The sequence below is a fragment of the Cibotium barometz genome, chromosome 60, assembly GCF_041138505.1.
Source record: "Cibotium barometz isolate CiBa-2024 chromosome 60, ASM4113850v1, whole genome shotgun sequence".
Lineage (NCBI taxonomy): Eukaryota > Viridiplantae > Streptophyta > Polypodiopsida > Cyatheales > Cibotiaceae > Cibotium > Cibotium barometz.
The window spans coordinates 21,677,096-21,806,418 of record NC_141105.1 but is presented as its reverse complement, the minus strand read 5'-3'; the positions used below and the strand labels follow the sequence as shown (position 1 = coordinate 21,806,418).

Here is a 129,323-nt window from a genome sequence, read left to right as displayed (position 1 = left end):
TCATTCCAGTTCTTGTATACGGGATTCATTAGTGCGGAGGAGGTTTGATATGGCTGTTTCTCTAACCATCCTTGCAGCATCCAACTCCTCGAAGTGCCTTGTTGCTTCCTCTTGCGCACGTCTGGCGGTAGCCTCCCTCCCCTAAGCTTCTGTGATTCTTTTGAAGTCTTTCGGCAGCCAATCTTTGACTGTCTTGTAACTATTGGGTGACTTGCACCATTTCCTCTTGGTGTGCAATCACCATTCTCTACATCTCAGCTTGATTGGTGCTAATGGTATCATTAAGGGCTCTCACCTTCTCTGGATGTGCCTTGTTTGTTTGTTCTCTTTCTTGTTGCAAGTGGGTAGCTCTGCTTTCTGCTTCCTTCAAACTTAAGGATAGCGTTTGGATCCGGCTTTGTAGCTCCTCTTCTTTGTCTACTACGAACGCATGCTAGAGATCTTGTACCTACTGGGCATGGATGGCTGCTAGCTCGTGGTTATGGGTAACTTCCGTATGAAGTTGCTCTTTAGCTTGCTCCAGCTGCGCTTTCACATCCGTATTATCTTTAATTCTTTGGACAATAGTTTGGTTGAGAACCAAATTATTGTTTTCCAATGCTTGGGACCTGGCCTGTTGCTCCTCGGTGGCCTTTAAACTCTTCATAATTACATCCCTATGTGTGGCCTCCGCCGCTGTCAGGTGTTCTTGTAAGGTTTGGACTTGGTTATTGGACTCTTGAATTTGCTTCCAAAGTGTGGCATTACGATCATGAAGCATATGTGTTATGAGGAGATGGCACCTCCATACTCGTTGCTCCTGCTCCCACAATGATGCACTTGTGATGCACAGTGTGTTGTGAGGAGATGGCACCTCCATACTCGTTTCTCCTTCTCCTGCTCTTACTCCCATAGTGATGCACTTGTGGCCGTTGCCCCTTCTAGTCTTGCATGCGGCAGATTTAGTAGCTCATCCAGCCCTTCCACTGTTTCCTGAAAGAATTTTTCATAGTCTAGATTCTATAGGGATGACGGCTCTAGAATCATCTCTTCGCCTTCTAGACCCCTTCTTTTGCTTGGGTTGGGTGTATCTTCTCAACTCTTGGCCTTTTACCTGTATCCAATGGCACTGCTGGGACTTGCACCGGGAGCGATGTTGCTTCTTCAAGCTCTTGGGGTTCTTCAGCTAGCACTGCTTCTACTTCAGTCTCTCGCTCCATTCCCGCAGGTGTGTCTGTCATAGTAGAATTCTTGAGTGGAGACATGTTTTTGAATATTAGCTGAGCTGGGCTTTAAGGAGGAGTCATCTACTGTGTTTCTTCTTGTGTGGCCTCGCTGATCGTTGCTTCTTGCTGTTCAAGTACTTTCTAGTACGATTTGATCTCTTATGCGAGCTTAGCTTCAATCCTTTGTGTTTCCTCAGAGCCACATATGGAATGATGCCTCTCATCTTCCTTTATGTCTTCTTTTTTCTTCCTCTCTTTATCTCCTTCATTATTTCTTTTGTTTCCATGAGGACAACTTGCCCTTCTCGCATCTCTACAACAGTCTCACGACTGGTTGCTTTGGGAGGAGTGCCAATTACATTTGCTTTACTGGTTCTGGTTCTGGAACGGTCCTCTGAGCCACATGGTTTAGTACTTGTGTCATTAGGTATGGGTTGCATATCTTTGATTGATGGGCTTTGTGGTAGTTTTCCTTCTATGTGTATATATAGTATGCCCAATCCTCCTCCTTTTCTTCATGGACCTTTGCGATTATGTTCAGCGGTACCCTCTTGTATCGGTCCACTGGCTTCACCTGCATGATTAAAGACATCACCCTGCATGCCTTCTCTATGGCTTCATCTCTGATGTTCTCATATTCAACTCCATTAGAGTTGTAGGAGCTCTTCTTCAACATAGCATCCAGAGGCATCTTTTCAAAGGCATTGCGTGTATCTTGATTGGTGGTGGGAGCTGCAGAGCTTCACAAATTAGATCTTCAGTGATCAGGACTTGTTTTGTGGTGCCATCGGCTTCTGTTACTTTACCCCGCTTGGTGGTTTTGTCATATGTCTTTATGTATTCAGCACAAAGCTCCGTGTCTATATTCTTGGGGAGAACCTGTGCCATCCTGTCGAGGCCCACCTTCTCGAGCTTGTCCTTCACTTCTGCCTCTTCCAGAATGTGGAGGCACTCTAGGCACTGTGATACTGTAGCGCCACCTTTCCATGTGCCGTGTAGATCTCCTTACTGATGATGACACCATGGAAGGCCTAGGCGTAGGGACCCAGGTAGTTCATCTTTGGGCCCCGTGTTGGCCTTTTCTTCTGGCTCACTGGGGAGTCCGTAGCACTCGCCTGTGTTAACATGGGGGTCTCTGCGGCTTCTGGGTCTGAGGTCGACATTTGTACATGTCAAAAAGATTTAGTCTATAGACTGGTGGGGCATGTACCATTCCTTGTAGTTGTCTTATATATATATATATATATATATATATATATAAACTGGCAAGAAGGTTAATTGGGATGAGAAGGGTGTTAGTGGTGTGAGCAATAAACGAGGCATGTTAGTTGCTATTATATTGAAAAGGTCAAATTATGTAACGTGAAAGTGCAGGTGCTAAAACCGTGAAAGTGCAGGTCGTGAAGAGGGGTAATCTCATGAACTGGGGAAAACCCTTGAGATGAATTCCTGTGAGATGGATTTCCGTGAGAGTTAATTGCGTGAGATGGATTTTCGTCGGTGAGATGGATATTCGTGAGGTTTAGTTTCGTGAAAGTTAGTGTCATGAGGAGATGGATTTTCGTGAGACGAAAATCCGTGAGGCTTCGTTTCGTGAGAGTTAGTGTCGTGAGATGGATATCCGTGAGACAAAAATCCGTGAGGTTTCGTTTCGTGAGAGTTAGTGTCGTGAGACGGATTTCCGTGAGACGGAAATCCGTGAGATGGATTTCCTTGAGATGGATTTTCGTGAGATGAAAATCTGTGAGATGGATTTTCGTGAGACGAAAATCCATGAGGTTTAGTTTTGTGAGAGTTAGTGTCGTGAGATGGATTTCCGTGAGACGAAAATCGGTGAGAGTTAATTGTGTGAGATGGATTTTTGTGAGACAAAAATCCATGAGATAGATTTCCATGAGATGAAAATCTGTGAGGTCTAGTTTTGTGAGAGTGGAGGTTTTTGGCCATTTCCATGAGACTACAGGTTTGGCCGTGAAGTATTTATGTAAATTTGATTAATGCATGATTGGATCAGACCGCCTATAGCAGAGTTTAGTGTAAGGATGATCGATCACAGTGGATTAATCACCCTTAGACAAAAACCAATCAATTAAGAAAGATTAATCGATTTCAAGAGTTTTCAAGTGTTTTTAGAAAAAACTTAAAGAATTAAACTATTCCTAATACTTGCTAACACTCTAATGCATACAAATCCAACAAAAAACACACAAATCAAGCAAAAATTAATGATTATGGCTCTATGTGCAAGCCCTAAGAACATTAAAAACTAAATTAACAACAAAAACAATGATTTAAGGTAAAAATTAAGCAAAAAAATATTCTTATAAAAAACAAAAAAGAGAGCTATTCTTCACCACATCACACACAAATCTCCATCCAAACCACATCTTTTTCATGGAAAACCACTAATAAAGACAATGGGCAATGGGGTAATGCGTAGATTAGAGAAAAATGATGAAAAAGCCAAGGGATGATCCCCTAATAGAGGCGCCAAAAATATTTTGGCTCACCCAAACCCACCTTGGAACACATCTAACAAGAAGATTACCGGGTGAACCGCAACTGTCGTTAGGATCTTTCCATTGGCTGAGCTCATAACCCTTGAGGTCTCCAAGCTCTGCAACTCCTTGAGAAGCAATTTCACCACGCCTTCCACGAGTGTTGTCCACCACCGCGTTGCACACTGTGTACTCGTCCTCCTCTCACCTCACTTCGCTCACACACACTCACTAGCATGGATTAGAGAGAGAGATTAGCAAGAGGATTAGCAAGAGTAAGACTCTATTGCACAATGGAAGATTCCTTTGTATTATGAGAGATATTCACTTATATATACATGGCCATAAGTGTTCACACTCACTTAAACTGTGGCCGATCGGGCATCTTAGGCTCACAAGAGGCCTAATATTATTTGCAATGATTACTCTCATAATATATCCATGAAGTACATCACTTGGAACTTCATCCTAAATTGCTACCACACGCTCTTGAAGCGGAAATCGCCATAAGTATTATGTCGGACCATTACGGGCGCTCGTCCAAGTTGTAGATTTGGATGCTATTGATTCATACCTTGAATGTATGACCTTTTGGTGTATCTATCTTAACTCCTTGATATAAAATAATGGTAGTAGCTCTTTTTAACCCTAGGAATTGGTTAACATACATATACATATACACACATACATACATACATACATATACATATATGTATATGTATGTATATATGTATATATATATATATATATATATATATATATATATATATATATATATATATTGTATATATATACATATACACATATATATACACTCTCTCTCCCAAAAAATTTAAGACCAAGAAATGTGTCCTTTCTTGTTAACATTGTTTCTTTGAAAGCCTTGCAAACCTTTGAAGTAAAAACTTGAATTTAGAAAGCTTATATATTTATGCAACTTGATCAAAGCTCTTAGCATCTTCACAGGTTTCAATTTAGTTCCTAATTTAACTAATTACTAATGCCAAATTAAATTCTAATTTTAAAAACTAATTTAAATCCTAATTTTCTGGCACTTTACTAAACACTCTTTTTTATTTTCAAATTTCTGATTGTGTTTGCCTCTTTTTCAGAAGAAAAGTACACATACTTTGGACTGCTGGCCATTCTTTGCAATACCTTCATTCCCATCAGCAAGTTTCCAAGCTTGATAATTACACACTTCTCATGGCAGTACATCAATTGATGTGTCAATGATGCAATAGACTGCAAAAAAGAAGTCTATGTAGTTGCCATGGTAAAACCTAGGTTTTAACAAAAGTAGCTCTATTTTTAGAGTTAAAAACTATGTAGTAATCGTATCACTTTTTGGAGCATGTTTTATCATTAGCTTCATGCAACTTCATGAAAAGAATCGCGAAACATGAACACACACTCACAAGTGAAGCTACACACACCAACACATAAAAATCTGTTACTATGTTTCTACAATAGAACAAGGAAAGCACAAGGTATCTAAGCAAGTGTAGAAAAGGCTACTCCATGAAGTACTACTCAGTGCTTGTAGATTGAGCATTTTCTTAATGAAGGTAGCAATGTCAATCATACTTTTTTTTGATAGAAGCAATGTCTAGATTCATAAACCCCGTTTAAAATGTGAGAAATGTGGGTTGTAAAAGTTGGGCCTTGAAACATGTTCAATGTTCAATGTTTGGTATAGTGTTCGTCTTAGGATACATAACTTATAAGTCAACTTTGATCTACCATAAGTAAATTCCCCAACCTCATGCCGATGCTCAAGCACACTAGCTCATGTATGTACTGCCCCCATTATAAGGAGTAGGCATGGTTAAGAAATCTAGAAACATGACACCCCGACATGGCGGCATATGGAGACCAAATGATTCGGAGACGCCTTACAAAGGTTTGGCATAATGTCAAATAGGCTACATGCTTGCAAGACAAATATCTCGATATTATGTCCACACATTGGGTCGATGGACTTCAATCCAATACACTCTATTCTTGCATTGTGGAGCACAAATGAGGCATCAAGATAGCTTTGGATGGACACGAAATGAAGCCCCTAGCCAAAGCTCTCGTATGACACTAATTATTGATTAGTGTACAGAGACCGATAATATTGACCACACCATATAACTGTCGACCAATTCTGCAAAATGGACTATAGAGTCAAATTGCAGTGCATCCTCTCACCATTTATTCACCTTCCTTTTCTATTGCACCCTGGCACACTTGTCTTAACAATTCCAATTCAGCCATCATAACTCCTTTCACCAAAGCACATGGGTGTGCACCTTCAATAAGACAATGCCATTCTCTATCATTCTTTTCACCAAGGGGTCTTTGCAAATCTTTGAAGCGTAGGACAACCTATTTTGCTGTGTTCTTTTGCACTCTTCAATTGATTCCAACTTGCTTCCTATGCAAGCCTTGGCAAGAATGCATGTCAAATTTCAAATATTCTTTTCACAAATATCTACATTCCAATAACCTTGACATGCAAGTTTCCTATCTCAAAGAGGAAGCTCATGAGGTGCTTGTTCTCTATAACCTTTAAAAAAAAAAAAATCGGCGATTTCTTTCTCAACCTCCCCTTTTCACCTTGTAAAGTATGACATGTTACCAAGGTGTTAAAAATGTACTTTTTGAGAGGCTAGCTTTGGTGTTGACCTGAATGCAAATGCAAGTAATCACAAAGCATACTATGATTGTGTACTCATCACCATCTTAGATAGTACACAATTTTTACATAAAGATGTTTGAAGGCCTTTGCCAATTCCACTTGTTGATTTTAGTAAATAATGGCAAGAAAATCCCTTTCAAGGTTTTCACCACCATCATCTTGGTCCTTTGTATATTGACTAGTAGCCCACTATGTTGAAAAATTTGTTCTAGGACAACCAAAAATTCTTGAGTATCTTCCATGTAATGGGTATAGAAACAACATGCAAATCCAATGCATTGTTACGATCATTTTCATTTTGACAACCTCCTAGTCCCCTCTTTAATATTAACAATGTTGCACAGGGAAAAAACGCCCAAAAGCTTAGTGAAGCAGGAGACTTGTGTTGCAACTATCATAGAACAAGGCATTTTACAATGTTGATATGTGTCCTCAAACGTGACATCCCCCTTCTTTGCCTTAGCATTGTGTAATCCCTTATTGGTAGTGTATCCTACATGTGGTAACTCTCACAATGCTTCCCAATCTTGTGCTTAATTGATGTGTGCTATTTAGGGTTAAGAAATTCGACAATTTATATCAAAACAAAGTTTGCTAGATACCCTAACGATTAATATTGCTTTTGAGTTTTTTACAGCAAAACATGATATTGCACATTTTGCAAATGAGGTCCTCAAAGACATCCCATTCGGCAAGTATAGTTGTTGGGGAATGCAATTTAATCTTCGTTTGACGTGCAAGCACGTACGGGAGCTGTTGAAAACACCAATTTCAGAGTAAAAGTAAATTTCTGTTCACAGGTGTCTATCTGATGTTGGTGCAATCTTCCAAGTCACTAAGAGGGATGGCTTTCCACAAGTGATGACTTTGAGCCAATTGTGATTACCATGATGTTCACCCCTTAGCCCTTTTCACGTCATTGCATACAACTCCGATTCTCCTGCCATTTGTTATGGAGCCACCACAAGGAATCCACTTTACACACATCATAAGCCACACTCCTTTCAGCATCATGCCCCGCCAGCATCACAATTTCTACATCTTGTACAGACCAACTCCATTCTGCACCCAATGCAATTCCAAAATCATGTGTAGCATTATTCGTTGGGGCCGTACATCCCATGCAGAGGCAAAAGAGGGGGGATTGATGGATGGGTTTGACTGCTTGTGCTCTTTCCCACATTCGCCTTTACTATGGTTGTTGTTTTAGGGTAAGATCCACTCCAATGTAAATTTGTCCTTGAGGCATTCCTTCTTACTCATAAATGCTCTACTTTGCAAGTTAAATCGACTATGAGCTGGTTGTGATGACAATGTTCATCTCATGGTCCCTGCAATGTTCCTCGTGACTGTCCTATCAATACACGTTATTCAACTTACTAAAACCAACACTACATCTAGATTATGCCACATCAATGTTACGATTAGTGTTCCAAACACAAAAAACATATCTGACACATAAGATTTAGTCAAAACTCAAATTTCAAAAGCAAGACAACAACAATCTTTGTGATATACACATCCAGTTGTCCAAGTGCCACTGCAGCAACTCTCCACCTCCACCAAGCTCACATGCCACCAGCCCAGCCAAGCTTCCGACCAGTACACTTAACTTCCGGCTCCCACCAACATGATGGAATGCCCGGGAAGGAATACTGATCACAGCTTCGGGGGGAAAATGTGTGGCTCTGGAAGCATTAAACAGTGTCCTTCCAGCCGGTGTTTGTACAAGGTCACATTTTGGTTGTCATTACAATCATGCATAGAACTACCAACGTACATTGGAGAGACCTACAAAAGCGAAACCAACCAAATCCTATTATTCTTCCATATCATGATGCTTCTTCCGCTTCTGGGCTTTTTTTTTGCTGGACCTTTCCTTATCCATTGGCTTCACTGTATCTTCCAAAAGTGGACTCAAGGTATTCACAAGGTGCTGATGAATAGCTGAGAAGGGATTCGACTTGAATTGTGGATGAGCTAGGACCTTTGAGAGTTGCTTGACTTCACTAACCCTGACACATACAAGCAGAAATAAGTATGCATTAACACCACCATCCTGCTCAATTTGAAAAGCCTCCCTCTTATCATAACCGTGTTCACAAAATTTAGAAAGCACACTTACACAAGTTGCTGGCGAGCTCTGGCCTGGTTTCTTTTTGGCAAATTATGTGCCTTTACTGTCATACTTTTCTCGTTTAATGAAGGCAACACCTCCGCAAGAGTAGACAAGCTATTCAAAGCTGATTTCTTGCGGCCACGTTTTTTCTGCTGAAGAAAAAATGTCAACAGGCAACAAAGAAGTCTCTCTCTCTCTCTCTCTCTCTCTCTCATGGATATATTGTACTACCCTCTTGGTCTTGCAAAAAAACCTAGAGAAAGTTTGAACTCATCTTAGCAAATCACAAGAACTAAACATCTCATTGCTACACTTATGAGATGAAGTGTGAACAGGTAACATTCATGGGTGTCAATTGTAGGCCAAAGACCCATTGAAGTGTAGCACCGAGGTACCAGCGGGGACAAGGGGGGGCATGAGTCTGGTGTGTGGCCAGTAAGGAGATACACACTGGAAAAAGCTGTCTAGTAGTAGGAACACAAAAATACATTTGACGTCCTGAGCTGGAGCCCCCCCACTCCTCTGCGCAGTTGCACGCTTCCCGCCACTGCATCTCTTGCTTCGCGCAGCTGCCTCCTCCCCCTTTCGCCCCTGTTTTGCCTGCCATAGCTGTGTCTCACAGCACTGCATCTCCTGCCCCTGTATCGCCAGTGACTGCTCCCCCTCTCACCGCCGCCAGCGGCTGCCCCGTGCCAGTTGCCCTGCTGTCCCCCACCCACTTCGCCCTCCTCGCCTCATCACCCTTGTTTTCTCAGCACAGGTGTTTGCCCGGGTTGTTCTCCTATTGGCACGAGTCGGCTTCTCAGGTCCTACCCCTTCAAGAGGACTCCATGGCAGCTGCTCCGTCATCCCCGGGCAAGGCCGCCACCCCTTGCCCATCTTTTCACGAAGCAGACCTCCACCTCCTCGCATCAACTGTTGCCTCCCTTGAGGCGTCCACCTTGGTTTGCAAGATTTTGGGTAGCTGCCCGACGCGGAAACAGCTCAGGGATCTTCTGCAAGCTGGCCTACAATGAACTACAATGAGCAAACTGTCAAAGCTTCTACTGATCTAATCTTACTGTTTATTTGCTACCTACGCAGGGTCCTCAGAGACAAGGTTCACAAAGCCATAGTTGATGGACCTCTTGACATACTCTTCCTTCAAGAGCACCAACTCTCCAAGGGTTGCACCCATAGATAAGGGAAGATTCTCCAGGGCAGAATCCACATCTCCTGGTCCCATGCCTTTGGCCCCTCCGAGATCCACGGCGGGGTATGCATCTCCGTCTGTGAGCTGCTCTTACCAGCAGTGATTGACTCAGGCACCAGAGTCACAAAGCGAGCGCAGTGGGTGATCATTAGGATTGGAGAGGACAGAGTGGGTTTCCTTGACCTCTTCGCTTGAACATCGCAGCCGGCAGAGCCACTTTTTGGAGCACGGTCCATGAGTCCCTCCCACATGCTGATTCTCGGTGCACAGGTGATGATTTTAACATGCTAGAGGTAGTGGGACGACACGCTCGGAGGAGGCACGTGGGACGACACGCTCGGAGGAGGCACGGACACCATCTCAGGCTCGAAGTATTGGGAGGAGCTGATTTTGGCACTTCGAGGACAAGATCCATGGCACTTACCACAGTTCGGGCGTAGCCTAGGGAATCTGAGCTTCTCGAGATCATACACGAGAGGTATTGGCCCCAACCTCTCTAGACAGGACCGTTCTGACCTTCAGTAGTGGGCTTGTGGATGAGGGTCACTGGAGATTTCTTTGAGATCACAGGTCCACAAAGGCAAAGGGATGGCAGATTGCGTGGCCAGGATGGATCAATTGTCTCTGATCCCCCTCAAGTTCGAGCCATTGCCACAGATTTTTTCAGATCCCTTCTTTCTGGAGCCCCTCTCTCCGTGCAGGTGATGGATGCGAGGGCACACAAGAGAGGTGGTCCCCCCCCGCTCTTCGGACCACCTTGATGACACCCTTTACCTCTGAGGATCTGGCTAAGGCTTTGCAGGCACTCCCCTGGGGCAAATGCCCTAGGGAGGATGGGCTTCCCATCTCTTTGTTTCTCCGACACTCGGATCTCATGGAAGGCGGCTTCAAAGTTGCTTTCAATGAGATTATGGCCACGAGCTCGATGCCAGAGAGGCTGATTGAGGGTTTGATCCATTTGATTCCCAAGGATGGTGGAGATAGATTGGAGATGTGGCAGTGGAGACCCATCACCCTCATAGGGACCACCTACAAAATTCTAGCCAAGTCCATCAGCCAAAGACTGCAATCTTTCCTCCCCGACTTGATGCGTGGGACACAAACAGGTTTTGTTCATGATCAGACAACATCCTCACTTTTTGAGAGGCAACAGCCTCAGCCCATTTGAGCCATCAGGATTTGATAATTGTCCTTGATTTTGAGAACATGTGGACTGGGGCTTTCTCGGGGGGGACTTTGTGCCGGATGGGATCTCCAATGGAGTGGGTCCGACTCTCACAGTCAGGTGCTCATCCAAGGAGGCCAAGGAGACAGATTCTCCCTTACGCGCTCGGTCTAACGAGGTTGCACTCTCGAGCCTTTCCTTTTCTTGTTCTAGCCAAGGCCATGAGCAGTTTCCTCGAGTTATGTGAACTCATGGAAGGGTTGGTGACCCTCGTGAGTATGTGAACTCATGGAAGGGTTGGTGACCCTAGTGAGCTATCTGAACTCATGAAAAGGGTAGTTGCTCTGGTGAGTACAGTACTTGGATACTGCATGGGTGGTGCCCATGGTCACGACTATTGTGGTTGGGAGATTTTATCCAAATCATTGGGCACCAGCATTTGCTTGTGAAATGCACTTGCATGTGTGACTTGCTTTGTTTGCGTGGACATTGCCTGTTTTTTTGCCTGTGAATGTCCACGGGCATCAGAGATGCCTGGACACCCCGTGGACGCATGTGTGCACACCTGTTTGGGACTAAGGCGGTGCACACTCAACCCTATTTAATTATTAATCCTTTGTCCACTAAAGTTTATGGTTGCAGGTTAAACTCATTAAAGTTCGGGCGGACAAATCAAATTGGACTAGACTTTATTAATGTACCGAGGCCAAATATTAGTGATGGGCATCCAAGCACCAGGTATAAATCCCATGAGTTGCTAAAAGAAGCTGAGGAGGCATTTTTGAAGCCCACAAGTTGCTTTTCTGGGAGGCTGGTGTGCTCAACAAGTCAGGGAAGCCAAAAAGGGCAAGATAGAGCAAGTCGACTTCTGGAAGGGAGAGTATGAAGCTGGTCGCCTGCTTCTACATATGTTAGGGAGCTGTAAGACTTCAAAATCAGCTGTCACATGATCTAGGGAGCTGGTCGACTGAGTCCTCTCTCTCTTTCTGCTGGTCGCATGTCCTACTAGCCTGAAACAGCTAGTCAACTAGCACACATGGTGCTGCAGGGCTGGCCGACTTGCATACAGGCTCTCTAGGGCTGGTTGGCACCTTCTCCTATCTCTCCACAGGCTGGCTGTGCTGTTTTTCAGTATAATTCCAGAAGATGATCGGAACCATTACAAGTTGTGCCTGGCTTCTACTCTGCTCCTTGGTCACTAAACGACTTGGCCAAAGTGCTGTCTTGGACTGTTTGGGGCTGTTGGACAGCAAGCATGCAGTTTTTCAGTCAAGAAGACCTGAAGGATGTTGTCCCGGGTGAGCCTGGTGAACTCATTATTGGCATATATGCTATGAGTTATGCCACATATGCTATGAGTAGTGCCACATGTGAACATGGGCTAACCAAGGGCACTTTTCTCCCTTTGCCTTTTTCCCCCTTGGATATTAGGTGTGAAAGGACACCACATTTATTTGTATTTTGATATTGTGGAGTCAACTCTCTTGCTCCACACATTCTATGCATCTTCTTTGTGTGAGAATCAATCACCATCTCCCTCTCTTGAGTGTGCTTGCTGTTGTACTTCTCTGTGTCTCTGTTTCTGTGCAACCCTAACCTAACAGTGGTATCAAAGCTGGAGTAGCCGCCCTTCCAGCTGCACTTCCATCGCCGGCTGGTGTTCTGTCGACTATACGCTTCCGTCGGCTGTCCGTCCATCGCTTGCCACGTTCCGCCCGCGATGCTGCCCAGCTCCCGCCACCTATGCATCGCCCACCAGGCATTTCTCAACCCGTCGTAGCCTCCAATACGGGCGGTGCTGGTGGGGACGGCTCCGCCACTGCCCCGCCACCCAACTGAGCTCGCACCACAGTGGGCGGCGGTTGGCTGAGCCCCACCACACTTGTAGCTTACGTGGCAAGGGCCACTTTTTGGCAACAAATTGGGTGAAGTTTCCATCGCCCAGCCATAAAGGTTGCATCGTCAACCCCGTCCACCGATATGCCATCCGACGCCCAGTTTTCGCCAATCGTCGTCTTCGCACCGGTGCATCCCGCACCCAGCCGTGCCGTTCCCGTGGTCTAGCCCATTGCCGTCGCCGCCAACAGCTAGATCTCGCCCACGCGTCCGCCCGTCTGCTATGCTCCATCTTCATTGCCGCCGATTGTAGCTCCCGCCCGCTCGTCTGTTGGAGCAGCTTCTGCTCGTCAGCTGTGCCGACTATAGTAGCTTCCGGCAGCCCATCCGTCTGCCGCCTATGCGCCTGCAGCTCCCACGTGCGTTGGCGATGACTTATTCAAGGTCTTGGCCCACTTGAAATTTTGCAAAATCATGGTTATAGGTAATTGATTTTTTCGTTTAGATTCAAGGGGCTTTTCTACATTTCCTGCTTCATTGCAAAAATCAGGTGCAGGGCAACAATGCATGGCAACATTAGGGTGCAGGATTCAGGGAAAATTTGGGGATTTTTCAGAATTTGCACAATTGCAATTACAAGACACAGAAATTTGGGGCTTTCTTTAAATTAGTGTTTAATTGCACAATTAAAGCTCATTGGTACACACTTTTTTGGGGCTTTTGTGAATTATGTGCAATTGACACATAAATCAGCCCATTGGTGCTCAGAAATTTGGGGATTTTCAACATTGCTTATCTCCAGCCTTGTATTCGAGGCAAAACATTTGCATAGGACTTTGTGGTTGCTTGGCATTGCACTTCGGTGCATTTGGGATTTTCCTTGTAGGTGCTTTTTACAGCATATTTGGTTGTACATGTTTGCTTCTCTCTTGCAAAAGATTTCTGCACATGATTGAAAATACAACCGATATATTCGGGGTTGTCCCAAGAGGACAAATTGGATGGCAGTAATTACTCCCTCTGGAGTTTCATGGTCCGAAATCTTCTTATGGCCAAAGGATTATGGGGTTATGTGTCAAGTGAAGATGTACACCCTGTTGACATAGCACCTAACACGCTTGGCCGTGGTGCTCAACAAGCAACACCCACTCCTCCCTCACAGGAACAAAAGAGATGGGATACTCGAGATGCCCAAGCAATGGCTTTGATTCCTTTGTCAATAAAGCGATCAATCATACCACATATTTGGTCTTGCAGACCTCACGGCGAGCTTGGGATGTACTTGAATCCATGTATAAGCAAAGAATGAGACCAGGGTTGCATTTCTCAAGAAAGAGCTTGAGAACTTGGACATGAATGATAGCAATAGCATGGCTGATCATCTTACTAAGATCCAGGATCTTCGAGAACAGCTGCTCAATATTGATGAGGTCATTTCCGAAAAGGAGCTGGTTTCCAGGACACTATCATCTTTGCCAAAAACCTACTTGAACTTCCACACATCGCTCACTCTCTCTATGCGGGGAAACCCGGAACCAACCTTGTTTGGAGAGTTGGTTGGTTTGTTACTACATGAGGAGCAGAATCAGAAGAACAAATCTTCTAGCATGCGTGGTAGTGATGGGGCTTTTGTTGCCCAAGACAAGGGCAAGGGAAAAGCCAAACACAGTTTTCAGCCAACGGCTGATTCGGGACAGCCTTCACAAAAGGCTAAAAATGATGCAAGCAAGTCCAAGAAAAAGGAAAAATGTCACTACTACAAAAAGCCAGGTCACTACTTGAATGAGTGCAGAAAAAGGCTTGCAAAGGAGAAGAAAAAGGAAAGAGACATGGCTGTAAATTCTTCTACATCACCTATAGGGAAAGATAATGCATCAGTAAATCTTGTGCACGATGAGTAGACTTTCCTTACTTGTAGTTATGATGCATCATTGGAGCATATGTCTCTCAGTGTCAATGAAAGACACGACACATGGTACTTTGACAGTGGTGCTTCTAAACACATTACCTCAAGGAGGGATTTGTTTAAGAAGCTTATGGCTGCCCTTGAAGGCAAGCAGGTAACATGTGCAAACAATTCTTCTTATCTAGTTCAGGGTGTTGGTGAGGTGCTCCTCACAACAGCAGATGGTACAGACTTATGTCTTCCAGATGTATTGTATGTGCGAGAGATTAAGAACTTGTTGTCCGTCTCCTCTTTGGCTAAAAGAGGATATGCAGTGAACTTTGAGGACGACAGATGCACAGTGAAAGACCGTGAAGGTGGCTATGCATTGGTTACTTCCGGCACATTGTACCATGGGTTATATCAGCTAGAAGGGTTTGATAGGAGAGAGCATGATGCTCATGTGGTTACCACTCTGACCCCTGCCATGCACGAAGCAAAATTGTGGCATGCCAAGTTTGGGCATGTGAATTATGGCACTTTGATGCTATTGCAAAGGCATGTGAATTATGGCACTTTGATGCTATTGCAAAGGCATAACATGGTCCAGAATATGCCTCATATAGAACTGCCACCAAAACATGTATGTGAAGGGTGCATACTGGGTAAGACGCAAAGAATTGCATTCCCAAAAGATGGATCAACAAGGGCTGTCCGGAAATTACAACTTGAGCACAGTTATGTGTGTGGTCCTATGCGGACACCATCTTTTGGAAAGCACCTATACTTTGTAACCTTTATCAATGACTACTCCAGATTTGCTTGGGTGTATCCCTTGAAGGCAAAATTTGATGTATTTGCATGTTTTCAACATTTTTTGGCACAAGCTGAAAATCAAGCAGGTTGCAAAGTGCAGACCCTCCGTACAGATGGAGGGGGGGAATACATGTCCATTGCTTTTAAGGCTTTTATGGCAAAAAAAAGGCATAAAGCATCAATGCACGATGCCATATTCTCCTCCGCAAAATGGTGTTGTTGAGAGAAAGAATAGGTCTTTGATGAAAATGGCTAGATGCATGGTTAAAGGCAAAGGCTTGCCTCACAAATTCTGGATGGAGGCAATAATGTATGCTACACATGTGTTGAATAGATGCCCTACTAAAGCATTGAAAATCATAACGCCATATGAGGCCTGGCACGAAAGGAAACCTAAAGTTAATCACTTTAGAGTTTTTGGATGTATAGCATATGCACATGTACCTCAGCAGTTGAGAGGTAAACTTGATGACAAAGCAGCTAAGTGCATATTTGTGGGTTACAGAAGTGGCAGTAAAGGCAACCGTCTCTTTAATCCTTCCCCACACAGGATTTTGGATATCAACGATGTATTTGCTAAAAATTCAGACCAGCCATTGGCTGAATTTTTTGGACAGCCACCTTCGGAACCACTTAACATGTTTGAAGGACTTCTCCCGTTGGGAATTGATGGCTTAACAGATCAGCCATTAACTTTGACTAATGGACACCATTTGGGTACACAAAATCAACCCATGAATGAGCTCATTACACCTCAAAATTTGGAGGTAGCAGTAGAGCAAGAGCAGACAGCAACTGAAGAGCCTAGAGTTGTGCCTCGTTGGCTACTCCGTACTTTACAGGAGAGCAAACTTTCAGCTCCACTTGGTAGCAGGACTAGGGTAGTTTACGTAATGTAAGAGAACACGTAGATGTTGCTTGCATGAGTACACTTTATGATGCAAATGAGCCAAATTCATTTGAAGAGGCTCATGAGGATGTGCATTGGATGCAAGCCATGCAAAACGAGATGGATTCTATCCATAAAAACAGCACATGGGATTTGGTAGACTTGCGTGTAGGCAAGAAGCCCATTGGCACAAAGTGGGTTTACAAGTTAAAAAGAGAGTCTGACGGTACCATTGACAGGTATAAGGCTAGGCTAGTGGCCAAAGGATATGCCCAGCAAAAAGGCATTGATTATGATGAAACTTTCACACCTACTTCTCGTATGGCCACAGTTAGATCAAGATGTGTTGTTGCATTGGCTGCCCATCATGGATGAAATGTGCATGAGTTCGACATAAAATCAGCTTTCTCAATGAGGATTTGCAAGAAGAAGTGTATGTAAATCAGCCCATTGGTTTTGTGATGCATGGTCGTGAAAACAAAGTATGCAAGCTTCGAAAAGCACTTTATGGTCTCAAACAAGCTCCTCGAGCTTGGTATGAGAAGATACATACTTATTTGACCACGCAAGGATTTCGCAATAGTTCGACGGAGAGCACCCTCTATGTGAAAGAGAATCACCGCACTTTGATTATATACCTAGATGAATGCAGGAACATGCCCAAATTCACCTTTTAGGAACCTGCATGTTATATACTCATGGTAGTCAACCCACAAGACTATATAACTATCAACTCCATTATGCATAATATGGACTAGATACTATGACATCCCCACTAACATCATCAATGCCCAATAGTGGGTGTAGAACTCTGTATCAAGGTATGCTCTCACACACACACACACACACACACACACACACATTAGAGCATATATTCACACAAAGCCCTTTGTACTGAGTTTTTGTCAAACCTCCGGAGATGCAGGGCAGACTTAGCCACCATAATGAAGCCTAGCACTAAGGGAAGTAGCAAATAGAAAGAATTAGTACAACAAATAAGTAGTTGATAGGGCAAATGCACCGCTAAAGATAGAAAGAATAAGCACAATATCAACTGACTGCAACTCAGACGAAAACTTCACAATGTGAAATCTGCATGTCCGCTAATACGGCTGAATTATATACCTAGATGAATCCAGGAACATGCCCAAATTCACCTTTTAAGAACGTGCATGTTATATACTCATGGTAGTTAACCCACAAGACTATATAACTATCAACTCCATTATGCATAGTATGGACTAGATACTACGACATCCCCACTAACGTCATTAGTGCCCAATAGTGGGTGTAGAACTCTGTATCAAGATATGCTCTCACACACGCACTCCACCCCCCCCCCCCCCCCCCCCCCACACACACACACACACACAAGAGCATATATTCACACAAAGCGCTTCGTACTGAGTTTCTGTCAAACCTTGGAGATGCAAGGCAAACTCAGCCATAATGAAGCCTAGCACTAAGGGAAGTAGCAAATAGAAAGAATTAGTACAACAAATAAGTAATTGATAGGGCAAATGCACCGCTAAAGATAGAAAGAATAAGCACAATATCAACTGGCCGCAACTCGGATGAAAACTTCACAATGTGAAATCTGCATGTTAATACGGCTGAATTATATACCTAGATGAATCCAGGAACATGCCCAAATTCACCTTTTAAGAACCTGCATGTTATATACTCATGGTCCAAATTCACCTCTACAGTACAGGGCCCATTGTTGCCACATCTACTTGTGAGACTGAGTATAGGGCAGTCTTTACAGCTGCAGTAGATTATGTATGGCTGAGGAGATTGATGACTGATCTTCGTGAGTGTCAACAGACACCCACCACCATACTCACTGACAGTCGGAGTGCTATAGCCATGGCATGAAATCCATTGTTTCATGCACGTACTTAGCGTAGAGATTTATTATCACTATGTCAGGGAGAGGATTCATGTAGGGGAGATCTCATTATCTTACTGCTCTACACAAGACAATGTTGCAAAACTGTTCACGAAGGCATTGCCTCGAGAGAAGTTTGACGCTTTCCACAAAGCTTTAGGCTTACTCTCCTACAGAGAGTGATTTGCTCAGACCTTGTACATGTTCACATTGCCACTACAGGGGGGATTTATTGGCATATATGCTATGAGTTATGCCACATATGCTATGAGTAGTGCCACACATAAACATGGACTAACCAAGGGAACTTTTCTCCCTTTGGGTTTTCCCCTTGGATATTAGGTGTGAAAGGACACCACATTAGTGTGCTTGCTGCCGTACTTCTCTGTGTGTCTCTGTTTCTGTGCAACCCTAACCTAGCACTCATGTATGATCTGGTGCAACCTTCGGGTGGCCAAGATGCTTGAAACATAGCTAGTTGTGCAAACAGCTATGTGGACAGCAGTGTAATCAAGAGAGCAGTTGGTGACTGCTTTGCCCTAGGTTGGTGACCGAGGGCTTGTTTTCTTTGGAGAGCAGTTGGCAATTGCTCTGCCCTGGGTTGGTGACCGAGGGCTAGGTTTCTCTAGAAGGCAGTCGGTGATTGCTTTGCCCTGGGTTGGTGAATTTCACTGATTTGGAGGAGTGGATTTCTCAGGCACCCGCATCTTGTACAAGAGAATACTCTACTGGTAATAATGATACCTCGGAGGGGCTAGCCCAACTTCAGCCCCTGTTGTTGTGTCATGTGCAAGATTATCTTATGGTGTTTCACATGTATATGTTTATGATGTTTGTGACAGATGTATTGGTATATGCTCATGATGTGAAGCATGCTGAATGTATGTTGTATTTTGGCAACTAGTTTCTGTATTCACGCGCTTGCCTATGACCTGTCTTGCAGTCAATCAAGAATGGTTGCATGCTTTATGAACCACTAGATGCCGAGAATCATGTCACACCCCAAAAGTGGTGAAACAATGAAATCTCGCTTGAATTTTGAACATTAAACTCAAATTGTTGAGCTTTATGAGTGATGTGTGTGCAGGTGTAAGCTCGTCCACGACTCATAATAACCCGTCCACAACTAAATTATGAGACACTAATGTGTAGCTCATCTTTGTAGCTAACTGCGGAGAGATGGTATCCTCCAAGCTGTCCATATCAAATAGGACAATGAACTGTTGTCCCTTTGTTGTGTCATAGGCACGGATGAGAGCTTTCGTCTGCCCTTCAGCATCGTCCTTGTACTTATCATCAAATACCACTGGGGGTACTAGAGTCATAAAGGGTAATAGTTGTACAGCATTCATGTTTGAAGATGGAGGTGTAGCTTGAGCGGCAGTCATTGTAGAGGAGGATGCTTTGGTGGCCTTATAAGCCTGCAACTTAGTGCAATTCTTCTTACCATGGCCTACTTGATGATAGAAAAAACAACGATTTTCTGTCTGGTACCGCTTTTCTCCTTTGGTTGGAGATAACCTCCAGTAATGCCCTTCTTGGCCTTCTCCTCATGTGTCTTTTTAGGCTTAGCCTCTGTGGTTTTCTTGGCACCTGAGGTGCTTTGAGACTTAATGTTCTTACTGTCTTTGCTGTTCAGTATACCCTTACCCGACTAGGATAAAGACTCCTGTTGCTGCTGCTGCTGTTGTTGCTAGGGTTTGGGACTGCACTAGACCTCCTTAGGCTTACCTCTGTTTAGCATAATCTCTTGATTCTTTGCTAGAGTCAAAGCCCGGTCATATGACTAAGGCTCGAAATTGTGAACAAGAAACATGATGTTCGTATCTAACCCCATGAGAAACTGCTTCAGCTTCTCATCTTCTGTCTTCCCCAATTGTTATGCCATGGTGATGATCTTATTGAAATAAGTCAACACCCATTCTAGAAATAAGTTAACACCCATTCTAAAACTCATCCTCCAAATTGGTCATATAACGGGGTGGAAGGAATCTTGCTTTGAGGTATGACCCAAAAGTCTCCCATACGTAATGGGTCGTGCCTGTGGTTAAGCCTGTATGGAGACCTAACCATTGTTGCCACCAAGTAAAAGCTTCTCCCGTGAGGTGTGGAGCTGTCGTACTTTGCCTGTGATGATTGACTCATAGAGTGTAATGATCCCCCACAGCATCTCTGCTGGCACTCCCATATCCTGCAGTCTCTTGATCAGTTTGGCCCGTGGGACAGTGTCAAAAGCTTTGCGGAAATCCACAAAGCAGCAGTATATCCATTGCCCATGAGCTCTCCCCTCCTCAATGATCCCCCGTAGTGTAAAGATATGATCTAGTGTGGAGTGCCCTCTCCTGCCCCGGTGCTCTGAGTCTCTGCTCCTCGGACCATCTACTAAGCTCATGCTCCAAAATCGAACCATAAATCTTGGCCAAGGTGTGACCAATCATGATAGTCCTATAGTTGTTGGGGTCCATGGGGTCACCTGCTTTCAAGATAGGTACGATAGTATTCGATGACCAGCTGACGAGGAAGCCTTCACATAAAGCCCTGTTAAACATGTGAACCAGTAAAGGGGCTAGCGTGTCTCTAACATGGGAGAAATGCTCGGTGAAGAGTCCATCATGATCTTGTGCTCTCCCAGTCTGCATCCTGTCAATAGCATCTCTCACCATGCTGAGGTAAAAGAAGGAAGAGTGTGGGGGACGAGGTTCGGGTGGACGGGGGAGAGGTGGCTGCTCGGGGACATGGTAGAGAGTGGTGGCACAGGTGTGCCAGGTGTTGGGTGAAGTAATCGGAGTTGGAAGGCGATGATCCTAGAAGATCCTCCAGGCCTCCTTGCAGTCCCTTCCAAGAAATAGCTGGTATAGCTCCTGCTCAAGCCTTGCTAGGTAGGCTCTCTTCTTTCTCCGTGTGAGACGTCGAAAGATGACTCGTGTGAGACGTCGAAAGATGACTCACGCCTGCTGGTGAGTGGTGGATCCTAGTGCCATCTCCCGATGTAGACGGGCTCGGGTATCACGACATTCCTTGTCGTACCAGCTACTTTGTGGGACAATCCCTCCTAGTGATGTAGGGGTGGCTCTGGAGTGTGGGAAGGCGGCTGCAACGGACGTATGGAGGGTGGCTGAGAGGTGTGTAGTAAGCTGATCAAGTGGGATGTGGGGGTCGAGGTCGGAGAGGATGCGGCAGAATAGATGGAAGAGGTCTCTCTGGTGCAGTGGTATCTCGGACGTTGATGGGGCAAAGCAGGTGATTGCATGGTGTATCGGCATGTGAGTGAAAAGGCCAGGTATGCATGGTCGGCTACAACACCGATGGGGCGAGGAGAGATGGTAAACTCCGAAATGAGTGGGATCAAAGAGAGGGATCCCATTAGGTACTCCACTGTACTAGCTCCATGTCCGAAGGGGTAGGAAGTGAAGGAGTTGGATCTAGGCCATCTAGCCACGCCATTATAAATGGCTAGCCTATGAGCCCCTCCGAGGGCTAAGAGATACTCTCCATAGTCTGTGCGGGCTGCTGTATCCTGTGATGTCCGCTCCAGATCTGTACCCATCGTGTCAATCTCTGGTACATGGCATTGTCTGTCTCAAAGAAGGGTACCTGTACACCTGCGGTGCGGGCATTGAGGTCTCCAGCCAGGAGGATGTCCCCTAGACTGGAAAACTTCATAATGTCACCATAAAGGGGCAGGTATGGGGACTCTCCATGGGTGGCATATTTAGAATTGGAGGGTGCAAAGTAACACACTGCAAGGTAGATGTCTCGGGCCCTCTCTGTCTGCATCCTCACCCACAAAAACCGTGCGGCCTCATCCCGTCCGACCACCTGTATCACATGTTGAAGCTCCTCCTTGTATAATAAAGCACCCCCTCCCGACCCCCGGGTACCCCCTACTGTGCGTGGGTGTGGGCGGTGAACAGACTCCCATTTGTATCCTCTCACCTTTGGAAGCCGACTCCCCTGGCACTAATGAGTCTCTGTGTATAAGACCAAGTCTCTCCCTCTAAATGTCTCCTCGAACAGACCTGCATCTGTCCTCAAGGCGCCATTGCAGTTCCAAACCACAATCTCTAGCTTGGTCTCATAGGTCTCGCACCGTCATTGGGCACGTCGCTCGGTGATGATCACCCTCCCATCTCTGTACACTGCCCATTTCCCTGCCTTCCGTGCATCCAAGATGCGCGGCAGGCATTCCCTCCTGTGTGCCACCTGTGCTAGTGTGAGATCGTCTTCGATGGTATGGGTGGCTGCTGAGGGATATGGTAGAGGCTCTTTGCATATGTGTGCAATGTGTGTGGATCCTCAATCGGGGTACGAGGGCGAGGCTCTCTCATCCTGCGCCATGCAGTGGCTGCATCTCTGCTCATGAGTAGGTGGTATAAATCCCAGTATTGTGCCTCCTCATATGCACGCCTCTTATGGCGTGCGAGGGTCCTCATCTGTCGGCTCCCCTGTCTCTGTGTAATGGTCCCCAGTGCTCTCTGGGCACAGAGGTGTCTATATAGCTCTCTGCACTCATCATCATACCGCCGATTCTGGGGCATGCTCGAAGATCTATCTGTGTGTGCAATGTGTGTATGATGGGGGAAGCTGCGGGTGGCGGCCGTATGTAGTAGAGATGACAGCTGGGTGGTGAGTGTGTCTAGAGGTGACAAAGGATCCATCTAGAATAGCCCGTCATATACATGATGCTCATATATGTCTGCCAAGTCATGGGTGAAGTAGAAAGTTGTATGCGATGCTTGTGTGGGCTGTGTGGGTGCTGGTGTGGAGCTCGCCAGTGAAAAAGAGAGAGAAAGATTTTATTAACGTCTTCCAAAAGACCGAACTCGGCCTATGAGACAAATCAGTGTATCTCTGTGGGGTATCCTCTGTCATCCCAACAAAATGAAAAAGTACTGAACTAAAAAGCTGAATCTGGGTGGGGTGTGCAATAAGTACAATGAGTGGGGGATGGAGCTCTATTACTAGGAGAATGCAAAGCTATATGCATGGAGTATACAATCATGATATGCAACCTAGCTAGCTCCATCCTATACCATACTGGGAGTATAAAATGGTATACATCAATGAAGGGGGTGTCCACAGCTCCCTGAAGAACATGCCTGGGTCTGCTCTGAAGTGAGCCAGTCGCTCCGCACCTTCTCTGTGAAACTGAGCTCTGATCTCTGTCATCTCTCTCTAGTATAGGCGTGGTGTCCGAAAGCCAGGTGTCCTCTGTCTCCTGCGGGCTCTGAGCGTCTCTGCTCTCTGGAGAGTAATTCCCTGCTGTGTAGGGACTGGGAGGGGTGGATCTTTGAAAAAATGTAGTAATCTGTGTCTATCGTCCCTCGTCTGGAGCTGTCTGAGCCTGTAATGATGTCTCTCTGTGACGCTGTATGTCTAGAATGAGAGAGAGAGAGAACAAGGCTTGAAAGTGATAGTACTTGCACGATACAATGATGATTTGATTAGTGAAGAAATTCATCAAGTACAATGCTTTTGTAGGCTGTAGAGCCTTATCTTTTGACTCTTTCAAACACACCAGGGCAATGACACTTGGCAGCTTCCATGACATCACTGCTTACTAAGCCTTAGAGGTTGTTCACACACATAACATACTTAACACACACTAAGAGGTGGTTCACACAAATAGTACACACGTGGATACATAAACAATGGTACACACACACACATACATAAGGCTCCAAATACCCAACCAACCCCCCTTCGGAGCGAAGGTGGAAGCGTGATGAGGAACTTTCACTAGGCAAGAATACACATGCTCCAACTTTGGGCCGAACTTGGCATGTTCTAGTTGCAGGCTCAGAGGCTCATGTAACTTGGCTCAAAGGCTAGTAAGCTTGGCTCAGAGGTTAGTGAGCTTGGCCTCAACAAGCTCAGAGGCTCAACACTAGCATGGCTCAGAGGCTTATCATGCTTGGCTCAGAGGTTCATGTAGCTTGTCTCCAAACTTCGACTCAAAGGCCAAGGTAACAACTGGGAGTTAGTTGTCCATGTCCTACATTGGTTTCAATGACAGTATCCCCTCCTTGCTTTGATAAGGGATTTTTAGCAGAGTGTTACTGAAGGTAACTGACTCAAAGTACACAAAGAGAAAAACACACAAGAAACTGACACACATAAGATTATTACATCTCATTTTGGGGGACTTCCCGGGTAGAGGACCCAACTCAAACAAAATATAGATCAAAGAATCCCCCCTTGATGTTGGTGAAGATCCTTTTGCGTCGTCATTTCCAAGCAAGTGTGGCTTGGGACGCATGCATGGTTTTCGATGATGATGATGCCAAAAATAGGAGAGAGTACGCTAATGAAGATCCGTGCATCAATGTGGATGCTGATAATGCCGATGATAAAACCTTACTTTGCCTATGTGAACAGGTACTTGGGGTTTTATTAAATTTGCCTTTTATTGATTAATCTCAAAATAGAGAAACCTTAATCTAATCTATTCTTATCTGTAGATAAGATTATTGTGTGGGAGACGGGCAGCGCTGAGGATGGTGGCGATTATGGCCAGCAGCAAGAGCGTCAACATGCAGTAGTCGGTGACAGGTGGTGGCAACGAATGGACGGCAACTCAACGAGGGCGGCAACGGAATTATGCACATCAGCCGGAGGAGCAGCGCTAGTAGCTCATGGCAGTGGCGGCCAGTGATGATCTGCTTAGGTCTCGTCGCCTGGAAAAGACACAAGCATAGGTGCACGTAGGCATAACAGGGCAGAGCAGAGGAGCGAGGGCCTGGGCGCCTGTGTTCATGGCAACTGCCAGCAGGTCGTCGATTGTCAGCTACTAGTGATAGGCGACGGTGCACAGTGCTTGCAGTTGGTCACAGTTTTACTTGCCTAGCCTAGTTGGGCGCCTGGTAGACCTCGTACAACAGAGGCGCTAGTAGCAAGATGAAGGTGAAGAAAAAAAAGAAGCTCTGATACCATATTGTGAATAAGGTTTAGGGTTTGCTCAGTAGGCAGACTATGGAGGGTCGAAGAGTTCCATCATGGCGTATGTGGTGTAGAGAGAGAGAGAGAGAGAGAGAGAGAGAGAGAACAAAGCTTGAAACAGAAGTACTTGCACGATACAATGATGATTTGATTAGTGAAGAAATTCATCAAGTACAATGCTTTTGTAGGCTGTAGAGCCTTATCTTTTTGACTCTTTCGAACACACTAGGGCAATGACACTTTGACATCACTCACTAGTACACACACATAAGCCTTAAGAGGCTGTTCACACACATAACATACTTACACATACTAAGAGGTGGTTCACACACAAATAGGACACACATATGTGGACACAGAAACAATGGTACACACCATGGTTGTCACGGTACGAAAATACGATACCGTACGGGAATTTTTGGTATGATATGAAATTTTTGGATACCGTACGATAAAATACAGTTTTTATTTTTTACACTTAACCTATGGAGCTTCAAGCTTGAATGTGACGGAAGGTTGGGAGGGGAGAATTCTACAGTGCTTGAGGAACCAGAACATGGATATGTGTCTCTCCTAGTTGGATCTCCCGATTGTCTCCAAAAAAGAACCTGGATGGGTAATGCAATACCAAAGGTCTCCCAGTGTAGCGTTTATGACTAAGGGACCGTCCTTGCACAAATACGAGCAGTGCATCTAGGGTGATAGGTTTAGGGACTCCTCTCTAGATCAAAATGGCCGTGTCCAAATCTTCTCCCTCGTACATAACTTGAGAATCTAATTGTCTAGCCTACCTATACTAGGGATCTCCAAGTGATGTAACAAGATTCTCTCATCCTACCAATCAAGTGTACACTACCAATCTACCTCGCCAGAATTTTTAGGTCTCTCAACAACCCCATATGGAATATTGAGTGGACACGAAAGTTGCGAAGTATTGCGAGCATTTGGGAACTTCGTTAAGCAGGGTTTATATATTTTTTTAAAGCATTTGGAATTTCTTTTTTCAAGGGAAAAAAATAAATAAATAAATAAATATATATATATATATATCGTGCCGTATGATACCGTACGGTACGAATCCATTCGTACCGGTACGAGAAACAACTATGGTACACACACACATACACGAGGCTCCGAGTACCCAACAGGGTCTGCTTTTAGTGTACCCTGTTGCAACTGCTGGTCGGTGGCTGCAACTGCTGTTGGCCAGTGTAAAATGCACACGACTTCTGCAAAATAACATTAAATGCACACGACTTCTGCAAAATAACATTAAATGCTGCAAAATTCATGTGCGCTGTCCTATTGTTGGCCGACTACTGATCTGTGTTGCCTATGCTAGCCAGCTACTACTCTATATTGCTTATGCTGGCCACAAAGGCTGCCACCGACTAGGAATAGGGGCTGGTCCATAAACCCATGCTGTCCCATGGGCTGGTCCATGCACCTAAGCTTACCTGTTGTTGTATACTTTGTCTATGCACCTAATGAACTGACTTAACATCCCCTAATCCTCAGATGACCTAAATGCTTGTTCTCCAAGTGGGTTAAGGGACTGACCCTGACATCTAAGGCTGGGAGACTAACCTCCGTAGCTCGTGCCTAACTTGTCCCGGATTGGGGCGGGTCACGGCATACGACAAATATTCATAAAAAGATGCTTAATTTCTGCATAAGTATAGCACTGTTGATGAGCTAGTGTGTCACATTGCACGTCAATGCATGGTGCATGTGACATTGGCCCACCCGGGTCGACACATTCTCTTATAAAAGCTAGATAGGACCCCAGCAACAGCTACATATTGGTAGGCGCAGGGTCTATCTATTTTTCATGGACTACAAGCAGCTTTGGGACAGCTTCCAACCTCAAAAGACCCTCTCTTCCTAAGCACATCATAATCTCGTTGTCGGCACATCAAGACGTCCATCATTGTGCAGCCGGTGCAGTGGAGACTTAGCATCACTACCTTTGGGATTGCCCAAAGACCCAGCACGTTTGGTGGAGGATCCTCACCAAAACACTCCAAGCAAGAATCCACTTACGTGTGTGTTCCCCCAAGGTCGATACTCACATAAATGCACTCGAGAAGCTCGTCCAAGAATCTATTATCCATAATCGGACAAGCATAAAAAAGTAACCAAAGAGGACAATAAAAGAATGCGGAAGAAAAGATGACCTTGAGTTCCTTGCAAGCAAACACACATACACAAGAGTAGATAAGCACACGAGAGATGGATGGCTGAATTTCTATGCTCTTCTCTTCTCTACAACCATAACATAAAGGGATAAGAGTACATACTATATAGGAAAGCACTCTCGTACTATAACATACAATAGTTGGTCCATAGTGTGAATCCGACTACATGAGCCGGCGCTATAACTATGCCATAACTCTAGTACACCAAAGTGGTTGTCACACCGCCTCTAAACTAATGGCAGCATATCACCAATAATCTCACCAACCATGCCAGTGGCATAAGTGTAGAAGCTATCACCCAGCAAGTCATCAATGTCCCAAGTACTAGTTGAGCTTGATATCTAAACACTCCCCCTCGAGCTAAACTCCACACGCTGCACTCCAAGTAAGTTCCTATTGTGGAGCTTCTGTGTACCCAATGCCTTCGTGAAGGTGTCAACCACCTAATCCATTCTGCTGACATATATCAGATCTACATCACCTGCTAGAATCTTCTCCCTCACAAAATGATAATGCACCTCAATGTGCTTCATCCAAGCATGAGAGATTGGGTTACTAGCCAACTATATGCTACTCATGTTGTCACAATAAATGACCATGGTCCTATCCACGGACTCACCCATATCACCAAGTAACTTCTGAAACCAAGCTACCTCACAAGTTGCCATAGCAACACCCCTATACTCTGCCTCTCTACTTGACTACTTGCTGCTCCAACTCATTGTAGCACTCCCAAAAGAAACCGATTCATAAGTCCAATAACATAGCTCAAATCCAGCTTAGTAATGGTCATGTAGATTAAGCTACCCACTATACGCTTGTGGGGTCCTCCAAAAGCTCACTTGTATCTACATAAAGCTTAGTATGCAATTCCAATGGCACTGAAATAGACTTATAGCTTGTCATACCATACTTGGACAACATGTCCAAGCCATCCTACCGCTATAACAGTAAAATGCCATCAGATGATCTCACCACCTCTATACCAAGAAAATACCATAGCTCACCTAAATCTTTCATCTCAAACTATTGATTCAAAAGCATCCCAACATTGTGTATGTCAACATCACTATCACCAGTGATAATCAAGTCATCCACATAAATGCCCAACATCATGATACCTCTGTCTGTTTTTTTCACATAAAGTGAAAAATCTACATTGAATATCTGAAATTCAATGGTAACAAGATACACCCGATCTTGTTTGACCATACTCTAGGTGCCTGCTTCAAGCCATACAAGGCTTTGTATAACTTGCACACAAAAACTAGATATGCATCGCTCTCATCATGTGTGTGACATGATGGCTACATCATGTAAACTTCTTGCAAATCGCCATGCAAGAATGCCTTCTTTACATCCATATGATGTAAAGACAAACTCTTCACTGCAACCATAGCAATGATAACTCTCACGGTTTGCCATTCTCGCAACCGCACTCAACATCTCCTCATAGTCAATGTCATATGTCTGTACGTAACCCTCGGCAACTAGTCTTGCCTTATACATGTTCACGGATCCATCTCAGTTATGCTTGACCTTGTACACCAACTTACATACAATTGCCTTCTTTCCCTTAGGCAAAGACACTAATTCCCATGTCGAATTTGTATCCAATGCTGCCATCTCCTCATCCATCACATCTTTCCATTTCTGATTTCCAAGTGCCTACTCAAAACAAGTGGGCTCTATCTCTTGTATTGCTTTAACCATGTAAGCATAGTGATGGACTATATATATACCTAGATGAATCCAGGACATGCCTAAATTCACCTTTTAGGAACGTGCATGTTATATACTCATGGTAGTCAACCCACAAGACTATATAACTATCAACTCCATTATGCATAATATGACTAGATACTACGACATCCCCACTAACGTCATCAGTGCCCAATAGTGGGTGTAGAACTTTGTATCAAGATATGCTCTCACACATGCACTCCACACACACGCACACACACACACACACACACACATAAGAGCATATAATCACACAAAGCCCTTCGTACTGAGTTTCTGTTAAACCTCCGGAGATGCAGGGCAGACTCAGCCATAATGAAGCCTAGCACTAAGGGAAGTAGCAAATAGAAAGAATTAGTACAGCAAATAAGTAGTTGATAGGGCAAATGCACCGCTAAAGATAGAAAGAATTAGCACAATATCAACTGGCCGCAACTTGGACGAAAACTTCACAATTTGAAATCTGCATGTCCGCTAATACGGCTGAATTATATACCTAGATGAATCCAGGAACATGTCCAAATTCACCTTTTAGGAACGTGCATGTTATATACTCATGATAGTCAACCCACAAGACTATATAACTATCAACTCCATTATGCATAGTATGGACTAGATACTACAACATCCCCACTAACCTCATCAGTGCCCAATAGTAGATGTAGAACTCTGTATTAAGATATGCTCTCACACACGCACTCCACACACACACACACACACACATAAGAGCATATATTCAGACAAAGCACTTCGTACTGAGTTTCTGTCAAACCTCCGGACATGCACTCAGCCATAATAAAGCCTAGCACTAAGGGAAGTAGCAAATAGAAAGAATTAGTATAGCAAATAAGTAGTTGATAGGGCAAATGCACCGCTAAAGATAGAAAGAATTAGCACAATATCAAATGGCCGCAACTCGGACGAAAACTTCACAATTTGAAATCTGCATGTTCGCTAATACGGCTCAATTATATACCTAGACGAATCCAGGAACATGCCCAAATTCACCTTTTAGGAACGTGCATGTTATATACTCATGGTAATCAACCCACAAGACTATATAACTATCAACTCCATCTCAACTAGCCGCCGCAACTTGGACGAAAACTTCACAATGTGAAATATGCGTGTCCGCTAATACGGCTGAATTATATACCTAGATGAATCCAAGAACATGCCCAAATTCACCTTTTAGAAACGTGCATGTTATATACTCATGGTAGTCAACCCACATGACTATATAACTATCAACTCCATCATAGTGATGGACTATATACCCATCATATCTCAACCTATCAACGGGATATCTGTCACCATTTGGTCCTTTCACCAGTCTTGACCAGTGTTTCACACACTAACTGGAGCACAAGTGTGAACGGGGATTTTCCACAAGAGAAAGCTGAAGCGTTTTACTGGCAAAATTTGGCCTAAAAGATGGCTACGCAGAATGAGCACCATGGGATTTTTATTAATAAAGAGACTTATAATGTTTATAAGTCGGTGTTTTCACACATCATTAATGAAGGGCTGGACATTATTATTTTGGGCATGTATATGTGGATAGAAAGAGGTGCCTAGAGAAAACTTGGGCTACAAGCCTTGGAAAAGCACAAAAGTTGATATTTTGGACTAAAACTTGGGCATCAAGCTGGGAAAAAGCATAAAGTTGATATTTTTGGACAAGTTCACCTATTTTTGGGCATAAAAAGAAAAGCACTTCAAATATAGCTTGTCGACTCTACTAAAGCAAGGTAGAAGGGCTGTTTTCAGCAGGCTGACTTGCTTCAGAGCTCCTACAGGACTGGTCGTCTTCTTTCATAGCTACTATAGGGGTGGTCGACTTCTTCCATAGCTTCTACAGGGCTGGTTGACTTCTTCTAGAACAGCCACATGGCTGGTCGTTTTTCTCCCAGAATCTAAGAGGGCTGGTCGACTCCTTTTTGCACTGATACAGAGCTGGCCGGTTTGCTTCTGATCATCTACAGGCTAGCCTATTTGTCTTTATCAAGCTTTTTGTCTCTCTTCTGGCCTTGTGATCGGCAGATTTGGGACTATTTCTGGGACTGTTTTGGAGGAATCTAGGACAGCTTTAAGAGCTCTTCTGGGGCTGATTTGAGGCTCTGTTTTGGGGCTGTTTTGCCGCGGAGTTCGGGGCTGTTTTGCCTCCATATTGGCCTGTTTTATGGACAGTTTATGGGCTGATTCATGGGACTGTTTTGAGACAGTTTTTCAGATGGCTTTTTGGTGTTGTGTTTGTACCTTGGCTTCAGGCTGAGATCTGGGCAAGAGTTGTGCTGATGCTTTGTGGAAAATCCGGTGTTGTATGCACCTGCACCTTGGTTTATTGTAAAAGCTTCTCTCTCAATAAAGAAGTTCCTATGGGGGGCCGGCCGTTCTGGCTCAGTGTGGTATTTTTATATTGTTTATGGTTCTTCCTCTGTGTTTTTCATGCTCTGTCTAGTATTTGAAGTGTTGGTCTATTATTGTTCCGGGTCCACTAATTGTGACAGTGGTGTTAGAGCATAGGCTTTCTCAGAAGCAAGAGGCTTCCTTCCAACAATGAGAATGACAAAAGATCAAAAGTGGGGACTACACTGACCAACAGTTTTGCCATCGAGCATGGCCAAATTATTCACTTACAGAAGCATTCATGTGTCGGAAGCATCAGCAATACACAGCTCGGTATAAGGATTTATGGATTCACAAATTTTATCCTTAAAGCATGGAGATGGATTTATGTGCCTGTGTTTAGCACTTTTTCCATATAGATTATTGTGGATTATAAATCAAGTTTACAAGCAAACTATATGGAGCTATAAGCCTATATCTCAAGATATCTTTTGCATTTGCCAAGGAGATATTTCTTCTAGCTTCATGAAGAACCTGGCAAAGAAAAAGCTAAGTATACTTTGAGTTTTGCAAAGTTGATGCTTTTTTGGCAATTTATTGTAAGCGTTTTTAGACACTTGACCCTTGTATGCCCGTACAAGGAGAATTCGGTGTTGTTTTCTTGCCTTGAATTGTTTCAGTGAAACATTGTGGTTGAAAAGCCTGGTTTTCATGGTTTTTCATACGGATATGACCAAGGACTATGGACTAAGTTTTTGCCTCCTTTTGCTCGGATGGAGTATGTTTTTGGCTCCCTTTATTTGGGATGCACTGGACTTATGGAACTCAAGGATATCTCATGGATTGAGGATTTCTCTATGGATGTCTATCATCGGCCGAAATGCCTGTAAAACTATCTGTCTCGCAGACATGTTCATGGAGAACCACGATATTTATGCCTGTAACTCATTCTCATCTTATGTTCTACACTTGAGCCCATCTCTCCTTCCAGGTCTGTGATCAAAATACCACCACAGAATGCACATGGTAGAGTGAACTTCACCCACCTCTCCTCCAAGGTGTGTGGTCGGAGTACCAACACGCAATGTCTGTCGTAGAACTGGAGCCCACCTCTCCTCCAGAGTGTATGCTCTGAGTACTAACACAGAATGCTTGTGGTAGAGTGGACATGACACCTTGTTGGCAGGGGACTTATGTCTAGGCCCAACGGTCATGTAATCTAACATCTCGTTGGCACGGAACTATGTCTGTGCCAATTGTGGATGGATTCATTTATAGAAGGGTGGTAGCCCTGGTGAGTGAATTCTGTGAACTCATGGAAGGATGGTAACCCTGGTGAGTGTCGCATGAACTCACGGAATAGTAGTTGCCTTGGTGAGTGAAGTCTCGTGGAAGGAGAAACCCTGGCAAGAATGTATGGTTTCATGGAAGGGTCGTTGCCCTGGTGACCCATATGGACATTTGAAGCGTGTTTGGCTTGGGCATGCGTATGGATGAAACGGGTGGTGCCCTTATGCAATCCAATGGCATGGCAAGATGTTTTGTGGCTATGTATTCTACTTACTTTATTTTTGCAGGTATATAAAGCTACTTATGGATTTATGAATATTTAGAACACAGTTGGCTCTTGCGCCTGTGTCTGGTTAATATCAGAGTTGTTGACTCAGCTTAAGGATTTATGGATATTTGGGACACAGTCGGCTCTTGTGCCTATGTCTGACTCTTCGTATAGCCGGTGGAGCTCGCAAAAGTTTGTTTCTTGATACGGTTGGTTCTTGTGTCCATGTTGGACTTCGGATCGTGGATCTAGATTTATAGCTTTAATGCCCAGAATTATGAAATATTATGGATTGGCAGTGCATCTGCTATACTTGATGGATATTTCAATAGTATCACGCTTATACCGTTGCGGACAATTGCTTTATAAGACAGAGGGGATGTCACCATTTGGTCCCTTCACCAGTCTTGACCAATGTTTCACACACTGATTGGAGCCCAAGTGTGAACGGGGATTTTCCACAGGAGAAAGTTGAAGCGTTTACTGGGAAAGTTTGGCCTAAAAGATGGCTACGCAGCATGAGCACCATGGGATTTTTACCAATAAAGAGACTTATAATTTTATAAGTCGGTGTTTTCACACATCATTAACGAAGGGCTGGACATATTATTATTTTGGGCATGTATATGTGGACAGAAAGAGGCGCCTAGAGAAAACTTGGGCTACAAGCCTGGGAAAAGCACAGAAGTTGATATTTTAGGCTAAAACTTGGACATCAAGCTGGAAAAAAGCATAAAGTTGATATTTTTGGGCAAGTGCACCTATTTTGGGCATAAAGGGAAAAGCGCTTCAAATATAGCTGGTGGATTGTATTAAAGCAAGGTAGGAGGGTTGTTTTCAGCAAGTCGACTTGCTTCAAAGCTCCTTCAGGGCTGGTCATCTTCTTTCATAGCTACTACAGGGGTGGTCGACTTCTTCCATAGCTTCTACAGGGCTGGTTGACTTCTTCTAGAACAGCCACATGGCTGGTCGTTTTTCTCCCAGAGCCTGCACGGCTTGTCAACTACAGAGCTAGCCGGATTGCTTCTGATCATCTACAGGCTAGCCTATTTGTCTTTATTAGGCTTTTTGTCTCTCTTCTCACCTTGTCATCAGCAGATTTGGGGCTCTTTTTGGGACTATCATCAAAAGATTTGGGGCTATCTATCATCAGCTGAAATGCCTGTAAAACAATTGGCGGTCGAAACTTCTGTAAAACTATCTGTCATCACAGACATGTTTATGGAGAACCAAGATATTTATGCCTGTGACTCATTCTCATCTTTTGATAAAACACTTGAGCCCATCTCTCCTTTCAGATCTGTGATCAGAATACCACCACGGATGTAGCATGCGCTGAGCTAAGACCGTGCGAAACAACGGGGCCTTTTCTTTAAACCTAAGTTTAGTGAGTTTAGCAATCCTTTAAAACAGCATACATGAAACTGAAAATAGATGTAGCGGAGTCGACACCAGATGGGGTCCTGAATTACCCCCCCCCCACCCCCCTGCAAGCAGGAGTATTTGCTTTATTTCTTCTTCTGGAGAACTGTAACAAGCTGAACTGTGTCCACAAGACTCAACGGATAAACTAACTGACTGACCGCCAAACACAAGGACAAAGCGACCAAACGCTGGGCAGAATTGTGCATAAGCTTTAGGCGTTTGTGAAGCTATCTTCGAGAGTGATACACCAGCCCGAGAACTGAGGGAAGGTGTGCTACAAACTCCTGAAGAGGCTGAGCCTCTATGCCTTGGGCTGAGAGCACAAGTAGGCTAAAAGTATGCACAGGCATAGGCCTAAGCATACATGCTTGACTGCTGATGCTGAACTCTGATTTTATGACTGAATATCTGGGACTGAATTTGCTCTTGCCTTTTTATATGCCCTCTAGGAGCTGGTCGGCTGCCTGAAGAGGCTGTCGGCCTGCAGGACATATTCATGACTGCTGCAAAATGGCATTAAATGCCCTAGATGCCCAGTCAGCCGATGCTATTTCTGGTCGGGCTGCTGCTGTACCTGGTCAGCTGCTGTGGCTGGTCGGGCTGCTGGCCGACTGGGTCCCCAAGCCTATGTAGGGCTGCTGACTAGGTCTTGTGAGCAAGGTTAGGGGCTTAACTACCCCTTGCAAGGCTAGCCAACACTTGGGCTGCCTTGGGGTTACCTTGGGGCTGGCCCCCTTCTCTATGTGATGCAACAACTATATGCTCCTAACGCAACTACTGCCAGTACTAACCTCTACATGCTCTTGAATGATGAATGCTTGTTGAATTCTCTATAGTGCGTTAAGAGGACTGACCTGACACTCTACATCTGGGAGACTGACCTACGTAGCTCGTGCCAGACATGTCCCGGACTGGGCTCACAAAGGGGTCACGGCATACGACAAATAAACCTAAAAGGTACTACTTCTGTACGTGAATCTTGCAATGTTGATGAGCCAGTTTGTCACCGTGTACCATAGTGAATGGGTGCACGTAACATTCCCTCTTGCTTAGCTTGGCAACAGGCTCATAGCTTCGAGAATAACTGTGGATACTCGAGGAAGAATTCTTCATCTAGCCAAACGGCTTCATGGGTCCCTCGATCTTTGAATGTCGTCCAGAACCATGCTTCCAACGATGTAGAAGGATCTGCTCAGACTCTATCACTTCTGCTTCATCAACCATTTTTGGTTGTTGCTCTCCTGGAACATTCTGCAATGAAGGTCCAATATAAGGCTTTAACCAAGAGACATGGAAGACATTGTGCATCGTCCAACTGTCTGGCAATCTGAGTTGCATGGCGACGTTGCTTATCTTCTTTATGATAGGAAAAGGACCAAAACTTTTGAATGACAACTTTGTACAACGCTTGCCCACTTGCTTGAGTCTTTGCTTCATGATCCTTGAATAAACCCATTCACCTTCTTTGAAATTAATGTCTCTTTGTGACTCGTTTACCTCTCTGGTGTAAGCCTCCTGAGCTTTGGTAAGACGCTCTTTGGACTCAATGATGGCTAAAAAAATTTGTCGTCTTGTTGGCTTCCAAGGAAGGAGAGATCATCCTCGTGAGAAGAGATGAAAATCTTCGACCAAAGGCTACCTCGTACGGAGTTCTGCCAACACTAGATGAGTAAGTGTCATTAAGAATCGCCTGTACCAACAAGAGATGAAGCTCTGACTTCGACTGCTGATCATAGCAATAAGCTTTAAGCACATTGAAAGCCAACTGATTGTAAATCTCGGTTTGGCCATCGGTTTGGAGTTGCAATGCACTGGATAATTGCAATTTGGTACCAAAGTTGTCGAACAGAGCTCGCCAGAAGTGAGATGTAAACTTTGGGTCCCGATCTGAAGTAATGGTCTATGGTAAGCCACAAACTGGGTACCAATGTCGGAGAAAGAGCAAGGCTATATCTTCTGTTGTGGCCATCTGTTTGCATGGTATAAACATACAAAATTTATTGAACCTGTCAACTATGGCATACACTGAGTATTCCGAGATCTAGTAGATGCCGGAAGGGGTCCAACAAAATCTATCCATCGAAATGTCGTGAAACGGACCCTCAAGAACGGGCAATGGCTAAAGCAACCCTGCCTGTTTGGTATGAGGTACTTTCACTTTTTGGCATACAAGACACTGAGAAACATAGTTGTACACATCCCTTCACATCTTTGGCCAATAAAACGATATTTCTAACTTCTCCAAGGTTCTATTGATCCCGCGATGACCACCAACCAATGAATCATGGGCATCATGGAGGAGTGCCCGTCTTTTCTCCCTGAAAACACATAGTCGACCCTTGTAAAAGAGCCAACCGTCCTGAATGGTGTAATGACCCGGTTCTGAATAAAGGGTTATACTGTAAGAAGTTCCAAATTCTAGACAATCCACATACTGTGTCTTCATACTGTCTAAATCTTTTCCCTGTACCTCTAACACAGTGGACTCTTGGAATGCCTGAATACTACCTTTGCGACTCAGAGTATTTGCTACGGGGTTGTTCTTACCCGGTACATACTCAATCATTACTCCAAACTATTGGAACAACTGACTCCACCGGTGCTGTCTATCGCTCCACTGGACACTTGGCATAGTTTGCAACCACTTCAAGGTCTGGTGATGTGTCTTCACAGTAAATTCCCTTCCATAAAGAAAAGGTTTCCACTAATTCAAGGCTATGATAACCCCTAGCAACTCTTTGCTATATAAATAATAATTTTTTCCTACATCATTTAACTTCTGTTATAATATGCCACTAGTCTACCTTCCTGTTGCAAAACTACTCCTATGGCAAGATTACTAACATCAGTGATTACCTCAAAAGGGTCATCCCTGTTGGGTAGGAGGGCAACTAGCCTGCACACACACACACACACAACCTCAAGCACAGAGAAACGTGAGTGCTGAAAAAGATGTACTAAATAATCATAGAATGAAACTCCAAGTGAGTACTAAAAAGCCTAGGGCTAAGTGCCCAACACACAAAAGTGTGTTCACACGGTGAAAAAACCTGTGTCCACAGCCATGGGGAAAAAGTGCCCGTGAGTAAGCTGGGTTCACACCAGAACTAGGCAGGAGTGGACATGACCAACAAACCCCTCAAGTGAACGGTGAGAACGGGTAGTAGGGTGATAAAGCTGTGAATGCTGCCCTGCACTATGCTCCACAGTAAGAGTGATCAAGAGAGATCACGATTGCAAAGATGAACTGCTATGCCAATGGGAAAAGCAAGCACTATATGACAGGGAAAAGGAGAATCCCCAAAGGTAAGCTACACGAGCCTCATTGCGACCTGAATACAACACCACCAAGGTATCCCAAGCGCCCTTTGCAGTGGTGCAGGAACGAATGTGCGGAATGATATGCCTGCAGCATGAGAGAGAGCAATCAACGCATGAGTCTGAGCATCCCTAGCATCCCAAGTACGCTGCTGCTGAGTAGGAGGAGAATGAGGAGGTAGACCTGCAGGAGGGTGAGCGAGAATCACTTCACCTTCCGCTGGAGCAAGTGCTAGAGGACGCTCCTCAGTGCCATCCACATATAGCCATACATTCTTGGCAACCAATACATGACGCATCATATAAGCCCACATAGGGTAGTTATCCCCATTGAGCTTGTCCTCTTGTGATAGCATGCCAAAGAGGTCATTATTATTGTTGGCCATGACAACACAACAAATCTGTCACAAGTCAACACGAGTAGGCAATGCCTAGCAAAACCATAAGAATGCGGGAGATAAATAGCAGGATAATCAATGGACTGAAAGGAAACTCCTTCACCACAAGAAATACATATGCATGTCCCAAATCTGCAAGTGTACTGCACGCTGATGCAAATCTGTCAAAGTGTCCACAATGGCATACATATACTGCAGCAAACCACAAATGTAAACATGTGCCGTGAAAAACACGATCAGCTGACACCTGTAAGAGCTGCAAGTGCTCGAAACCTGGCAAAATCAAAGGTAAATTGGTCGAATGCTGCAAAAATGGACTCAATGTAGAAAAGCCCCAATTTTTAGCCAACCAATTAGACCAAATCTCAACCCGCACCTGTAAATCTGCTAAAGTGTCCAAATGTGCAATTGTCACCTGTACCAAATGATGTAATGCCCAAAAAATTGGGGGAAATGCCCCAATGCCAAGTAAATGTGCCTGTAACACCCAAAATGCCTGCAAATAGTGCCAATTTCTGCAAAATCCCCAAATTTCTAGTGCAATTACGCACCAAATCTACTGAAATCAATGCCAATGTTGCAATTTTGAGCTCAATGGTGAAAAGCCCCAAAATTAATGCTGTCAATTTGCTAATTTTTCAGCAATTTCTGCAATATTTGACAGAGATTAGAAATAATAGCAAAACAACTTTACTGATTATTGATGGCACTCGTTTCGAGAAGAAGATGTTGATGTTGATGCAGATCTGTATAGCGGCTGACTACAGCGCAGGTACCAGGCAATTGGGTTGTTCCAGATCTGAAGTTGCAGATCTGGAGATGGCACGTTGCAGTCGGGTTGTAGAGTGGCGAAGAGGCGCAAAGCAAAACGGGCGGCTGCAGATCTGAGTTGGATTAGCACCGTACAAGTGGTGCCGAGCAGAGGACAAGCATACAGACGGCGGCGCAGGTACACAGGTGGCGGCAGCGCTTGTGCAATCGCGCAGCGTAGGTTTGCGAGGGCAGGGCGGCGTACAACAGGCAGCACACAGCAGTGTACAGCGGCGTAGCTACAAGTTGGGCAGTACAGGTCAACGCAGGGGCAATGGCAGGCTTCAAAGGGGTTGCGCATAGCAGTTTAGCAGCATTGGAGAGAAGTGTTCAATGCTCAATGACGTAGGCTGCAAGAACCCTAACCAGGCTCTGATACCAATGTTGGGTAGGAGGGCAGCTAGCCAACACACAACCTCAAGCACAGAGAAACGTGAGAGTGCTGGAAAAGATGTACTCAATAATAATAGAATGAAAGTACAAGTGAGTACTAAAAGCCTAGGGCTAAGTGCCTAACACACAAAAGTGTGTTCACACGGGGAAAAAACCTGTGTCTAGTCACAGGGAAAAAGTGCCCGTGAGTAAGCTGGGTTCACACCTAAACTAGCCGGCAGTGGACATGACCAACAATCCCATGATGCAAGTTTGAGAACTGGGGCTTCGGAAGCTGCCTTTTGCAAAGCAAAGAAAGCATCTAGAGCCTTACCTGTAACTAAAACTTTTTGACTTCTGGTCTTCACACCCTTGAGCAAATCTATCAATGGTGCGGCAAGGTTAGAAAACCAATCCATATGCGAGCTATATGCTTGGCACAAGCCCACAAAGGAGTGTATCTCTTGGGCTATCTTTGGAACGTCCCAATCAAGGATTACCTTTACTTTTCAGGATCAAGGCGAACGCCATCGGAACAGATCACATAGCCCAAGTACTGGACTTCTTGAACTCCAAATATGCTCTTCTTTGCATTAATGTAGAGTTCATTGTCTCGCAAAAGCTGCAAGACCTTCTCCACATCCTTCATGTGCTACTTTGCAGTGGCAGAAAAGATAAGAATGTCATCCAAAAAAATGAACAAACATATATCGATGAGTACAGCAAAGACTCATGACATCATCTTGTTGAATGTCATCGATGCATTGGTCAAACCAAAAGGCATCACCACAAACTCATCATGCCCTTGTTCTGTTCGGAAGGCGGTCTTGGAATATCGGCCTCAAAAATCCTGACTTGATGATAGCCACTTTTGAGGTTGATCTTTGTAAAGTACTGAGCACCGTTAAGCCTTTCAAGGATGTACTCTATCCTTGGCATTGGGAACTTATTCTTGATTGTCAACTTGTTCAAGGCTCGCTAATCCACACAGAGATGTGCGGCACAAACAGGATAGGTGCGGCAAATGGAGAGGAAGAAGGCCTAATGAAACCAAACCTCAACAACTGTGCTAATTGCCTCTCCAACTCAGCTTCCAATGCCTTGAAAAGACGATACGGAAACTTACTAGGTGGCTCAACTCCCGGTACCAATTCGATACGATGGTCTTCAGGACGAGAGGGTGGGGGTCTTGGTGGAAGATCATCCCTCAACATGATGTCTTGAAACTGCTGGAGGAGGCCAGTCATCTAGGGTTCTAATGGAGTCGCGACGACGGATGTCGCTATCCACCGTTGGCGGACATAGATCATCACACACTCAACTCCCTTTCTGATAGCTCTACTGGCTTGAAGATGGGAAATAAGTGGAATACCTTGAATACTACGAACCCCGCAAATGATAGTAGGCTCAAGCAAACCTTTGACGATTGTGAAGGTTTCTTGCCTCCAATCAGGAATGGGCGCATACTGGCAGAACCACTGAATCCCAAGGATCATGTCGCACCCAAGAAGGGGCAAGACAATGAAGTCCCTCAGGCCTTTTGAACTGTGAAGGCAGACTGTTGAACTTTTTGAGAAATGTGAGTACGTAGGCCGGGAGTGAACCCGTCCACGTCCAAATGATACGGCACAAGGGCACATTGCATCTTGGTCGCCAACTGCGGAGAGATGGCATCTTCTGAACTGCTCACGTCAAAGAGAACAACAAACTATTGCCCCTTCATTGTGCCATAAGCTCTGATAAGACCTTTCTGACGCTCTTCAACTCCGCCCTCCTCCTTATCATCGAATACCACTGCAGGTACCACATTCAAAGCAGGGAAAAGCTGACTAGCATTGGTGGTGGAGGGCGGGGGTGGAGGGGGTGGTACAGTTGTGGCGGTAGCCAATGTAGAGGCTGGTTGTTTGCTCTTTTCTGCCTGCCATTTGGTACAATCCGTCTTGGCATGTCTTGTGTGGTGGCAGAAAAAACAACAGTTCTCTTTGAAGTACCGTTCCTTCTCATCTAACTGCAAGAATCCTCCCGTAAGGCCCTCCTTGATCTTTTCTTCAGGGGTCTTCCTAGGTCCATCCTGTCACTCCTTCCCAGAACTATTCGGACCCTTCTTCTTTTGATCCTTCTTGTTCTTGTTGTGGTTGGGAGCCCCCTTTTACTTGACTGCTGGTTAGACGCCAAGTTCTGTTGGGTGGTCTGCATCTGCTCCTAAGGTTTGGGGGTGACTGGAGCGGTCTTGGGCTTGCCTCCATTGAGCATCATCTCATGATTCTGCGCAAGAGTCAAAGCCATGTCATATGTCTGAGGTTCAAAATTTCGAACGAAGAACCGAATGTTTCGATCCAATCCCCGAATGAACTACTTAAGCTTCTCCTCCTCGGGCTTCCCCAACTGTTGAGTTGATGTGATCACCTTGTTGGAGTAAGTGAGCACAGGGGAACCGTTCTGGGTGTGTTTGTAGAACTCATCTTCTAGATTTGTCATGTACTGTGGAGGAAGAAACCTGGTCTTCAAATCTAACACAAAAGTGTCCCAATCATAGTCCGGTAAGCCAGTGTAAGGATCTGTATGCAAACGGGACCAATGTTGCCACCAAGCGACCACATCACCCATGAGGTGTGGAGCTGCCAGATGGACTTTGTCCTGAGTTTTTGTGATCTTTGAAAGAGGAAAGTGGGCAACAAACTGGTGAATAAATTGAGTCACAACCGAATGGTCGCACTTGTCGTCGTACTTGGTGAAGTTCACTGAGGCACGGATAACTGTTGTCGAGGCTAAGGTTGGGGTTGTGGAGGATTGAGCAAGGTGGAAAGAAGTTACCCGAGTCCAAAGCGTCTGTTGGAACTGTTCCCGCAAGTCTTCACAGGCCTATTGCTCGTGGTTCGCCTTCGCTTCAAGCTCCGCCCGCAATCGCTCCTCTTTGGCCTTGCGTTTGGCTTTCTCAGCCAGTTGTTCAGCCAGTCTTGCTTCACAGACTCGCTCCTTTTTAGTCATCCAACAAAACCACTGTTCCATTGAGGAACCTTGTTCTTTATGTGTCTCTTGTTGGGCCAAGGTTGCCTGTAATTCTGCCAATTTTTTTCAATCTACACTTTTTCGAGTTGAATTTGAAGTTGCCATATCTGCTCCTTTAGCTTCTGGGTGTCTTCGTCTTCTTTTTGCGCAAGTGTTTCTTCAACTGGTTCTTCTTTTGTAATGTCTTCGGAACTTGATGCCATTGTGGATGGGCAAGTGGTTTTTCCCGATCTCAGCTTTCCCATCCAACGGATGCCCTCACTCTAGGTTGCTTGGTTGAATCATGTCCCAAGCTCTGATACCAATGTAGCATACGCTGTGCTAGGACCATGTGAAACAATGGGACCTTTTCTTTAAACATGAGTTTAGTGAGTTTAGCAATCCTTTAAAGCAGCATACATGAAACTGAAAAATAGAAGTAGCAGAGTCGACACTAGATGGGGTCCCGAATTACCCACTAAAGGGCACCCCTTGCAAGCAAGAGTATTTGCTTTATTTCTTCTTCTAGAGAACTGTAATAAGCTGAACTGTGTCCACAAGACTTAGCGGACAAACTGATTGACTGACCGCCAAACGCAAGGACAAAGCGACCAAACGTCGGGTAGAACTATGCATAAGCTTTAGGCGTATGTGAAGCTATCTTCAAGAGTACACACTGGCCCAAGGACTGAGGGAAGGTGTGCTGCAAACTCCTAAAGAGGTTGAACTTCTGTGCCTTGGGCTGAGAGTATGCACAGGCAAAGGCCTAAGCATACATGCTTGACTGCTTATGCTGAACTCTGATTTTATGACTGAATATCTAGGACTGAATTTGCTCTTGCCTTTTTCTATGCCCTTAGGAGCTGGTCGGCTGCCTGAAGAGGCTGTCGGCCTGCAGGACATATTCACGACTGCTGCAAAATGGCATTAAATGCCCTAGATGCCCAGTCGGCTGGTGCTATTTCTGGTCAGGCTGCTGCTGTACCTGGTCGGCTGCTGGGGCCGGTCGGGCTGCTGGCCGACTGCGTCCCCAAGCCCATGTAGGGCTGCCGACTAGGTCTTGTGAGCAAGGTTAGGGGCTTAACTACTCCTTGCAAGGCTAGCCAACACTTCGGCTGCCTTGGGCCTTAGGGCTGGCCCCCTTCTACACGTGATGCAACTATATGCTCCTAACGCAACTACTGCTAGGGCTAACCTCTACATGCTCCAGAATGATGAATGCTTGTTGAATTCTCCACAGTGGGTTAAGAGGAATGACCTGACACTCTAAGGCTAGGAGACTGACCTACGTAGCTCGTGCCTGACATGTCCCGGACTAGGCTTGTGAGGATTGTGTTGTTAATCCCTCATACTGTGTACTAATTACTACGTAAGTACTTAACTTATTAACAAGAGACTTCAGGAGAACACTTGAGAGAAGATTGAATTGACTTGCATTAAACTGAGTACAATAGGTCTCTTATATAGGAGATGAAGAGACACATTTGAAGAGACATGTCCTTAGACGAAAGGATACAACTTTAGGCTAAGAGATGTGTCTATTTGATGTAGAGGCACAACCATTCATCAAGGGATATAACCATTCGTCGAAGGGATGTGGCTATTCGATGAAGAGGTACATCCTTTGGCGAAGAGTCGCAACCAATAGAGGGCAGGGGTTCCCTTGGCTGGTTACTCTTTGCATCTGCAAACAAGAATCACCAATGAAGAGAGAATCTGATACATACATACGTCACAATCATGACATTCCCTCCCATTTAAAATAAACCCATGTATCAAATGATAAGACATCCGTTTGTCACAAAGAACTCTTGAAGAAGATTAGGGTACTGCTGCATTTCTTCATCTGTTTGCCAAGTGGAATCAAACTCATCCAAATCCATCCACTTCACAAGAAATTCTGTAGTCAACTTTCTTCTTGTTTCCTTCTGTCGCACGTCAAGAATTACTTCTGGAACAAGGATAATATGGTCATCTTCAATTTCTAGTACATATGAAGATAAGTCTGGAATAGGCGAATCTCCTTGAACATACTGTTTGAGCCAAGAAATGTGAAAAGTCGGATGAACCTTTCCCCATGAAGGTGGAAGTTCCAACTTGTAACTGACAACTGAATTTTTCTTAAGAATCTTGAAAGGCCCATAGAAGCGAGGTCGCAACTTTGGAAAAACTGACTTCACTGTTTTGCAGCGGTGAGGTGCCACATATAACAAGACCAAATCTCCTTCTTGAAAATCTGCATGTCGACGATGCTTGTTGGCCTGTTTTTGATATTTTTGTTGTACATGGACCAATTTATCTCGAACTTGCACAAGCACATCTTGCATCTCTTGAACCAACTCATCTGCCAACGCCACTTTGTGTTGTAAAACAAAGTTTGTAGGCACAAGAGGAGTATGCCCATATGCTGCTTGAAATGGAGTTAATCCAATTGCTGAATGATGGGAATTATTATAAGCAAATTCCACGAGTGGTAAATAATCTTTCCATGATGCCAAACGGAATTGAATGTAATGTCGAATCATTTCTTCCAAAATCTGATTGACTCTTTCAATCTGTCCATCTGTTTGAGGATGATAGGCTGAACTGAACAACAAATTCGTGCCAAGAGATTTGAACAAAGACGTCCAAAAATGTCCAGTGAAATTTGGATCTCTGTCAGAGATGATGGTCTTCGGCAAGCCATGCAATTTGAAGACATGTTGCACAAACAATGACGCCACATCTCGGGCTGAAGCAGCTTTCTTGCAAGGAATGAAATGCGCCATTTTGGAAAATCGATCAACCACCACAAGAATCTGAGCATTGCCTTTGGATGAACGAGGCAAAGTGGTGATAATATCCATACTGATACTTTCCCATCTCTCATTGGGAACTGGCAACGGTTGAAGTAACCCTTGAGGAAGTTGTCGAGAGGCTTTCATTATCTGACATGAATGGCAAGCTTTGACAAATTTGATAACATCTTGCTGCATCTGAGGCCATAAGTATGTAGCAGACAAAAGCCGATATGTCTTGTTGATACCAGGATGAGCAGCATAAGGAACTTCATGATGCTCTTGAATGAGAATCTTCCGCAATGAAGTATTGTGAGGCACAAATGCGATCAGAAAAGAACAGCAACTCATCCATGATGGTGTAGGCTGCAAACATGTTCATTTCTGCAGGACTGGGATTAGAAGATTTGAGAGCACGGAACGCATCTCCAAAATCTCTATCAGTCAAATACTCATTTTTGAAACAAGCAGGGATTTCCATTTGCACATTTGTGATGGCAAAATTAGTGGCTCGACGCATGCGGCTCAAAGCATCTGCAACCACATTCTGAAGACCAGGAACATACTGGATAATCATGTGGAAATTAGCCAAGAATTCAACCCATCGGCCCTGTCCAGAGTTCATAACAGGCTGAGTGAAAATGTACGTCAGAGATTGATTATCTGTACGTACAACTGAATCTGCTCCAAGAAGATAATGTCTCCAAGTCCGATAAGCATGCACGATTGCCAAAAACTCCTTATCATACACAGGATACCTGCTTTGAATGGCTGAAAACTTCCTGCTATCAAAAGCAATGACACAATCATTCTGCATCAAAACTCCACCAGAAGCACGATCTGAGGCATCTATCATTACATCAAAGGGCTGGGTGGGATCTGCAATGGCCAAGACCGGGGTTGTCGTCAAGGCATGCTTGAGATCATTGAAGGATTGCTCAGCTTCAGAAGACCACTAAAGTTTGTCCAACTTTGTCAGTTCTGTCAAAGGGGCAGCAATCTCTGAAAACCTATGCACCTTGTGATAAAAGTTAGCAAGTCCCAAGAAAGATCAAACATCTGAAATGGTGAGAGGCAAAGGCCAATCCACAATCGCCTGAATCTTCTCAGGATCTACTGCAATCCCATTAGCAGAAATGATGTGACCAAGATATTTCACATGGTTCTTGAAAAATTCGCTCTTCTTCTTGTTGATGTACAGCATATTGGTGCGTAGTACTTCAAAGACAATCTGTAAATGCTCTTTGTGATCGACCATAGATCAGCTAAAAACCAGAATATCATCGAGATAAACGATCACAAACTTGTCCAAGTACGGCCCAAAAATTTCATTCATCAGGGTCATGAAAGTGGCTGAGGCATTGGTTAACCCAAAAGGTATGACCAAGAATTCATAATGGCCATATTTTGTCCGAAAGGCTGTCTTGTATTCATCACCATTACGGATACGAATTGATAGCCGGACTTCAAATCAATCTTGGAAAACACCTTTGCACCAAGCAGTTGGCTGAACAACTCATCGATGCGAGGCAAAGGGAATTTGTTCTTGATTGTTAGCTTGTTGAGAGCACGGTAATCAATGCAAAGCCGCATTGATCCATCCTTCTTTTTGACAAGCAAAACCGGGGCTCCGAAGGGACTTTTGCTGGGACGGATGTGACCTTTGTCCAGCAACTCCTGTAATTGCTTTTGTATCTCTTGAGATTCAGAGTAAGAAACACGGTATGGAGCTCGGGTTGGAGGAGGTTGACCTGGGATAAGATCAATCGGGTGATCCACAAGACGACGAGGAGGCAATGTCATCGGAAGATCATTCGGAAACAGATCTTGAAAAGGCATGAAGAAGGGTTGCTCCAAGTAAGCAGTTGTTGATGATGAGGCTTGAGATTGCTCACTAGTTTTTGCTTCAATCTCCCGTAACATGACCAAGGATGTTGTACAGTCACGTTTGCGGACGAGGCGTTTGACTTGCAGGGCAGAAACAACAGTGATGGGTTTGGCACTGAAAAGGCCACGAAGTTCCAGCTCTCGACCATCATGGTATAACTGGATTGAATGAGAACGAAAACTGATGACTGGATCATATCGATACAGCCAAGATTGTCCCAGTATCATGTCATAATGTGACAACGGCATCACTGAAAAATTAAGGTGATCTTAGTAATCTTGAATCTGGAACTGAAGCTGTTGCACCTTTTTGTTACAATTAAGGAAGGAACCATCAGCAAGCTCTACTTGAAAAGCATCCACAAAATGTCGGGTCTGTAGGCGAAGCTTGTGAACCAAAGAAGTGCCCACAAAATTAGTGGAACAGCCACTGTCCACCAGCACATTGATGGGATGGTCGCCAATGAAACCCAGAAGACTAAGGACCTGCTTGGAAAGATTCATCGGAACAGGGTTGGTACTTTGGCCATTAAGCATTAGGGTACTGACAATCTCAGAAACGCGAACAGAACAAGCTATTTGTTTGTTTTTGTCCTTCACAGGAGGCGGGTCATGATCAGCATGGTGGCAACTGTCCACCTGAGAATTGCGCCGAGTGTGTTGGGATGAAGTGGCAGTTGATGAAGAGGTTTGCTGTCCTGAAGAGGTTTCTCGCTTGAAGTTGCGCCGATAATTGCTGCGACGGTCCTGTCGAGACCGATCTCGGTTTCTGTAGCCAGAGGATTCGGTCTGAGAGGATCCTGCATTTGATGCAGGAGCTTGCCCGGAAAAGCGCGACCGGAAGGACTGTTGTCCAGAATATGGTCGTCGAGAGTTGGGTTGTCCAGGATTGGGACGCTGGGGTTGGCTAGTCCCATTGGGTTGATTCCGCTGGTAAGAACGGGCGTCGAGGAAAAGTTCCTGGGAGGACGCCTGTAATCACTAATGCGCTCGACATACGAGATTGCTTCATCCAGGGTGGCAGGATTGTACTTATGGACTTCGTCTTGGATCGTGGGTTCAAGCCCGTCAATGAAGCTGTGAAGCTGGTCAGAGGGGCTGAGTGTCTCTATCTCGAGAGCCAGTTTTTGAAACTCTGAGATGTACGCGGCCACGGGGCCCGTTTGACTCATGCGGCGGAGAGAAGACCTGGCATGAAAGTTCGCATTTGCAGGCTCAAAAGCCTTGCGAAGAGCACGCCGAAATTTATCCCACGTTGGAGTAGACTTGCCAGCTGAAATCCTGCGTCGCCACCAAAGAAAGGCGGTATCTTTCAAGAGGGTACTGGCCAATGCCACCTTTTTATTCTCGGGCAATTCGGTATTTGAGAAATAAACCTCCATCTTGTAGAGCCAATGATTGATTAACCGCTTATCGCGGCGGCCATTGTAGGGCTCAAGTAATATCCATCTTTCTTGTTTGTGCGAGGATGATGATGATGTTGGTGAACGCGAACGACGTGCTCGCTGTGACTTCCTGGATCCCTCGCGCTGGTGTTGGTGCGGTTGTTGCATGTCTTCCATTTGTGATCGCATTGATGCCATACCGTCGAAAAGGGCCCGTTGCAAGTCCTCCATCTGTTGTTGAAGAGTGGTCATCTGCAAGGCCTCCATCTGAGGATCGACGGGTGGCACGTTGTCGTGCGAAGTCGACATCTGGAGAACTCAGAGAGAGTACTGAGGGGAAGCAAGAAAGGTCCACCCAAAATGTAGGATGAAAGGAACAGCTGGTGGAGAGGCAGTAACGGGATCCTCGTACTCGAAGTCGGGGTCCTCCACTTCGTCTGCGTCCACTTCTTCGGTTGGTTCCGCCAAAGAGCTGGGCACCGGAGATAATGGAGTATAATCGGGGACAAAGATCTCGTAGTAGAATGTCACAAGAGGGTGTGTGGAGGAGATATTGCGGAGGCCATCCACACTGCACTCTGGAAGAAAGTGTGCCAACTGAGGATACCGTGACAGAAAGTACTCGAAATGAGTAAGGTGCAGTGGCTCACAGGTGAGAAAAATAGTCCAGATCGCCCAAGTGTCGGGTTCGGTTACATGCGGGCTGCTGACATGTATGCGGTACAACTGTGAGGCCGGGGCTACTGGGATAGGAGAGTCCGGGAGACTTGGAATCCACTCAGCATCGGCGGGAAGTGGCACCGGTTTCGGAGTGGGGAAACGAGGAGGGCTGTGTTCGGGAAGAAGAGCCTCGGGGATCTCGTCGATGTAACTCAGGTAGGAGATGTGCATGTCGGGCTCCTCCGGAAAGTTGTCCATGAAGCATGCACGTAGATGGCAAGAGCGCACAGACGGTGTGGCGTGGGCAGAGCCGGGAGAGCCCCGCCGAATCGCCGGGGGGAGAGGGGCGAACGTGAAGATGGCGGCATCCTGACAGCCGGGGGGGGGGGGGGGGGGGGGGGTGCCAAATCGTCAACGCAAAGGGGGGGTGCAGTTCACACTAGCGCATGCCCGTTTTTGTTTTTGTTTTTTTTTTTTTAAATTGAAGACCCACGTGTCAATGTTATGTATTATTTTATTTTATTTTATTTTTTTGATGGTGTAAAGGTGACGGGCCTGGATCGTGTAGCCGGTCGGAGGAAAAAGGTGCGCCGCTTCGAAAGGGCGCTGCCAGCAAAGCGAAGAGGTGGCGGGCAGTCGCTATTCGGCGGCGAGGGGCTCACGGTCGGCAGCTGCATGAATCAAGCGAGGGGCTCACAGCCTGCAGCGCATGAAGCGAGGAGGGGGGAGCAGTCGATACTCAACAGCGAGGGGCACGCAGGGCCGGCAGTTGCACATAGCGAGAAGGGAGGACATAGCCTACAGCGAACGAAACAAGGAGGGGGGGTTTGCGCCAGATCTGCCATTGCTCCATAACTCCCATACAACACACGTGTGGGTTGTCGAGGGGGGAGAACGCTGAGTGAAGAGGCTAAGTGGCCCGCAGAACCCACGGGGGGAGGAAAAAAAAATATTTTACATCACCATGGGCAAAGCTTTACACCAAGTCCACCATCGCTCCGCTGCTTCCATACAACACTGAGAAGAGGGGTGGACGAGGGAGTGCCGCGGAGAGGGTGAGGGCTTCACAACCCACGGGTAGGAAAAAATTTTACTCTGATACCACTGTGAGGATTATGTTGTTAATCCCTCATATTGTGTACTAATTACTACTTAAGTACTTAACTTATTAACAAGAGACTTCAGGAGAACACTTGAGAAAAGATTGAATTGACTTGCATTAAACTGAGTACAATAGATCTCTTATATAGGAGATGAAGAGACACATTTGAAGAGGCATGTCCTTAGACGAAAGGATACAACTTTAGGCTAAGGGATGTGTCTATTTGATGTAGAGGCACAACCATTCATCAAGGGATATAACCATTCGTCGAAGGGATGTGGCTATTCGATGAAGAGGTACATCCTTTGGCGAAGAGTCGCAACCAATAGAGGGCAGGGGTTCCCTTGGCTGGTTACTCTTTGCATCTGCAACAGGAATCAACAATGAAGAGAGAATCTGATACATACATACGTCACAATCGTGTGACAAGGCTCACAAAGGGGTCACGGCATACGACAAATAAACCTAAAAGAAACTACTTCTGTACATGAATCTTGCACTGTTCATGAGCCAGTTTGTCACCGTGTAACAATGCATGGGTGCATGTGACAACAGAGTGCACGTGGTAGAGTGAACTTGAGCCCACCTCTCCTCCAAGGTGGGTGGTCGAAGTACCAACACGCAGTGTATGTGGTAGAGTGAACTTAAGCCCACCATTCCTCCAAAGTGTATGCTCTGTGTACCGACACGGAATGCATGTGGTAGAGTGGACATGACGCCTTGTTGGCAAGGGACTTATGTCTAGGCCTGACGGTCATGTGATCTAACATCTCGTTGGCAGGGGACTATGTCTGCGCCAATTGTGGATGGGTTCATTTATAGAAGGGTGGTAGCCCTGGTGAGTGAATTCTGTGAACTCGTGGAAGGATGGTAACCCTGGTGAGTGTCGCATGAACTCATGGAAGAGTAGTTGCCTTGGTGAGTGAAGTCTCGTGGAAGGGAAACCATGGGGAGCATGTATGGTTTCATGGAAGGGTCGTTGCCCTGGTGACCCATATGGACATGTGAAGCATGTTTGGCTTCGGCATGTGTATGGATCATAGGGGTGATGCCCTTATGCAATCCAATGGCATGGCAAGATGTTTTGTGGCTATGTATTCTGCTTACTTTATTTTTGTAGGTATTTCAAAGCTACTTATGGATTTATGAATATTTGGGACACAATTCGCTCTTGTGCCTATGTCTGGTAATATCAGAGTTGTTGACTCAGCTTATGGATTTATGGATATTTGGGACACAGTTGGCTCTTGTGCTTGTGTCAAACTCTTCATACAACCGGTGGAACTAGCAAAAGTTTGTTTCTTGATACGGTTAGCTCTTGTGCTCGTTTTTTACTTCAGTTCGTGGATCTAGATTTATGGCTTTAATGCCCAGAATTATGAAATATTATGGATTGGCAGTGCATCTACTATACTTGATGGATATTTTAGTAGTATCAAGCTTATAGAGTTGCGGACAATTGCTTTATAGGACAGAGGGGATGTCACCATTTGGTCCCTTCACCAATCTTGACCAGTGTTTCACACATTGATTGGAGCCCAGGTGTGAACGGGGATTTTCCACAAGAGAAAGCTGAAGCGTTTACTCGCAAAATTTGGCCTGAAAGATGGCTACGCAGCATGAGCACCATGGAATTTTTATCAATAAAGAGACTTATAATGTTTATAAGTCGGTGTTCTCACACATCATTAATGGAGGGCTGGACATTATTATTTTGGGCATGTATATGTGGACAGAGAGAGGTGCCTAGAGAAAACTTGGGCTAGAAGCTTGGGAAAAGCACAAAAGTTGATATTTTGGGCTAAAACTTGGGCATTAGGCTGGGAAAAAGCATAAAGTTGCTATTTTTGGGCAAGTTCACCTATTTTGGGCATAAAGGGAAAAGCATTTCAAATTATAGCTGGTGGACTTTATCAAAGCAAGGTAGGAGGGCTGTTTTCAGCAGGCCCACTTGCTTCAAAGCTCCTACAGGGCTGGTCGTCTTCTTTCATAGCTACTACAAGGGTGGTCGACTTCTTCCATAGCTTCTACAGAGCTGGTTGACTTCTTCCAGAACAGACATGGCTGGTCGTTCTTCTCCCAGAGCCTAACAGGGCTAGTCGACTCCTTTTTGGGCTGATATAGAGCTGGCCGTTTTGCTTCTGATCATCTATAGGCTAACCGATTTGTCTTTATCAGGCTTCTTGTCCGTCTCTTCTGGCCTTGTCCTCGGCAGATTTGGGGGTGTTTCTGGGACTGTTTTGGAGAATGTCAGGGACAGTTTTAAGAGCTCTTCTGGGGCTGATTTAAGACTCCGTTTTGGGGCTGTTTTGGCTCGAGTTCGGGCTGTTTTTGGCTCCACACCGGGCTGTTTTATGGACAGTTTATGGGCTGATTCATGGGACTGTTTTTTTGGATGGCTTTTTGGTGCTGTGATTGTATCTTGGCTTCAAGCTAAGATTTGGGCAAAAGTTGTGCTTTGTGGAAAATCCGGTGCTATATGCACCCGCACCTTGGTTTATTTAAAAAGCTTCTCTCTCAGTAAAGAAGTTCCTACGAAGGGCCGGCAGTTCCGGCTCAATGCAGTGTTTTTATATTGTTTATGGTTCTTCCGCTGTGTTCTTCATGCTTTGACTGGTATTTGAAATGTTGGTCTATTATTGTTCCAGGTCCCTAGTTAGCGATAGTGGTATCAAAGAGCTATATCTCAAGATATCTTATGCGTATGCTAGGGAGATATTTCTTCTAGCTTCATGACGAACTTGGCAAAGAAAAAGCTAAGTATACTTTGAGTTTTGCAAAGTTGATGCTTTTTTGGCAATTTATTGCAAGTGTTTTTGGACACTTAACCCTTGTGTGTCCGTACAAGGAGAAGTCTGTGTTGTTTGTTTGCCTTGAACTGTTTCACGTAAACATTATGGTTGAAAAGCCTAGTTTACATGGTTTTCATATGAATATGACCAAGGACTATGGACTAAGTTTTTGGCTCCTTTTCCTCAGATGGCGTATGTTTTTGGCTCCCTTTATCTCAGATGCAGTGGACTTATGGAACTCATGGATATCTCAAGGATTGAGAATTTCTCTATGGATTTCTATCATCGACCGAAATGCCTATAAAACTATTGGCGGCCCGAATGCTTGTAAAACTACCCATCGCAGACATGTTTATGGAGAACTAGAATATTTGTGCCTGTGACTCATTCTCCTCTTATGTTCTACATTTGAGCACACCTCTCCTTCCAGTTTTGTGCTCAGCATACCCCCACGGAGTGCACATGGTAGAGTGAACTTGAGTCCACCTCTCCTCCAAGGTGTGTGGTCGGAGTACTAACACGCAGTGTATGTGGTAGAGTGAACTTGAGCCCACCTCTCCTCCAAAGTGTATGTTCTGAGTACCGACACGAAATGCATGTGGTAGAATGGACATGACGCCTTGTTGGCAGGAGACTTATGTCTAGGCCCAACGGTCATGTGATCTAACATCTCGTTGGCAGTGGACTGTGTTTGCGCCAACTGTGGATGGATTCATTCATGAAAGGGTGGTAACCCTCGTGAGTGAATACTGTGAACTCATGGAAGGGTGGTAAACCTAGTGAGTGTCGCATGAACTCATGGAAGATAGTTGCCCTGGTGAGTGAAGTCTCGTGGAAGGGAAAACCCTAGCGAGGATGTATGGTTTCATGGAAGGGTCATTGGCCTGGTGACCCATATGGACATGTGAAGCATAGGGGTGGTGCCCTTATGGATCATAGGGGTGGTGCCCTTATGCAATCCAATGGCATGCGTATGGATCATAGGGGTGGTGCCCTTATGCAATCCAATGGCATGGCAAGATATTTTGTGGCTATGTATTCAGCTTACCTTATTTTTGCAGGTATTTAAAGCTACTTATGGATTTATGAATATTTGGAACACAGTTGGCTCTTGTGCATCTGTCTGGTTAATATCAGAGGTGTTGACTCAGTTTATGGATTTATGGATATTTGGGACACACTTGGCTCTTGTGCCTGTGTCTCACTCTTCATATAGCCGATGGAGCTCGCAAAAGTTTGTTTCTTGATATGGTCAGCTCTTGTACCCGTGTCCGACTTCGGATCGTGGATCTAGATTTATGGCTTTAATGCCCGGAATTATGAAATATTATGGATTGGCAGTGCATGTGCTATACTTGATGGATATTTCAGTAGTATCAGGCTTATACCGTTGCGGACAATTGCTTTATAAGACAGAGGGGATGTCACCATTTGGTCCCTTCACCAGTCTTGACTAATGTTTCACACACTGATTGGAGCCCAAGTGTGAACGGGGATTTTCCACAGGAGAAAGCTGAAGCGTTTTACTGGGAAAGTTTGGCCTAAAAGATAGCTACGCAGCATGAGCACCATGGGATTTTTACCAATAAAGAGACTTATAATGTTTATAAGTCGGTGTTTTCACACAACATTAATGAAGGGCTGGACATATTATTATTTTGGGTATGTATATGTGGACAGAAAGAGACACCCAGAGAAAACTTGGGCTACAAGCTTGGGAAAAGCACAAGAGTTCATATTTTGGGCTAAAAGTTAAAACTTGGGCATCAAGCTGGGAAAAAGCAGAGTTGATATTTTTGGACAAGTTCACCTATTTTGGGCATAAAGGGAAAAGCACTTCAAATATAGCAGGTGGACTCTATTAAAGCAAGGTAGGAGGGCTGTTTTCAGCAAGCCGACTTGCTTCAGAGCTCCTTCAGGACTGGTCGTCTTCTTTCATAGCTACTACAAGGGTGGTCGACTTTTTCCATAGCTTCTACAGGGCTGGTTGATTTCTTCCAGAACAACCACATGGCATGTCGTTTTTCTCCCACAGCTTGCCAGGGCTAGTTGACTCCTTTTTAGGCTAATACAGAGCTGGCTGGTTTGCTTCTGATCATCTACAAGCTAGCCGATTTGTCTTTATCGGGTTTTTTGACTCCCCCTTCTGGCCTTGTGATCGGCAGATTTGGGACTATTTCTGGGATTGTTTTGGAAGAATCTGGGACAGCTTTAAGAGCTCTTCTGGAGCTGATTGGAGGTTCTGTTTTGGGGCTGTTTTGGTGCGGAGTTTGGGGCTGTTTTTGGCTCCATACCAGGCTATTTTATGGACAGTTTATGGGCTGATTCATGGGACTGTTTTGAGACGGTTTTTCATATGGATGTTTGGTGCTGTGTTTGTATCTCGGCTTCAAGCTAAGATCTGGGCAAGATTTGTGCCGACGCTTTGTGGAAAATCCGGTGTTGTATGCACTCAAACCTTGGTTTATTGTAAAAGCTTCTCTCTCAATAAAGAAGTTCCTACAGGGGACTGGCCGTTCCGGCTCAATGCTTGTTTTTATATTGTTTATGGTTCTTCCGCTGTGTTTTTCATGCCCTGCCCGGTATTTGATGTGTTGGTCTATTATTGTTCCAGGTCCCCTAATTGTGACAATATCTAACCCGAGTAGACCTGCGTCCACCTGAATCAGTGCCAAGTGTCGTCAAAACAACGCTAGTTCTCCATGTGCACTACGAGTAACCACTGACGAAATGCCAAGCTCCTCATCAAGGGTCAGCTCAGAGCCACTAGATTCACCATCCACATAAGCATGATTTGCTGACAAATCATGCACAAAAGATTGATCTCTACCTTTTCCTTCCCTTTGCGTGATACGTCTACTTGCACCAGTAAAACTACAAGATAATGCATCTACATTCCTTGCATCTGTCCTCAACTTGCCTGCACATTGGATCCACTACTAGAGGACTCTCCAAGTCCACTAAGCACCTTTGATTACTGCTCTACATGTGGAACAACATCATTACTTTTTTACATCCGCATCTTCAGTTATCTTCACTGGTGCATATCAACTACTCATCTCATCAAAGACAACATGTCTACTTACTCGCATCTCACGAGTGGTAGGGTTATAGCATCTATAACCGTTTTGCTCCAAAGCATAACCAACGAAGATGCATTTCTCTACCTTTGGATTGAACTTGGTTCTCACTTCATCAGAAACATGCACATATGCAATTCATCCAAACACTTTCAAGTGAGACACATCTGGTTTTATGCCTGTAAACTTCTGTTCATGGCATGGCTACAATAGCTATCCTATTCATAATGTAAACAGTAGTTGCTACTACTTCAACCCAAAAGTAATCCGGCATATTATCAAGACACTGCAATGTGCTTGTTTTTCCTTTCTGCAATACCTTTCTGTTGCGAGAAGTATACCTCCATGTGAATCGCCTCTTAATTCTCTACTTTCTTAAAAAATCATTGAACTCGTTGGATAAATATTCTCCCCCATCTTCTGATCTTAGGCATTTGATCTGCATACCTTCTCCGCCTTTTTTCATGAGGTCTTATTCCATCCTAGTTGCATACGGAAATTTCACCCGGCTACACACACACCCCATATTCACCACACACACCCGAGTACCACAAGGGGATACCACCCTTTCCAAATATTGGCCACTTTATAGACAGTGGACAAGCCACGGGATGAACCCCACACGGCCGATTGGAGTGACCACTCTGCACAGCTTTGGTAGAACTGGGCGTCGTAAGTCGAGTCACGATCTTTGATATCCATGGTAACCATCGTCCCTGATCTAGAGTGTGAGCTTGAAGAGCAAGCATTGCACATTGTTGTCGCCGCTGCAGAATCACCGAAGAGAAAGGTGGAAGCAAGCGCCATGACGATCGAACGATGACGGCCTAAGAAGTGTAGATGGTTGCCTACGTGCCCACCTGCACGCGAACACACTCCTAGTATAAGATGTCCCCAGGAGGATTTGAACCCTACACCTCCTGTAGAAAGTCCAAAGTCTTATCCACTTGGGAACTACCCATGCCTCTAGAGTGGCCTCTTCCACCTGTTTGTACCTTAGATTCTATATCATGTATATGCACAATCATAGAGAGTTTGTCACACTGAGACACAACCAATACAACTACCCATGCCTCTAGAGTGGCCTCTTCCACCTGTTTGTACCTTAGATTCTATATCATGTATATGCACAATCATAGAGTTTGTCACACTGAGACACAACCAATACAACACCTTTCTGGCTCTTTCATGCCATGCTTTATATACCTGTATCTACTATAGGGTGGATTTTCTTCAGCAATCTCCAGCTCAAATTCATCACTTGTGATGAACTCTCAATATCCTTTTTGTAAGCCCAGTGGGGCATGCAATGATGCCATGTGTCCAAGAGATAAAGATATAGAGAGAGAGGAGAGAGAGAGAGAGAAGGGAATAGGGATCTTGCACAGTACACCACATTGAGCGGCGGAGAATAGGCCCCGCCCCCTTTCACGAATTTATTCAGGAACAATCCACGGGCACGCTGTCGAGGATCAATACAATCAATGAATACAAAACAAACAAATATGCCGATGTAGGATATCCAAGTCGATCTCGATGTCCAGGCACAAGATCTCTGATGCCAAGCACACCACGGGGATGACCCACAAGTATCTCTCACCGAGCTAGTACCAAATCCAATATCCAATATCCAAATCCAATGAATCCAAGTCTAAGTTCCAAGTCCAGATCAAGTCCAAGTCCAGATCCATGTCCAAGCGATATGTCTAAGTTCCATGTTCATGTCCAAGTTCCATGCCCCAGCTCTATGTCCAAGTTCTCCATGTCTAAGCTCTATGTTCCATTTCCAAGCTCTATGTCCAAGTTCATATCCAAGTTCCCATGAGTAATCTCCACAACTCCTACAACCTTGTCGATGAAGAAAACCAAGGAAAAGCTCTTTCTGGCAAGAAAACTGATATAAAACCTGTTTTAATGGTTTTTGGGCGATAAAAACATCCAAAAAGCAGTTTTTAGGATTTCTAGAGCAGTTTTAGGGTTTCTGAAATTTCTGTTCGTACATGTGCGTACAGCTCTCTACACGCGTCCATATCGCCCATGCATATGCCCATAAAAGTCTAGGGTTGACCATACATCTGAAAAGCAAGTTGAAGAAGGTGTTAATGGCGAAGAAGAAGCTCTCCATGATCATAATGATGCCCACACACACTCCACGATCTCCTTCATGATGCTACAAGAGAGCTTCAAGGCTTTTTATACTTGAAAAGGGCTCTGCGTTTTGCCACAAGCTTGTCCATGCTTTTGCTTTGCCTTTTTATGCTTTGCTTTTTCCTTTTTGCCTTTGCTTTTGCTCTTTTTACTTTTATTAATAAAATATTACTCAACTTTTGGTGTTTTGCTTTTTTGGCTTTAACGCCTTGCTTTTTAGCCTTAGAGTTGCTTTTTGGTCAGGCTCAGTCTCCTCTTTCCAATGGTGCTCTTGGCACGCGGTCAACCCTGTTTGACTTTTTGCTTTTTTGACCAAGAATGGTGCTTTTTCTTAATCAAACCTTATGGACCTTGTCCCCATGTCTTCGTCCACTTGTTTGGTGTCCGGGCATGGGTTTCATCATGTGAAAAAGAGCTAGGAGAGCCAAATAGTTACATTCCCTCCCACTTATATCGCAGTTGTCATCAACTGCAGACTGCAAGTGTTCCAAACGCATCCATATGTTCCATGTATATCCATGTGTTGCAAGTACATGAAGTACTTCCATATGTTTGAAGGTACTAGCCCCATCTGGTGAGCTTGTGCATCTGGTCTTTCCCCATATCTGTGATGTCATTTGCTAATCTAGCAACATCTCAGTGCCTTTTCTTTGACCGATGTCCTTGTTCTTGATGGTACATCTTTATTACCTGTCACATGTGTTAGATAAAATGTCATGGCCCTGTGAAAATGGAGCAGGACAAGTGTGGGCATGGTGGTTGCAGGGTCAGAATATTTTATGATTCACATGGGGGGTGCCCGGACAGTGTTTAAAGATGTGTGGACAACCCTAGGTGTGAAGGGGGAACATTAAAACATTAACTTTTAATGTTTATAAAAGTTGCCCCTAGGCCTTAGTGGCCCTAGGGAACTTATTCAAGTTGGGCCCTAGGGATTATTATTATTTTTGGGGGAGGAGCCATTTTTGGAGAGTTTCTCTCTCTTCTCTCTCTCTCTCCCTTCCCTTTTGGGAGTCGTGGAGCAAAAGCATGTGTACATGCGTGGAGAAGCTGAAGGAAGGGGAGGCGGCTGCTGAAGATCAGAACTGTTGCTGATTTTCTGAGAGAACCAGCCGTACAGCACTGTACGGCCAGAGCAGGACTCTCTCTCTCTCTCTCTTTCTCTCTCCTGTTGCTGGCGGCGCACAAGCTGTTGCTGTTAGGGGCTGCGCAGAAGGCCTGTGCAGGCTGCACAGCTTGTTTTTCAGCAGGTACACTTGGTACGGCTGCCGTACAGTGTACGGGCAGCAAGGTACAGACGGTACAGTTGCTGCAGAAGTGTTTACAGGTGCTGGACAGACCTGTACATGCTGATTCAGACAGGTACAGAAGTGGACAGCAGGCTGTTTTTGCAAGTACAACGCCTGGCACGCATCCCGAGGCGGTACAATCAAGTACAGTGCTGATTTTCAGATCTGTACTTTCAAGGACAGCATAGGAGTGAGCATCAGGAGGAAGATACAGGCAAGTGCAAGCACATGTGTGAAGCAGGATTGTGGGTTCAAGTGCCTGCAGGCACAGATTAGTGCTGTTGCTTCTTCCAGAGTTGTTTCACGAGCTGAACTTGGTAAGCCTTGACTCTGTTCATCCATCTCTCTTTCTATTGCTTGATGTCTGCTACTGGTATGTGTTATCTGGCTCCTTGTGAGAGGAGGAGTATAGCAGATTGACAAGAGATTAAGACAGGGATTGAACAGCACATGTATGTTGAGCTGAGAAGATGTATCATGCTTATGAGTTATGCCAGATGTATGCCCATGGCTGGCCTGCTTTGTGAACTTGGCTGATCAGAGGGAGGCACAGTGTGTTGTTTGAAGACACAGATCTGTGTGCATAGATCCTCTGTGCTGAGAAGGATTTGTGGGCAGTCAGATTGGACTTACAGGTGTAAACTCTCGGCTGGTTTTTATGTTGTACTCAGCCATACATATTATTTTAATGGAATAAAGAAATACCGCAAGGGGCGCCAAGCTTTGGGGCCAACAGGTGTCGTTGTGTATTCAGATTTGGGCACTCTAGCTCCAATCTGTGTTTGGTTTTTCATCTAGACTACAAGTGGATGGGTGATTGTTCCTACCGCACTCTGGTTTTCTATCAGAGGCCGGTTTCAAGGTTCCGTCCCCGGGACCAATCATCAACTTTCTGAAGGGGGTGAGCTCGTGGTTGCTTTGGAAAAAAGCCATCGCTGAAAATTCAGCAATCATGTCTGATACAGAAGAAGAGTACTTCTATCATGAAGAAGAAGAGCAAGAGACTTCTCCTGAAAGAGATGTATCTGAGGATATTTTTGCAGGAGAACAGGCTGCAGATGTTGAGCTTTATGAGGATGTAACACAGCCAGAAGATGTGCATAGTAAAGAGGATGATGATGCTCGGTTCAAAGATCGCTTGGCTGGTGTTATGGATACTTTTATGCAGCTCACACAGAGCGAGAGATTTGCTGAATTTATGAGATCTCGCACAGAGCCCCGCACAGAGCCCCAGAAAAAGAAGAAGAAGGTTCGATCAAAGAATCTTTCTCATGGTCATAGTGGTACCACTCCACAGGATCCATCTCCTGCACAGTTTCCGAACATGCAGCATGCTTTTGGTGCTAACCCACAGAGTTCCTTCTATGGACAGCCACCTATTCCTCAGCAGAACATGCGTCCAGGTTATTTTGGTGGTGGCTCGGTGTTCCAATCCATGACTGGGGGTTATCCTCAGGGAGGCATGGGTATGTATGGGCCTTTTGGAGCCAATTTTCAGCCTGGCATGCAAGGGAATATGTATGGTGGTATGCAGTCCGGTATGCAAGGAAATGTGTTTGGAAGCATGCAACCTGGGATGCAAGGCAATATGTTTGGTGGCATGCAGCCAGGTATGCAGCATGGAATGTATGGAAACATGGCTGGGATGTATGGTATGCCTGGTGTTGGAATGGGAAATGTTGACCCAATGATGGGTATGAATGTTGGGGGCAGCAATCTTACGAAACCACTTCCATATGATAATCTAACGCCTATGGGCAAGGCGAAGGATTACAAGGAAGGGGGAGCTGCAGTGAAGTTTGACACTTTCAGTGGAGCCAAGGATAAATTGAAGGCACTTACCTTTTTACAGCAGTTTGATGCTGCTTTTTCTGGTGGAAATTACACAGAGTCCTCGAAGGTGAGGAAAGCTGCCACTTTTCTCAAGGGCAATGCTTTGCAGTGGTGGTCTACTCTTCTTTTGCAGGGCATAGCACCCACTACATGGGTCCAATTCAAACAGGTTTTCTCTTCCGTTTGGCTCACATCGACATTCGAGGTGGATGTTATGACAGCATGGCACAAGCTGGATGCTTCAAAGTGTGATAGTTTGGAGGATTATAACAAGAAGTTTTGGGAAGCTCTACTCCCAGTGACTTCTTATCGTGCCGTGCCATTATCTGAGCAGGTTGAGAAATATTGTTGTGGGCTGCCCAAGGAGGTACGAGATTACTGTATAAAGACAAGAGTAACGAACATGTCACAGATGATTGAGAATGCTATGACAGCTAATGCGTTACTCACAGGTGGTTCATCTGGATTTAAGGGCAGTAAGAAATTGAGCAAGAAAGCTGAAAAATTTGGGCATGCTTCTCGTGATGCTAAAGGGTCTACAGAGACGAAGTATAAGAAGTTGCCAATGCCCAAGAGGACTTCTGAGGAAAGACAGGCTTTGAGAGATGCTCAAAAGTGTTTTTACTGTACTGAAGAGGGGCATATGTCATTCAATTGTCCCAAGAAAACGTCCAAAAAGGACCCTGACAATAAAGGAGAGCCCAAGCGAAAGAAACCAAAGCCTTCTGCAGGCTTAGTTCCTGATCTTGTGGGGGAGCAGCTAAGTGGTGAAGCATCAGAGTTGTGCAGGGCATGGGGCAAAGTGAGAGATCAGAATGCTTTGATCTTCTTTGACACAGGTGCTAGAGCCAACTTCATTTCACCAGATTTGGCTGGCCGATTGGGGATTCGCGCAGAGGAGATGGGGCCGTTACATGAGGCTAATATGGCTTGTCCAGGGTATGCAGAACCCGTTACTCCTATCATTGGGAAGCTTCGGCTTCATTTGCAGGGTTATGTGGACAGCGAGGAGTTCTTCATCATGCCTTTGGATGGCTGTGATGTTTTGTTGGGGATGCCATGGTGCCACAGGGTACATGCGGTGGTGGATACTTACAATAGGAAAATTACTCTGACTCATAGAGGGAAAGAGCATGTATTGGATGTAAAACTCAAAGGGGAATCTGTTCCTATTGTATCCGCTTCGGCGATTTCATCAGTAATGAAAAAGCATCTTTCCGCGTACTTGATTTATGTAAAGGATGCACAGGATGATGAGTCTAAGTCTAATTTGTCAATGTCAGATAAGGACAAGGCTGATTTCTTAAATGGGTTTCAAGACTGTTTTTCCGAGTCATTGCCAGGAGAATTACCTCCTGAGAGGCCAGAAGATCATGCCATAGATCTGATTCCTGGTAGTACTCCACCGAATAGACCGCCGTACCGTGTTAGTGCAGCCCAACAGGAAGAGATTATGAGTCAGGTGCAGGAGCTTCTAAATAAGGGGTTGATTCAGCCTAGCTCATCACCCTTTTGCTCACCTGTGCTCTTGGTGCAGAAGAAGGATGGTTCTTGGCGCATGTGTATTGATTACAGGGCGCTGAATAAGAATACCATCAAGAATCGATTCCCCATACCGAGGATCGATGACATATTGGACCGCTTACAGGGCTCCACAGTTTTTAGTCGTATTGACTTGAAAAGCGGGTATCATCAGATACGCATTAGACCCGAGGATGTGCATAAGACAGCATTCCGAACCACATTTGGGTTGTATGAGTTCTTGGTTATGCCCTTTGGTTTAACGAATGCGCCTGCCACATTTAACAGAATGATGGACAGGATTTTCAGGCCTCATAGAGAGTTTGTGGGCACATTCTTTGATGATATGATTGTGCATTCACGAACTGAGGAAGAGCATAGAAGGCATTTGGCCATTGTGTTTGCAGAACTCAGAAACCATAGATTGGTGGTTAATGGCAAGAAGAGTGAGTTCTTTTTGCAGGAGATACATTTCTTGGGGCATATTGTGTCTGGTCATGGAGTCCGTATGGATCCAGCAAAGGTGGAAGCAATACTTAATTGGCCAGCTTTGAGGACCGTGCATGATGTACGCAGCTTTCTAGGATTGTGTTCCTATTACAGGCGTTACATACGGCACTTTGCTGAAATTGCTTCGCCTCTTCATGCTTTGACGAAGAAAGCAACTCCGTTTAGATGGGCTGATCGGGAAATTACAGCATTCAAAAAGCTCAAAGAAAAGCTTACTTCGGACCCAGTATTGGTGTTACCGGACCTCCGAAAGGCTTTTGTTGTCCAGTGTGATGCATGTGGAAGTAGCATTGGTGCAGTTCTCATGCAAGAGGGACATGTGATAGCCTATGAGAGTAGAGTTTTGCAAGATGCCGAGAAGCATTTACAGGTGTATGAGAAAGAGATGTTGGCTGTAATTCACGCTCTTTCTACATGGAAACACTACTTGCTTGGGGCTGATTTCACTGTACAGACAGATCATCAGACTTTGCGTTATTTCCTCACGCAGACTAAGCTTTCAGAGAAGCATATGCGTTGGGCAAACTTTTTGTCAATGTTTCACTTTCAGATTGTGCATGTGGAAGGCAAAAAGAATGTAGTGGCAGATGCTTTGTCACGCAAGCCACAGGTCTCTGCAGTTTCACTTGCTTATCATCATGAGCTTGATGAAATGAAAGAGCAGTATGCCCATGATGAGGATTTTGAAAGGTTGTATGATCAGATGTCTGAGGGTCAGCGGCATGAGCATTACACTCTCAGAGATGGGTTTTTATTGATGCATGGCAGACTGTGTGTTACCAGGCCATTGCGACTCAAGGTTATGATTGAAAGTCATGCTCCACCGTATGCAGGTCATAGAGGTATTGACGCCACGGTCAAAGCAGTGGAGACTTTCTTTTATTGGCCAACCTTGAGAAGAGATGTTGATGCCTTTGTGAGGCAATGCATCGTATGTCAGAAGGTAAAGTTTGACCGTCAGAAGACACCAGGGTTATTACAGCCTTTACCTATTCCGGATAGACCTTGGGAGAGCATTGCCATGGATTTTGTATTTGATCTTCCACGGACTCAAACGGGAAATGATGGCATCTGGACAATCATATGCAGGTTCAGTAAGCAGGCACATTTCATTCCCGTGAGGAAGACAATTAAAGTGGATCATATGGTGAAGTTGTTCATGGCGAACATCTTCAAGTATCATGGCTTGCCTACGTCTATCATTAGTGACCGTGATCCACGGATGACGAGTTTGTTTTGGAGAGGGTTGTTTGACAACATGGGTACCACTCTCAAGTTTTCATCGTCATTTCATCCACAGACAGATGGTCAGTCAGAAGAGGCTAACTCTACAGTGTTGGATCTTCTAAAGTGTTATGTGTCAGAGCACAACCAACAATGGGAAAAGTATCTTCCTTTGGTGGAGTTTGCATATAACAACACTGTACATAGCTCGACAGGCAAGGCGCCTTTTGAGATTGTAGAAGGAGGGAAGAAGATACCACCCATTTTGCATACAAAGGATAAGATTTTTGAGGCTGATCAGTATGTGGCGACCTTGGATGAAGCTTATCGGAGAGTTAAGTTGGCCCTCCAGAAAACTCAGCAGAAGCAAAAGAAAGCCGCAGACCGTCACAGACGTGATTTGCAGTTTCCATTGGGTGATTGGGTTCTTTTGCGCTTTGAAAAGGCTAGACTCAAGAAGATGAAGGGTAAAGAGCGCTTATTCCCTAAGTTGAGTATGCGATATTATGGGCCTTTTCAGGTTTTGGAAAAGATTGGTGAGGTAACCTATCGTTTGAAGTTACCAGATCACTGGAGGATTCACAATGCTTTTCACGTGAGTCTTCTTAGACCTTTCCGTGGGGATGTGCCTGATGATGTATCAGATGAGGCTCAGCCGGAAGTTGAGGAACTTGATGAGGTTCTGATTCCAGAGCAGATACTGGCACATAAAGAAAGGAAGGTACGAGGTAAAGTTTCCCGTCGCTATCTTGTGAAGTTCAAGAACTATTCACCGATGGATGCGAAGTGGATGGAGGAAGGTGACTTAACAGATTCACCTCAGGTTTTGCAGCTTTATCTTGATGCCTTTGAGTTAGAGCCGACTCTTATTGTGGCTCATTCAGGTTCAGCAGAGCATGGGTCTGGAGCATTACCTGATGCTCAAGAGGGGGGTAGCACCTCCACTCCCTTGATACAGACAGGCTCAGATGACATCTAGAGGTCGCTTGGTGCAGATTTTATCTCATCCGAAGGTACTGAGGCTGACAGTACATCTGTTTATGGGACTTCTATGATATATGTGTACTAGTCACATGGAAATTTTTGTGGATATGTATGGTTCACAGTGGTATACAACTTGGACTATTACTATGCCATTGGTTTGCAGTGAATATTGATACATGTGTATGGCTCAGAGCGATTGGGACGCTGATCTTGCCATATTGTATATTTCACTTTGGATATTTTGATGCATCACCAGAATGCAATCGAGGACGCTTGCCATCTTTCAAGAGGGGGGTATGTCATGGCCCTGTGAAAATGGAGCAGGACAAGTGTGGGCATGGTGGTTGCAGGGTCAGAATATTTTATGATTCACATGGGGGGTGCCCGGACAGTGTTTAAAGATGTGTGGACAACCCTAGGTGTGAAGGGGGAACATTAAAACATTAACTTTTAATGTTTATAAAAGTTGCCCCTAGGCCTTAGTGGCCCTAGGGAACTTATTCAAGTTGGGCCCTAGGGATTATTATTATTTTTGGGGGAGGAGCCATTTTTGGAGAGTTTCTCTCTCTTCTCTCTCTCTCTCCCTTCCCTTTTGGGAGTCGTGGAGCAAAAGCATGTGTACATGCGTGGAGAAGCTGAAGGAAGGGGAGGCGGCTGCTGAAGATCAGAACTGTTGCTGATTTTCTGAGAGAACCAGCCGTACAGCACTGTACGGCCAGAGCAGGACTCTCTCTCTCTCTCTCTTTCTCTCTCCTGTTGCTGGCGGCGCACAAGCTGTTGCTGTTAGGGGCTGCGCAGAAGGCCTGTGCAGGCTGCACAGCTTGTTTTTCAGCAGGTACACTTGGTACGGCTGCCGTACAGTGTACGGGCAGCAAGGTACAGACGGTACAGTTGCTGCAGAAGTGTTTACAGGTGCTGGACAGACCTGTACATGCTGATTCAGACAGGTACAGAAGTGGACAGCAGGCTGTTTTTGCAAGTACAACGCCTGGCACGCATCCCGAGGCGGTACAATCAAGTACAGTGCTGATTTTCAGATCTGTACTTTCAAGGACAGCATAGGAGTGAGCATCAGGAGGAAGATACAGGCAAGTGCAAGCACATGTGTGAAGCAGGATTGTGGGTTCAAGTGCCTGCAGGCACAGATTAGTGCTGTTGCTTCTTCCAGAGTTGTTTCACGAGCTGAACTTGGTAAGCCTTGACTCTGTTCATCCATCTCTCTTTCTATTGCTTGATGTCTGCTACTGGTATGTGTTATCTGGCTCCTTGTGAGAGGAGGAGTATAGCAGATTGACAAGAGATTAAGACAGGGATTGAACAGCACATGTATGTTGAGCTGAGAAGATGTATCATGCTTATGAGTTATGCCAGATGTATGCCCATGGCTGGCCTGCTTTGTGAACTTGGCTGATCAGAGGGAGGCACAGTGTGTTGTTTGAAGACACAGATCTGTGTGCATAGATCCTCTGTGCTGAGAAGGATTTGTGGGCAGTCAGATTGGACTTACAGGTGTAAACTCTCGGCTGGTTTTTATGTTGTACTCAGCCATACATATTATTTTAATGGAATAAAGAAATACCGCAAGGGGCGCCAAGCTTTGGGGCCAACAGGTGTCGTTGTGTATTCAGATTTGGGCACTCTAGCTCCAATCTGTGTTTGGTTTTTCATCTAGACTACAAGTGGATGGGTGATTGTTCCTACCGCACTCTGGTTTTCTATCAGAGGCCGGTTTCATAAAATAAATGCATACTTACCTCCTGCAAAAACTATACACAAGCTAGTCAACAAACAAGTATGCATCATTCGCGTCTACTGGGTATTCTAGGTACTAGCCTGGTAGTCTGGAGGCCATTGGACTATCACATGCCATAAATCCAAGCATTGTCCATACATCAAAAACAGCACACAAAGTCAAAGAAATTCAAACATACATCAGTATGCAGTGCACAAGTAATGATCCTCCAGTTCATGGATTATCCTGTCCGGTTTCATCGAAACCGTGCTGAGCCATCTCGCCACTAGGACCGCTCAGACTATCCTGAAGGCCTTCTCGTCACTAGGACCGCCCGAGAGTTCTTCCACAGTCATCTGGGCCATCTGGTCGCATTGACCGCCCGACTATGAGATCCAATACAGTCATCTAGGTCATCTGGTCGCAATGACCACCTGACTACAAAATCCAATACAGTCATCTAGGCCATCTGGTCACAATGACCGCCCGACTACGAAATCCAATAGAGTCATCTGGGCCATCTGGTCACAATGACCGCCCGACTACAAAATCCAATACAGTCATCTAGGCCATCTAGTCGCAATGACCGCCCGACTACGAAATCCAATACAGTCATCTGGGCCATGACCGCCCGACTACAAAGTCCAATATATCTGGCATCGTTGCCTCCCATATACAAATCTTACTCCTTAGGCTATCGGGCATCGTTACCACCAGGTCCAAGTAGCCATTATAAGCAGAATAATGATCAATTCTAGTCCAATATATATACAATGAAGAGGGCTAGAGGCACATTCCCTCCCTCTTGAATCTGTCTTGATCGCAAGATGTCCATATCTGTACTTCAAATATATCTGGACCAACCACTTCCTCAGAAGCTTGAAGTATATCTGCATAGTCCTTGAAGTACTTCCTTGGCATCCATTTCGCATCCAATAGCGAATAATTCTCGAAGTCCAAGAGACTTTCTGACCTCTGTCTTTCCTCTTTTTCTCACAGAATGAAACACAATCTATTCTAGCTTTTCCATCCTTGATGGATCCTTCAATACAAGCTCCTCTAGGGATAACCCTGTACATGGTTTCCGCAATCCAAAGATAAAATCCATATCAATACTCTCCCATAGAACATTCGATGGGTGCAATAATCTTGGTAGCTTTTGTTGGTCAAACTTGTCCTTCTGACAAACCAAACATTCTCGAATATATAACTCAATGTTCTATACAAGGCCAATAAAAGTAGCTTTCCAAAGCTTGAGGTGTAATCACTATGCTTCTTTGCCCTGCGTAAGGTGGAGCATGGCTTTTCTTTGTTCACTTTTGGCCTCGAATCCTCTATGTCACATAAACGGGTTTGCATCATAAGAAAAACCCTTTTTGATGACATAGAAACTCACCAAATCTTTATTCTGTAATCTGTTCCAAAACATCTTTGAAGTCTCTTGGGGTAGCATAAAGATCCTTCATCAAAGTGAAATCCATAGGGTAACCCATAAAAACCTCATGGCTCAGGGCTCTCCGAGATAATGCATCTTCTACCTTGTTGTCTTTGACATTCATAGACCACAGCATGGCATTTTTGGTTCAAGACTGCTCCAATGCAACCTCATCATGTTCAACCACAAAAAGGTCTAGAATATCCAACACTGATCCTTTGCTAGCATAAAATTTCAATGCTTCAAAAGGGTTCTGTTTCAGCTTTGGTCCACAAAGATCCCATGGCTTTATTTGTCGAAACATGCAATGGGCTAAGCACCACTGCAAACCATTTGTCGAACTTCCTAGCATGATGTCAGTCTGATGATCTTCCGATCTCTTTGGCTTCTTTGCCTTCCTTTCCCTTACCTATCCTAAGGAAACTGCATCTGAAAGAGTAGGCCTAGGAGTAGCTTCCTTGTCTCCTCCATGATAAATAGAGCGGGTAGCTCTAGATCCTCCTGCAATGGTGACTCCTTTGGCCCGAAGATAGGCTTTAGCAACTTCAACTCCTTCGGCTTCGGTGGCTTGATCCTTCATGAAATCTTCAAACATTTGAGCCCTTCTTTGGTCCTTTTCCTTCCAAGCTCTCCAAGCTAGGAATTCTTCATCTTGGAGAAACTGTATGAACTGTTGAAAGTCACGATACTCTTCTGATGACCCTAGTTCCCATCTTGAAGTCCTGTTTTGGCCTCAGAGTTCTTCCCTTCATGAGGCCCTTGGTCTCCCTCTGCTCTCGACATGGCTCTGTCACCCCAAGAAAGTTTCTTCAAGAGAAATCCTTCTCTGATACCACTGTAAGCCGAGCGGGGCGTGCAGTGACAGACTCAACCACGTGTCCAAGAGATAAAGATATAGAGAGAGAGGGAAGAGAGAGAAGGGAATAGGGATCTTGCACAGTACACCACATTGAGCCGGAAACAGACCCTGCCTCCTTTCAGGAATTTATTCAGGAACAATCCACTGACACGCTGTCCAGAATCAAATACAATCAATGAATACAAAACAAACAAATATGCCGATGCCGCTGTCAAGGTAGTTTCAAATGTACAAAACGTACGAAACGATACAAGTTTAGTACGTGGTATAGAACGTTGCCGACTGATAAAGTATGTAAACAACGTTACATACTTTTTAATGTTAAAATCATATGGGTCATCATCCATGTGTTGTCATGACATGTTCCATAACGTGACATGAAAATAAGCTAAGTTTGAAGTACCAACGCTTAGACCTCCCAATGGGCAAGCCAAAAAGGACACAGGGAAAAAACCTCTTCTAAAGAGAGTAACAAGTGCAAGCCCAAAAAATAAAATAAAAAATAGGTTTGAAATGTTTGCAAGTCCAAAACGTCCTAAATAATAAAAAACGGGTTTTAAATGCAACCTTGGTCGATGTTGAGGTCGAGGCACAAGATCTCTAACGCCGAGCACACCACAGGGATGACCCACAAGTATCTCTCACCGGGCTAGTATCAAATCAAATCCAAAACCATGGAAAAGCTCTTTCTAGCAAGAAAATTGATATAAAACTTGTTTTAATGGTTTTTGGGCGATAAAAACATCCAAAAAGCAATTTTTAGGGTTTTTGAAATTTTTAGGATTTCTGAAATTTCTGTCTATACAGCTCTGTACACGTGTCCATATCGCCAATGCATATGCCCATACAAGTCTAGGGCTAACCGTACATCTGAAAAGCAAGTTGGAGAAGGTGTTAATGGCGAAGAAGAAGCTCTCCATGATCATAATGATATCCACACACACTCCACGATCTCCTTCATGATGTTAAAAGAGAGGTTCAACCTTTTTATACTTGAAAAGGGCTCTACTTTTTGCCAAAAGCTTGTCCATGCTTTTGCTTTGCTTTTTCCTTTTTGCCTTTGCTTTTACTCTTTTTGCTTTTATTAATAAAATATATCTCAACTTTACGTGCTTTGCTTTTCTGGCTTTAAGACCTTGCTTTTTGGCCTTAGAGCTGCTTTTTGAGAAAGCGCCTTTTAGCTTTTTGGTCTCGCTCAATCTCCTCTTTTCAATGGTGCCCTGGGCTCGCAGTCAACCCTTTTTGACTTTTTGCTTTTTCTTGCTTTTTTGACCAAGAATGGTACTTTTTCTTAATCAAACCTTATGGACCCTATCCCCATGTCTTCTTCCACCTGTCTCGTGTCCGGGCATGGGTTTCATCATGTGAAATAGAGCTAGGAGGACCAAACAGTTACACTTTTCCCATAAGGAAATTGGTCATCTTGAATTTCCAAGCCTCCAAAGTATTCATGTCTAGCTTCTCACTCACAATTTGTGACAAGTTGTCAAATATCTACTTGCGACAACTTACCAAATAGTGCTTGCAAAATAGTTCTGCAATTACAACAAACTTGCAATCTCCAACAGAGCGGTATCGTGCACCTGTTATAATACATCTGTATATGGAACAATCACACAAACATACATCTACCAACAACTTGCAAATCTCAGATGCTCTGCATACACTATCTTGCAAACCGATTTTCTGTCGCAACTTTTACTCTTATCAGAAATTGGGCATACAGTCAAAATCACCACTTTCACTGAGTACCTGCGAAGATCTTGCAGAGCAAAAACTGGACTCGAAATGCGCCCAAATCATGCCGAAACCCACAAATTTTCAATTAACACAGTTAGCTTAACACAACATGGTCTTTATCCTACACCCAGGAGGATGCCTGAATCTGAGACAATGACTTCTCTGTCTACCTATAGCTCTCACAGTTACCCAAAGGTATTGCTCCAAAATCAAAGAGAGAAAGAGATGACACAAACCAGTGCTTTGATACCATGAGAAGAATGGGGGGAGAAGATGACCTTGAGTTCCTTGCCGGCAAACACACACGAGTAGATAAGCACATGAGAGATGGATGGCTGAATTTTCTTGCAAGCAAACACACACGAGTAGATAAGCACATGAGAGATGGATGGCTGAATTTTCTTAGCAGTAAACACACACGAGTAGACAAGAACACAAGAGATGGATGGCATAAAGAGATAAGAGTACATACTATATGGAGAAGTACTCTCCATATTAGTATGGTTGAATTTTCTTGCAAGCAAACACACACGAGTAGAAAAGCACACGAGAGAGGGATGGCTAAAATTTCTTGCAAGCACACACACACTAGTAAACAAGCACACAAGAGATGGATGGCATAAAGAGATAAGAGTACATACTATATGGAGAAGTACTCTCCTACTATAACATACAATAGTCGATCCATAGTGTGAACCTGACTACATGAGCTGGTGCTATAACTATGCCATAACTCTAGTACACCAAAGTGACTATCACACAGCTTGTAAACCATTGGCAGCATATCGCCCATAATCTCACCAACCATGCCAGTGGCATAAGTGCGGAAGCTATCACCCAGGCAGGTCATCAACGTCTGCAGCACTAGTTGAGCTGGATATCTCAACAAAAGGAGTAAAGCTAGCACTTGCCACCTAGTCATACGCTCCAAACCGAATACAACGGTAAGCCACTTCCAGCTAGACACTAATGCAATTGCAACACAGCCCACTTCCTCAAGGCATGCACGCCCCATACTACGCACTTCCAGTCCTCGCGACCGTCACTGGTGCCGTTAGCCAGTGGGCTTACCAGGTGCTAGGTCCCTTGGGAGGCTCCACAAATGAATGCCTCAGAAACGAGCCACAAACCCAACTATATAGCCCATAATCCAGTTCACACGAAGTAAATTGTCCGACCAGCCTCAATGCTAGCCAAGTTATGTCCAAACACGGAACATAACATTCTCCCCCTGCTAACAACAAGACGATTAGGACACAAAGTTTGAAAATTGTCTCTGGAATGAAGCATCATGCTTCCATATGTTGTCTTCCTGTATATGACCTCTCTATTTAAACAACCACCATTTTCCAAGGGTTTGTTCCCCATGGTCAGCAACTGCGTCCGACTCATGGGGAAAACAAACCGATAGATCCTCAAGTCTCACAAGCTCCTTGTCAAACACCAAGCTATCTCCTGCACTTAGCACTCTTTTAGTTCACTAATCTGAAAGATAGGATGCATATGTACTCCATCTGGGAGATGTAATCTCTGTAAGCCACCTCATTCATCTTTTTCAGGATCAAATAAGGTCCAGAATACCTACAACTTATAGATGTTTCTAGTCTTCATTACCTGAGAATCTTTAGGACTTCTCAAGTAAACTCATTGGCCTTCTTCCATGACTCTAGTTTATAGCTTTCGATTAGCCTAGAATTGTGCACGTCATATACTCTCTCTTGCAAACTGCAACATCTCTTGCTGTTGTTTCAAGAAGTCAACCATAGCCACCCCCACCACCATTGTAGCTTCCCTCATAGAGCGGCCAGCCGGAGAGGGAGACCCCCCCCCCCCCTCTCTCCCCCCCTCTTATTCATTCATTGCAAAAAAAAGAGTTGTTTTAGATCAATCATCTCAAATGTCTTGGACAGAGCTAATTTGGAAGCAGCTATAGGACTGATAAATTGCAAACTGCAACATCTCTTGCTGTTGTTTCAAGAAGTCGACCATAGCCACCCCCACCACCATTGTAGCCTCCCTTATAGAGTGGCCAGCCAAAGATGGAGCCCATTGCACCCACCAACAACCACCCCCCCCCCCCCCCCCCCCCCCCCCCCCCCGGCGGCGCCCTTTCTTTATTCATTCATTCCAAAAAAAAAAAAGAGTTGTTTTAGATAAATCATCTCAAATATCTTGGACAGAGCTAATTTGGAAGCATCTACAAGACTGATAGGCACCTATAGTTATAAGCTTAGCCTCAAATACTGTGCCGACCACATTATGAAGTTTAGGGCCATAACATCACATATCACATCAACCGGATCTCCGTGAGTCTAAACAAAGTGTCATCACACAAACTCCACATCCATAAGTTTGCATTGTCATGCTACCAACACGAGTCCCACAATGTGAATCGTGAATCTTTTTGAGGTGTATCAAACATCGTGAACTTCAGGTTTTCAATAAAGAAAACTCATACTCTTAAAAGGAGGGGAAGTAACTGACCTTTGAGATAACTTTCTTTGCCCCCAAAATGTGTTGAGTCTCCTGTATCTCTGAAATATGGATAACAAAAGCTATTAGTGCCTCTAGACTATATCTTTTAAAAATGGTCAATACCTGAGTTTAAACATGCTTTTTTGGGTGCTCAACTTGCTCAATTCAACTCAATACAATTTAGACTTCTCGTTTTTAACCCTAAGAATCTTAAACCAGAATCTGCACTTACTTGAGAGAAACTGCATCTTTTTAGTTAGTTTCCGCTTCAATCGAAGACTGGAGTTGCTGTCATCAATAGGTGCTCCTGGCTCCACTGCTTCACTATAGCCATAAATTGCTATTTAATAAAGCATGGCACAAGTATTTATTCCCCACTACTGAAACAGCACTGAACCAGCTTACCGATGGGATGCCAGAGCCGCTGCATCCTGCCAAAAAGAGGGCATAAAATAACAAGACTGTTCAGTTTGAAAATCTCAATAGAATTTAAAGCTTGCGTGAGCCAAATTTGTTATTACAAAAAACCACCAAAACACCTTTTCTGCCAACTTCTTGGCTTCTTTCTTGCCAATTTTTTGGCGTACTGTCTTTCTCTTGACCTGGAGGTAAAGCAAATACATATGTCACCAACACAAACAAGCTTCAGAAGAGGGCAGGGCAAAAGAAGAGAAAAGTTTGGACAATGCCTAACCATAGCTAGGTTGCAATTGCCCTCAATACAACACCTTCAAACAGCTCTCGTCGAAGTTTCTCTGCTCTGAAGAAAACGATATTAAACTTTTTTAAACATACTTCAAATTTAATTACACATGCCAATATCTTCTTTGCATTCTAGTAGATTCTGTGTCATTATTGATGTCATATGGTTCTTTGACAAAGTACTACTAAAAAAGGTCCATGCTCAAATAGGTGGCTCTCTCACCAAAACAAGAGCATTTTGTTGTTCTTACAAGATCAATTCTTTTGCACAAAATGAAAAATAAGATTTATTCAAAAAATATGCATATCTATAAGGATGATGCATCTCTTTTCTCACAAAAGCAACTAAGGAGAACAAGATGGTTTACTAGACTGTCTACAAGGTGATTGTGACGTCCCATCCCTACTCTTGTAAACTCAGTTGAACTTCGTCATATAGTAAAAGGATTCTGATTATGAAGTGTTTCAATCTGTTCAAGATATCATGTCATCTGATGCTAATTGTGAGTTTAATTCAATTAGCATTGATATATGGGAGACGCAAGCTTTAGAGAACATCATGGCAAAGTTTCCCAACTGAGTTGCCACAAGGTCTACCGCCTAGTCGATCATCTGATCATAGGATTGATTTAGTTCCAGGGTCTCGGCCTATGAGCATTGTACCTTCCAAGATGAGCTAGCTCGAAGAGGATGAGATTGTCCAACACTTGTCAAAATATCTCAGGATGGGATATATCCATAAGAAGAAGTCTCCTTGGGGGGCACCGGTACTTCTGAAACACAAGGACGGCAAAATTGGAGAATGTGTGTCAACTATAAAAAGTTGAATAAAGTTATGATCAAGAATAGATATCCTCTTCCCAAAGGGGATGTATATATAAACCTAGATGAATCCAAGAACATGCCCAAATTCACCATATAAGAAAGTGCAATTTATAACCTCATGGTAGTCATTCACAAGAAAATAAACCGATGATTTGATTGATAGGTTACAAGGAGCCACCTATTTTACAAAGATTGACCTTCGTACTAGTTATTACAGGATACGGATAGTTGAGAAAGTTGTCTTTTAAGATGGGGTTCCACATGCGGTATGGCCATTAAGAAATTCTCAGCATCTGTAAAAGACTATGTGGTGAAGTGTCCTCAATGTCAGGTGAATAAGGTTGAACGCCTTAGAACTGGAGGTATGTTACATCCTCCAAAGATCCTAGGAGGTAAATGAGAGAGTATTTCCATGGACTTCATTCCTTGTAGGTTTTCCATGGACCAATAGAGGGCATGATGCCATCAAGGTGATGGTAGACCGACCGACGAAGATGCACGATTTTTACCTTATAAAAGTGACAGTGAAAGCCACTAAATTGGTGCAACAGTTTATTGAGCAACTTTTTAGATTATATGGACTACCTTTTGATATAGTCACTCGTGGCAAGGACTTGAAGTTTTCTGGCCTCTTCTAGCAACTAGTTTTCCAAAGATTGGAGACTACACAGTGTATGGGTTCCTCTATGTCTTCGTTGGAGACTCTCAGAGCACTAGGAGGTCGGAGAGGCCAAAAGGGACGGCACATGCTTTGGTCCCCGCGTTCGTTTACTGAGCAAGAGTAAGTGCCTAACCGGTTTGAGTCCGATCGTGGGTTGGTGGAGGAACAAGCAAAAATGGTTCAAATCATCCTCAGTCTGATAAACAAACACAGAGAGTGAATCAAATGCCGAGCCACTTATCTTGGATTGTGGAGCCTTTTTAGGAGAGGCAAAAGAAACCAACAGAAGTGTCAATCCCTCCTGTTTGAGCTCTTCCTCTACTCACTTTTTTTTTCTGGGAAAAAGATCCTTCAATTAGTTAAAGAAAAATCAGCCACAAGGGGCTAAGTACAACCACGACGGGCTAGATACAAACTCGCCTCATTTAAGGGCGGGAAACAAGTGATCAAAGGGGGAGAGATGCTTCTCCTCCGGCTGCATGCTCTGTGAGGAGAAGGCTATCTCATATAGGGAGGAAGGGGGGAAACAACCACACAGGTGGTCTGTAATGCCAAATGGGGTCACCGCCTCTATCTGTGAGGAAAGGGCCAGGCCTCCATAGTCTCAAGAAGGCTTCCCGCCGCTTCCGCATGCGGTCAGAACCTCCCTATAGCTTCCCCCACTGACCGCGGATGGTGTGAATGATATCAAGCCAAATGCTCCTAATGGTCTCAACCGACGGAGTGTGGGTACCCTCGATGGCCTTGCTGCATCTAGCACGCCAAATGTGCAAGGCTACTATGCTACTACAAATCTCCCATCTCTAGCAAGAGCCTGGTCGCCAGTTACCTGTCTGTGACTGGTACTGTTGAAATACGATGGTGGGAGACTTGAAGGGCTAGTCCTCCCCCATCCTCCTCGTAAGTCCTGACCACTCTAGCCTCAGTGGCCCAAGCGACAGTACCCCAAGTGGTGATCCGGGTCGATGCCCTATCCATAGTGAAGATGCAGAGAATCCACTGCCAAATCTACTAAGCCTCGGGCAATCCCAAAGGCAACGTCGCTGAGACTGTAGGGGGTGGCCGCACCTCGGGCAAGCTGCCAACCAACCTCCCACAACCAACCAAGTACCGACCACCAAACTCATGTGTGTCATCAACCAAAGAAAGAGAGTGATCTTTCTCGGCCGGAAGCTATCCCAAAGCCTCTTCCAAAAATCTGAAAGGAAACGTTGTGATAGGCCTTGAGACTGCCAATGTGCTGCTGCTACCGGAGTGCCATCTATCTCAAGCATCTAGATCCTGCAGCCAAGCCACGCTGTCTATGCAAAGAAGGGGGCATCCAGAGTCCCTCCTGATCTGCGGAATAATGCCAAGTCCACTCTCCTGGGTCCCACTGCAACCGCGTGAGAGGTCGACACTCCCAAATACATAGCTGCCATAGTCTTTCCCTAGCGACCTTGGCCGGTGCTGGATCTATGTGCCATTCCTGTGCCAGAAAACTAATCACCCTCACCCTCAGCAAGGTGTAGCCTCTGAGATCCTCCAAGGAGTGCTCTCATCTCTGGAGCCTGCCATGGGATCCGATAGAGAAAGTTAGCACACCACTGTCCTCATCTACTCCATGGACTGCCACAAGAATATCATATTTGGTATACATGCCTAACCACACCAGGGGGGCGGGTCTGGAATAGGAGTCGACCACTCTTGAGGAATAGCTGAGTCTATGTCAATGCTGAGCCTGTCTCTACCTTGGATCCCTATCAGGCCTCTCTCTTGCTCCTCCTGAGGTAACTGCCTGTGTGCAATCCAATCTTCGAGAGACCTGGCTCTTCCCATGCTCAAGGCGCCCCAAGATATACGGTCGAGCCCCTAGCATGTGGCCACTGGGTAAACGGATTAAGGGGTTCCAAACCAGGGGCTGCCGAAGCTGCTCCTCTGAGGCAACTGGAACACACTATCTAAGGGCTAGCCTGAGATGATCCCAAGCACGAAGTAGACTGGCTACGAATCTGTCCTCAAAGGCTGGGCTAAAACCACAGGCTTGCATCTCTGTGAAAATCCATCTAGTACTCTGCGGCCACGGGCCCCCAAGGCTCTAAGTGCGAGCTGAAATCCGGGCCAAGAGGAAGATGAGGCCAAGCCCCCCTCTGCTACGTGGCTGAATGATCACTCTCCATGCCACCTTGGCCCGGGTTGGCCACCCATCACTTCTGGGCCACAAGAAGTTTCGGATCAAACGTTGTACCTGATCAATACATGCCCGAGAAAAGGCCCAACACGAAGTGATGTACCACATGGTGGCAAGCAGTACCTAGTTCGCCCCACCAGCACTCTACCTGCTAAGAATAGCCTTGTTGAGCTCCAGTATAAAAGCTTCTTCCGAATACTCGGAAGAAGCGGAGCAAGTTGCTGCTTAGGAGAGATGTCAATGCCAACCTGCCAACCAAGGTAACGAACTGGAGGGCCCCTCGAGATCCACTGGAAAGCCTCAACTGGTCACCAAGTCGGGGCGGGTGCTGACCCTACCCAAAAACCACATGACTTGTGCCAGTTGATCTGCGCTCCTGGTGCACAGCAAAAAGTCTCAATCGCCTCGTCTCTCGAGATTCCCAACATCTCCTGCAAGGTAGGCTGCTGTGTTGTCTGCAAACTCTGAGTCGAGCAGCTCCTCTTGCGTGCGGAGGGAAAGGCGCAATCACTAAAGTCCGGTCTCCTAGGCGGAGAGAAAACTACTCATGGCCTCGGCAACAAATAGAAAGAGGTACGCTGCCAGAGGACAGCCCTGTTGAACCAAGCGAGAAAGGGGGCATCTGTCACCTCGGGCTCCCTGAATGACAACCTAGCTGTGTGATGCTAAATAAAGTCCTAAGACTCCACGAATCCACTCCATGGGGAATCCCATCCGGCTCATAGTGCCCTCAAGAAAGCTCCAATCCACCCTGTCATAAGCTTTCTCAAAGTCTAGGAGTAGCACAATGAGGTCCTGTTGCCACATCCTGGCCGAAGCTGTCGCCTCCCAAAAGGTAAATAAAGTCCTAAGACTCCACGAATCCACTCCATGGGGAATCCCATCCGGCTCATAGTGCCCTCAAGAAAGCTCCAATCCACCCTGTCATAAGCTTTCTCAAAGTCTAGGAGTAGCACAATGAGGTCCTGTTGCCACATCCTGGCCGAAGCTGTCGCCTCCCAAAAGGTAAAGATGTTGTCCAAAATGCTCCAATTTTGAACAAAACCAGTCTGATCAAGTCTGGGAGAGAAGGCTGAAATCGCGTGCTGATGGCCTTGGCCAAAATCTTATAGGCCGTCCCTAGAAGGGTGATGGGTCTCCACTACCGGATCTCGAGTCTGTCACCACCCTCCTTGGGAATCAAATGTATCAAGCCCTCTGTGAGCCACTCTGGCATGGCACCTGTGAGCATAATCTCATTGAAGGCAGCGCGAAGGCCACCTTCCATGAGGTCCCAATGGTGAAGAAAGAAAGAGACAAGAAGTCCATCCGCCCTCGAGCATTTGTCCCTGGGTAATGCCGTCACCACCTCCGCCAGCTCCTCTAAAGTGAAAGGGGTCAATAAGAAAGACCGAAGGGAGGGAGGAACCACCTCTCTCGTGTGCCTCCAGACTCTCTCGCGTGTGTCCATCACCTGCGGGGATAAAGGGACACCAGTGAGAAGAGATCAGAAGAAATCTGTGGCAATGGCTCACATGTGGGGAGTCAGAAACAATAGCTCCATCTTGGCCGCGCAACCTGCAAATACCGTCTCTCCTCCTGTGGGGGCCAGCTATCTCAAAGAAATCTCCAGTAACTCTGTCATCGGCCTCAGTCCAGAATGAAGCCCTGGCAAGATATCTGTACTCCACCCTCCTCTCCTCAACGGACCGAATCTCTTTGCAGGGGCGGCAACAATCCGACTCTCAATCCACGGCTGTCTGGGGAACTCTCCTGAAGCATTGTAAAGAGGCTAGGCCCCTCCTCAGGCTCCTCTCCTGCTCCCGAAAACCCTCCAATCTACGTTGGGCTGCATCCTCTAAGAAAACATTGATCTCCCCTAGGCCATCATCCAAAGTGCACATTGCAGAGCCCGAGGAAAAATTCAGTCCTGCCCATATCTGCTCGATCCGGCGCTACAGATCTCAGGGTCCTGAATAGGCTGTCTAGAATCCTGGAACTTGCATGGCTGTCACGCCTTCATGGGTCCTCTCGGGCATGAAAATATCCGAATCAGAATTTCCAGCACGGAAATTTATGGAAAAAAAAAGAATGAATTAGAAAATCGATAGAATAACTGAAATAAAGAAAATGATCGTACTAAAGAAGAGGAACTGATGTGAGACGTGGGCGCTCATGAGGAGAATATTCTAGAGACTTCGGGATGATTTGAGAAAGTAGTGCCTGCCAAAATACCAACCATGCCTCCGAGGCTGCAAGCCCACTCATTGATGTAAAACATGTCCAGCCGAGAGAGGTTGGGGCCAGTGCTCCACCTATCCGATCGAGAGAAACTAAGACTCCCAGGGCTACGCCCAAACTCTGCGAGATGCCAAGGGTCCTGTCCCCTAAGCAGCAGTATCATCTCCTCCCAGGTAGAGTACTCCCTGATCCTATCTCATAGATGGCAGAAGCTGCTCATTGACAAAGAGACACAGTCCTCCCTAGCTTTGCGCCTGTAGAAGCCTCTCTCTATGTCAGTGTAGCTCAAGGGGGAAAAGGCCTACGCATCTCTGATCAGGATACTCCATCACTCGGCTAAGTGGGCCAAAACCCTCTCTAAACAAGCAATGGTATCTCCCTCTGATCTCATAATATACAAGGCATCTGCATATGTAATGCTCCTTTGACTCTACCGCTCTCTGGCATACCAATCTGTGGCATAATCTGCATACTCTGTCCTCTCTAGGGGTCCGTGCTACTCTCCCTGCCTCAATCTCCAGAGTGTGAGAGGAAACTCTGATATGACCAATAGTCACCCTCATAGCGTGAGACGTGTGTACATCCATGTAGCCTAGTCGGTCGTCTCACAAATCCATCCTCTGTGAAACTAAGAAAATGATCTTTGTAGTACTACATCTTGGTGGAAAGGGGACCCTCCCTGTGCATCTGGATCAAATCTTGTCTCATAATTCTATTCCTCTCCTCTCGAGAGAGTGTAAAGTATGGGGAGTCATCATCATACTGGAAGGGCGGTAATCTATCCATGTCAAGCCCATGTGTGCTGAGAACCACTCATCTACCGCAGCATACCATGATGGGTGATGGCCCTCTCTGGCAATACTCTAGCAGGACTCCATGGCTAAGCGGGGTAGTCTCTTTGGACCCATGGCTCTGATGTAGGCTATTGTCTGAAATAGAGCCTCTACCATCATCGGGGCACTGCAAGCTCTGCTCTGACGATCTCATGTGGTACTGATGGTTTGCTACGAATCATCCTGGCGATCATGAGGATCTACGATCTCTCCATCCGACACCAATCATATGTGGAGAGGTTAGGGGCCATACTGGTGCTGCACACATCATCGCTGGGGTAACTAAGCTGTCAAATAGCCATCCTTTGGTGCGAGGCTCCTGGAAGTGAGCCTGATGACATTGTCGCTCCATCAATGCAAGGGCAGCATAACCTCAGTTAAGCCTGTCCTGTGATGCCTGTCTCATGGAGAAACAGCTCCCATTACTAGTGAAGGTAATACACAAGTATACATATGATTCTGTCACCTCCACCTAACTGCCTCTATATGTGGTCATTGTATCTTTCATAACCCGTCTAGAAGTGTGAAAGATCATGACCTTGGTTTTCCCAAGGTTCATTGAAAGGCCTCTGTGCACAAAAATCATCTAAGGTGTCCATGTGGCGCTGCAGTCCCTCGTGCGAGTCAGATATCAGAATGATGTCATCCGCATAGAGTAGTAAAGTGACCAAAACCCCTGAGAGTGATGCACCACTCCCTCCTCTGTCTGTGAAGTCTATGACCTCATCTATGTACAGGCCAAAGAGTCTCAGGGAGAGTGGGTCAGCCTTGCTTCACCGCCATAGTACTATGTATCTCCTCTGACAGACCACCTGGGCATCTGGCTCATCCCGTCACCCTCTCATATAAAGCAATGATCCCCCAGATCATATCTGAAGGCACCCCAAGAGTCTGCAATCTCTCTAGGAGCCGGTCCCGTGGCATTGTGTTAAATGCTGCGGAAATCCACAAAGCAACAATAGAGTGTGAGGGCAAAAGAGACCAAAGGACCAAATATATGAGAGATCAGAGCAAATCACACAACATGCAATGGTGATATATATATAAATGATAAAGTCCAGTGCAGGAGCTCTATGTGAGACTCCGAACGAGAAGAGAAGGCTGCTGTCCCAAAAAACGCAGATAACAGTCCCGAAGTAAGCCTAATGTAAGCGCCGATATATGCCTAATGTAAGGCTGATGTGAGCTGAGATGTAAGCACTGATGTCCTGATGACTGCTGAAGTAAAACGCAGAAGTATGCTGAAGTGAAACACAGATGTATGCGGCCCGTACGAACAGCAGCAACCGGAGAGGAAAAATGCTGATGATCAGCCCTGATGTAGGCGACCAGTTCAGCAGCAGCAGAGAGTAAGTTCCACCTATCGTAGGCGGCCTGTACCAACAGCAGCAGCCAGAGAAGAAAAACACAGATGATCTGCCTTGATGTAGGCAACCAATCCAGCAGCAGCAGGGAGTAGGTTCCACCTATCGTAGGTGGCCTGTACCAACAGCAGCAGCCGGAGGAGGAAAAACGCTGAGGTTCAGCCCAGAAGTAGGCCACCAGCAGAGAAGGTACTTGTGATAGATTCCGTAGAATAAAGCCTCATATTTATATGGAAAGGGAGGATGTTGGTCGGCCAGCAGATAAAAGTGAAGTTTAAATGACTAAATAGCCCTTTTTGGGCTGGTTAAAATACCCTTTTGGGTATATTTTCACACAGAGTCTCTGATCTTGTGACTTGGCCTGCTCAATCGAGCTCCTCAAGGTGAAGATATGATCCAGCGTGCAGCAGTTACTACGGAACCCAACCTGTCTTGGAGCAACAAGACCCTTCCCCTTGGCTAGAGAGCTGAGCTCTATCTCAAGTACTGATCCATATATCTTGGCCATAATATGGCCAACCATGAGAGTCCTGTAGTTTTTGGGGTCCATCGGGTCACCTTATTTGTGAATGGGGGTAATGATATTCATGCTCCATGTGTGTGGGAAGCCCTCTACAAGTGCCCTGTTGAAGAGATGTGCAAGGAAAGGAGCTATGGTGGTAGAGGCATAAGAGAAGCGCTCACCTCGTATCCCTGTATGATCTGCGGATCTCCCATGATGTAGAGCTTTCTCTACCATACTCTAAGTGAAAAAAGTAGAGGTGGTGGGTCGAGGATTGGGTGGAGAGGGTAATGGGGGCTGATCTAGGACATGGTAGAGGGACTTTGTATAATCATGCCAGGTGGTTAGATCAGGGATGGGTGTTGTCACCATTTGGTCCATCTCCATTTCTGGAGCCACTTCTATGGGACTGTCACTCCATACAATGGCCAGATTTGTGCCATGTTACTCAATGGACAACCAGGGCAACCCATTGGAAGTGCCGAATTTGAGGGGCCAATCAAGTGCTTCACGGGATTCCGATGCATTGTATGGAAGGCATAAGCCTCTTGAGAGAGTCTATGACAGTGCATTCATGGGACAGCCATCACATGGTAAAGAACCCATGCATGAGGAAGAGCCCAATGCATTGAGGACTGAGTTGGAGCACATGAAGAGGCTCTTGCAGGCAAAAGAGCAAGAGCTGAAATTCTTGCATGAGGACCCCCATGTACATGTCAGAATATGCAGGGGAAATGATAACCAAACTTGGGTAGACAAGAGCAAGTAGACTGCAGAAAATAAACAGCACAAGAAACACAGAGAGATAGGTGTGTAAACTCTTCTCTATACACAAGATCCCGTAGAAAACTGAATGAGGAAGTGGTGGGGGCATGGGGCCTATTTATATGCCCCTATGAGAGCAGTCGGCCAGCACTGAAGGGCTCCCACGACTGCATGAGCAGTCGGCCAGCAGTCCAGAAGCCCACGAATGATCTGTGAGCAGTCGGCCAGCCACAGGACTGTAGTTGGGACAGTCGGCCAGCCCTGAAGTGCTCCTGCCAACCTCTGGCATCCCTCCCCACGACTGGAAAAAATGGGAAAAAATACGGGGAGTGAGGAAAAATGATAAAACACCTTATACAGGGCGGGCACACCCACAACAGAGGCCCTGGTGTATAAATATAGACAGGAGATGACTTCTAACACCCCCTCTCAGCTCCTGGCTGTGAAACCAACCCAAGGGAGCTGGAGTGCCGCCCGAGCATAGCCTGAGGTAGAGACTTCGTGAAGAGGTCCGCCGCATTGTCCTCCGTTGAACAATAAAGTAGCAAGATGTCACCCGCCAAGATCTTCTCACGTACAAAGTGATACTGTATCTCTATATGCTTGGTCCGGGCATGGAAGACCGGGTTCCGAGCAATAGCTATACAACTCTGGTTATCGCACTGGATGACTGTGGGCTCCTTCTGTGGAAACCCAATCTCGCCTAGCAGCCTTCGCAGCCACACAACCTCACAAGCAGCACCACAAGCAGCCCGGTACTCTGCCTCTGTCGAAGAAAGGGCCTTTTGCTGCTCCAAGAAACTGCTCCCGAGCCGAGGGTAAAACTGTATCCTGAAGTAGATCTCCTCGTGTCTGGATCTCCTCCCCAATCTCAACCTTGGAGCCTGACTCCATTCCCTCCTGTGTAAAAGAGTCCCAGATCCTTCGTACTCTGCAGATACAGCAAGATCCGCAATCCTACGTCCCAATGAGACTTCAATGGCGTCTGCATAAAAGAGCTCAACAGCCCCACGGAGAAGCTCAAGTCCAATCTGGTGTTCAGCAACCAGATCAATGAACCAACCAAGTTCCGGTACTACGAGGCATCAACTGGCTCACAAGGATCAGTAACGGTTAACTTTGTGTTCGGGTCCATCGACGAAGTAATAGGCTTGCAGTTCTCCATCCCAAAGGCCTCAAGCAACTCATGAACATACCGCTGCTGAGAGACGAAAAACCCCCTCTGGGTCTGCCAGATCTCCAATCCCAAAAAGAAGTGGAGTAAGCCTAAGTCGGTCATCTCAAACTCCTGTGACAAGGCAGCCTTCGTCACTCCAATGTGCTCCACATGACCGCCGGTGAGAATGAGATCATCCACATAAAGGATGATAAGCGTGACCATGCCGCATTCCCGAAAGAGATACAGGTTCGGATCTGCAACTGATCTCTGGAGTCTGAAATCCAGTCCGAATAAAGAAGGAATCAATCTTCTAATTCCAAGCCCTGGGAGCCTGCTTAAGACCATACAAGGCCTTACGTAACCTGTAAACCATCCCTTCAGATCCTGGAACAATAAAGCCTGGAGGCTGCTCAACATACATCTCCTCCTGCAGGTCACCATTAAGGAACGCAGATTTTACATCCATTTGATACACGGGCCACCTCTGAGAAGAAGCAAGGGCAAGAACGGTCCGAATCGTGGTCATCCGTGCTGTCGGTGCAAAGGTATCCTCGTAGTCGATGCCTGGCCGCTGAGCATAACCTTTAGCCACAAGTCTGGCTTTGTGTTTGTCCACCGACCCATCAGACGCATATTTGGTCTTAAAGACCCATTTGACACCAATGACAGACCGCTTCGACGGCCTTGGTACCAACTCCCAAGTGTGGTTCTTCTCGATGGGGACAGAGGCAGATGGCTGAGCTGGAGTTCTCCTGGGATTGCCAGGGCCAGTTCCCTTTTGATGCCATGATCTGCACAAAATCTGAGAAATACAGTCGAGGAGAATTCACCTCCTTTATCAGCCCTAAGAGTCTTAACCTGAAATCCAGACTCTTTCTCCACCATCACGTGCCAATCCTTGAACCGTGCAAAAGCTTGGTCCTTCTGGGAAAGAAAGTAGACCCACGTGAATCTGGTACAATCATCAACAAACAGCATAAAGTAGAGAGATCCTCCCAAAGGTGGTATCTGCTGAGGTCCACACAAGTCAGTGTGAATCAACTCCAATGGTTTCGAAGCCCGCCTGGAAGCCTGCTTCGGAAAGGATTCCCTGTGCTGCTTACCACGTATGCAAGAACTGCAGCGCCCTTGCCTACTACCAACATCTGGCAAGCCAACCACCATCTGGTCCCGGAAAGCTCGCCTCAATGCATCCACATTTAAGTGGCCAAAACGAAAGTGCCACAAATCTCCGACCTGAGAATCTGTCAATGAGGAGAGTGCAGAGAGCTTGTAGATACCATTCTCCACACCGCCTTCCCAAACAACCTGGCCAGTCTCACGGTCCCTTAGAGCAACTGAATGCTCCTCAAATTCCACCCGAAAGCCAGTCTTGCATACCTCATGCACTGACAGAAGATGAAAACCCAGAGCAGGGACATGAAGAACACGGGAAGCATGCTTGCCCCCCTTGCCGTCGGGAATAATCTCCATCCGGCCCTCACTATGTATCGGAATAGTGGAGTTGTCGCCAATAAAGATGCGACCTGACTGCCGTTTCAGATCCAGAAAGAAGTCACGGGATGGAGTCATGTGCCTGGAAGCACCACTGTCGAGAATCCATTCCCGGGTATCCTTCGCGGTGAAGCCAACTGCCTCCTCGCTCGAAGATGATGAAGCATCGGAGTCCACCATCTCTAAGTGCACAAATGCCGGAGTCTTTGCAGCTGAGGCTGAGGAATCAGCACTCTTCCCTGTCTGCTTAGGGCACTTCCTCCAGTAGTGGCCTTTCTCGCCACAATCATTACAAGATCTTTCAGCCTTCAGCTTCTCTCGTTCTGAATCAGGCTTCTTCTCAGAAGACTTCTCCGGTGAAGCCTTCCCTTTACCCTTGTTGTTATTCCGGCCTTTCGACCGTTGGCCAGTTAAGAACTCCGAACCTCCACTGTGAGGAGGGTTCGTGAAACGTTCCTCCTGGTCCAAGACCATTGGCACAAGCTCCTCCCAGGTTATGGTGCTGAGCCTGCCACTCGTAATCAACGAGGAATAGAAAGCAGAATACTGAGCAGGCAAGTGGGAAAGCAAAGTGATGGCCATGTCTTCAGATGATATCTCTTTCCCAGCTTGTAGGACTTCCTGCTGAAGGGCCTGCAGCTTGTTAATGTGTTCCCGCATCGTCGAGGACTTTGCAGGGTTCATAACCCGCATCTGCACTTCCAAGGAGATCCGTTTCATGGGTGATACCCTGTTATACAAAGAAGCCAAGTGCTCCCATATGCCTCTCGCCAGCGTCATGTGCTTCACATTGATCACTTGTGGTGTGCAATTGAGGAAAATAAACGACCGGACCCTGGCCTTGACACGATCCCACATGTGTGCCTGTGCCTCTCGGTCCTTCCTCGTCGACAGTAACTCCCCTTCCTCTGCTTCCGGCCGTGGAACCCCGATGATGATAAAATCAGCAAGGTCATATGACTCCAGCACCGACTCCATCATGACCTTCCAGATGCCGTAATTGGACCCGTCCAACTGACGATCCATTGGGAACGTGGGGAGAGTCGGAATCTTCATGTGTTTCTCAGCCATCTCTAGTAAATCTGCCATCGCGGGGAGTAACCTGAAAGGGTGGGTGGGTGGGAAAAAAAAATCTAAAAACCTGCAAGTGGCTGTCCAGTACCTTAGCCCGCCTTCCTCTTGCACCTTCTCTTCCCAAACAGTCCAAAACAGTCCACCAATCAGCAGCCTAACGCTCCCCCTCTTGCTCAAAAAAACTCCCAAGATCTATCTCGAGCCTAGGGCTCTAATACCATGTCAGAATATGCAGTGGAAATGATAACCAAACTTGGGTAGACAAGAGCAAGTAGACTGCAGAAAATAAACAGCACAAGAAACACAGAGAGATAGGTGTGTAAACTCTTCTCTATACACAAGATCCCGCAGAAAACTGAATGAGGAAGTGGTGGGGGCATGGGGCCTATTTATATGCCCCTATGAGAGCAGTCGGCCAGCACTGAAGGGCTCCCACGACTGCATGAGCAGTCGGCCAGCAGAGAAAATGTCCATGACTGTATGTATCCAGTCGGCCAGCAGTCCAGAAGCCCACGAATGATCTGTGAGCAGTCGGCCAGCCACAGGACTGTAGTTGGGACAGTCGGCCACCCCTGAAGTGCTCCTGCCAACCTCTGGCATCCCTCCCCACCACCACTGGAAAAAATGGAAAAAAATACGAAAAAAATACAAGGAGTGAGGAAAAATGATAAAACACCTTATACACGGCGGGCACACCCACAACAGAGGCCCTGGTGTATAAATATAGACAGGAGATGACTTCTAACAGTACAAAGTGTCATAGAAGCCAAGAAAGCTGATGCTATGGTGGACATGACTTTTGAGTCTATGGCTCGAGAAGTGGGCAAGAAGGTTGAGATCATATTTTCAAGAATCCACCCCGTTTGCAGCGTGGAGACCCAGCCTCTCAAAGGTTGAGATCATATTTGCATAAAGAAGAAGTATCGGTCACTTCTCGCCATGCATCCACTCCTCATGGCATAGAAGGAAACAGATTCATGCATGTTGAAGGCCATTTGGATTCCAAGTATGTACATCATGGGAACAATGGTGGGCATGCAAGCCAAAAGACCTTGCCTATTGAGTTGTCTCGTGGCGAGACAAGGCATCTTTCAGCAAGGTCACATGCAGTGGGGCCACAAGAACTAAAGACCCATGTCACTTTGGCTGGTGGAACACCTAAGATTGCCTATGAAGCTCATGCAGAGAGAGCTACCCCGTTGGACAAGGGCAAGAGAAAGAGGCAAGAACTTGAGCCTCATGCCAAAAAGCTCAAGGAGTTCAAGGTAGGGGACAAGTCAGTGAAGTTTGATGCCTATCATGGGGAGTTTGATGCTTCTAAGGTGCTTGCTTTTGTGGCTCAGTTTGATATTGCATTTAGTGAAGAGGACTTCACTGAGAAGTCCAAGATCCGTCATGCAAGCATGTTTTTGAAGGGGACAGCTGCCCATTGGTGGATCACTGAAAAGACCACCAAAGACCCCATTTGCACTTGGAAAGAGTTTAAGGACAGATTTTATGCCCAATTCTTGCCACCAAACGCAGAGCATACACTCACCTTAAAGTGGGATAGACTTGATCAAAAGGATAATGAGAGTGTGTAGCAGTATGTGAGCAAATTTTGGAAAGTTTTGCTCGAGGTTACTCCTTTCATGCAACTCTCCAAGGATGAAAAGAAAAGAAAGTTTCATTCCGGGTTGCAACCAGCCTATCGTTCGGGCATCGAATTGCACCCGAAACACACCTTAATATAGCATCTACTCTTGCTACAGAGCAATTGGTGCTCAAAATCAAGCAAGATCAAGGTGGTTACAAGGACAAAGAGAAGGCTGTCCCAAACCTGCAACAAAAAGGTGGACAGCCACCTAAAAAGAGCTTTCGGGAAGTCCAGAAGGGAGGTAAAGCTGAAAATACCACATCCAAGGATCATGGGCCAAAGAAGAACAAATTTGGCTTGACTCCCGAGCAAAGATAGCAATATGCAAAGGAGGGGAAATGCTTTTCTTATGGCAGTAAAGAGCATATGTTTAGACAATGCCCCAACCACAAACAAAAGCATGAGGAGAAGCAACAAATCAAGGATCAGCCCGCTCTATTTATGTTTGATGATTGTGCAACATATAACTTCATCTCTACCCAGATGGCAGCCGCCTTGGGCATTGAGGTTGAGGACATGGGGCCTCAAATTGAAGCAGAAGCTGCCTTCGTTGGTAGAGAGATGCAGGTTACCCCACTTATTGGAAAGTTGCACATACATATTCAGGGTTATCTTGATCATGAGCATTTCTTGGTTGCCCCACTTAATGGATGTGATGTATTGCTAGGCAAGCCATGGCATCATAGGCTTGAGCTCCGCAAAGAGTACAAGACAAACAGAATATCCTTTATGCATAGAGGCTACATGCATGTTATTGATGCTGGCAAGGAAGGGGATTCTATCCCAGTTGTATCTCACATCCAGATCAATAAATCAATGAAAAAGTCTTTCAACGTACTTGGTTTTTGTTCGTGATAACATTGAACCAAGTCATGAAAATGTGGATGTTTTAACTCAAGATAGACTAAATTTTCTTCATGCATACAAAGATCGTTTTGCTGATGCATTGCTAGGTGAACTACCTCCTCAAAGGCCCGAGGATCATCGCATAGATCTTGTGCCAGGTAGTTCTCCACCTAACAAACCCGCATATCGTGTGAGTGCCGCACAACAAGAAGAGATTATGAAGCAGGTTAATGAGGTTTGGTTCAACCAAGTTCCTCACCTTTTTGCTCTCCCGTGCTTCTTGTACAAAAGAAAGATGGGTCATTCCGCATGTGTGTGGATTATAGAGCTCTAAATAAGCTCACCATCAAGAACAGATTTCCAACCCCGCACATTGATGACATTTTGGATAAGCTTGATGGCTAAGCTTGTTTCAGCCGTATTGATTTGAAGAGTGGTTATAAACAAATACGAGTGGTGCCAGAGGATGTCCACAAAACTGCATTCAAGACAGCCTTTGGATTGTATGAGTTTTTGGTGATGCCTTTTGGTCTCACCAATGCCCCAGCCACATTCAATCATATGATATTCCGACCCCATCGAAAATTCCCAGGTGTATTCTTTGATGACATCTTGGTTTTCTCCAAGAATGAGCAAGAGCATAGGACTCATTGGGCTACAGTATTTGAAGAGTTGCAGAAGCATAAACTCTTTATTAATGCCAAGAAAAGTGAGTTCTTTCTTTCAGAGATACACTATTTGGGCCACATTATATCCGAGGATGGTGTAAGAATGGATCCTGCCAAGATTGAAACCATTTGGAATTGGCCAGAGTTGCAAAATGTACATCAGGTACGTAGCTTTTTGGGGTTATGTTTATATTACAGGCGCTTCATAAGACATTTTGCTATGATTACCATGCCTCTACATGATCTCACGAAGAAGAAAGCCACTTTTAAATGGACCCGTAAGGAGCAGGATGCCTTCTTGCAACTCAAGAATGCTATCATCTATGGACCCATATTGATTGCTCCCGACTTGCAAAAGCCATTCATGGTGGAATGTGATGTATGTGGGAATTGTATAGGGGCTGTCCTAAATCAAGAAGGTCATGCAGTTGCGTATGAGTGCCATCGATTGCATGATGCCAAGCTTCATATGGATATCTATGAGAAAGAGCTCTTGGCTGTAATTCATGCCTTAAAGATATGGAAACATTATCTTCTTGGGGCTGAATTTGTAGTCAAGACAGATCATCAAAGCCTGAGATATTTTCTATCTCAAACAAAGCTCTCGGAGAAGCAGATGAGAATGGCAAACTTTCTTTCCATGTTTCATTTTCAAATTGTACATACTCCGGGAAAGAAGAATGTAGTGGCAGATGCATTGTCCAGGAGGCCTTATGTGGCTACAGTATCAGTGACCTCTCATGGGGACTTATCTGCCATGCAAGATTTGTATCATTTGGATGCTGATTTTTGCCATATATGGACTGATTTGATGGCTGGTCACTCACATGCCTCTTATGTGATCAAAGAGGGTTATCTTATGAAGGATAACTGCTTATGTGTGGTGAAGGATATGCGTCCAAAAGTTATGGAGGAATGCGACCCTCCACCTTATGCTGGTCATAGAGGTATCATGCCTACTACACGCATGATTGAGAGATATTTCTTTTGGCCAAGCATACGTAAAGACATTGAGGCATATGTATGAGCATGTCTTACTTGCCAAAAGGTGAAATTTGATAGGCAAAAGCCGCCCGGTTTGCTTCAGCCATTGCCTATTCCTCGCAGCCATGGGAAAGCATTACTATGGACTTCATTATGGATTTGCCTAGATCCGAACATGGGAATGATGCTATTTGGACCATTGTGGACAGGTTTAGCAAGCAAGCTCACTTCTTGCCCGTCAAGAAAACCATTAAAGATGATCATATGGTGAAGCTTTTTCTTGCTCACATCTTCAAGCATCATGGTATGCCTAAGTCCATCGTTTGGGATAGAGAACCCAGGACTACGAGCCTCTTCTGGAGGGCTTTATTTGATAACATAGGCACTAAACTTGAGTTTTCATCCGTTTATCACCCCCAAACGGATGGCCAAACTGAAGCTGCAAATTCAGCCGTAAGTGGGTAGATGAGGATTATTTTGTTGACTACCCTCAGCTTTTGTAGGCATATCTTGAGGCTTTTCAGTTGAGGACAACTGTTTAGAAGCCCGGGGGGATGTCACCATTTGTTCCATCTCCATTTGTGGAGCCACTTCTATGGGACTGTCACTCCATAGAGCGGCCAGATTTGTGCCATGTTCACATGGGGCCAGGCCAGTATCCCATGTGAAAGGGCCAGTCTTTTGGTGTCACATGGACAGGAGCCAGATTAGTGCCACCCGTGTGTGATCAGTGCTGCGTCACATGGACGGAAACCAGTTTCATGCCACCTGTGTGACCTGCTTCGTGCTGTATGGACGGGAGCCTGTTGGTGCCACCCGTGTATGGCCAGGATGGCGTCTTACCTATGGGACTGTCACTCCATAGGAAGACGAGGATATATCTTTGTATTTCTGTCGCGCCTGTTTTGTGCCCGACAAGAACTTCTTATACAAGTTTAATGAAAGGGAGATTTCGTTCATTATATGTGCACATGCATTTATGCCTGCATGCATAAATTTGTTTTTGCATGACTTGGTTGCGTGTATTTGCCTGTTATGCCGTGCCAGTACACTGGACGGGGACGCCCCCAGAGTACCGTTGGAGTGCTGTTTGCTGACTCGGTGGTGTGGCATGTGAACAGGTGGTAAGTATTTTCAATCTGGCCCTTTTAAAAGGTAAAATCTATAAGCTATGGTAAACCTTAATATTTATAAGGTATTGTGTTCACACCCGTTTTAAATAGGGGCTAGACATTTGCTTATGAGGGTGTCCAAAGTATTTAGTTGATTTAAGGTTTTATAACCTTTTAAAAAAAGGCTTTGCATGGAACCTTTTTGGAAATTACCCACGTGTGAGGTTGGTGGTTTTTCTTTCTCTCCTTCACGCTTGGTACTGGCCGGCTGTACCCACCTCCTAGCTGCTGCTGTACCTGCCCCCTACCTGTCCGTATTGTACTCGCTTTGCAGCCCTGCTGTACCTGCCCCCTACCTGTCCGTACTGTACTCGCTTTGCAGCCCTGCTGTACCCGCCTCCCTGTACGAGCTGTACCCGCCCACCTGTACGTGTTGTACTTGCTCTGCAGTCGTGTTGTACCAGCCATACAGCTCTACTGTACTCACCTACAGCAGCTGAGATGTACCTACCTACAATTGTTGAGTTGTACCTACCTTACTACTGCTGAATTGCACTTGCTTGCAAATATGGTACCTGCCTTACTACTGCTGAATTGCACCTGCCTGCAAATATGGTACTTGCCTACAGCTCCATGTCACATGTGAATGCTGCTGCCTTGTACACGCTTCTATTCAACATCATCTGGTGGCTGCTGCTTGATCCCGTCTGCCTACAGCTCCATGTCACATGTGAATGCTGCTGCCTTGTACACGCTTCTATTCAACATCTGGTGGCTGCTGCTTGATCCCGTCTACTGTACCTGATGGCTGCCCCACTTGTACCGGCTAGCTGCCCTGTTAACATCTGCTGATTGCACCCATTAGGAGTACAACAAAAAGGAAAATGATCTTCTTTTCTGAGATTTGAATTAAAACCTATGCCAGATATTTGTTTCTATATTTTATTTCAAATTCTAATAACAATTAAAGTTAAATGTTGTTATTTCAAGCTTTGTGTAGGCAAGTTACATCTCCAGCTACATATACCTTAGAAGGCCATTGGATAGTGGTTTTTCCCATGATTGCCTTGACCGCGCCCTCACCTATAGAGGAGCCAGTGAAGGTCATGTGGGTATGAGGAAAAACCAGGTACAAAGCTTATCAGGGAGAACTGGGATACGTTGCCTTCGCGGTGTATCACTATTGCCTGCATTAGTTCGGCCGTGCCTGTTTGTGCACGGTCCCAAAAGACCAATGAAAGGCAAGTGTGCACCCAGTGAAGGTGGGAATGAGCCTGCGATTTGAGGCTACTCCGATCAACATCTCTACATCGACTTGAACCAATTTTGTTTGGTTGTTTTTACTCCCCGATGGAGAAATCTAGCCTTTCAGGCCCGTGACACTTGTACAAATATAAATACTCCAAGAAATACAATAAGAGTTCCCTTTCCGACCCAGTGCTGGTGTCATTTGTATTTTCAGTATTTCCAGTATTTGTGTTGCTGATGTTGTTTCCATTGTTTAATATCAATTAGATTGAGTGTTCTAAACATGTGTATATTATCTTCCGATCTGTAGGCCTCCTGTAGAGGGAGCGGTCACAGGTGTGGGTGGTCATGGCTCACGAAACCACCTCCAAGCCTCTTTCGAGTTAATGCTCAAGAATAGTTGGTACAACTCCCCGTATTGTTTGATTTCATGTTTCCTCCTCTTCCGATGAGTCAAAGCTCCGTTTAATCTTTGAGCTTCACGCTCAGAGATCTCCCCTAGTTCTTTCGGCCATTTGAGGCGAGCACGAATCTCACAACACTCGTCATCGTACCAACCATTCTGGGGCATCATCCCTACTTTAGCTTTAGAGGGCGTATGGGTGGTATGAGGGAAGCTCGCAATGGCAGAGGAGTGGAGTAGATCAGTCAACTGTGATGTATCTCCAGAGGTGCCGCGGGAAACATGTCAAGTAGACCATGGTAAAGGGTATCCTGATATATGTGATCACAGTCATGAGTGAAGTGGACAGTGGTGTGATGGGTGAAGGTGGTGTGATGGGTGGAGGTGGGCGCTGAGGCGGGGGGAGGGGGGGTGGCTATCGTGGTGAAAGATAAGTATGTGTGAACAGCTCCGATGGGTATGGGGGGTAATGAAAAATCATGTATGAGCTGAGCTGTCTCCCATGAGCCTAGGATGCGATCCACTGTGCTACTTCCACCTACATGTGGAAAGCATGTTAAGTCCTCCTGACTGTGGCCATCTCTCCATCCCATTGTAGATGAGGAGACGGTGGCGTGATCCTAGCTCCAGAAGCTCCCATCCATAGTGTTTGACTGGCTTAGTATCTGCAAACACCCTCCGTGATCCAAAGTCCTTGTCCTCTAGAGTAGGTATCTGTAGGGGATCTCCCTAAAAATCATATGCAGTGCACTGTTTGCTCCTCGTCCTGGCATTGAAGTCTCCCACTAGTAAGACCTCTCCCAGTCTGAGGTACTGTGTAATCTCATCTGAGAGCGCACTGTATGGTGATGTAGCTCCTCCGGTCTCCTCCCTCTCCTCCACCTCCTCTCCATCCACTTATCTCCTCTGTATTCGTGGCATAATGTGAGGTGTCTGATGGAAAGTAACACACAAAAATGTACATAGTCCTGGCCTCTGTGAGCTGAAATCTCACCCACATAATATGGGCCTGTGGGTCTCTGCTGATAATGCTGATCCTCAACTGAAACTCTGTTCTAAATAGAATGGCCACTCCTCCCAATCCTCTAGCTCTACCTGCTCTCTGTGTGCTCCCTCTGAAAGCTGATTCCCACTGGAATCCTGTTACACGTGGCAGACCTCTCTGAGGGCTCTGATAGCATGGACATCTTTGTAGACTGCTTTCTTCTCTTCCGCTTGGGCTGCCCGTACTTTTGGCATGAGCTATTTCCGGTGCTCCACCTGGGCTTGTGTGAGGTCCTCCGTAGGTAGATGGGGCTGCCCTCCAAACCTCGGAGAATGAAATCAATCCTCTTCACTTCGTTCTCAAACTGGAGGATAAGCGCCCGTGGGCATGAAAGGTCCTTCCCTGCCCGCCATGCTTTGAGGAAGGGAGTTGGGTCTTCAATTATATCCCAATTTGTGGCATAGTTGTTTCTCGTCCTCTTGGGGTGTGATACCCTCTTTCTCCACTATGCCGGTCACTCTCACATTAAGTCTTCTTGCCTGTCTCATCTTCTCTTCTTGGATGGTTGCATTTACAATCTCCACCCCGTTAAGTCCTTGGACTTGTTTGTGACCACCTTCCATTCCTTCTTGGCCTCCTCTTTGATGCCTTTCTTGACCACGTCCTTCCATTCCATGGAGAAAGTGTGCTTGGTCGGTTCAATCTTGGCTTTCCATATCCTAGGCTAACTCCTCTAGATGCATGGTGATGGCCATGTCGTTCTTGAGGGTCTCCACTTGGGCTTGAAGTTGTTGGATCATGGCGTCCTTTCCCTCCATCTCCTTTTCCATTGCATGAGCTTGCGGGTCATCTCTTCATTATGTTGATGTTCGGCCTCCTCTTTGATGCCCTTCTTGACCACGTCCTTCCATTCCATGGAGAAAGTGTGCTTGGTCGGTTCAATCTTGGCTTCCATATCCTGGGCTAACTCCTCTAGATGGGGCAATTCTCCTTCCTCCAGCATGACCTTCTTGAGATCCTCCATGGTGATGGCCATGTCGTTCTTGAGGGTCTCCACTTGGGCTTGAAGTTGTTCGATCATGGCGTCCTTTCCCTCCATCTCCTTTTCCATTGACGTGAGCTTGCGGGTCATCTCTTCATTATGTTGATGTCGGCTTCGTATTCCTTGGCATGGCTTTCTTCTCGTACCACCAATATGTCACGTATGCACCGGAGGCCTTCCTTTGCATGAGCTCCTAGTGCATTGGTCTCCTTCCCGGGTACTAGGAGTAGCTCCATTCCTTTTATTTCATTGCTGAGAGCCGCCGAAAGTGATCTAACAGTCACAGTGTTTGTCGATTCTACTGCTCTGCTGTGATTGCTATATTTCCCCCTTTCTATGTAAACAAGCCAATAATTGGACTACTGTAGATGGGCCACAGTTCGCGATCAGAGCAGACGCAGACGCGAAAGGACATAGCAAAGGGCACAAGTGGAAACAAGAGCAACGACGAGCACAGCGGATAGAGCAAAGGGCGGACGCAGAAGCGAACAGGGCAAAGGGCGGACGCACAAGCGGACAAAGCACAGGGCACAGGCGGAAGCAAACGCGGACACGGACAGCGCAGAGGGCACAGGTAGAAACAAGAGCAATGGCGGGCACGGCAAACAGAGCAAAGGGAGGACGCGGAAGCGGACATGGGACATGGAAGCGGACAAAGCAGAGGGTACATGCGGAAGTAGACGCACACAGAGAGAGAGAGAGAGAGAGAGAGAGAGAGAGAGAGAGAGAGAGAGAGAGATTAACGTCTACAAGAGGCCAAAGTGACCGATGAGACATAAGTACCAATACATCCAAAACTCAAGGAAACTAAATGTCTTGAGTAGAAAATGAAAAGCATAAACTAAAAAACAACTAGCTATAACATGTGGCCAAAGAGGAACTAGTGGCCTGATACAACTGCCAGAAAAAGGCATATCTGATAAGAGTGTGGAACTGGAAAAATGGTAGGCGATGGGAAGCAACTTAGATAGACTCATCCCATAATGTCTTCCATAGGTCGATCCAGCATAGACAGGCTGAAGCGCCGAGGTCGTGCCAATATCGCCTGTATCCTCTGATAATGTCTCGGCTAGGGTTGAAGCCGAGCAGGTCGTGGACACCATGCTCTACATAGCACTCCAGCTCTATCCAGGGTGACTCCTCGAGGTGGCTGTGTTGACCCAGTCGACTTGTGGTCACATGCACGGGATCGCTGCTGCTTTGAAGAAGTTGGTAGGGGTGCGCTAGCCTCTGTCTCGGAAATGTCCCCCCCCCCCTTTTTGGAGCGTAGGATGTGGTCTCGGTGTCTGCACAACTCGAGGAGAAAAAGCCCAAGGCATCGCTGGTCTAAGTAGTCCATCGCTCTAGACAATGGCCCAAATCCATCTCGGAAGAGGCAATGAACGCCCCCGGATCTCGTAGTACACTGGGCACCGACATATGTAGTGCTCTTCAGTCTCTGGCTCCAACTGGCATAGCTAGCAAATCCGATCCTCAGGGGCAAGGGAGACGGCTCCATATCGACCAGTCTCTATCCTCAGCTGATGTAAAGACGTGCGGATCTCGCCAATAGCACATCTAACTCCATGAGAGAGGTGAATGTCCATGTACCTCAGGCGGACAACAAAACCACCAGGGGATAAGTGGAGAAGATGCTCTCGGTAGAAAGCCATCTTCGGTGTGTGTGTGTGTGTGTGTGTGTGTGTGTGTGTGTGTGTGTGTATATATATATATATATATATATAGAGAGAGAGAGAGAGAGAGAGGGGATGCGGAAGTGGAAGTGGACAAGGCAAAGGGCGGACGCAGACAAAGCAGAGGGCACAAGCGGAAGCGGACAGAGCGGACGCGGAGAGAGAGAGAGAGAGAGAAAGAGAGAAGTTTGGAACTTCTCGGTCTTACAATGAATGTCTAGACCGACGGTTGGACCGTTTGATACTCCATGGTGGATGGAATTCCACGCGGTTATTTTGATTCCAGGACTTTGGAGTCATGTGGATTTTCCACCTGGTCGATGGGGAGTAACCCATGGACATGTTAGGGTTGGAATATGTTATAACCATCGTCCTTTTGGACTTTTGGTAACCTTAAGTTCATTCCAATTTGGTGGGGTGAAAAGTAGTTGGAAGCCGTATTTTGTCTTCATGTTGTTCGAGGATATGGGACATACGCAGATTTATGAATGCCCTAAAGAATACGTGAGTATCTACTCGTTATGTGTGAACACACAATCTATGTTCCATCTTAGTAGAGGATTGGACAAGGAAGATCTTGTGGTTGGAATATTGTCCTGGAAGTGCATGGCACTGGACTTGTTTGTGCATTAAGTGGACTACTATTTGCCGCGACAAATAATGCAGAATGCCATTTGGTATGACAGTTGAGTGTGATGTAGGTCTATGACGGTGGTAGAGCTTGTTGCACTCTAAGACCGGATGTCCTACTGGAATTCAGCTCTTGAATGAGAGCTGGATTAACAAAAAGCAATTGGATCTTTGTAGCAGGGTCTACAAGAGAAGTCTTACACTAGCCTAGATAAGAGGCAGTAGACTTGAGTAGATGCTATGGATGGATGTCCGGGGATTCACCTACATAGGCTTGTCTCCTTATGCATTCTTTTTTTTTTGTAAAGCTTCATGTCATTAATTACAAGTGGGAAACCTCAAAACGAGGAAAACCCACCAAAAAGACCATATACAAGGGAGACTACTAGAGTGTTCACTATGTTCAGTGTGAACATAGTTAAATATCTAAAAACAATCTGTAAAAAGAGCATACAGAGATGAGTCAATCTCATGAAGAGAGAGACAGTCATATAAAGATTGCTAAAGAGAGGAACGGAAGAATGAGTAAGCATCCAAATGAGGCCCAGCAAAAAATATCCTGTTGACTGCCAGGTAGTCCATAAAGCCCAGTAGCGAACCCAATCAAAGAAGACTTTATAGGATCTAAGGGGTGAAGGGAGAAGACTGAAGATCCAAAAGTATTTCCCAAAGGGTGCCTGTCGGAAGCGGGCTCTCAAACGTGCAGCAATCCGATCCAATAAAGTCCTGGTCAGAGAACAACTCCATAAAAGATGAAAGACTGTCTCTTGAGAAGAACCACAACTATGACAAGTTGAAGGTGCCAAAAGTCGCCTAGCCAAGAAAAGGCCGACTGGCAAGACTCCAATCAAGCATCTCCATAAAAAAAGTCTACTTTTCAAAGGAAGACTGCATTTCCAAAGAGAATGAAGGTGCTGTTTCCACCAACCCTGACTTTTATGAAGATGCCAAATCTGATTCGCATGTTCTTGAACCCAAGAGGCAGGCAACAAGAGATGATATATCGAATGAACCGAAAGTTTAGCCATTGATAAAGGGCCTCGTGCAGGTTGTTCTCTTCTAAGGCTCCAATCAACCAAACGATCAGAACGATCCAAATCTGCAATTGGTTCAAAAGGAGCAAGAAGCTCTCAAATAAGCTGCCAGATTGATCTATAATGCATCCCCAGACCAAATTTTTTGGCGGCAACCACAAAAGAAAGCACATGGCCACCAGCATCCAAAACATCATCAATAAGATAAACTCCTTTCTTTGAAAGGAAATATGCCTTCCTAGGCTCACGTAGAGCCAAGGGTACATCAAAAGCCTTTGACCAATGAATACTCTCAAGGCGAAGCGAAGAAGATTGCGCATTAAGCCTGGGATTCCAAAAAAGATATTGTGTAACCTGTTTCCAGGCAAAAATTAACTTAGATGAAAGAGGACAGCCCACAATTTTTCCATCGAAATGGCTGAAAATTGCATCCCAATATGTAACAGTCCACTTTCCAAAAGCAGGTGAAGACATAGACATACACATATGACCCAACATAATAGCCCATGGCTGGCGCTGATGTACAAATTCCAACAGCAAAGTGGATTTACGAGCAAGCACATGAAAATGAATATTCAATATGTCCAAGCCACCATGTATCTTTGGAGAACACATCTTTGGCATTGACAAAAGACGAAGACCCTTTTTACGATGTTGAGTTTTCCACACAATTGCCATTGCCAGAGACATAAACTGATCTATATCAGCTTTCCTCCACATAATCAATGGAAGAAAGAACTGTATGTAAGCCATTACAATAACCTACACTATCCTGAGACGTACATGAAGAGGCCAAGTGGAAAGCTGCCAATAATCAATTTTGCGATTCAATTTTAGCATAACCCATTGAATCATTTGTGAAGATGACAGCTGCCAACCCAAAGGGTAACCCAAATGACGAACGATATGTCCACCAGGAGGTATTCCACCGGGCCACAATACATGTTGTCTCCTTATGCATTCACGAGGATGTGAATTAAACAAGCGGAGGGAAGTGTGTTACATCTCAACAAGCCTAGGGATAAGGCTAAGACATGGACTAACCCAAGATAGGGTTAGGGCTTAGCTGGGGAATGGAGACCTAGAGGGTTCTCACCTGGGGTAAGGGTGTTAGAATTTTGTGCGTCTCACTATGTGTGGGAATTTGGACCTTTTATTAGTGCCTTGTACTTTCTCATAGTCAAGGGAATTTACCAGTCATGGGCTCCTTGAGGGCAGTCGGCCAGCTACATGCCTCCCTATATAAAGGTCATTTTCCCTCATCACATTCCATCCAGTTCATTCATTCACAGGCACTTGTTCTCTACACCATCTGCTAGCCAATATTACCATTGTAAAAGCTTCATGCTACATAATACGATATTCATTGTCTGATGTCTCTCTGTCTCTCTCCCCCTCTCCATGTTTTGCTTCCCCATTGTGCAACTTTAGCGTTTTCTCCCCGAGTACCTGCGTTTTTTCTTCTCCTCTACTTCCTTCTCTATCAATGATTGGTTGCTGGTCTTCTTCGCGTATGGAGGGCTCCTGACTAGTGGCATTAACAGCCTGCCTCTTCTTCAGCGGTTCTACCTACTTCATGGGTGTTTTCCAAGGGCTTGTTTGTTGCAGTCTAGTCCTACTGTACCTCCATTTTCAGAGGGGGCTAATCGGTCCTTACCTTCCATGGCATTGGGGCTTGTTGGAGAAATTTTGGAGATTGGTGAGATCATCGGTGGCACAAAGGCTTGCTTGCAAAGGTGTGCTATTGCCGTGGATATGGATTCCCTCTTAGAGGAGGAATCTGTCCTTGTTTCTACAGAGCAAGTAAGGTTCACTCCTAGTGGACAGGATCAAGCACTCGCTACAGTGCAACAAACAACCTGCTACTCTTGAGGAAAGTAGGTTGATTTGGCCAAGGATTGCAAGACCAAAGGTACAACCCAAGCGAGGACCAAGTTTTCAAAGAAGGACAATGATCATATACAGGATGATGGCTCTGATACTTCTAGTGTCCCCAAGGTTGCAAAAGCCAGGGAGGACCTGGATGGTCAGCTTCTATAGTTATACAAATAGTCTTCCCCCATGTGCTTCCAGCCAGAGGAGGTTTGTGGGCAGGAGAGGGGGCTGTCAGCAGCTCCTCATTTTTGGTGCATGGGAACTATAAGTCGAAGTTCCAAGCATGAAAAATATCTAGCGAGACAAGTTCATTTTTTGGAGCTATGGACTGGATGTGTTCCACATCTATTGCTTGGTGTAGCACAGATTATGGATTGGATGAGTTCCAAGTTCATTGTTCGAGGTTTTTTTGGGACGTGATGTGTTCACAATCCACTGTTCGGGGATAATGGACATGGTGTGTCCCACAACTCATCATTCTATTCTTGAAGTTCACTGCACACACTGTGTGGGGATTTGGACCTTTTATTGGTGCCTTGTACTTTCTCATAGCTGTGGGGATTTACTAGTCATAGGGGTGTTTTTGTTGCTGTTGGCCAGCTCCTTGAGGGCAGTCGGCCAGCTACATGCCTCCCTATATAAAGGTCACTTTCCCTCATCACATTCATTCGCAGGTACTTGTTCTTTACACCATCAGCTAGCTGGTATTGCCATTGTAAAAGCCTCATGCTACATAATAAGATGTTCATTGTCTGATGTCTCTCTCCCCCTCTCCTATGTTTTGCTTCCGCATTGTGCAACTTTATCAAAGGACACTAGGAGGATGAGATCTAAATTGGCTAAGAGCTTTTACTTAATAGCCTAGGGCTAATAATAGCTAAAAGAATATAAATAAAGAAGGAAAGCTTATAAAAAAAAATAGGGCCAATACTAGCTAGGTTATTGCTATATAAGTGACCTTGGGGGCACTTATGAGTTATTGAGGTATCCACGTGGTAGACAAGAGGGCTGCCATGGGCGTGCAAGACCACATGGCCATGGAGTTGCAAGGTGGGTGGTTTGGCCTAGTGGTATGGGACGCTAGGTTAGGGCCATCGGTATCAAGCAAGCTCGCAATGAGGCCTCATGAGGCAGCCATTTAGCGTGGCAGGCACCCAAACAGGTCGGATGCAGGTCCACCAGATATAACAATGATTATTCCAAAAAAAAAATCTCATTTTCCCCAGTCATGGGAGTGTAGGACCAGCTGACTGCAACAAGGGGGTCCTCCATGCATCTATAAATAGGGCCCCATCCCCTTTCTTGTTTCTCATCTCACAATTATTCACGAGCTTCAACAACCATCCTTCAACAAAGGAGATCATCAGCCCACGAGTCACCCCAATCCCCACGAAATCAGCATTTAGGTCTTCCAAGCTCAAGAAAGCCATCTGCCATAGCACAGACAAGTGGATTGGTGTGCTTAGTTGCCGATAGTTGAATTCAGCCTAAGCACTTCCACTTCTTTGCCCGATCAATGATAATCCAGTAATGCAAGCAAAAACGTTGCAAGCTATGGGGGGCCTTAAGTGGGTGAATTGCGATCCAATTGACTCTCTCTCTCTCACTCTCTCAAACACGTCCCAGTTATCTCCACGATACATGTCCCATGCCATGAGGATTGCCATTGGTCAGCTAAGGGTGTCATCACACCATCTTCAGATTGAGACGGGAGAGCACAAGGCATCTGAAACTCGCGGCGGCGGTGCCCGAGGGACTAGGGCCTTTGACACACTTGTTGATACCATCAATGCATATTAAAACATTTAAACATGGCCACAGCCTTAACACATATCCATCATCACTTTGCATAAAACATAAAGCTGGACAAAACATCCACAAATGCTGAAAATGGAGCTTGCACGTGCGACACCGCATAGAGGCCGGAATGGGCCGACCCCCCCCCTTGGAGTATTTTATTACCCAAGGAGAATAATATCATGTACAAGCTTTGAGGGCCTTACTCTCCCCACGGGAAATGCCGGATTATCCATATACAAATGCCATAACACAGCCCAACACAAGGCAACCAAGCCGGAACATAGGCTGTAGAAATGCCGAGCCAACAATATAATCCATATACCTCCATGTGGGTACTGATTCTTCCCCAAAAACCACGGGTCTTCATGCAATAGAGAGGGTACAGCAAGTACAACTCTCCATTCAGCCGGTACAGTAGGTACAATGGCTAGTACAGCCGGTACAATGGCTGGTACAACAGGTACAGTGGCTGGTACAGTCGGTACAATGGCTGGTACAGTAGGTACAACAAGTACAAAAGCTGGTACAACCGGTACAATGGGTGGTACAGCAAGTACAAAAGCTGGTACAACAAGTACAAGGGCTAGTACAATAGGTACAATGGCTGGTACAGCTGGTACGATGGCTGGTGTAGCAGGTACAGCAAGTACAAAAGCTGGTACAGCCGATACAATGGGTGGTATAGCAAGTACAGAAGCTGGTACAACCAGTACAAGGGCTGGTACAGCAGGTACAACAAGTACAAATGCTGGTACAACAAGTACAATGGCTAGAAATCATAATAAATGATTAAATACCCTTACCTTCATGTATTTCTTCGCAATGGAAGCCTCCAAAACAGTCCCCAACAGCCGGTATTCTTCATGGGCAGCCTTCAAGTGAGAGAGAAAGAGAGTAGCCATCATTAGGGCAACCTGTAACGGTGGTAGAGGCTAGTGTGGAGCAAGAGAGCCTCTCTTAATGAAGAGAGAGGGCTCCAATTTATAGATTTGGGCCTCCCATGAGCTAAAATGGCAAGAGAAGGCTACAATGACAAGTGGAGAGCCACACAATAGCTAAAGTGACAAGTGTGAGGCCACTTGTCTTACTTTGATCCACTTTCTAACGAGTGTCAAGCCACTTGTCTCACTTTGGTCCACTTTCTTGCCACATGTCCCAATCTAAGAGATGGGTCCTTCCATAATCTTTACCTCTAAAAATATCCCAGCTGGTAGACATTCTGTCATAGGCACTTTGCCAACTCTTGGTATCTGCTCAATTCCAGATGTAATGACGCTAACAGAATTTCCATCAGAGTCGGGCCAAAAATAGCAACTCTCCTAAATTTTAGGAGTGTGGTCTTTTGTATTCTAGGATAATCCCCCATTCCCAAAGCTTGTACTTTCCAAATATTTAAGCATCCTGGAGTCCACCAGACCCCTTTCAGACTGGGAAATGTCCAGGCTGGTGACATCCTCCCCAGCTTCTTAAAAGTTGTCCGCAACTTTAAGCTTCAAGCCATATATTCAAGATATAATCATGTCCCATCGATTGGGCGAGACGAGACAGTCTCAAAAATCCAATATAACTGAAGAATCCATGTCCCAAAGAAATGGGCGAGACTAAATAAGTCTCCATAATACCAATATTAAAATCATGTCCCAAGATAAATGGGCGAGACAAAACAGTCCCATAAGTCCAGATATCATAATCCATGTCCCAAGTAAATGGGCGAGACAAAAACAGTCCCATAAGTCCAGATATCATAATCCATGTCCCAAGTAAATGGGCGAGACAAAACAGTCCCATAAGTCCAGATATCATAATCCATGTCCCAAGTAAATGGGTGAGACAAAATAAGTCTCCTGCCAACAAGACATCGGTCCACATAACCCTTGGCATAGACATAAGTTCCGTCATGTCCACTTTACCACTTGCACTCCGTGTTGGTACTCTGACCACACACCTTGGATGAGAGGTGGGCTCAAGTAACAAGATAAAACAATCACTCGCAAGCATAGATAACCTGGTGTTCCATAAGCATTTCTGCTACACATAGTTTATAGGCATTTCGGCCACCAACTCACACTACCCTCTCAAGTGCCCATGTTCCCTTCCATCTGCTCTCTATTGTTCCACCCACACATGGTAGAAACAATCTTCAAGAGAGCACGTAGGACAAGAGAACACTACACAGGGTATGTTGTACTTGTCACTACCCTTTGAAGTGCCCATGTTCTTTGCTCTCTATTGTTCCATCCTCACATGGTAGAAACAATCTTCAAGAGAGCACGTAGGACAAGAGAACACTACACAGGGTATGTTGTGCTTGTCACTACCCTTTGAAGTGCCCATGTTCCCTTCCATCTGCTCTCTATTGTTCCACCCTCACATGGTAGAAACAATCTTCAAGAGAGCACGTAGGACAAGAGAACACTACACAAGGTAAGTGAACCATGAGTTCCATAAGTCCAATGCATCCCAAATAAAGGGAGCCAAAATGAATAATCCATCCCAGTAAAAGGGAGCCATAAACATAATCCATAAACCTGAGGATGGATCCAAATTTCTAGAAAAGAAGTCCAGGAATCCATAGACCTGTATACCATAATCCTTGTATACCATAACTCTTACCACATACTCTGTGCTAACCACACACCTTAGAGTAGAGGTGGACTTTATCCATAAAAGCATCATATCCATGAGATATCCAAAGATTTCTTCTCTATAAACTCGGACAGATTCGTCCATAGAAATTGCTTGTGAAGCCCAATATCTATATAAATCTCGTCCAAGAAAGAAATCTCCATAGATATAATCCATCCCAATAAAGGGAGCCATAAACAATGTTTCCCTGAAACCATCTCAAGGCAAACAACAACACCTTTCTCCTTGCATAGCTATACAAGGGTTAGTGAACATCAAGAACACTTCATAGCAAAAGCACTAACTTTGGAAACTCAAATTATACTTAGCTTTTCTTTGCCAGGTTGGTCATGAAGCCAAAAGAAATATCTCCTCACCATATCCTTAAGATATCCTGAGATATATCTCCATATAGCTTGCCTGTAAGCTTGATAATATAATCCACATTATCCATATGGAAAGAGTGCTAAACGTGTGCACATAAAGCCAACTCTATACTTCCAAGATAAATTTTGTGAATTCATAAATCCTTAGACCAAGCTGTCTATTGCTCATGCTCTTGCTTCATAGGCTCCGAAGTGGCTGGCCATGCTTAATAGCAATGATGGTAAGTGTGGTCCCCACTTGAGATCTTTTCTCTTTCTTATTGATAGAAGGAAGCCTCCGCTTCCAAGAAAGCCCATGCTCTGATACCAATGAAACTCGCGGCCGCGGTGCTCGGGGGACTAGGGCCTTTGACACACTTGTTGATACCATCAATGCATATTAAAACATTTAAACATGGCCACAACCTTAACACATATCCATCATCACTTTGCATAAAACATAAAGCTGGACAAAACATCCACAAATGCTGAAAATGGAGCTTGCACGTGTGACACCGCATAGAGGCCGGAATGGGCTGACCCCCCCCTTGGAGTATTTTATTACCCAAGGAGAATAATATCATGTACAAGCTTTGAGGGCCTTACTCTCCCCACGGGAGTGTTGGGGTAAAGGCGTTATGCCCACCCTTGTAGTGTGTACAAGCCCATAAGTTATAGTACATAGTACACTTAGTACTTTTAATGTACTAAGTGCACTATGTGTACTAGTGCAATATACATGTGTGATAGGGGAGTCACACACTCACTTGGTGAGTTGACTTATCCCCACAACTCTCTCTCTCTCCCTTGTTCTTCTCTGTGTATGTCTCCCACACATGAATTAACCTAACCCTAATTCTCTCTCCCACACAACTGGTATCAGAGCCAAGAAGAAGGCCAGGGGTGATCAAACCTGCTGACCTGTAAGCCATGCCCACAACAAACACCAGCAGGTGACAGGCTGAGGAAACCAGCCGCTGGAAGAGAAAGCGAGAAGGCGCCAGCCAATAGAACCGGGAGTTGTCAGCGTATGCGCAGACGATCTCTCTCTCCTTTGGGGCCTTGGGCGTCAACGACGTCATCGACCAGCGGCAGTTCTCTCAGCACTAGCGTCGCCCTGCCGGGAGGCAAACGTGGGCGACGACGAGCGGATTTGCCAGCGTAAACGTAGGCGACGTGCGGGAGAGTCTTTGTTTCCATCGTCGCCGACTCAATAGCGTAACTCGCCTTACGCCGACTCGATAGCGTAACTCGCCTTACGTGGGCTACAGGGTACACGCGAAGTGAAGTAAAGCAGGGTAGTTACGAGGGTAACACTGTTACAAGCTACGCTGCGTTTGTCGTCGCTCTGCAGGCGCTGCAGTGCAGGCTATTATTCCACCATCTCTGTCACGGCTTCTGTTCACGCTTCCATACGTCATCGGCAAAAGCTCACACAACGCCTCCATCTCTGCCTCAACCTGTGCTTGAGAGATAAGCTCTCGCCTGTAGGCATGCGCATCTTCCTGCAACCCTTTGTTGCTGACCTGAGTCGAGTCAGACTTCTACAGCACGCCTGAAGAGCCCTCCATCTGCACAGTTTTCCAACAGCAGCAGCATCAATACAACAGCAGCAAATTCAACGCCCCTTTTCTGCAGAAATTTCAGAGGTATTTGCTTCAATTTTTTTTTGGGATTTGCAATTGAGCAAGTACAATCATCAATTGAGCATGTATAGGTGCCGAATTGCTCAATTTTGAGCAAAATTGGCAAATTGGGTGACATTGGTCACAATCAGGATCAATTTGCAGGAAATTGGATGTCGAAATTTGGGGCTTTTGATGTAATTGTGCAATTAAGCACTCATACATGCTGTATGATGTGAGAAATCGCACATTTGGGCAAAATTGCAGCAAATTGCAGTGCAAGTCAAGGGGCTTTTGTGCCGATTGTATTGATTTGCAAAATTTGCAGCAAATTGCAGTGCAAATCAAGGGGCTTTTGTGCCGATTTGGTTGATTTGCATGCATGCACTCGCAGTTGATGCTTTGGGCATTGTGTTGATGCCTAACAAGCACTCAATGTGCCTGTAAATCAAAGGGCTTTCATTATTTTGATGTATATGTGGCCAGGGGGAAGCATCGTGAACACTCTGGATGCCTTCATGTGCGTCAATGTACCATGTATGATCAGAAATTGATCTCAAATCAAGGGATTTTTCAAGATTTTATGCTTGTTAAGCTTGGCAAAGCAGCAGGCAAGACATTTATGCCTTGAATCCTCAAAAATCAGCTTGCAGTCAAGGGGCTTTTGCCCAATTTCTGTTCGGGACTGTTGTATGCAGTGTACAGGACTGTAAAAGTCTGATTTTCACTCATTTGGACAGCCAGGAGAGCATTTATTGCTATTGTACCTGCTGGTACAGATTTGGCACAGCTTTGTGCAAGTTTTGGCATGGCTGTACACTGTTTTGAGTGAACCAAAGGTTCAATTTCAGCTGCTGTACTTGCCGGTACAGGTTTGGTACATCATTGGTGAGCACTTGGTACTGCTGTACAGTACTTTGGAAGGGCAACAGAGCACATTTAAGGTGCTGTCCAAAATCTGCAGCAAACAGATTTTGGTGATTTCATCACATAAAGTGGGAGAAAAGTTGCATTCTTGCTTCCGCAGTGGGAGAAAAAAGCTTGGGAGAACAACTGTGAGCACTTTGTGTGCTTTTGGTGCAGTGTTTGCACATTTTGCAGGGAGTCAGGCATTGACAGGTTGCATATTGCTATGGCAACCACAGGTGAGAGCTCTTCATTGCTTCACATCAAGAAGCTTGAAGGCTCGCATAATTATGATATTTGGCAAACCCAGTGCTACAATGTGTTGCTCCAGAAAATGCAGCACAAGCCTATCAAAGAAAGGGGTGTAATGCCCGCTTCTCTTACTGCTGAAGAGTGGGAAGATATGGATGAGCTGGCAAGATCTACTATCATGTTGTCTGTGTCAGACTCATTACTTTTCAGCATTCGTGAAGAGAAGACAGCTTGGGGAATGTGGCAGAGATTGCAGGACTTGTATGCCCAGCAAAGTGCCTCAAGCAAAGTGTATTGGTTGAAGAAACTCATAGGTCTTCAGATGAAGGAAGGGGCATCTATGACAGCCCATCTCAATGAGTTTAATGGTATTGTCAGCCAAGTTATAAATCAAAAGTTGGCAATGGACGATGAGTTCAAAGCCACTTTTCTGTTATGCACTTTGCCAGAGAGTTGGGACACATTCAGGACAGCCACTAGCAATTCGAATGCTATGCTGTCATATGCAGATGTTGAGGGTGCTCTTCTTCAAGAAGAGATGAACAGGAAAAACAACTCTGTTGGAAAGTCCAATGCAATGAATGCACGTGGGAGATCCCAGCAAAGGGGTAAAAGCCAAGAACGGGGAAGGAGCAAGGCTCGCTCCAAAAAGGATTTGGAATGCCATTATTGTGGCAAGAAGGGACACATTAAAAAGCAATGCTACAAATGGAAAAATGATCAAAAAGAAAAGGGAAAAGGCAAAGACAAAGAGAAGGATGAAGCCAAAGATGTAAAGCTAAAGGACAAAAGTGGAGTCAAGATTGAAGAAATCAATGTGTCACATGCAGGTGGCAGTGAGGATGAGGTCCTCTTTACGTCTTCACTTGATGCCCATTCACTTCTTACAGGTGGTCATGGTATGCACTCATGGATCATTGATTCAGGTGCCTCCTTTCATGTCACAGGTTGCAGAGACTTGTTTGTCAGGTATACTGCTGGCAATGAAGGAGTGGTTTATTTGGGTGATAACCATGCATGCAAGATTCTTGGCAGAGGTGATGTGAGGCTTGTGTTTTCAGATGGCTCACAGCTTATGCTCCATGATGTCAGGCATGTGCCTGAGATCAAGAAGAATCTGCTTTCTACTGGACAGCTTGATGATGCTGATTATGTTACCACATTTGGTAGTGGAAAGTGGAAAATTAGTAAGGGCTCACTGGTTGTTGCCAGAGGCTCTAAGGTGGACACTCTTTACTTTATGCATGCAGGTGTTTGTCACCATGCTAATGTAAATGCAACCGAGCTGCCGGAAATCTCTATGTGGCATAGCCGGTTGGGACACATGAGTGTCAAAGGAATGGAGCAATTGTCTCGTTTGGGTTACTTGCCTTCTCTAAAGTTTTCAAGTTTTCAGTTTTGTGAGCATTGTATATATGGTAGGCAACTACAGTGCCCCCACAAGAAAGCTCTTGGACAGAAAGATGCTCAGTTAGAGCTTGTGCATACAGATGTATGTGAGATGCCTCAGCTTTCTTTGGGAGGGGCAAAATACTTTGTGTCTTTTATTGATGATGCCACACGCAAGGTGTGGGTCTATCCTCTTCGTTTAAAGAGTGATACATTCTCAGTGTTTGAGAAGTTTGTTGCTCTAGTTGAGAATCAAACTGGCAAAACACTGAAGGCTTTGCGTTCCGACAATGGTGGAGAGTACATGTCCAAACAGTTTCAGGACTTTTGTGATGCTAAAGGCATCAAGAGGGAGCTCTCTACTCCTTATGATCCTCCACAAAACGGGACAGCAGAGAGGATGAACAAGACCATTCAGGAGAAGGTCCGTTCTATGTTGTCACATGCTGCATTACCTCATGGTTTTTGGGCTGAAGCTGTTATGACAGCCGTTCACCTTATAAACAGGTCACCTAACACGAGGCTTGGTGGGAAAGTGCCAGAGGAAGTATGGACAGGGAAGCCTCCGTCATACAAGCACTTGAGAGTGTTTGGTTGCGTTGCGTACGTGCACATACGCAGGGAAATGCGCACCAAACTTGATCCTAAGTCTCACAAATGCATATTCCTAGGATATGGTGACAAAGGTGAAATGGGGTATAGACTTTGGGATCCCATGAATAGAAAGATCATACGCAGCAATGATGTCATTTTTGATGAAACATGCATGTATAAGGAGCCTGCAAGGCAACAGGAGCCTGGCAGAGTCATCTTTGATGATGATGGACATCATGGACAACAACAAAGGGCTGTAAATCAGCCATTACAGCAGGAAAACCAGCCCTTAAATGGTGCTGAAAATGGTCCAAATGGACAGCCAGACATGCCAGAAGATATCCCTATGGATATACCACAGTTAGAGGAGATACCGGACATGATTTTTCAGCCTTATGGCATGGAACAGGAGCCACCAATAGGTGATATCTCCTCTAACTGTGGTATATCCCTATGGATATACCACAGTTAGAGGAGATACCGGGCATGAATTTTCAGCCTTATGGCATGGAACAGGAGCCACCAATAGGTGATATGCAGGCTGGACAGCAACCTGCAAATGATGGTCATTGGGTACGGAGGTCCACTAGACCCTCCAGAGCCCCTGACAGGTTTGTTCCAGGGGTTGACTACTTGATGCTTACTGACTGTGGGGAGCCCTCATGTTATAAGGAGGCTTTACAGAGGGCAGACAAAGCTCTATGGGAGCGTGCCATGAAGTCAGAGCATAAAAATGGAACTTGGAAGTTGGTGCATTTGCCTGCAGGCAAGAAGGTTTTGCCATGCAAGTGGGTTTACAGGCTCAAAGTTGCACTAGATGCAAAGCCAAGATACAAAGCCAGGTTAGTGGCTAAGGGCTTCAAGCAGGAATATGGTGTGGACTTTGATGAGATCTTCTCTCCAGTGGTCAAAATGACCACACTTAGAGCTGTGTTGGCTTTGGTTGCGCATGATGATCTGGACTTGATTCAGATGGATGTGAAGACTGCTTTTCTTCACGGTGATCTCCATGAGGAGATATATATGCAGCAGCCAGAGGGTTATGCAGTGAGTGGAAAGGAGAAGCTTGTATGCAAGCTGAAAAAGAGTCTTTATGGGCTCAAACAGGCACCAAGAGCATGGTATCATAAATTTGATACATTCATGAAGTCTCAGAAATTCAGGAGAAGTGACATAGATCACTGCTTGTACACCAAGAAAGCTTTGGATGGCAGTCTATTGATCCTCATCTTGTATGTTGATGATATGTTGATTGCCGGGAAATCTCGTAAAGAGATGGATACCTTGAAGCAGAGGCTGCATCAAACCTTTGATATGAAGGATTTGGGTGATGCAAATCACATCTTGGGTATGCGGATACTTCGGGACAGAAATCAGCATGTGTTGTATTTGTCTCAGAAGGAATACATTGGCAAAGTCTTGCAGAGGTTCAATATGGACGGGGGGAAGAAGACTAGTACTCCTTTGCCTCCATATGTGAAACTCAGTGCTATGGACAGCCCACAGTCAGATAGAGACAGGGCTGATATGGCCAAGATTCTGTATGCTTCAGCTTGTGGCAGTCTCATGTATGCCATGGTTGCTACTAGGCCGGACATTGCATTTGCAGTGGAAGTGGTTTCTAGATACATGGCCAACCCTGGCAAGAAGCATTGGGAAGCAGTGAAAGGTGTCATGAGATACCTGAAGGGCACACAGGATTTGTGCATTTGTTTTGGCAAACAGGATGCATTAGTGCATGGTTACACGGATTCGGATTATGCCGGTCATCCAGATAACCGGAAGTCTACTACCGGTTATGTGTTTACATTCACAGGAGGTGCTGTGTCATGGATATCCAGGATGCAGAAGTGCACTGCCTTATCTACTACAGAGGCCGAGTATATTGCAGCCACAGAGGCTTGCAAGGAGGCATTATGGCTATCTCGGTTAGTGGTTGATTTGGGCTATACATGGGATATTCCATTGTTGCATTGTGACAGTCAGAGTGCCATTCAGTTGGCAAAGAACCCTGTTTTTCATGCAAAGACGAAGCATGTGGATGTGAAGTATCACTTCATCAGAGAGGTGATAGAGAACAAGCAAATTCATCTTGTTAAGATTCACACGGATGACAACCCGGCTGATCTGTTGACAAAGAGTTTGCCTCCGGAGCGGTTTGCTCATTGCAGACACTTGATGGGCATTGGATGAGGCCAGTTTCAGCCTTGATATGGCCTTGTATATTATCATGTACATGCTGATTTTTCTTTTCCTTCATTTAAGGGCACTTTGCCTTTAAGTGGGAGGTTGTTGGGGTAAAGGCGTTATGCCCACCCTTATAGTGTGTACAAGCCCATAAGTTATAGTACATAGTACACTTAGTACTTTTAATGTACTAAGTGCACTATGTGTACTAGTGCAATATACATGTGTGATAGGGGAGTCACACACTCACTTGGTGAGTTGACTTATCCCCACAACTCTCTCTCTCTCCCTTGTTCTTCTCTGTGTATGTCTCCCACACATTAATTAACCTAACCCTAATTCTCTCTCCCACACAGGGAGATGCCGGATTATCCATATACAAATGCCATAACACAGCCCCACACGAGGCAACCAAGCCGGAACATAGACTGTAGAAATGCCGAGCCAACAATATAATCCATATACCTCCATGTGGGTACTGATTCTTCCCCAAAAACCACGGGTCTTCATGCAATAGAGAGGGTACAGCAAGTACAACTCTCCATTCAGCCGGTACAGTAGGTACAATGGCTGGTACAGTCGATACAATGGCTGGTACAGCAGGTACAGTGGCTAGTACAGTCGGTACGATGGCTGGTACAGCAGGTATAACAAGTACAGAAGCTGGTACAACCGGTACAATGGGTGGTACAATAAGTACAGAAGCTGGTACAGCCAATACAAGGGCTGGTACAGCAAGTACAGTGGCTGGTACAACCGGTACGGTGGCTGGTATACAAGTACAACAAGTACAAAAGCTGGTACAACCGATACAATGGGTGGTATAGCAAGTACAGAAGCTGGTACAACCAATACAAGGGCTGGTACAGCAAGTACAACAAGTACAAATGCTGGTACAACAAGTACAATGGCTAGAAATCATAATAAATGATTAAATACCCTTACCTTCATGTATTTCTTCGCAATGGAAGCCTCCAAAACAGTCCCCAACAGCCGGTATTCTTCATGGGCAGCCTTCAAGTGAGAGAGAAAGAGAGTAGCCATCATTAGGGCAACCTATAACGGTGGTAGAGGCTAGTGTGGAGCAAGAGAGCCTCTCTTAATGAAGAGAGAGGGCTCCAATTTATAGATTTGGGCCTCCCATGAGCTAAAATGGCAAGAGAAGGCTACAATGACAAGTGGAGAGCCACACAATAGCTGAAGTGACAAGTGTGAGGCCACTTGTCTTACTTTGATCCACTTTCTAACAAGTGTCAGGCCACTTGTCTCACTTTGGTCCGCTTTCATGCCACATGTCCCAATCTAAGAGATGGGTCCTTCCATAATCTTTACCTCTAAAAATATCCCAACTGGTAGACATTCTGTCATAGGCACTTTGCCAACTCTTGGTATCTGCTCAATTCCAGATGTAATGACGCTAACAGAATTTCCATCGGAGTCGGGCCAAAAATAGCAACTCTCCTAAATTTTAGGAGTGTGGTCTTTTGTATTCTAGGATAATCCCCCATTCCCAAAGCTTGTACTTTCCAAATATTTAAGCATCCTGGAGTCCACCAGACCCCTTTCAGACTGGGAAATGTCCAGGCTGGTGACAGCATCCCACAAGACAAACGGGTATGCAGGCTACGTAGTACTGAGAAGATCGAGTCTAAGGAGCATTACATACTTAAATGCCTAGTTTACTATGAGATACACGGACACTACTACTGTCTCTTTAGGGGGGGTTTCGGGCCCTTGTCACGGGTGATGCATTACACAGATCAGAGATGCTTGGGACTATATCTACTGGAGCTGAGACACCACAGAGACACACAATGAGGCAGCAACCCGAGATGCGGGATACCGCACACAGACATTTATCACTGACTTCTTTGGCTCCCAGCTGACACTCAACCTGTACGAGATTCCCCGAGACACATGGATTAGGATAGAGCTAGACATCCCCATGCAGTGAGGATCCTCCAGACCCGCGACCCGCGGCAGGCTGGCATCACACAACCAGGGAGTCAAAGTAACTTTCACACAAACCAAAATAAGGCACAAGCACTCAGGAGCCAAGATGACATGAATGCCCCTCTCTCAAGAGATTTCCTTCTCTATTCACACAGAAATACAAGGAATTTGAGTGACACAGCAATGATACAGCTCAATGACTCCCAAATTGGGAAGAGAGGTGCACATAAAACCATGGACTCCGCCATTTGAATGTTAGGATAGGTAAAATAATAATAATAATAATCGCATGCTGCTGCAGCTGCCGAGAAACACCCAAAGAAGAATTCCCTTATAATAGCCAGCCTTCAAAACAGCAATACAAACAGAGCTCCCAAGAGAATACTACCTTGCATTCCCCACAAGGGCCAGATGCATGAGGTGACAGTACAACTCAACCTATGCATTTATATAACTCTTCTAAAAGTAATAGGAGGAGGGTGAGTATAGCCTAGTTTGAGGTGACAACAATCTCCTCTCCCTCATGCATGTCCTATTCCCTTCTCACCTTGCAGTTGTATTCTTGGGACGACATAACCTTAAAGGCAAGCACTAACTTGCAATTGTATGCTTACTTGAAGCCAAAAGGCACTCTCGCAGTTCATGTACAGGAGAGGCAGGTTAACTAGCATTGAGAAAGAAATATAAAGAGAGGTAGGTGTACTGAACTTACAGGAGTTAAAAGTTGGGTTTCTGTGTGCAGACTTCTGGCTGCCAAATCAGTGATAGGTAGAATATGCAACAAGGGACATGACTGGTGGGTTGCTTCCAATGCTGAGAAACTGTTTCTAGATTCAATGAACAAAAATAAACCCAACTGTGTGACTGTAATTACAAGGTGCTCCTATCCTCAGAAGCAATGTGAAGTCAAAGAAAGACTACCTTGTACTGTCAAAGAGAAACTACCCCTACACCCCTGTGGATGACTCCGCCGGTCCTTGCTAGGGAACTCGAAGACAACCGCCACAAACACTATGGTTGGGGGAGAAGGAACCGTGAATCCTCTCTCAGGGAAGTACACCCGCCAAGGATGAGTCGACCTCACTGGCTAGACATGCAAGACCTAGGCTCTACACTGTCTACTGTGTCTCCGACCACCACCTAGCATTGCAGTACCCCTACAGGTCTCTCACTCACACCACACACACCACTCACACCTCACTCACCTGTCAGAGTCATCGGAGGGCACCGGCGGTGACGGCGGTCGGAGCGGTCGGTGGAGTGTGGAGGAACTGGCTTCCCGTCCACAGGTCGCCCACTACTACTCAATTCACCGTCCCGGCGAATGCCAAGAAAACACAGGTGAGCCTCTGGGAAAAACATCTGGCAAGCAGGCTGCCAAGCATACCTCATACAATGATCCTTCTAGGCAAACCTTCTGGAGAGATACAAAATAAATAAAAATGAATCAACTCGGCTCCTGGGCAACTTCATCCAGCGAGCTGTAGAAAAAAAAATGATTGAACCGGGAGCTCCTGGGCACTTCATCCAGCAAGCCATTTCTGAGAGCTCCTGGGCACTTCATCCAGCAAGCTATCACTAACTGTTTTACCACTGTCATCCCCCGAGCAAAGCATCCGGCAAAAGATTATCTCAACAAAAACACAAAACCAAGCTAAATAAGAATCATCACTGGCCACTTCGTCTGGGCAAAACTTCGTCTGAAATTTGGCCATGGCCTGTACATAAAATATTACATCTCATTAACAGGAAAAGATTCACTTCTCCCAAGCATCAGTAGCATGTGCCAAGGCAGCCTCCCACAGAACTTATGCTTCAAGGTCAAGACTGCTCACTGCCACGGAGATGGCCATACCAAGGGCTTTGCAGTCCAAGGGTGGTTGAGAAGAGCTGCACATGCACCTGTTGTGTTATGGTATTGCATTATGGTATTGCAGAGCGATGAAGAAGGGTGTGCCCTTCAGAGTTTCTCTGCAACCTAGCTGCACCCCATGCCACATTTAGATGATCCTCTATGTGCTGCAAAATGCTGTAGAATGGCTGGACTGGGCTTCCAAGTGTAGAGGTGTAACCCTCTATGTGCTGAAAAATGCTGTAGAATGGCTGGACTGGGCTACCAAGTGTAGAGGTGTAGCTCCACATGTTTGTGCCACTATGGGCATCTGGACAACATCCAAAACTTGTTGGACATAATCAAAGTGGCCGCTCTTTACTGCATAATGGAGGCATGTCCTCCCATTGGGAGCATCAAACATAAGGGTATAGCTCCCCACGCCACAAGCCACACACTCAGATTGGCCATGTGACGTAGCATAATGCAAAGGTGAGAGGTGGCGATTGCGAGAGAGGGTGCCGATGGGGAGTGACGGGAGGGGGGCGGTGATGCATGGAGGGAAGTGAGGGCAATGAGAGAGGGGGAGAGGGGTCAGGTGAGTTGACGAGACGGGTGAGGTGAGAGAGGGGGCGTGGGTCGGTGAGGGGCAAGGGCTGGGCACCGTTGGTAAGGGTTTTAGTCGGTGGGGTTGGGAAAAGGGGGAAAGGGGGCTGGTTGGTCGGTGAGGGGTGAAATAAGAGGGGGAGCAACCTTTTGGTTTGTTTGTTTTTTATATATAAATATTATTATTATATTTGGTTTTTTTTTTGAGGTGGGGAATGGGGTGGTGGGGCGTGGCAGGAAGGTCTGCAGCGCCAACGAGCTCCATCAATGGTGCACAGCCGCGAAAGAGAGGAGGACGGAGGGCATGATTGCTGTGCAGGGTAGGGGGCGCTTGGGGGTTGGGGGGTCGGCGCATGAGAGAGGGGGCGGGTGAGGCGGAGAAGGAGACGGGGGAGTGGGGAACGGTGAGTGCCGCGAAGGGCTGGGGGTTGCACCCGAGAGAGAGGACGGGTGAGGGGGCCAACACACCAACAGAGGTAGGGGGAGGTGAGGGAGTGAGGGTCCGAGAGGGGCGGTGAGTGAGAAAGGGGGCTGGTCGGCTGCGTAGGGTGGGAGGGTGGGGTCAGGTGAGGTAATGGGGGGGGGGGTTGGCGGTGAGAGAGCTACAGGCGAGAAGGGAGAGGGTTGGGTGGTGAGAGAGGGGAGCTGGTGGTGAGGTGAGAGAGGGGCGCACAAGGGAAAACGAAGGGGGGCGGGGGGGCTGCTGTGCACCCCAGCGAGGGGGGCAGCTGGTTGTGAGGTGAGAGAGGGGGGGTTTGGTCGGCGAGAGGGGGGGGGGGACGGGTGAAAGGGGGAGTGGGGCCGGGGAGCTGCGGGTGAGGGTGAGGGTGAGGGTGAGGGTGATGCGAGGGGGGGTGAGGAGCGGGATGGTGGTCGGTGAGGGGGGTTGGGTCGAGAGAGAGGCGGGCTGGGGGTTGGTCGGCGAGAGGGGGAGAACGGGTGAAAGGAGGAGTGGGGCCGGGGAGCTGCGAGTGAGGGTGAGGGTGATGCGAGGGGGGGTGAGGAGCGGGATGGTGGTCGGTGAGGGGGGTTGGGTCGAGAGAGAGGCGGGCTGGGGGTTGGTCGGCGAGAGGGGAGAAAGGGTGAAAGGAGGAGTGGGGCCGGGGAGCTGCGAGTGAGGGTGAGGGTGATGCGAGGGGGGGGTGAGGAGAGGGATGGTGGTCGGTGAGGGGGGTTGGGTCGAGAGAGAGGCGGGCTGGGGGTTGGTCAGCGAGGGGGAGAACGGGTGAGAGGAGGAGTGGGGCCGAGGAGCTGCGGGTGAGGGTGAGGGTGATGCGAGGGGGGGTGAGGAAAGGGATGGTGGTCGGTGAGGTGCGAAGGGAGAGGGAGAGGAGGTTGGTCGACGGGTTGAGGGAGTGTCGGTGGGGTGAGCGAGAGGGAGAGACCGAGGGGGAGTGATGGTCGGTGGGTTGAGGGAGTGTCGGTGGGGTGAGCGAGAGGGGAGAACGAGAGAGGGGGATGGTCGGTGGGTTGAGGGAGTGTCAATGGGGTGAGCGAGAGGGAGAGCCTAGCACCGCAGTACCCCTACAGGTCTCTCACTCACACCACACACACCACTCACACCTCACTCACCTCGCTCACACAAAGAGAGAGACAAAACACCAAACAAAGCACAACACTACCATCACAATACCAAAAAGGAGTGATACAAGGGAGACTCCGCTCCGATAGAAGAACTGTGCTAGAACTCTAGGTGATACACGAGAGTGTCTTCTTCTGTGAGAGTATGTCCCAGACGGTCTGTATGCTGCCGAGAGAGTGCTCCCCTTAACTCCTCCTTGGGTGTCCTCCTCCTCGGGTGGTGCTCAAGAGGATCTCGAAGAGAATCTCTCCCTGCCTTGGGAAAGGGAGAGGAGAAAGGTGCTCAAGATCTCGAAGAGGATCTCTCCCTGCCTTGGGAAAGGGAGAAGGGTGTTGCCTCCATGAGTGCCATCGGAGTTGGCCATGCGCGTATGAGATGTCGAAGGGGACCAGCGGGTCAGAGGGGTCGAAGAGCACGGCGGTCGGAGGGCACCGGCGGTGACGATGATTGGAGTCATCGAAGGACACCGGCGGTCGGAGCCATCGGAGGGCACCAGGGGTCGGAGCCATCGGAGGGCACCGGGGGTCAGAGCGGTCGGAGCCATCGGAGGGCACCGGCGGTCGGAGTGGTCGGAGCACACCGGCAGTGACCGCGGTCAGAGTGGTCAGAGATGTTGGAGGTGATGGTGGCAACTCTTGGTGGAGTGTGGAGGACTTGGCTTCCCATCCAATCGAGCGGTCGGAACGGTCGGAGGGCACTGGCAGTCGGAGTGGTCGGAGCAGTTAGAGGGCACCGGCGGTCGGAGTGGTCGAAGCACACCGACGGTGAAGACGGTCAGAGTCATCAAAGGGCACCGGCGGTGACGGCGGTCAGAGTCATCGCACCGGCGGTGACGGTGGTCGGAGCGGTCGGTGGAGTGTGGAGCTTCCCGTCCACAACCCCAAGAGTCGGTCCTATTTGAAGTTCCAGCTAGCAAGGCACCTCCTTGTACATTAAGCTGAATCTCACTACCTAGCGCTGTTTTTTTTTGGTAGGTGCCTCCCTGCAGCCATTCATCTTAGTCACTACTTAGCAGCATTCCCTTGTAGACACCTCCTTGTAGTCAACCACTACTTATCCCACCTTTGCATGGGTACGCAGCTTTGGATAGAGCAATACCTAGTGGCGCTCTCTCCTAGGTGCATCGATGCACAGGTTTGTCCTTACATGGGAAGGGTCAGGTGCCTCCCTTGCTTTTGAACTGCCTCATTGCCATGCCATCTCTGCTCTCTGGCATGGAATGGTGTTCGACTTCTCAAAGCATCCCTTGGAAAAACTGATTTCACCATTTGCAGGACCAAACTATCTTGGAAAAACTAATTCCGGCGTTTGTCTTGCAAAACATGCTCTGTGTGTGTGTGTGTGTGTGTGTGTGTGTGTTAGCACAACTTCGTACAAAACCGTAGACGCCTGAGCCGCAGAAATAAAGAACGAGAGAGCAAAAGCATACCTCCAAAAAGCTCCGTATTATCACAGTTCGGGTTCAAAGAATTACTCGACGATGTTTTAACGTGTTGCCCCCCTAAGCTGCAATATTTACTTAATTTATTGTATTTAGACCTATGCATTTTGAATAATCATGTATGTTTAGCTACGCGTGTGAGAACGAGTGGGTTAGTGGGGCAGTACAAGGATTATTCGGCACAAACTGATCGCATGCAACCGTACATCAACGGGAGGTCGACGAGACGGTGGCTGCATGTCTGGGTTGGCCAGATCATGGCGTCAAGGGGGAGATTGGGAGGTCGACACCGTAAGGGGCTGCGAGATGAGGATATTGGCGAGTGCGTGAAGAAAAAAAATGTGCCTGGTTCTCCGTGTGTAGTGTTATTGTTTTCTGTCCAGGAAGGCCACCTGCTGCTGAGGTGGCCTTCCTAGACAGAGCTAGTCAGGAATCAGGTGGGGCTTTTCTCCGTGTGTAGTGTTATTGTTTTCTATCCAGGAAGGCCACCTACTAAGGTGGAGATAGGTAGATGGCTCCAGGAAGATGTATTGCATGATAAGGTGGTGTCCAAAGTTTTCTACTTAACAATGTAAGACTTGCTTTGGCCATCATACAGGAATTTGCTGTTACATCTAGCTCCAGATGTAATATCCAGAAATCCAGAATTATAAGCCTCACTGAAGACAATGATTCTGATATGCAGAGATGGGGGTGTGAGGTGGTTCAAAAGGGACAAATTGCTAGATTGGTAGGAGTCCCCTTTGGGGTTGATGTTATGAATAAACAGATGACTTGCTGGGCAATTGATAGGTTTCTAGAAAAGCTAAGGAAATGGGAGGGAATCAGAGTGTCCTTTCACAATAGGATTGATATTTGTATAGTGATGTGTTGAATGCTTATATAATGTACCTATGCCCAGTGATGGATTTTGGAAAGTGTTACTAGAAAAGGATAGTGGGTCACATCATAGATTTTTTATGGAGGAATGTCATAACTTCCAGAAGGGTTCCAGCTTGGTTGGCATGTGATAAACTGTCAGTCCCAAAAGGGGAAGGGGGCATTGGTATATTACATATGCCCACCCATTCTTTAGCAAGGGCTGCCTTGCTACTTCCCAAATGTTTGCTTCAGAATGAACCTTGGACTATAATGATAAGGGAATTAGTAGAATTGACAATGGTGCATGCTAAAGGCAGGTGGCTGGATTTAGGATGGAAAGATAAATTGTTCTCTTATGCTCCTCTTAAGCTAACATGATCCCCTTTACGTAAGATGTTGTGTAAGAGGTGGAAAGATGGCTTGAGCTTGATGACCTGGGATGGGGGATGCAGAGTGACAAGCAATTATATGCTTAGTCTGGGGATCTAATGGACACACAAATTCAACCTCCCTTTGGGATTACTTGATATCACTTCTACGAAAAAGTTGAATAACAAAGGACTTAAAAGACTAAATGACTGTTGGGGCTGGATTGTGGTTGGGTGGAAAGATTTGGACCAACTAACTTGGGACTTCCACTTGTCCGGTATAGAGATAGACTTAATGACCCAAGTGATTGCACAGATACAAAGTGGGTGGTGCTCCATTGCTGTAGATGAGACTTGTTGGATTAAGGATTGGGCTTAGTTTAATGGGGTTAAGTTAACAAATGGCAAAATTAGAGACTTGTATGCTGAGATGAGAAAAGGAGAGATTCATGTTGAATACTGTAATAAGATCTAGAGAGTGAGCTGAAGTTCTAATAGTTGGAAAAAGAGGTGGAAGTTGTTATGGGAGAGTCAAATTCCTAATAAGTTTCAGGTGTTTCTGTGGAGGGTATTTATGTGGGCACTCCCTATTGGATGTAAATTGCTTCACAAAAACTTCACTAATGGATGTTGTCCTAGGTGAAATCTACATTGGAGGATGGTAAACATGCTTTTTGGGATTGCCCAACCATCAGAGTTGCATGGGGAAGGATTGGTAAATGGGTTGAGCAATGTCTAGGAAATCAAGGTTACTGGGGGGATTGGTTACCTAAAAAATGGGCCTTCAATGATGAAGGTGCAGGGATATTGTTTAATATAATCAAAGCATGTTGTTTATGGAAAATTTGGCTCACTAGGAATGCTATTTCTTTTTAGAATGCATCTCTTGTTGGTGTTGACGTGACAGATGCAATGCATATGTGTTGGTCTATAATTAATGTGAATAGCTGAGAAAAGAGGGATTGAATTAGTCCTTGCTAAAACAGCAGAAGAGCATTCCGTGATTCATGCTTAGTCTGAGGTAACTTCAAACATACTAGGGTTTCCTAACCCATGGATCACTCTTTGCAGGTGAGATTTACTGAAGAATGGAAAATTATACTACCTAGATTTGGACCCAGAACCAAAGGTGGTATCTCAAGGAAAAACAGACTCACTACACTTTCGTTGCTTTTATAGAGAACCCTGTAGGGACCAGGCCGCCTATATCATGATGGGTTATCAGATTTATTAGGAGCAGTCTAGCTTTCTTTTGGAGGAGGAGAGATGGTACCAAATCATTAATCTAAAAAGAATATTAGATAATGCACCCGAATCTTCTCTTCATTTATTATACTGGTTGTGCGCCTTTGATTTGGCTCGTAGTAATAAATAAATCTTTAAAAAAATTGAATGCCTTAAACATTACTGTTTTGCTACATAAACCTTCATTTATCACTGCTTGTGCGCCTTCGATTTGGCTCACAATAATAAATCAATCTTTTTTTTAAATGTATGCCTGCTGCATAAACCTTTCTCTTTTTAATGTCACTCTCTCACATGTGGATGTTGTGGTTTCAGGCTCTTCTGAAAGCAAGAAGCCAACATCTGAGCCATATGCAGTATGTAACTGCCCGGAATTCCCGCCCTCCAAAAAAAAACTCATTGAGGCATCAATAACCATAGGGATCGAAAATGGCAATATTGATGTCTCAAATTGGGAGCCTCTAGAGGAATTCGTGCGCATACAATGCATGAAAGGAATAATTGCCCTCAAGAAAGGCGGAACGCTCAACCATCTGTACTTTCAAATGGTTGTTTCTGTCATGGCACCAAGTCTTATAAGTATTGACAAACTCATTAAGAGGTATCTGCACTGGGATTTGTTTAAGCCGTAAGGAGGCCTAGTTATGTGCAGAGGTCTGTGTCACTTATGCATGCGTACTTTTGAAGGCATGGTATACTATTGCATGAAAGATCTACACAAAAATCATTTCAAGTTTTTATGTCACAATGTATCGTCTAAAGAAAATACACGGGGCCAGCAGTTGTATGCTTTGTATGGTCAAGGTGACTGAAAAAATAAGGTATGCCTATCATCTATGAATCTATTCGAGCATGTCTATGTATTTATGGAAAATAACATTCCTAATAAACTGGGTGCGACACTTGAGAATACTCTCCTCTTAATGATACAAATTGGAAAATATTATCCAGTTGCTTCGTGGATAATACAAAAGACCGAAAATGGCATGGAGAGGAAAAGAGCCTCTGCCATCTAGAAAGTCATGAAAATGCCACAATTGACACCATGTGTGGATGTAGAGACAATCTTCTACATGGACACATCAAGCAGAAGATTCTTCTATGGAAATGAGCATCAAATTGAGGACCATGAGGAAGAAACCGGCCTTTAACATCCAATGGTTCTAGATGTCGAGGAGCATGACAAAGAAAAGGACTTTAGCAACACTTCTTCTTGGTGCAACAAAAAACGGCGAGGTTCAAACAAGCAATCATAAATGGAGAAAACTACGTCCCTTTGTCGCCTACTACTCGTAGATTCACTGGCCTACCTAGAGAAGAAAATGCTTGCTTCATGCAGATTGCCATTTCGTTGTGTGGTTCTTGCTGTAAAAACAACTTCCTACTAGTTTGGATGTTGTTTTCTTTCACCTTGAAGGTTTGGGTTTTTGTAATAAATTTCTTGACAGATAAGAAGATATTTTCAATTCATTTTTGTTACTTGTCGTGTTCTAGTCTTTGGTCTTGAAGATCTGTACTTTCTAATATAATAGCTTTGGATTTCAATTAAAATCCAAAGCTTTGGATTTTAATTAAAATATATAAGCTTTGAGTTTTTTTAATAGATTTCTTGATAGATAAGAAGATATTTTTGGTTCATTTTTGTTACTTGTCGTGTTCTAGTCTTTGGTCTTGAAGATCTGTACTTTCTAATATAAAAACTTTGGATTTTAATTGAAATATTGCTCTCCCTCTCTGACCTTAATAAATCCTTTGATTTTCGTGTCCACAAATAAATACAAACAGAACAAATAAATGCACACGAAACAAAATGTGAATATGCACCCGAAACAAAACAATATCACTAAATGTGATCAAAAAATAAGTATTTCAAGTTAAGCAACATCCTAATCCTTCCTAAGATGTGGGTTCAATTCTCGAACACCCCTCCCCCTCACTCCCCACAAGGGGCGAGAGATCGTGTGTGTGTTCCTCCTATAAAACTAACTAACTAACTAACTAACTAACTAAATAAAGTGTCATGCCATTTGCTCATACCAAACATAAAAATATGTCAAGCTACATATTTACAAGGATCCACATGAATCATTACTATGCTTAAATGGTCAACTTTCACCAAGCATGACCAATACCATATAGAGTCCCATCCACTCGAAGGGCTAAAATACATCAAGCACTCTCAAGATAAGAGGAAAAATCAATCCATAGCTTTTGTAGAGTTTTTGTACATTATAAGTTATGAAGTTTTTCCATGTAGACAACCATTTTTTCTCCATTATATCAAAGAGCGAAACTTAATACTTAGCATGTCTTTCATATAAACCTTAATATTCTTAACTTCTTAATATTCTTTCAGCTATTGGGAGGCTCAAAAGGAGAGGTGTGTCAAATGGGTCATGGAGGTAGTTTGCCAATGATATATAAGGGATAATTAGAGCGCAGGCAAACTGAGAGCTGAGGAAAGGAGGAGTGAAAGAAAGAAGTGGGCAAAACAACTCGAGAGACTACAAATCAAAAGACCGACTGGGAAACTCACTACAGAGGAGACCAATCTATACTTCAAGTGTCAGTCTAGATTAAAATATGAAGATGATAGATGTGCTAGAGAGGAGGGAAATTGGTCTAGATGGAAATATTTCAACAATAAAAGGAAAGAAGAGAGTTGCCTATTTAAGCTTGCTAAAGGGAAAAATAGCAGAGAAGTGGTGGGGAATATTTTAGATGAGGATGGACATTCTCTTGATAACATGGAGCTAATGGATAGATTTCTTGGTTTCTACCCTAAGTTTGAAAGAGGATTGTTCTAAGAGGAGGTTTTAAGCAGAAGATAGAATCTTAGGACTAGTCAATCACTGTGTGGATCCAGATAAGGCTAGATGGTTAGAAAGGGATGTTAATGTTGATGAGTGCTGGGTTGCTCTCTTGAAATTGGGTAGGGACAAAGCTCTTGGCTAGGATGGTCTTTCTATAGAATTCTTCATTGCCTTTTGGCCATCCCTAAAAGACTTTGTTGGGGAAGTATGCAAAAAGGCCATCAATTTTGGCAGCATGGATAAGGACTTCAAAGAAGGCCTTGTTAAGCTAATCCCAAAGCATACTTCCTGCAAACAATTTTGAACATTGGACGCCTATTACTCTTTTGACTGTGAGATGTTGGCCAATGTGATTGCCTTCAGAATCACTCATGTGTTGTTTCTAAGAAGCAACATGGATTCATTAAGGGTAGATCAATATATGATAATATTTTTGTTGCCATACTAGGAAGAGATATTGCCCTTAAAACTCAGCAAAAATGTATCATGCTAGAAACTAGACTTGGAAAAGGCTTATGATAGGGTCCATTGGTCTTTTGTAAGCAAGAGCTATGGAGAGGTTTGGATTTGGAACCAAAATGGTAACATGTATATTTACCCTATCTTGGGAAGTGCACTCTAATGTTCTTCTAAATGGGAGGAAAGTTGGAGGATTTCAGGTTACTAGATTTGTAAGACAAGGTTGCCCCCTGGCTCCCCTACTATTTGATGTTGCCTCACATTCCTTGGTGGTGTGACTTGAGAATGCCTGTAGAGGTGGGAGTATCACTGGACTCAAGCTGAGATACAACGAGCAACTGGTTATACAGTGCTTTGCTGATGATTCCTTGTTGTTTCAAGAAGCTGAGAATAACAATGTAAGACTTGCTTTGGCCATCATACAACAGGAACTTGCTGTTACATCTGGCTCCAGATGTAATATCCAGAAATCCAGAATTATATGTCTCACAAAAGACAATGATTTTGATATGCAGAGATGAGGGTGCGAGGTGGTTCAAAAGGGACAAATAGTTAGATTGGTAGGAGTCCCCTTTGGGGTTGAAGTTACGAATAAACAGATGATTGACTGGGCAATTGATAGGTTTCTAGAAAAGCTGAGGAAATGGGAGGGAATCAGAGTGTCCTTTCACAACAGGATTGATATTTGTATAATGATGTGTTGAATGCTTATATAATGTACTTATGCCCAGTGATGGATTTTGGAAAGTGTCACTAGAAAAGGATAGTGGGTCCCATCATAGATTTTTTATGGAGGAATTGCAGAACTTCCAGAAGGGTTCCAACTTGGTTGGCATAAACTGTCAGTTCCAAAAGGGGAAGGGGGCATTGGTATATTACATATGCCCACCCATTCCTTAGCAAGGGTTGCCTTGCTGCTTCCCAAATGTTTGCTTGAGAGTGAACCTTGGACTGTAATGATAAGGGAATTAGTAGAATTCACAATGGTGCATGCTAAAGGTAGGTGGTTGGATTTAGGATGGAAAGATAAATTGTTCAGTTAAGCTCCTCTGAAGCTAACATGCTCCCCTTTATGTAAGATGTTGTGTAAGAGTTGGAAAGATGGCCTGACCTTGATGACCTGGGATGGGGGATGCAGAGTGACAGGCAATTCTATGCTTAGTCTGGGGATCTGGTGGACACACAAATTCAACCCCCCTTTGGGATTACTTGATATCACCTCTGCAAAAGAAGTTGAAGAACAAAGGACTTAAAAGACTAAATGACTGTTGGGAATGGATTGTGGTTGGGTGGAAAGATTTGGACCAACTAACTTGGGACTTCCACTTGTCTAGTATAGAGAGAGACTTAATGACCCAGGTGATTATATAGATAACAAGTGGGTGGTGCTCCATTGCTGTAGATGAGACTTGTTGGATTAAGGATTGGGTTTGGTTTAATGGGGTTAAGTTAACAAATGGCAAAACTAGAGACTTGTACACTGAGATGAGAAAAGGAGAGATTAATGTTGAATATTGTAAAATATATATGTTGAATAAGATCTAAAGAGTGAGCTGGAGTTCTAATAGTTGGAAAAAGAGGTGGAAGTTGTTATGGGAGAGTCAAATTCCTAATAAGTTTTAGGTGTTTCTGTGGAGGGTATTTATGTGGGCACTCCCTATTGGATGTAAATTGCTTCACAAAAACTTCACTAATGGATGTTGTCCTAGGTGAAAATCTGCATTGGAGGATGGTAAACATGCTTTTTGGGATTGCCCAGCCATGAGAGGTGCATGGGGAAGGATTGGCAAATGGGTTGAGCAATGTCTAGGAATCCAAGGTTACTGGTGGGGGGATTGGCTACCCGAAAAATGGGCCTTCAATGATGAAGGTGCAGGGATATTGTTTAATATAATCAAAGCATGTTGTTTATGGGAGATTTGGCTCACTAGGAATGCTATTTCTTTTTAGAATGCATCTCTTGTTGGTGTTGATGTGACAGATGCAATGCATATGTGTTGGTATGTAATTAGTGTGAATAGCTGAGAAAAGAGGGATTGGATTAGTTCTTTTTACTGAAACTGCAGATGAGCATTCCCTGATTTATGCCTTAGTTTGGGGTAACTTCAAACATACTAGGGATTCCTAACCCATGAATCACTCTTTGCAGGTGAGATTTATTGAAGAATGGAAAATCATACTGCCTAGGTTTGGACCCAGAACCAAAGGTGGTATCTCAAGGAAAAACAGACTGACTACACTTTTGTTGCTTTTATAGAGAACCCTGTGAGGACCATGCCCACAGTGAAAATTTGGTCAAAGAAGGGGGACATTCTAGAAAAGCAGACCCCAAGGGGGTGTACCACTGAGGCAATGATGGAGGCCTGCATCATGATGGGTTATCAGATTTCTTGGGAGCAGTCTAGCTTTCTTTTGGAGGAGGAGAGATGGGCATTGCTTTGTAAACTCCTAAATGAAGTGAAGTGTGAAAAGTAGAGGAGTGAGTTGAGAAAGTTTGTGATGTAAATGACTTACTAGTGTACTTGGTTTTTCAGCTAATATATATATACTTACTATTAATCGAAAAAAATGCCGAATAATGTGTAACTTTGATTAATAAGGGAACCAAATCTTATTTATTTATTTATTTATTTTGGTGTTGATATCCACGTGGAACCCTTATTTATGTGCCAAATCTGGGGGTGGTAATTTTTGTCACCTTGTTTTTGCATGTACCTATATAATTTTTTTTGGGGCCTTTTTTGCATGTACCGAATCATTCATCTAAAAGAATATTAGATAATGCACCCAAATCTTCTCTTCA

At 45.4% G+C, this 129,323-nt stretch overlaps 1 protein-coding gene across 4 annotated transcripts; it reads right to left on the bottom strand.

The window, feature by feature from the left end:
• Positions 1 to 7,853: 7,853 nt before the first annotated feature.
• LOC147605122 (uncharacterized) lies at positions 7,854 to 120,872 on the bottom strand. Of its 4 annotated transcripts, none has more exons than XM_086794248.1 (8): positions 120,763 to 120,872; positions 74,408 to 74,473; positions 74,253 to 74,315; positions 74,119 to 74,144; positions 73,946 to 74,037; positions 73,723 to 73,772; positions 8,515 to 8,660; positions 7,854 to 8,398 (listed from the first exon to the last, which is right to left on the bottom strand). In XM_086794248.1, exons 2-8 carry the CDS (start codon positions 74,408 to 74,410, stop codon positions 8,209 to 8,211), a joined length of 570 nt encoding a protein of 189 aa, XP_086650374.1. In that variant the 5' UTR covers positions 74,411 to 74,473; positions 120,763 to 120,872; the 3' UTR covers positions 7,854 to 8,208. The 4 variants fall into 4 exon arrangements, with proteins under 4 accessions (XP_086650374.1, XP_086650371.1, XP_086650373.1 ...); XM_086794245.1 differs by having other exon boundaries at positions 7,854 to 8,404; positions 120,763 to 120,837; XM_086794247.1 differs by having other exon boundaries at positions 7,854 to 8,404; positions 8,515 to 8,657; positions 120,763 to 120,831.
• Between the last annotated feature and the right edge of the window lie 8,451 nt (positions 120,873 to 129,323).

Coding starts and splice junctions, on each gene's coding strand:
- LOC147605122 (XM_086794245.1), bottom strand. Junction 73,773..73,945: donor AAAGATGCAGTTTCTCTCAA/GTAAGTGCAGAT, acceptor TCCATATTTCAG/AGATACAGGAGACTCAACAC. Junction 8,405..8,514: donor AGAGCTCGCCAGCAACTTGT/GTAAGTGTGCTT, acceptor TGTATGTGTCAG/GGTTAGTGAAGTCAAGCAAC.